Source organism: Haliotis cracherodii, unplaced genomic scaffold (genome assembly GCF_022045235.1).
Source record: "Haliotis cracherodii isolate W230 unplaced genomic scaffold, xgHalCrac1.p SCAF_2, whole genome shotgun sequence".
Classification (NCBI taxonomy): Eukaryota; Metazoa; Mollusca; class Gastropoda; order Lepetellida; family Haliotidae; genus Haliotis; species Haliotis cracherodii.
In genome coordinates this window covers 13,779,428-13,923,606 of record NW_027266275.1, presented here as the reverse complement: position 1 = coordinate 13,923,606, position 144,179 = coordinate 13,779,428, and the positions used below count along the sequence as shown (strand labels likewise).

General features: G+C 39.4%; 5 protein-coding genes across 6 annotated transcripts in view; 3 read left to right on the top strand and 2 right to left on the bottom strand.

The window, feature by feature from the left end:
- The window catches only part of LOC139468719 (zinc phosphodiesterase ELAC protein 2-like), a 59,143-nt gene extending 14,821 nt beyond the window's left edge, over positions 1-44,322 (bottom strand). Inside the window, exons 1-16 of the mRNA XM_071250843.1 lie at positions 43,939-44,322; positions 39,095-39,145; positions 22,704-22,774; positions 20,832-20,896; positions 18,909-18,969; positions 14,289-14,432; positions 13,880-13,941; positions 13,611-13,669; positions 12,897-12,957; positions 10,953-11,004; positions 9,402-9,552; positions 8,430-8,669; positions 6,312-6,427; positions 4,409-4,499; positions 2,957-3,095; positions 452-600 (exon numbers count right to left, since the gene is read on the bottom strand). Of these exons, the coding sequence (XP_071106944.1) occupies positions 452-600; positions 2,957-3,095; positions 4,409-4,499; positions 6,312-6,427; positions 8,430-8,669; positions 9,402-9,552; positions 10,953-11,004; positions 12,897-12,957; positions 13,611-13,669; positions 13,880-13,941; positions 14,289-14,432; positions 18,909-18,969; positions 20,832-20,896; positions 22,704-22,774; positions 39,095-39,145; positions 43,939-44,210 (1,784 nt within the window). The 5' untranslated portion in view covers positions 44,211-44,322. The remainder of the gene's footprint in view (positions 1-451; positions 601-2,956; positions 3,096-4,408; positions 4,500-6,311; positions 6,428-8,429; positions 8,670-9,401; positions 9,553-10,952; positions 11,005-12,896; positions 12,958-13,610; positions 13,670-13,879; positions 13,942-14,288; positions 14,433-18,908; positions 18,970-20,831; positions 20,897-22,703; positions 22,775-39,094; positions 39,146-43,938) is intronic.
- Positions 44,323-52,103: 7,781 nt separating this feature from the next.
- Positions 52,104-75,599, top strand: LOC139469830 (interferon-induced GTP-binding protein Mx-like). Of its 2 annotated transcripts, XM_071252132.1 has the most exons (15): positions 52,104-52,298; positions 53,172-53,201; positions 54,888-55,106; positions 55,565-55,717; positions 56,172-56,326; positions 56,821-56,959; positions 62,133-62,331; positions 63,286-63,361; positions 64,928-65,050; positions 65,940-66,090; positions 66,737-66,981; positions 68,278-68,395; positions 71,134-71,220; positions 71,499-71,566; positions 72,961-75,599. In XM_071252132.1, the coding sequence occupies exons 1-15, from the start codon at positions 52,235-52,237 to the stop codon at positions 73,180-73,182; spliced, it is 2,049 nt and encodes a 682-aa protein (XP_071108233.1). In that variant the 5' UTR covers positions 52,104-52,234; the 3' UTR covers positions 73,183-75,599. The 2 variants fall into 2 exon arrangements, with proteins under 2 accessions (XP_071108233.1, XP_071108234.1); XM_071252133.1 differs by lacking the exon at positions 53,172-53,201.
- A 5,830-nt stretch (positions 75,600-81,429) lies between these two features.
- On the top strand, positions 81,430-104,708 carry LOC139469831 (interferon-induced GTP-binding protein Mx-like). The gene is made up of 14 exons (XM_071252135.1): positions 81,430-81,595; positions 85,060-85,278; positions 86,280-86,432; positions 86,676-86,830; positions 87,229-87,367; positions 87,506-87,704; positions 88,513-88,588; positions 90,755-90,877; positions 91,677-91,827; positions 99,444-99,688; positions 100,376-100,493; positions 101,657-101,722; positions 101,974-102,041; positions 103,557-104,708. Exons 1-14 carry the CDS (start codon positions 81,532-81,534, stop codon positions 103,776-103,778), a joined length of 1,998 nt encoding a protein of 665 aa, XP_071108236.1. The 5' UTR covers positions 81,430-81,531; the 3' UTR covers positions 103,779-104,708.
- A 1,744-nt stretch (positions 104,709-106,452) lies between these two features.
- Positions 106,453-110,655, bottom strand: LOC139467464 (ionotropic receptor 25a-like). Its single transcript, XM_071249009.1, has 4 exons — positions 110,509-110,655; positions 108,985-109,312; positions 107,429-107,566; positions 106,453-106,895 (listed from the first exon to the last, which is right to left on the bottom strand). Exons 1-4 carry the CDS (start codon positions 110,638-110,640, stop codon positions 106,453-106,455), a joined length of 1,041 nt encoding a protein of 346 aa, XP_071105110.1. The 5' UTR covers positions 110,641-110,655.
- Positions 110,656-121,251: 10,596 nt separating this feature from the next.
- LOC139469832 (interferon-induced GTP-binding protein Mx-like) lies at positions 121,252-143,745 on the top strand. The gene is made up of 14 exons (XM_071252136.1): positions 121,252-121,419; positions 125,640-125,858; positions 126,863-127,015; positions 127,503-127,657; positions 128,062-128,200; positions 128,345-128,543; positions 129,322-129,397; positions 131,447-131,569; positions 132,369-132,519; positions 137,309-137,553; positions 138,260-138,377; positions 139,878-139,952; positions 140,211-140,278; positions 141,817-143,745. The coding sequence occupies exons 1-14, from the start codon at positions 121,356-121,358 to the stop codon at positions 142,036-142,038; spliced, it is 2,007 nt and encodes a 668-aa protein (XP_071108237.1). The 5' UTR covers positions 121,252-121,355; the 3' UTR covers positions 142,039-143,745.
- Positions 143,746-144,179: the final 434 nt, after the last annotated feature.

The following is a 144,179-nucleotide window of genomic DNA, read 5'->3' as shown; positions in this document are numbered from 1 at the left end:
CATGTTAACACCACAATCATTCCACGGTACTCCAAGCATTCCCATGTTAACACCACAAACATTCCACGGTACTCCAAGCATTCCCATGTTAACACCACAAACATTCCTGTCACACACAGAAATGAGCTTTTAACTTCTGCCTGATCATATATAACTAATCATATTTCTTTCTGAAGACAGACACAAGGATAACAGAAGAAAAATCTGTAAAAAATCTGATAAAAGAGTAAGTGACTGAGTGAGTATTGTTTTATGCCAATTTTAGCAATATTCCATCAATATCGTGGCAGGGGACACCAGAAATGGGCTTTAACATTGTACCCTTGTGGGGAATCAAACCAGTTTCTTTGTTGTGGCAAGAGAACACAATAACCATGAGATTACCTCATTGCCGCTACTCATACAATAAAATGCTAAGGATGATCTACAGAATAGGTGAAGTCAGGCTCACGTTAGGTGGTCTGTGAATGCCTCCACATTATTGCTGTAGAACTCCAGCCATCGTCTCATGTACCTCGGCGCAAGTACAGTTAGATTGGGGGAAGTCTGGCCTCTTTTCTTGTACACCTTTCTCCTTTCACTCAAAATGCTAAAGAGCCCCTGAAAAAGAAACAGGTCAAAATTTGCTTGTTTGTATCCAAGGCAAAAGACAAAATACAATGATACAGTCAAACCTTGTGTCGAAATCATGGGGACCTAAAAGAAAGTTCAAGTTATCGGGGGTTTGCGCCAACCAACAAACTGAATTTTTCAAAAACTAAACATCATGTTATGAGAGATTATTAAATGTAATCTAGTCGTCTTTGGTTTTATATTAGGCTATAACATTGATAATCATATAGTAACAAAAAATAAAATACATGTACCATGTAATATTGTTTTACATAATTTATTCATCAATTTGAACATTCAATGTACATGTAATTTACTTTGAATTCACAAGCAATTCAATATCACATCGTAACAGTTTCAAACACTTCAAAAACAGAAGGCCATTTAGAAAAAAACTAGAAAGATGAAATGTAATATCAACTATGAATACAGATTCATTTACAATTGAAAAAATCTCACATGACAGTCTGTATTGCATTTGGGCATGGCAAGAAAGTAGCAACACTGAAACGTTTCTATAAAAGTCCAGTAGCAAGAATTTCCCTGTTTCTGCACTCTACAAATCATGAGAGCATGTATAGTGCTGCAGAAAAATCTGATCGGATATTCAACTGACAAAACTGAGTTCTTTCCTAAAGATCGCTCAGCCAGGGTACTTACCCATACTGAAGTTTATTAACTTCTGACAATCGTATAACTCACAGCGTGAATAACATGATGGATTCACAAACAACCTTAATCTGCTCTACTCATTTGTCAATTCACACGTGTCATCATCAGTTGCATGAAAATATTTCAGTAACTTGCTGCCGATGTGTATGTACAGCAATCAGCATGCACCTTTGATGTAAGGCGTGCTTGTTGATTAGGCTTGATTGGATATTGGCATGTTATTAGAAAGCATCATGCCTTTGATGTAATTGCAGTGTGTGTGGGGGTGCGTGCGTGTGTGTGTGTGTGTACGTTATTTTATTTTTTGAAATGTTTGAGAGATCTGAGTATTTATGATAGGTCAGTCAATTGCATGTAAAGTTAGTAAAAGGTGATAGTCTGGAGTGCGTGCGTGTGTGCGTGCGTGCATACGTTATTTTATATTTTGAACTGTTTGAGACATATAGAATACTAAACGAGCTCCCGTGCAATACCAATTTTATGAAACAAGTGAATAGTTCTGGTATCTGACGAGCGAAAGCGAGTCAGATACCACAACTATTCACGAGTTTCATAAAATTGGTTTTACACGGGAGCGAGTTTAGTATTTTATTTATTACTTGCCATTTACAACGTTTTTAGAATTATACTGTTGAGTATGAATAGGCTAGCTGACACCTACACGATCCACGGCAAAGTCCAATTGAGTTTAACAGAATAATACTTCAAACACGTCAAAAGTTGAAAGGTATGAATTTAATACAATACAACGGTCCATCTTTAGAATTCACAAAATTATCGTAGGGCTAAGACATTCGCAACTCACATACTTTAACTTAGACTAATGACTGTCGTTGCGCTACAATACGATCGCCTTGTACCTCAAACCTTACAATAACATCACAATACCTGATGACGTAATTTGTGGAATTTTGTTGCAAGATCCATCGGCGAAACAATGCCTAGTGACGTCACCCTAGCAACAAGGTTGCTGGGGTCATCGAGTGTGCTTAAGCTCCTCTCAGTGATCTATCAACTCCACACGCAATGTCTTTGAATAAGCCAAGAGATGTCGAGAGCTTTCAATATTTGTTCGTGAAACGTGTTCCGAGAGTACACAAGCACGCGTTTTGGTATTATACAATGTGTAATACAGCTGTATGTTTATTAAACGGGTGATCTCTTCACGGGCAAGTAATAAAATCTGGATTTCAACACATCCAATTTGACAGATCTGAGTACTAATGACGATAAATGAATAAGGAATTCGCAGGGACGAGAAGGTGAGTTCAAGACAACTGGGAATTTGACACACACAAGTTTCAACTGAACCTGTCTATATGTTATTTCATAATCTTGAGTAGGTCACATCCTTTGCACAAACAATTCTTGCAATATGCACAGATATGAATCCTGTTTTACTGTTACAGTTCTGTTTGTTTGTTGTTTAACGCCGCACCCAGCAATATTCCAGCTATATGACTGAAGTCTGCAAATAATCGAGTCTGGACCAGACAATCCAGTGATTGACATCATAACCATCGATCCATGCAATTGGGATCAATGACATGCATCAACCAAGTCAGCAAGCCTGACAACCCGATCCCGTTAGTCGACTCTTAGTCGCCTTTTATGACAAGCATGGGTTGCTGAAGACCTATTCTACCCCGGATCTGTCACAGTTCAGACTTACAAGATGGTGGTCTGCATGCATGTGTGATATGAAGACAGCCTTGATCTTGCACAGGACGTCGTCGGTCAGGTCACCATAGTGACGATACAACTGGCCAGCACTTCCTTCACCACAGTCCAGAACGACAGCAGTTTCCTCGCTACAAAACAGCACAAGCCACATGCTCACAATGGACAGTGCACCTCACTTATTTGCAGTTAGAAATGAGGGAGTCCTGGGGCATGGGAGTATTTCTGCAAGAGCATTTTAATCTAAGGACATTATAAATCAAGAGGTTTTAACATCAGGGCTATAAAGGAGTAGGCTACTGGACATGAATCAGACCAGGAGTAAATGTGTAGTTTTTATCGCTGTAGTTACATTCTTTGATAGGCATTTCTTTGAAGTTGGCGGATGACAAAGTAGACAAAAAATGTAAGTAAAACAAATCCATAATTTTCCGTAAATTTATTTTCTTCTCTGCTGCAGCTACATTCAGGATATTATTAGAGGTGGCCTCATTGTACTCATGTGGGTATTGGTATGTTGTATTTTTCCGAAAGGAGATTTGCCAGTCTTCAGTGACACCTACCAAGCCCAATTGTACAGACCAGCAACTCTGATTGGACATCATTTTTGAAGATCAACTTCAAAAGAGTGTCTCATGCTCAGGTGACATGACCCAAATTCAAGAGTAGGTTACATCTTTTGCATCCTCTATATCCCCAGGGCTCGCATGTCAGTAAACCTACACTAACTTCTGGATCCATACCCGTGGTTCTCACGATCTCAAAATACCCGCCCTTGGTTTTCATTAGCTAATTTGATTCTCTATGTTGCTCAGTCCACTGACCCATTGAGAATGCAAGATACAAAGCAGCCTCAAAGTTGGGTTGGCGATATCTACAACTTGGTGACCAGTCCCGCTGATTAAGAGTTTGCAAAAAATTCAACATAAAAAAACTGACAGACAAGCAAAATATAGCCCTCTAAAATATTTTGGGTTGGAAAGATGTCTTCATGTTCCCTACGAAATCAGTGACAACATTCAGAATATTAATGAAACACAAACACTGCCCATGCTATTATCAGCCAATCAGGAAACAGCAAATAGTCAGTGGGTGTTGCCTAAATTTACTTCTTTTAAAAAAAATAAAAAGATGTGCCTGCTAAGGCAATCAAATGCCAAGGGATCACTTGCAGTTAATTGATTATGAATTATGAACTAATGTGTGCTTATTGATATTTATGGTGACTTGAATAACACAGCAGACTGGACAAAACTGTCACCAACAAGGGAAGGCAACTCTAAATCACACTTCCTGTTACAATGTGGGCACTATGTACAGCTCTCGAAATTTAACCAGCGCTCAGTAAGGTGAATTTACAATTAACTAATATATGTACAATGATGTTTACGATCAAATGATACGAATATATAATGAATAATCAGGATTTTAGCGTAAATCTTACCTTAAGTGAATCAGTATACAACTAACGTTCCTTGGCTTACTCGGGATAGCGGAACCTGTACCTAAGAAAACAACCTCTGGGTATTTTGATCCTGTAACAGAAAGCAAACAGACTATGACATACCTACAAACCTTTCTCTAGCAAGTGTTATGGGCTTTCAGATGCTTATGAAACATTTGTAGTGTTTTCTCTAATCACATGAACAACTGTAAAACATCTCATTCACTTTTAAAAGACAGCTTTCTCTTAAAAACAAGCCATCATCTGAGTATTTACAATGTCTATGTGATGCTTCACCCCCTGTTATCGTGCAAGTAATCGCAATTAACCTGGCCGTCCAAAAATGTATGATGTCCGAAAACCTATGATCCGACGACATATTGGTATTAAGTAGTCTATTTTCAACACTTGTAAAACTACCAGTGGTAGGAAATACAATGACACATTTGCAGGTGAAACTGTAAGGCAATCGATTTTTGTAAATTCAGTTGCCTGGGAGACAGAAGAGTGAAAGATGTTTGTATTGCATGCAAAAGTGGAAGCCACCTTCACCGCCTTTCACTAAATGCCCCAAAACTTTGCCTGCAAAAACCTGTATGTCAGCCATGGTCCAACTCCTATACAAATCACCATGCAAGCAAGCATGGTACACATTTGAAGGTTTTTCTGAAAAAACTGTTTGCAAGTAATAGGGCTGGGACGGTTAACTCGGGTACCCGGGTCGGTTGGTTACTGAGTAGGACCCGGGTACCCACAGGACTACCCGGACCCGTGGTTAGTCATAGGATATATTGTTTCATGACAAAACTTCACTATAATTATAACTACATGGTTACACGACAATATTAAGTCTCTAATGTTCGCATTTCTTCATGACTATGAACATGCTCCTTCTGACTTAAATATGTTTGAACAAAGCTAAAACTTCAGTCAACTTCAGTGTATGCATGACCTCATCGTTTTATACGTGTATCTAAATACATTCTACCAGGGCTACTGTCAAACTATTCCGAATCGGACATTTTATACCTATCTCTTGACACCAACAGCGAGTACCCGGGTGGGTCGGGTAATAGGGATGTGGGTACCCGGGTAGTAAATTTGGACTCGTCCCAGCCCTAGCAAGTAATTATTTGAGTTAATATCCTTAAAACATGTTAAAGTGACCATGCTATTTGACACAACCATGACATATCAGGGTTTGGTTATTTGTAGTAATTCAAAAGTCCTTTCCCACGACTATATTAAACCAATCTGTTGGAGTTTTGAGCCATGTGTGATGATGTTGTCACTGGTGACCTTACCGAGATTATACCAACTTTAATCAGACTCCTTGTGCAGCTTAATGAGAATGAAGTACCATCTCATTATTGATGTTGTAAGGGGGCTTCCATTTGATATTCTGGAGGCCTGGGAATTTATTGAAAAAAGTAAATTGTCCTCTAAAATTCTTGAAATATTCTTGATCAGATGCTTCCGTAGAGAATGTGCAGTGAGAGACTGCCAGCTGTGATTGGATGATATTGTGTATGATTTGTATGTTTTTTAATGTACATGCACCCAGTAACTAAAACTGACCATGACTTTTCAAAATTCAGATATGTTTAAGTAAGTGACATTTTGTTAAACAGGGTTGGTGGGTTTAGCTTCCTGAACTAGGAAATCGAGCGGGCTAAGCGAGCCAAATTTTGTGACTTTATTGCAGCTTTCAGGCCATATTATGCATACATGTACATGAATAGGCTGCTGAATGCTTAATTATTTAAAAATACATATAACATTTCAATACAAGTGTGGGGGAAAACATCTAAATAGAGCATAACCCGAACACAGGAACGTGAAACAAAAAGGGAGACAACTCTGTTGGGCATAGCATGGCTAATTTCACATTTAGTGAACGTACCATCTGTGGATTGTTGTTTTAGCCTACTGTTAACATCCTCTATCAACTGTGGGACATTGGGCATGTCCATCGCCTCCTTCACAAACTGTTCTCTGTCCAGCTGGAAACACTGGTCTCTGGAAAATACATCATAGACATGTGTGTTTACTGTTCTGTATGATTTCATGTATACGGACTTGATACCAAATAACATCAAATAGAGTTCAGTGAATTATCATCTGACAATAAGCAGTATTCTTAAATGACAGATGTGACAGGTTTTATTGTGCCTGTATTCTTAGCCTAGTCATCTTGACACTGAAAAACAGAACCTATTGGTTCTTAGGCTATTAATGTAAAACACAATGCTGGCATCCTTCTTAAAAAATAAAATGGAAATATAAGAATTTGTAGTGTATTTATTTCCACAGCAGAGCAAAAGATGTTGCAATATATGGTCAATCCTTTTTTAACCAGATTGTAATATCACTGGGAAGTATTTGTTTTCACAGCACAACTCATACTGTCATGTATCGTAAGTACATTATTATTCACTTGATTGCCAGTATGATGTGAGACATGTGTTAATCCTGAACTCACAGTCAAATCATCAAAGATACAGTGTTTTATCATATAGTGGGTAGGTTTCTCAGCAGGATAAAGCCAACGGATAAAAACGATATCCATTGGGGTCATATGCAGATAGAGATGCAAATATCAAAGGTCAAGAGGGACTACTTTCAGTGTTTAGAAACAAACATGGCGTCCCCCTCGTCATTCGGCGATCGAGTCAGATTTAACCATTGGGAATCTGGATAAACTACAGGGATAATTGCTATCATTATCAAAAGAACAGTCTAATATACTGAAAATCAGTGTCTAACTGTGACGTAACTAAGGCATTTTATAAGTTTGGGCAACTTTGGAGATATAAATTGAGAAAAAATTTGCGAGGGCATGAGGCCTAGCCAAGCGGGATCAGTAGCCATATCTGTGCTTGTAGACCTCTGCGGCTTGAAACCTTCTCCACAAATTAAAATAGTTGGATTTGGCCGAAATATGTTTGAATTGTTACCTTGTTTCGTTTTGTCGCTGTGTGTACATCTGACTACACTTCTTAACGTTATAACAAGACAGACTGACTGTCAACAACGTCAAAGGGCAGTTACTGTTGACAAAGGGCAGTTACTCTAGCGGACAGACCGATGGATTGCCGCGAAAGGCAATTAAAAACAACTGTTGTTTTGCGTATATGTTGTTTCGCCACTGTATAAGAAACATATTTCAGTTGGAACTATATTGGCTACTGTCACTGTCCGTCTGACACATCACTTACCCTGTGACGTAATAAATATTGATGCGTGCATTCCAGGAAAACTCGCAATGTTTCGGTAATGTTTGTGAGAGAGAGAATGCGATTTTTAAGCACAGAATTAAAGAATGACATTATATGATAAAGAGGTTACCACGCTTGTGTGTTTGGGGATGGTAAATATCCTGTATTAGGAATAAACACTATGTATTTAGCTCGCCAAGGCTCGCTAAATACAATGTTTATTCCTAATGCAGGATATTTACCATCCCCAAACACACTCGCGTGATAACCTCTATGTATGTCACAACACATGAAGTAGTTCCGAATTTAAGACAGTAGATTATTGTTTATGGTTCAAATGAATTTGAGTAGGTCCACTACACTGGTTGTCACAGATTGACATGCAAGTTGTCTTAAAAAGGATGGAGGCACCCTGTGCACCTCCCTCTGGATCCGCAAGTAATTTTGTTTGTTTGTTTGTTTGTTTGTTTGTTGTTTAACCTCGCACTCAGTAACATTCCAGCAATATTATGGTGGTCTGTAAATAATCAAGTCTGGACCAGACATTCCAGTGATTGATATCATGAGGACTGACCTATACATCTGGGATATGATGACATGCATCAAACTAGTCAGTGGGCCTGTCCACCCTATTCAGTTAGTCGCCTCTTACGACAAGCATAGTCGACTTTTGTGACAAGCATGGGTTTCTAAAGACCTATTCTACCCCAAACCTTCACGGGTCGGATCCGCCAATAAGATTGGTTGGATGCACTTAGTCCTTGGCCATAATTCCTTGGCCAACTCTTACAATCATTATGTACCTGCAGAGTTCATTCTTTGGCCGCAGTTGATACTTGAGACACGTGTGGCCCCTGACCGTTAATGGGTGAGAATCGGATGCATCATCCACTCCAGGCTGTGTCGGAGCCATGAACTGAGGCAATAGCGGGAATATTGTTGGATGGAGTAGGTTTAACTTGGCTTGTATTGAATACAGCTCTAGATGGGAAACATCCGAGTTGGTGCTGTTGATGATAATATGCTGTGTAGTCGATCCAAATCTATTCAAAAGGAAAAAAGGAAAAGTGAATGAGTATTGTTTTTTACACTGCTTTTAGCAATATTCCAGGAATATCATGGCAGAGGACACCAGAAATGGACTTGACACATTGTACCCATGTCGGGAATCAAACCCGGGCCTTCAGATTGACGACCGAACGCTTTAACCACTGGGCTACCCAATGACCCAAAGGAAAAGTACACAAAATACTAACTGACAGATTCATTCAGTTCAAAATCATCCTCTGAGAAAAGTATTCTTTGGATGTTCACATATTGCATTTAAGTAACAATTTCAAAATCTTATATTATTTTCTTTAGACACAGCCATGTCTTGTACCACATTTCAGTGACAATATGCAAGTTGAGGGCTGTCTGCAGTTATAGATCTAAGGCCTTTGTTTGTTAGAAGTTGGTTAATAAACCCTTTCAACATAACAAAACTGTGTTACGACTGTTAACTTTCCTTAACTTTAGCTTGCAAATATGAGACGTGTGTAAAGAAGATTTAATCAGCTGCAACTAGTGTCACATACCAACACCAAGTCAATGTCCCCCCAAGTTAAAAAATGTTTGTTTTTCATTTATAAACATGATAAATAGTACATTAATTTGAAAGTTTAAAATCAAAAACAAAATTTCCACCCCTACCATTGAATTTTGGCCAAAACTATTGGAAAGCAACCAATAACAAGCAAAAGGCTTCATCTGCACTGAAGTACTAGTGGGCTGACCTGTGCATCCACTGTTGATAGTGCTCTGTCTGTATGATGTCTGCTGGGGACATGTGCACAATCACCTCCACACTGTCGGAACTCTGCAGCTCTTGTAGTCGGGAGCAGGACGTCAGTGGTGTCAGGAACCCAGCGTGTGGACACTCCACAACTGTCACCAACCCAGACAGGAGGTACAGGTTGAATTGTTCAATAGTCATTACTTAGAAGTTGACAGTTGACAAAGTAGACACAATTTATGCATAACAACTTCTTTTATTACTGTAAGGGGGATGTTTTGGTTGGTTGGTTGGTTGGTTGGTTGGTTTGTTGTTTAATATTCCAGCTATATGACGGTGGTCTGTAAATAATCGAGTCTGGACCAGACAATCCAGTGATTAATATCATGAGCATCGATCCACGCAATTGGGATCGATAACATGCATCAACCAAGTCAGCGAGCCTGACCACCCGATCCCGTCAGTCACCTTTTACGACAAGTATAGTCACCTTTTATGGCAAGCATGGGTTCGTGAAGACCTATTCTACCCCGGAATCTTCACGGGTCGGGACGTTTTGGTACAGATCATCATACTGTTGTCAAGCAAGAGTCCATCTTCCCGAGGCAAGAGAGTTAACTGACTATAAAAGGCTAATTTCTACCCTTGCTGAAACTAGGCTGGTATTATGGAGTTACTTTTTGGCTGGACTACGACTCAGTGCATAGTCCAATAATAATCTCGCAACGGAATCGAAATGCGGTTCGTTAACTGTCTTGCAGATTTCAGTCGATTGCAGAATTTGCAAAGCATGTGCACCACCAACTAGGGCCTCAACAGATATTTTCCAAATCTTTTCCTGTTTTTAATCAAGGTGCTCAGATGATTTGATGCATTTTGCGATGTAAGACCCGTTTTATCACAATATAGATCTTGATTATTGATCAGATCATCTTGACTGGGTGCTGTCATTGAAGCAAATGCAAGTGATATGAGGGGTGGAATCTGTTTGGTCCACAGGAGAGGCTTAGAAGGAACATAACTTGTAATAGTCATTGGTGGCACTATGATTGAGCCCAGGTATTCCAGCCTAGTTCGGCAAGGGTGGAAACTGGACTTTTAAAGTCAGTTAACTCTCTTGCCTCGGGAAGATGGCAAGAGTCTTGCTTGACAACAGTATAAGGATCTGTACCAAAACTCTTGCTTGACAACGGTATAAGGCAGCATTAGAAATTGGCACAAGTCCTATAGTCTTTGCCAAACTGCCAATTTGACAGTAATTAAAGAAGTTGTAGATACAGCTTATTTGATATTTGGCTGAGATAGACACATGTCATTCAAAGACGAGATTTATGTTCATTATTTGATTAATTGTATTTAACTGAAAAGTGAATTAATTGAATCATGTCTTTAACAATTAACACATTGGTTGAGGTGAAGTAGGGTTTAAAGTCACGGTCAAGATTATTGTAATGACGTCATTGGGGAGTGATGGTGAAGTTGCATGCCACATTTCGTCCCGAGAGCAGCAGTGCAGCAATTTCACAGCAGAGAACACTGTAATCAAACTTACTCAATATTTGCTGTTTCTTCTCCTCTGGGTTTAAGACCTGATCTGGATGAACCTGACAACACATACTGAATAAAAGCAACATGCCGAACTCAAGTCTTGACAAGTATCTCTTACATAAGCATGCATCCCCATTAAACACGGTATGCACTGATTTGGAAAGCATGAAGCAAGGGCCATAACTCTGTAAAGAAATGAATTGATGACACCAATTTTCAAACTCATTTGAGTTCATGACCAGTAAAATCAGTGTGTAAAATTTCATTTCTCTGACTTAAATACTGTTTGAGAAAAATTGTCCCTTTTGAGAAGCGGACGGACGGTAGGACTGACATTCACACTCCGTTGCAATATCCCACTTCTGGATAAATATAGGGCAAAACTGATAAGAACGAGAAGAAATTAAACATGTTAAAAGGAGTCAGTGCCAGTCTTCTAACATATTCCATATTAAAACCTAATTGCCTGGAGTTGTGTCTCTTTCTTCAACAATAGTATTTCTACTGTCTTTTTCTGACATGACAATCAGACACAAGGTGTGATATTTGTTTTTGTTTGTTTGTTGTTTAACGCCTCACTCAGCAATATTCCAGCTATATGACGGCGGTCTGAAAATTAATTGAGTCTGGACCAGACAATCCATTGATTGACATCATGAGCATCAATCCATGCATTTGGGACACGATGACATGTATCAACCAAGTCAGTGCGCCTGAGCACCTGATCCCCTTAGTCGAATCTTAGTCACCTTTTATGGCAAGCATGGGTTGCTGAAGACCTATTCTACCCCGGATCGTCTCGGGTCCAAGATGCTGATAAATAAAAAGATACAGCCATGAGATTCTTTAGCTTGCCTGAATGGGTTTTTTTGTATTTCAAACTTATTTGATCAGTGATAAACTCATTCATTTCAGAGAGGCTGTTCTATAAGTTTTGGGCATACATGCCAGTGAAATGTCATAGCAGGGCCAAAACAAACATACTCTAAAAGCATTACAAATGTGATGTTATTAGACACACCACACCCATATTGCTTGTTAAATTTCGAAATAATACATGCATGACTGTGTAATGGGCTAACTGATCTTTCGAATATAGAGGCCATGTTTATTAAAAACTGGTATTATGAAGGAACTTCTTTTTGACTCCATTAACTTTCATATTCTGTGGTTTCAGTAACGCTTACAACAGCGTTTCAGCATCATACATAAGCTCACTAAACCCTGTCTCAGGTCTGACATGGGCGTTAGGTGGAGCAATGGCCAGACAATGAGGATGGATTTTTAAACCATTTCCTCTTGCAAGAAGAATTTTGCTAGAGTTGAGGCCATGAGAATAGGGTGCTAGTGCTGAGAAGGTCATGAGAATGGGGTGCTAGTGCTGAGAAGGTCATGAGAATGGGGTGCTAGTGCTTAGAAGGCAATGAGAATGGGGTGCCAGATCTGAGAAGGTCATGAGAATGGAGTGCTAGAGTTGAGGCCATGAGAATGGAGTGCTAGTGCTGAGAAGGTCATGAGAATGGGGTGCTAGTGCTGAGAAGGTCATGAGAATGGGGTGCTAGTGCTGAGAAGGCCATGAGAATGGAGTGCCAGATCTGAGAAGGCCATGAGAATGGGGTGCTAGAGTTGAGAAGGCCATGAAAATGGGGTGCCAGATCTGAGAAGGTCATGAGAATGGGGTGCCAGATCTGAGAAGTTAATGAGAATGGGGTGCCTGAGTTGAGAAGGTCATGAGACTGGACTGCTTTAGCTGAGAAGCAGATGAGATCAGGACACTGTTATATCTGAGAAGGCAATGAGAATGGGGTATGGTGAGAATTACATTGTTTTATAAAATATAGGCTATAGGGTCTATAAGAAAGACTAAATAAATATAACAATGCCAAACATAACTAGTTCAGGTTATCGCCATGTAAAACTCATTCACACACAACTGTACGTCACATACCACTCTGCCGTCATCCAGTGTCACGGAATGGCCTTCCACCAACTGTCCCAAGCACGGTCCCCTGCAATACAAGAACCGCCATGCACAGTCACTAAGATCAACAATAGGCTTGAAAACATACTAAATACATCAACATAAGGTAACACCCTGAATCAACACGACATCAGACTATTATTCAAATGTTATTGCCTGTCGTCAAAGTATTTTAATTTTTTAGAACTAAGCACTTTAGCCAAAATAATAAAAACATCAACAGAAAACATATCTTTGTGTTTTGAGTGCATCAAGCCACACATATGATACTGGTGAGCCACAGTGAAGATTACTAAAAGATCTTTGATCAAGAGAGAACAGGGGGCACGGGTGGCTCAGTCGTCTAAGGCGCTGCGATTCGCTGTGAAGAGTTGCGTCCCTTGGGCACGCCAGAAACCTATGATTGTGGGTTCGAATCCCGGTTCGCCCCGATTATGTTTCTAGGTTTGTCAGCACCATACCCGTAGTCGTGGGTTTCACCGAAGTGGTAAACGTCTGAGACCTGCATCACTTCGGGCTTTCCTCCCACATTAAGCTGATACGCCGCGATATAGCTGGAATACTGTTAAAAGCGGCGTTAAACCCAACTCACTCACTCAAGAGAGAACAAAACAATATTTACAAATTGATCATGCATGTGAATCCCATTCTTCTAAACACTCCAGGGAGATAATAACTCACGTCTTTATTCCAAGATCAACACATTTTTCCAAGTTTATCTTCCTTTTCCGTGGATGAAGCTTGAAAAATAAAATGGACATAAATGCAAGGGCTCAAATTTTTCATTATAGTATCATGATTATGTGTATAGATGTTCTGGATAGAGTAGGAAGGCATTAATGTTACGTATGGATAGTTTTCTTCACACCTTTATATTGGTATGGGGCAATGGACAGACATAATGCATTGATACTTTATTCAGTTGTTTACACTTTTATCAATCAACTTACCTGGCACAAGTAAGCCACTGCTATGTCATCCACATCCTTTAATAACCTTGGTCTCTTCGTTTCTGAAGGAAGACAAAATAGAGACATGACTAGCCGATCATGAAGGCACCAAATCCCAAGCATATAATACGAGTGACCCGTGAGGATCCGGGGTAGAATATGTCTTCAGCAACCCATGCTTGCCGTAAAAGGCGATTATGCTTGTCGTAAAAGGCGATTAACGGGATCGGGTGGTCAGGCAAGGTCACAAGGTCACAAAATTAGACCTCTTCCCTTCTTTTGGAACTTTATCATCAACACCAAAATATGGAAAAATAACTTTATAAAAAAAGGAGTAACTGATTCTGACAAACAAATCAGCAAGAGCTACTCTTGCATCAGTAAATAAAGCCAGGTTTGTCAAAATCACCTGGCTCGTCAGCAACAGCCTCTTCTCCATCCTTGGTGTGGTCCCGACTGGTTGCATCCCCTGGAGTATCCCTGTTGTATAGAGGTATGTACTCCACCTTTATTGCAGAGTCGGAAAAATCACCCTCACTCAGTTCTCTTTTCTCTAGAAAAAAAGGGAGAAATTGTAAAGTAGACATGACACACAGCTCTCCTTCACTACGTATGTTGCCATTTGTAAGGATTTGTATTTATTATTCTTTTTCAGAACTGTATTTCATTAAAAATTTCAATCCAAAGCCTTGTTGAGTTATGACCTTATAATTAACCTTATATGACTATGTATGAGATCTGCCCACTGGCATGTACCATTGTGAAGAAAGAGGTAGCATGTGGTCCACAAGAGGTAGTACGGTGGATATGTGCATGTACTGTTTCAGCTCACAATGAGTTTGAGTGGTGAGTTCAATAGTCTTATGAGCAACCTGTGTCCACGGGAGAAGTCAATCTCATAGTCATGACCTGTACACGCACATCAGGCATACAACTTCTCTACCTGTAACAAGCCAACTACGTTTGCCTAAATTCTGTTCACCACCTACTTGTCTCAGTCATGTCTTATGAGTCGGAGGGTTGGTCTGAAAAATTAGTTGCCAGCGGTCGTTTTACAATTCCTGTGACATTGTTTCACAGACTTTTAGTTATGCCATTTTGTATTCAGTTTATCAGAATAATAATATTTGTTTTGTTTTCTACTAATACACATGTATTCGCTGAAGGTTGGGAATTAAAGAGAAAAAAATCATAAGTCATATTTGCAGTTTTGCTGAGTTAGTCATATCTGTAAACCTAAGAATATAAATGTGTTGCCTAACAGTCTGATTTGGTCAAATAATCAAAGTTTGACAAAACAGGTTGTTCTTGTGGACACAGATATATGAAAATGCATCACATTATTTCTTTTCCTGTCCCTTTTACAATGATGTAAGAAATGATTCATTCTTCTACTCTGAGGTTGGTTGGTTGGTTTGTTGTTTTACGCCGCTCTCAGCAATATTCCAGCTATATGACGGCAGTCTGTAAATAATCGAGTCTGGACCAGACAATCCAGTGATTAATATCATGAGCATCGATCCACGCAATTGGGATACGATGACATGCATCAATTAAGTCAGAGAGCCTGACCACCCGGTCCCGTTAGTCGCCTTTTCCGACAAGCATAGTCGCCTTTTACAGTAAACATGGGTTGCTGAAGACCTATTCTATCCCGGATCTTCACGGGTCTCTACTCTGAGGGAGTTGATCTTAATACTATATTGAATGGTAATGCTAATTTTACAAAAACTACTAATCTAGATATCTTAAAAACAGTACATTCATACATACTTCATTACCAGTGATTACAGAAGGATTAAACTAACGTAAGACTGTAAATCCAGCATATATATAAATCTTGTACTTATTACACCAAACTGTTGTCCATGACCACTTACTTTTGTGAACGTATTTAGTTCATGATCATGTACTTGTTTGTTTAATGCCTTCATGAGTATAACTTGTACTTGAGAGGTATTAACATACCTTTTGGATTGTTTATTGATTCAGACTCATTGAATAAATATATGTTTAAATAAATCAATACAAGCTCAAGGGTTCTGCCAAACACACTCACAGTCGTTCGTGAACTCAACTCAGGATAAATGTGTATCCATGATCAAGTGAATTGTATTCACCAGATGAAAACTAACTTGTGAGAAAACTCAGTTCACTAAAAATTTAAGTTTGTAAATTATAATTACATAATTAAAACATTTGCAGTCGCCAGTTAACAAGTAATAAAATGAGACGTACATGTAGTTTATAGTATATAAATAACAGAAACAACTCAATAGCAAATTTTCATTATTTTTGCTTTGTCACTATTTTTCTTTATTTCATATTTATTTTGTTTTTCTTTTCTATGTTATACTCTAATCTTTTATACATTTTTTATTATTATTTTTGTCCAATCTCCATATACCTACACTTCCTTATTACCTACGAGGGCAAATCATATGTTCCCTCGGGTCATATCCATCTCAAGACACGGTGTATTGTTTGCGTCATCCAGACAGCAGAGTTGACGTCATTCGAATCTTATTGTGACGTCAGGTTGGAATGAGGTCACACTAGAAAACGACGTTGTAGCTGATTGTTGACGTCATTCGACAAATTGTGGTTCCGCTGCTGTTGCGACTTGCTGACTTATATATAAATACTAAAATTTGTCTCTGTTTGTGGACATCTTCTTCGTTATTAAATAGAACATTATATTCATCTCATACTATGTTTACAACACTAGCGCCTAAACATAGTATGACATGAACGCTCATATAATATTCTCTATATATCACTAGTTTTCTAGGTCAGGTGTTTTCATCCTATTGCCCCATTTTAAATTTCCAAATTTACCCCCACCTGACTGTGAATTAGACTATGTCTGAAGTGGACGTTAAACTCCAAGAACTCCCTCATAGAAAATTGGCAGGTGCACCTGTTATTGTCATCTTCCTGAGGCAAGTGAGTTAACTGACTATAAAAGTCCAGTTTCCACCCTTGCCAAACTAGGCTGGTATTATGGAGTTACATTTTGGCTGGACTAACGAGTCTATGCATAGTCCAATCAAAATCGCACACCGAAATCAAAATGCAGTTCATAAAGCGTCATACAGATTTCGGTCGACTGCAGAATTTGCAAAGCATGTGCACCGATAACTCGTTGTCAACAGATATTTTCTAAATCTTTTCATGTTTCTAATCAAGGTGCTCACATGATTTGATGCACTTCGCGATGTAAGACTCGTTTTATCACAATATAGATCTTGATTATCGATGAGATCGTCTTGACTTGGCGCCACCGTTTTGTTTGAAGCAAACGCAAGTGATACGAGAGGTTGAATCTGATTGGTCAATACGAGAGGCATATAAAGGACATAATTACGATCGAGCCCAGGAATTCCAGCCTAGTTCGGCAAGGGTGGAAACTGGACTTTAAAGTCAGTTAACGCTCTTGCCTCGGGAAGATGGTTATTGTCAACTTTGTACCCAACTGATGTGGTGAATGTAACCTTGTATGGCAAGGCTTCAAGTATGAGTGACAAATACATGAGGTGCCTGCATACACTGGTAATGCTGTATTGTTGCATGTCCAGCTGTCATCAACACTTCCAGTCATCTTATCACAACCCAGAAACATGCCCAGACATTAGCCACACTAAAATCACCATCAACCAGATTCTGTCAGACGTTTGCCTTTGGCTTAAAACAATATTTATTTCCACTTGGAACAGTGAAAGGGGATTGATAAACAGGCAAAGCCTATACAAATATCTCTCCCCATCAAAGTTCGAACAAGCAGCAGTAGTGTTATATATGTTATACAGTAATATCAACTTTGTAAATTCTAAATATGTTTTACATTTGTATACTTGTCCTGCATTACTATGTTATACTAGATACTATGTCACATGAGGTACATCAAAGGTAAACAGTTGTTGGAGAAATATATGTAAGAGTGCATGTTTATACAAATCTTTTGCTCATAGAGAAGTAATGATGAACAGAATCAATGATATTAAGTATTTCTTTGTCTTGGTTGATGTTGCCAAACAGGACGGTTCAAAGGGCATATCCATTAACAAAGTAATAGTTTCAGATCTAATCTCAGTAAACAAGTAAACAGGTAGTGTCAAGCACTTTCATTGCAAAAAAAACACAAGAACATTCACCATTAACACTAATAAAGAAGCAATTATGGAATCATTCCTGAAAATGATGCACTGCCCATTGACAGTGTAACAGACAACTTATTTTCTACAATGAACATTGTTAGTAAAACTTGGTATGTGTCAAGTTATCCTGGATTTCACATAGTATGACAGCAGTGGTGTAATAGCTAGTTACAGCTTACACTCTTTCCTGGAACGTAACGCACACACACACACACACACATATTCTTGGGTCCAAGTTTCAGGCAGAAAAAGCTGTTTTGTGTATAATGTGCAGTCTATCCGTGACACCAGGTGTTTTCAACAATCATCTGACCCACCAGTGGCAGTTCTTGGTGTATTAATTGTCATTCAAATAATTTGTTGCGCATAGATGTAATTACCGTAGTCGACGTAATAAGCGCCTGCTGCGATATTTGCTAACATATTGGCTTGTGAACAATCCCAATCAGCACCCCTTCCAATTGATCAATGTACACAAGACTTAATTATTTGAGTATAATACGCACTGTTGTGTTCTATGTACCCTTAATTATGGACAATTAAATTCTGGAAAAATATATTTGTCGTATGTAAACATTTCAGGCTGTCAGCATTAGTCACAAAATTTACAATCTTTCAACTGTTTTTTTTTCACCAAAATAATATTCTAATAAAAGCCCTCTATATCTAATTTTGAGAGTGCCCTGGGCGCTTATTACATCGAATACAGTAACTTTTGAACAATGAAAAAAGTAAGCATTCACAATGGTACTTGTAGTTTCTGAATGTGAATGACACTAACATGGTCTGATTAGGACAAATTTGGGTATCCCATGTTTGCTTTAACACGTTTATCAATTTACCAGCAGCAATGAAAACAGAAACCCACTCACCTAGTTGAGCAATGGTAGTGTAAGCAGCTGTAAAGTTTTTGTAGGACTTGGTGATATTCTCCTGGAAAGCAAAACAATTCAGGGTATAAAACAGCTTCCTCGGTATGGTTTACAGAGCCAAAAATACATTTTGACGGAATTTAAGAGCATTACAATACATTTTGAGGAGAAATGGCAGAGCAGTGGCCTTTTATAGGGTTTAAATATAGGTGCCATGTCAGCCATACTGAAAATCATCTTCCCAAGGCAAGAGAGTTAACTGACTTTAAAAGTCCAGTTTCCACCCTTGCCAAACTAGGCTGAAATTCCTCGGCTCGATCGTAGCGCCACCAGTGGTTATTACGAGTTATATCCCTTCTATGCCTCTCTTATGGACCAATCAGATTCCACTTCTCGTATTACTTGCATTTGTTTCAAACAAAATGGCGGTGCCCTGTCAAGACGATCTGATCGATAATCAACATCTATATTGTGATAAAACGGGTCTTACATCGCGAAGTGCATCAATTCACATGAGCACCTTGATTAAAAACATAAAAAGATTTGGAAAATATCTGTTGACGAGTAAGCGGTGTACATGCATTGCAAATCCTACAATCGACTGAAATCTACATGAAAGTTTACGAACTGGATTTCAATTTTGTTGCACGATTTTGATTGGACTATGCATGAACTTGTTAGCCCAGTCATAATACCAGCCTAGTTCGGCAAGGGTGGAAACTGGACTTTAATAGTCAGTTTACTCTCTTGCCTCGGGAAGATGACTGAAAATCAGATTCAAACCTCTTAAACAAATTCAGATGTGTTAATTGGTGGAAATAAGCATGTGACGTTTCAGCTTCATCATGTTCATTGGTTGAATGGTTTCTGAAGAGATGATGTTTACAGTACAAGGAAACATATTTTGAGAGAATTGAAGGGCATGGTCTAAAATTTTGAGGTCAAACCAAGGTCAAATTATCACAAAACAGAACCTACCAGTATATGTAAAGCCCCACTAATAACTACACAAATACCAAATATCATGGCTGTGTAATGGCCATAAGAAGTTTCAGCTTTCAATATGATCAAAGTTCAAAGGTCAACTCTAGGTCACAATTTAAAATGTCGAAAAAAAACTGACCACATATGTTAAGCCCAACTGCTAACAATACATGTAGCAAACATGACTAAAAATGACTGAGTTTTGGCCATAAATATTTGTTTCAATATGGCTGTTTTGGTGGTCATATTGAGTCTCGAATACAAACCTCTCAAACAAATTTAGGTGTCACTACTGGTAAGATCAAGCATGTGTATGTGAAGTTTCAGCTTCGTAATCCTCGTAATGGTCATTGGTCAAGAAGATGCTTACGAAAGACAACTGTCTTTTTGTTCTTTCCAATATGGCTTCTGGCAGCAATAATTGATTTTTGTTGAATATGTCTTGTTTGTTTGACGCACACAGCAATATTCCAGCTATATGACAGTAGTCTGTAAATAATCGAGTATAGACCAGGCAATCGTGTGATTGAGATCATGAGCATCGATCAACACAATTCAGTTACGATGACATGCATCAACCAAGTCAGTGAGCCTGACCACCCGATCCCATTAAGATGCCTCTGACAAAAAGCACAGTCCCCTTTTACAGCAAGCATCGGCTGCTGAAGACCTATTCTAACCTGAATCTTCACGGGTAGAATATGTCTTGAACAAACTTTGTACTACATTAGGTGACGATCCCATCCACAAAGTATCCAGCCTCTGAGTGACCTTGAACTTCTCAGTATTTCAAAAAACATCATTTCTTTCAGTACAAGGAAATACTCTTCTCCTTGACACATTTAAATCCAACTCCTACAGAACACACCTAAATATTTTTTGGCATGCCATGAGGTACACTTAATGTCTACATTTCTGAAGAACTACTGATAAACTAACCACTCCAGGAGCTCCATGTATGTTGATCTTCGGAACATTGATACCATCCAGGGTCAAGGACATACCTGCAAATGCAACAGGAATCATTTATCATCAAAAAATTGAAAAAAAACGAATAATTGAAATGATACATGATATTGTGTAATGGCCACCTGCACAAGTACAACACAGCTTATATGTTAGTTTGTTTATTTGTTTGTTTGTTTGTTTGTTGTTCAACACCGCATTCAGCAATATTCCAGCTATATACCGACGGTCTGTAAATAATCGAGTCTCAACCAGACAATACAGTGATTGACATCATGAGCATTGATCTTCGAAAATTGGGATACAAAGACATGCATCAACCAAGTCAGCGAGCTTGACCACCTGATCCAGTTAGTCGCCTCTTACGACAAATATAGTCAGTCGCCTTTTACAGCAAGCATGAGTTGCTGAAGACCTATTCTATCCCAGATCTTCACGGGTCTCAGCTTAAACTGCTTCCTTTTTGCAAGTCTCTTGTATAACAGGTGAAACATGAAAATATTTCTGCATCAGAACTGACTTTAACTTCAGCTCCTACTTGTCTAATTATTGTAGGTACCCCCCCAACCCTATTTTCTGCAATGTGTCCCAAACCTTGACAGCTACAGCACCTGGTTTGATTCCAAGACCAATATCTTTGTTCATATCCTGAACTGGAGGACTCTTACGCGAACAACGTTTCCATTTTCTCTTACAGCATTTCAATCTGTTTCTGTTGTTGTGTAATGGCCACCTGCAGTGAGTGGTGAGTGCGTGAGTATGGTTTTACACCGCTTTTAGCAATATTCCAACAATATCACGCCAGGGGACACCAGAAATGGGCTTCACACATTGTACCCATGTCGGGAATCAAACCCGGGTTTTCGGCGAGACGAGCGAACGCTTTAACCACTAGGCTACCCGACCGCCCCCAACCTGTAGTGACTGAGAGGAAGAATATCAGAACCACTACAACACCCCTACTACCCTCTCTTTGAACAGTCTTTTCTTTAATTTCCCAATCCTCAAAGCTTCATCCACTTTATCGGGCTTGCTGGGGTGAAACGACACAGCAAGGTCATGATACGGTATGTATCATGATACATAGGTCACGATACAATATGTATTTTGATGCGCATATTAACGTCAAATCGCATGGAAACTTCTTGACAAAAATATTTTCAGAGCAGGTTCAAAAGGAAAAGCAAGCTGTAGACACATGTTCGTAGTGGCTATTTTTAGAACTGAACCTGAAACACTAATTACAAAACGTTTTGTGATATCTGACTGACAAAAACTATGTGTATCATTTTGTATAGATACAGAAAAAGCATGCCTTGTATCGTATCATATCATCAGATGAAAACTCACAATGCACCGTTGTATCGTTTCACCTCTAGTTCATGAGGTTCTATTCCTCCAACGGTTTGCTTGTTGATTAACGCTTCACTCAGCAATATGCCAGCTATATGATGGCATTCCTCCGATGAACTGCCCCATGAAGATCCGGGGTAGAATAGGTCTTCAGCAACCCATGCTTGCCGTAAAAGGCGACTATGCTTGTTGTCGTAAGAGGCGACTAACGGGATCGGGTGGGCAGGCTCGCTGACTTGGTTGATGCATGTCATTGATCCCAATTACGTGGATCGATGCTCGTGATATCAATCAGTGGATTGTCTGGTCCAGACTCGAGTATTTTACAGTCTGCCGTCACACAGTTGCAACAGAAGTCAGGGATCATGAATATTTTGGGGATATTTTTGGAGTGAAGAATGAGCACACAATTTCATAAGAAAATCCTCAAAAACATACATGATCCCTAACTTTGTTTTTTCAGTATATGATATTGTTTACAGCAAAACTCACCTAGTAATCCTCCAATATTGTCCCAACTCTTGTATGTGATGAAAATGTTTTCCAGTTTAGCAAGTTTTACCCTGGTGACAATGAACATATCATTCAGCATACACAACATGGTGATGTACAATGTTGCATGTTTAATGTTATGGAATTTAGCATTTATTGCGATAACAAGTGTTAAAATAAAGGCTGATATCAAATAAATAAATATTTTCAATCAGGTTACTGAGAGAAATGATTATCTTCAAAGACTGTTTGGTTCCATCTTGTGGCTTGGAATGTCAAACTAAAATTTTATGTTTCATACTGAAAGGACACCTTTCTTCATGAAGATCTGAGGGATGCTCCAAAGGAGGTCAAATCAGGTGAACTTTCTAACCAGCCAATGAGTGAGTGAGTGAGTTGGGTTTAACGCCGCTTTGAACAGTATTCCAGTCATATCATGGCGTGTCAGCTTAAGTAGTATAGGTAATGGGGGTTCTGGCTCACTTCCACTGGAGCTTGATTCATATACCTATACCACCACTACAGGAGGATTTTTTTATGCCAAAATGACTATGCGATTCAATGATAGTCATGAGATTAAGTTAAACTGACTCCAGCTCACCACCACCTGGAGTCTATGATATAAATTTTTATAGGTAATGGGGGTTCTGGCTCACTTCCACTGGAGCGGGATTCATATACCTATACTGCTACTACAGGTAGCATTTTTTATGTGTAAATGACTATGCGATTCAACGATAGTCATGAGATTAAACTAATTTGACTCCAGCTCACCAATACCTGGGTCCAATCATTACTTTAGATGAGTGTAAATGGTAATAAAAATATTCTTCATTATTTTTATCTATAAAGTGATATTCAACATTTTTATTAAGTTCTTCGTTCATTTTACTAGGAGACCAGACTATATAACTACACTCTTTTTGTAAATTGATAAGAAACAATTGATTACCGTATTTGGTTGGTTTGACATCACTGATATAATAAAACCCTTGTGGTAATTCTCTCCATTTAATAGTTTTTTCCATTATTATATATTTATGTAAGCATTTGTCTAAATGTAATCACACGATAGTAAGCAATTTATTTTTAATCTCCGACCAGTTCTTTGGTTTTGGCACGGAATAATTGACGCGCTTGTTGCCTCCCTTGTTCTATGAACTTTTTTTCTCGTCTTCGCTAATACCATTGGTCTTATGAGATTTTGATCGAATCTCCTGCTTCATTTCATTGTATTTGGTGAGTTCCGACAGCACTAAACGAAACTCATCCTCGGATATCTTACAATCGGCCACTGCTGTCGAAATATGATTCTCGATGCTGTTCAACTTTGCATCGGCGAGTATCCGAATACTATCGTGTTTTAATGCTTTCTTTTGCAACCTACGAGAAATGAATTTTATCGCTATTCCTGCCAGTCCCGAGACTCCGGCGGTTATTTCCATGCCGAGCACGATAGGCGCAGCGATTATAGTTGATAGTACTATTCGATGTTTTATGTCGCTTATTTGATGTAATCGAAATCCATCAACAGTTTCCATCATTTCATCGAGCGCTGGATATAAACTCATAGTGTATATTACGAATATATAATAGTCTTTAATTGGTCTTGCTTAAATGTTTTGAGAGTATACATCAACCTTATCAAATGTATATTATACGGCAAGAATATCTTAGAAAGAGAAATACTACCACTTTTAATAATTTGAACCCCCTCGAGGGATGTAACTTGTGATGCACCGACATGAATAATACTGCAACGTTGACGCTCGTGTTTCTTGAGCCATTTAATTGATAGACCTGGTAATATTTCGAAGGCATCTACCGGTGCATCTCCGAACAAGACTTCAATAATAAGCGTAGAAATATTAGGTATTGCACTCAAGTTAACTTTAATATTATCGAATTCTGTAACCAAATTTAAACTAACATTTTGGATTGCCGGACGACTATATAACATATGACCTGGTTTTTCTGGCAGGGGAGTGACTAACACACTTTTTCGTTTTGACGGGATATAGGCCGCGAGTACGATACCACTATTTATTATCTTAGTTAAATTATGTCCCTTACCCATCATCGCATAAGGTGGGGTAATGACGATATTCAGTAGCCACTTGATGTTTGCTTCAACCATAGTCCATTTATTCTCACTGTTGTAAATAATATTGTACGGAGTGGTTTTAAGGAGTCTACTAACGTCAACATCGCTTAAATCTTCTAGATTACCCGCGAATGTGACTTCTTTCCGCTTGTATACATTATCGTGTAAGTGTAAAGCGTATAACTTACCATTGGTACCGGGTTTATCGAATCCTTCTGTGTCTCCGAGATCGGAAAGCGCAACTGTATTACATTGTCTTATCGTTCCAGGGCCTGATGCATCAACCATTATTTATAATATGGAGTGTTACACTTAAGTATCCTATATGTACAGGTTGGTGTTTTACATCTAATACAGAAATTTTAAGGTCTGAAATAATACCCCGCTTTAATTTTTTATATTGTAATGATGAGAAAGATTCCTTTCTACCGCTATTGTATTTTTCATTTTTCACTGGAACACTTCTGAGTAGAGTTGAAGGACTTTCTTGTTGAATATTATCCGTCGTGCTGATTTGATCAAGATGGATGCACAGCTCTTTATAGGGAGCTAAATCGGGTAAATAGAGTCCCTGATCTGATGCATTGAATACTGCTACTTGTCCTCCCCATCCAAGTGTAAATCCTAAGTTCTTACCAATATTTATACGTGTTTTTCCAGCGCTTAATTTTATTTTCCCATTCGCCTCATTTTGTGTGAGACTAGCTCCATTAGGCTTAAAAAATTTATCATTGAGTGAGCATACACTGTAATACCCATCAGGTATAGTAATGGATTTGTTAATAATATATTCTTTTTCATCTAATAAAAACATCTCATTATTTCCTCTCGTAGCACTTATATTGGTCCACCGTGGGTAATACGTTACATCGCATAGAGCTACTTCGAGTTGTCCATCCGAGTTATCGATAGTACGAAGCAGTTCAATAGACTGGCCATTTGTTATTCCCAGGAGTGTAACATACATATCAAATATACAATGATACTATATCATAACTTAAATATGGAATCAACCATTATTTATAATATGGAGTGTTACACTTAAGTATCCTATATGTACAGGTTGGTGTTTTACATCTAATACAGAAATTTTGAGGTCTGAAATAATACCACGCTTCAATTTTTTATATTGTAATAACGAGAAAGATTCCGTTCTACAGCTATTGTATTTTACATCTTTCACTGGAACACTTCTGAGCAGAGTTGAAGGACTTTCTAGTTGAATATTATCCGTCGTGCTTATTTGATCAAGATGGATGAACAACTCTTTATAGGGAACTAAATCGGGTAAGTTGTTAATACTTGCAATCACTTTTGAGCCGCGTGGTAATGTTATTGTCCGATTAAATCCAAGTGTGTATGCTAAGTTCTCACCAATAAGTATATTTGTGTTTCCATTGATGATTGTCACTGCCCCAGTGGCCTCATTTTGTGTGATACTAATTTTAGTAGTATTATAAAATTCCTCATCAGACTTAAAATATTCATCATTGAGTGAGCTTATGCTGTAATACCCATCAGGTATAGTAATAATTCTATTAATTCTATTTTGGCCATCTATTACAAATATCTCATTATTTCCTCTCGCAGCACTTATATTGGTCCACCGTTGGTAATACGTTACATCGCATAGAGCTACTTCGAGTTGTCCATCCGAGTTATCGATAGTTTGAAGCAGTTCAATAGACTGGCCATTTGTTATTCCCGGGAGTGTAACATACATATTAAATATACAATGATACTATATCATAACTTAAATATGAAATCAACTTACATTACTAATCAATCGATTATAGTAACTGCCTCTGGTGCTGAATTTTTAGTTAAATTCCCCGATATCTTTGAAAAATACAGAGTCACGGCAACTAGCGATAAAATGGTGCACGATTGGTTTCACAATCCGATGCAATTTTGGCAGAATCAGTTAAACTTTGCCATATGGTGTGCCACAACGGGATGTGGCGTATCTCTTTACGCTCCAGGATTTGAACTGAATAAGTCTGTTATGTCATTTCACGTGTACTATCAGATTAGACGTATACTTAAAGAAATTAGTGCTCCATTACCGCAGGATCGAGCGTGGAATTCCACAAATAATAATTATGATAGGTCCGCGTATGAGCGTATTTGTCAGGAATTTAATGTTTCTTCGAGTAAAGATTGGCGTATTAAAGGAGCAAACCATGGTCTAGGTGTTCCTTACACAGAGGAAAATAAATCCGTCAAAGAAGAAAGCGATTATGTATATAGAGAACTTCATAAACCTGGTCTTAATTTTTATAAGTTGCGGCAGGCCAGCAAACTTTACTCAAGAATGTATGATTATCGGTATAAAGTCGGTCATTGGTATCATGGCTGGGAACTTTATAGTAACGATTGGAGAGGGGATATTATGAGTTTTAAGAGTGGTTTAATTTACATTGTTACAAAATTTATACAAATGAATGATACCGCAGACGCTTGGAATGAATTTCTTAATGATAAAACGGAAAATAATTTTACTAACCCAGGATTTGTAAGAGTTAATGAATCGATAAGAACTTATGTATGGGCAATTCTCGGAGCGCAATCTCAAACACGAACGTCCATTATCGGTTCTGGGACGGCGCTCGATGCGCAAAAACAGTTTGTCGCAAACGTGGAGGACGCCATTAATTCGCCAGTTGACATACCATCGTCTATAAAGCGTTTTCAAGATGCATTACAGTACGCTCGATCCAAAGTGGACTTCGTTTATGCACCGGGACTATACATGTCTCCGAGTAATATGGAACTTAAGATCGGTCAAGTGATAGGTTATAATAATAAAATTGTTATCGCTACCGATCAACAAAAACCAGGTATAAATTCAGATATGAACGTCGAATTAATAACGCAAACGATCACGGGCGAAAAGGGAATAGTCAAGCCGCAAACATCTTTTAATGCACAAACATCTACTGACGTACAAGTTTCACCGCATATTGCGGCTAAAAATCAACAACATATCGATGAAAAAACAGCGCTTGTAGTGGGTGGAGTCTCGGTTGGCTTACTCATGATTTGGTTAAATAGTCTTTAGCGAATACGTACAACAGCCCTGCAATTGCTACGATCAACCCCCACAAGTTTTGACTAAGCCAAGTGATGGTCTTAGCTAATAAATTCAATAGCCAGGAAACAACACTCCCTATTATACCGGGAAGTGCGGCCGCGGCTTTCTCGGCTAGCTTTCCCAGTGCTGAACCTAATGCTTTTAAATGCTTTTTTATCCACTCTCTTATATCGTTTTTATCGTTAGGCGGTGATCCGCCTCCACCTGTGCCACCTGTTAATGAGAGAGTCAAAGTCGATATGATAAATCCCAACGCGGTTAAAATACTAGCAATTGTTATTCCCTGTTCTCTGAACAATGTTTTAATTTTATCGGCCAGTGTAGTGTCATCGTTGAGGACTTGATCGATAGTTTCTCGAATACGACTGATTTGCGAACGAAGTGCCTTTCTATTACTGGAAGCTGCTTCGAGGCGGGCCAATCTTTCCTCTTCTAAGTTACGCAATCTTTCCGCTACGCGACGTCTACTGAATTCATCGCCCGCCTGTTCGAGTTTTGTTTTCTCTTGAGCTATATGTTTGTCGATTTCGGATAGCTTGGCTATATTATTGATGAGTTCTCCCCGCATAGTTTGCATTGCCTTGTCAAGACCTCGTAATTCCCTAATACTGAACTCTGAATGTGGTACCTGTAACGTTGAATTATCGTAATAGGTATCTAAGATTTCTCCGAGTCCGTCCGAGGCCACCATCGAGGCTGCTTCCAAATCATCTGTATTAACGAGTTCTTTCCTCATAGTCTGAAGAGCCTTAGTAGTCTTCGCGGAAAGTCGTCGGTAGTCTACAAAACCTAATTTATCACGAACAAACTCGCGGCTATGTCTGCCGGCTATAGTAGACAAGGCTAGGGGCTTACGAGTACTATAATGCATAAGCTCAATATGCGGAGAGTCACGCACTCGCAATGTTCCTTTACTATCTAGCATAAACTTTGAATAGTCACGACCTATTGGGATAACATAATTTTTATCATCTTTTAATGCATCGTAATAATCATCAACGGCTGATTGTAAAAGTTCATCATTTACGGTTGGGATCATAAAGCTGGTTTCATCAGTACCCTCTTCGATGGTACTAGTATCAGTTATGTTATCTAGATCAAAGTCATTATGTTCAAAATTAGTCATTTTTATATTAAACATAGGGTACATGTTTTCAATATAACAATGTCTTCGCAATACGGACGCAAGTTAAACCCACAACGTAGACTTCGGGATCCATTAGGGGTCAAAGCAATTCGTCAGTCTGTAACTATAACTAATAACCCTAGTACCATCGAACAGAATCAAACGCTTCTGGTTCGCTTTCCTAATCTCGGCGCACACGATGTGTTAGTTCCGGGAACTGTCCGACTAGCATTTACGATTGTTTTGAATTCTGCCGACGTTAACAGGGAGCCGGTTCAGAACTTAGGTCGTGCTATCGTTAAGAAAATCGCGATTAAAATTAGCGGTAATGAGGTTTTGAGTATCGACGATAGCGATGTATACTGGATCTCTGGAGAACGGATAAAGAGCGGGAAAACTTACAGTACCAAGGTATTTGTAATAAGAACACATTGAGACTGCGCGTAGATGCTTCTAGTGGTGATGGTACTGTCGTAAAAGATCAGGCCGTTGCCGACGCATTAGGTAACCGATTCTATATTCCCCTAGACTTTGAATTACTAGATTCCCACATGCCCTTTTATCAAGCATCCCTAGGCGATAGGTTAGAATACGAACTCACTTTTAACGACTACGGTAGAGTAATCAGAGCTGCTGAAGATGCTAGCTATTCCATTGACACTATCTTGCTCGAGTACGATATGATAACGGATCCCGAATTAGCCAGACAAATTCGTAACCAGTATTCGGGAAGTTTAGCTATTTTGTACGATCGCGTGGTGCGGCATCGAAAGATCACGAGGGACAAAAAAGATACGATGTGGAATATAAATCTAAACGTCCCCACGAGGTCGTTGAAGGGTATTTTAATGTTATTCGAGGACCCCTCCGATGCGTTTAAAAGAAATACCGAGAAGTTCTACAATCCCAAGATTACGAAAGTAGAATTGACTATCGAGGGCGTTCCTAATCAACTATATAGCCAAGGAATGCTATCGTATCACCAGTGGGATGAGATTAAAAAACTTCCTTCTATAAAACGTTCTCCGGAAGTTAACGCGGTCGTGAAAGATCTGTCTCTCGGGAGTGTATCGATGGGTGAATACCTCACCTCGAAGTACGCGCTATGGCTCGACATGCGAACAACGGACGATGACCAATTACACGGCAGTGGGAGGAGAATAGAAAATGCTAGCGAGGGTGTCACCATACAGATAACGAAGCTCTTCGAATCAGCTGGTAAATTAAACATATATTTGTACGTGATTATGGATGCGCAACTTAATATACAAAATGGTGCAAGCAATCTATTGATAATCTTTTACCTAAAGATCCGCACTGCGCTATCATATGCGGGCAAACGGGCTGCGGAAAAACAGCCTTTATTCTAGATATTTTAGAAAGTCATTATCGGGACGTTTTCGATCATATTATTATTCTGTGCCCGACTATAAGCCTTAATAAAACGTACCTATCGAGAGATTGGGTAATGAATGACGACGGAATACACAGAGTCGATCCGGGCGATCGTTTACAAGACTGTCTCCGAGTATGTCACGAAAAATACAAAGGAGAATCAACCCTTTTCGTAATAGATGACTGCAGCGCGAGTAAAGAACTAACAAAAAAGAAAGATATGCTTTCGTATTTAGAATTCTCCGGTCGGCATACTCAACATAGCGTTTGGGTACTTACTCAAAAATACAACTCTGTCCTGAAAGATCTCAGAGAGCAGACCAAATGGGTAGTGCTGTTTCATTGCAAAGATCGAGATTCATTCGAGGAATGTTTACGCGAAAATGATGTCATTTATACCAAGAATGAACGTGACAAAGTCAGAAAAGTGTTAGCAGCAACGAAGCACTGTAAACTCTTATTAAAAACCGATCAACCAGCTGCTTATGCAATTGCTTAGCAAAAATGTAGCAAAATTATAGCAACATGTAGCAAAAATGTAGCAAAATGTAGCAAAATATAGCAAATTGAACATTAGCGGTTAATATTACATAAAATGTGGTTCGAAATCATCATTCTTTCGCAACAGTTCATTATTACGGGATGTATTGGATACGTCATATTATATTATGTTAGACTTAAATATTTCCTTAGGTATTACATTATGGAATGCGACGAACTCATCGAACAAATGCTCAAAGAATCTGATGTAGATAAATCTTTAGATAAACATAGAGAAAGACTCGCGGCTTTGGTAGCCGGTGGAAAATGTTCCCAATATTTGGGAGAAAATTATACCATCGAAAAAATTGATAACATGACCGACGAAGAGATTAAAAAACTGTACGCGCGTTACGAGTCTAGACTGGGAGCTACCATGACTAAAACTATAGGGTCGTCTATATTACAACTATACACAGTTGTAGCTAGTACGTTTCTCCCCATCCCGGCAGAACATCGCATGTATTTATGCGAATCTCTAGAGAAAGACCCATTCATCGAACACGCTATAAGCTCAGTGAGCTGTGAGTTTTATCATAGATTCGGAATGTTCTTAGCTCCGTTCACCACAGCTTTAATAACGGCTAGGTATTGTCAATTTAAACATACGTGCCCACTTAATAATAATGGAGACACAACAGGTGACACCACAACAGATTGCGGAACCACAACAGATTGCGGAAACGCAACAACAGATTGCGGAAACAGAACCACAAGTGAATGAGGAACCACCACAAGTGAATGAGAAAATACTAAAACCCAGAGTTACTAAGAACCCCAAAAAAATAGCCGCAGGAAGGAAGGGAGGGCTGGCGCGCAAAGCAAAATTAATAAATAATTCAAATCCGATTAAAACATGGGCACTAGTAGGAGTTGCTGGTATAGCGGCTGTATGGTTCTTTTATAAGACCGGAGAAGAGAAAATGTCACCCCCGCCGCAACAACAAGTTCAATTAGAGGTTAGTCCTCATATAATGCTATAAGAAGCATGACTACTCCAGTTACAGACGGTAAAATGTTGGTAAACGCGACGTATCATTCAGCGGTGGTCACCGGCTTGGCCATTGGCTATGCCCGTATGGCTAAAATGCTTACTAAAGCCACACCTCCCAAGCTAGATTTTAATGGATTTGATATAGGTATGATGATTCTGGATATTGGATTAGCAATGGCAACGAAGGATATGCTCATCAAACAAGGACTTATCCCGGAAGACATAATGAAGTAATTAAACATTTGAATATTTATATTCATATGGCATCAATTGCGATGATGGTCGGTGGAGCTGTTGTTAATGCTCTAGCTTTTTCGGGGAGTAATTATTTATTTTCCAGTATGAGGGAATCAAACGCTAAAGAAGTTGAAGAGGAGCGTAAACGACATAATAAAGCATTAGAACAATACCAAGCAGCCCAGTTACAATATACGCAGCAGAGAATGAAGAGATTAGACTTTATTCATGAAAAACTGATTAAGGAAGGACATTCAATTCAAACGTTTAAGGATGTTGAATCTGCCATGCACGAATACTACCTCGTTTATGGGAAAAAACTCGACCCAATACCTAGACCAACAATGAGTCAGTTTTATACACCGTCAGAGGCTCAGAAAGACCGAGAGGTCGCATTTGTTATTATGGGGTTATCCGCAGTATTGATTTTCAGCTATACAATAGTTTAGATGTGATTTGCATTTAGACAAATGATATGATAGATGTATATACCATGAATAACTGCAAGTTTACACTCATGGGGAAGACGACTCTATGTAACCGCCGCTGTGTTGATGTTTACTGCGGTATACACAATTATTACATCAAGCGTGGACACATAAACTATACGTGTTCTGAATGTGGGATAGGGGTCAAAGGTCGTTATTGTTTATGTAAGAAACACGGTGCTGATAGGGTCAGGAATCAGATTATTTATGCTAGGAAGAGAGATTACATCAATGAGAGGAATAGGTTGGGGAGGATACGTATTTAGATATATGAAAACAACCAATTAGACAAATGAACCATTTTGCATATACCATTCAACCACAATGGTTTTTGTCAGAGAGTTGAAGGCTATGGCAAAGCAACGTGGTCTACGTGGATATTCTCGAATGAGAAAAGCTGAATTGATTACCTTACTCGGTTTGGAACCACCCCAGACTGTTAGAGAACTCAGAGTTCGAGCGAGAAACAGTGGGCTGAGAGGTTATTCTCGAATGAGAAGAGCTGAATTGATTGCTTTACTAGATAATAATCAACAAGACGAGGATGATATTCAACATAATGATGATGATAATCAACAACAAGAATTAATATTTGTACCCACATCCGCCGGCGTTGGTAAATATCTAAGAGGTTGGAAGATGGATATTAATTCCAACATGGATGTTAACGATATTAAGCCCATCATATCGAGTAAAATTAACGAGGAATTAGATGATTTACAAAGTATAAAATACCAGCTGACGATTAAAATGACATTGAGTAAAAGTAACGCAGACGATAGCGTCGAATATACCGAACCATATTTCCGAAGCAATCAAGAAGTTATAACCGAATCCGATACTATAAACGCATCATTAGATACATCAATTCAGAGGATACAGGAAACTTTAGAACGCTGGACTAATAGAGGTTCGGGTTGGGGTGTGGATAGAATCGATAGTTTATATTTAGATATAGCGAATTACATGCCTTTCAAAGGTGGATCTTATATAGATTTACCCCCGTATTATAAGAAGAAAAAAGCCATAATTAATGTAAAAAATAAATCCGATGACTGTTTAAGAATGATGATAAGATCTGCATTGTTCCCCGTAGACAAAAATGCGGATAGACCTTCTAGCTATCCCCAAAACGATGGACTCAACTTCGATGGTATAGACGAACCTACACCAATATCACAAATTGATAAGGTGGAAAAGCAAAATAATTTAGCTATAAATGTTTTCGGACATTCTAAAGGAATTGTTGTACACAGGATAAGCTCCGCTCCGGAACATATTCCCAGAATCAATTCATTTTTGATCGAAAAAGATGGAAAATATCATTATACATGGATAAAGAGTTTAAACAGGGTGCTATACGATCAAACAAAACATAAGGAAAAGAAATATTTCTGCGAAAGATGCCTGCATGAGTACAGTAGACAAGATCTATTAGAAGCTCATAAAGAAGACTGCAGAGGTGTTGGACAGACAGCTATCAGGATCGATATGCCTAAAGAGGGAAAAAATATATTAAAATTTGAACATTATTGTAATCAAATGCCAGTACCGTACGTAATTTACGCCGACTTCGAAGCGCTTATCAAACCCATAGAAAATACCAACCATAATAATCAAGAGAGTAGTTTTACCTACAAAACTCAAGAACATATTCCTTGTGGGTTTGGATATACAGTTGTAAGGTATGATGGGAAAACAAACACTCCCGTGATTTACAGAGGTCCCGATGCAGCGGGAAAGTTCCTAGAATATTTACAAAATGAAGAGAGAATAATCAGGGAAGAATTATCGTGTAAGAAACCCATGCGTTTGACGATAGATGATTGGAGGGCCCACAAGAAGTCAACGAGTTGTCACGTTTGTAATAAACCTCTGGATGGGGATTCCGTAAGAGATCATTGTCACGTCACGGGTAATTATCGGGGAGCCGCTCATAACGAGTGTAACTTGAAACTAAAAATGAATGCTCAAACAATACCCATCCCCGTTGTGTTTCATAACCTTAGGGGATACGATTCACATCTCATTATGCAAGCTATCTCAAAGACCGACTGCGGTTTAACGTGCATTCCTAACAATATGGAAAAATACATTTCGTTCTCGTTGACTAAACCTATACATTATAGGGACAAGGATGGGAAATCTAGAATAAAGCAAAGTAATGGGCTTAGATTCATAGACTCCGTACAGTTTCTGTTATCTTCCCTGGACAATTTAGCTAAAGCGAACAATCCAGATGACTTCGCGATAACAAATCAATATACCGATAAGATAACTCGTCATTTGTTGCTGAGAAAAGGTGTATATCCTTACGAATATATGGATGATTGGTCTAGATTCGAAGAAACTGAATTACCACCCCTCCAATCATTCTATAGTAACTTAACGGAATCTAGAATAACAGATGCAGATTATGAACACGCTCTGACGGTCTGTGATAAATTAGGTTGTAAGAATTTAGGCGATTATCACGATCTGTACTTAAAAACCGATGTACTGTTACTCGCCGATATATTCGAGATATTTAGAAAGACGTGTTTAAAACAATACGGCTTGGACCCGGCATGGTACTATTCCAGTCCCGGACTATCGTGGGATGCATTGTTGAAGAAGACCGGCGTAGAACTAAAATTACTCACAGATTACGATATGCACTTGTTTATTGAGAAAGGATTAAGAGGGGGTATATCGATGGCGGCGAAAAGGTATTCTAAGGCTAATAATAAATAAGTGGAAGGATACGATCCGAGTAAACCCGACACGCATATATTATATCTCGACGCTAACAATTTGTACGGATGGGCTATGAGTCAACCTTTACCCACGGGTGGTTTTGAATGGGTCAATGATATCAATAATAATGATGAGAATAAAGGGTACATACTAGAAGTTGACTTGGAATATCCGAGTTCCTTACATAAAGATCATAACAGTTATCCGCTAGCTCCCGAAAGATTAATGGTTAATAAAGACTGGATGTCGGAATATCAACGCTCCTTGATGGGTAATAGTAGGTTAGCTAACGTAGAAAAACTCGTACCAAATTTGATGGATAAGACAAAATATATAGTTCACTACAGAAATCTCCAGTTGTATCTATCGTTAGGTATGAAACTTAAGAAAATACACAGAGTTCTAAAGTTTGATCAAAGCCCTTGGATGGAGCCCTATATAAGGCTGAACACAGATTTAAGAAAGATAGCCACCAGCGATTTCGAAAAGAATCTGTATAAGCTCATGAATAACTCGGTATTCGGTAAAACTATGGAGAATCTAAGGAAGCGTGTTGATGTTAAATTAGTCAGATCTAATGAGGAAGAAAGACTCAGGAAACTCATAGCCAGTCCGGCTTTTAATAGAAGCAAGATATTCGATAACGACTTAGCCGCGTTGCATATGCAGAAAAGTAATATAAAATTCAACAGACCGGTGTACGTCGGTATGAGTATTCTCGACTTGTCAAAACACTTAATGTATGACTTTTATTACAACGAACTTAAGAAGCAATACGGCGATAGATGCGAGGTGTTATATACCGACACAGATTCTTTGTTGATGGAAATACAAACCGAGGATGTGTATAAAGATATGGCAGAAAAAATAGATATGTATGACACGAGCGATTACCCTAAAGATAATCCACTGCACAGCGTTGTAAATAAAAAGGTGTTAGGTAAGATGAAGGATGAATGTGCTGGGACTCCTATAGCGGAGTATGTAGGATTAAGACCTAAGATGTATTCTATAAAAAAGTCCGATAATGGAGAGATAAGAAAAGCCAAGGGTGTTAAGAAGTATGTGGTAAAAAAGCATATCAAACATGAACAGTATAAAGAATCATTATTCAATGGTAGAACGTTCAAACACGAGATGAACTCTTTAAGAAGTTACGATCATAGGATATATGGATTAAGAATGAACAAGACATCATTATCCCCCTTAGATACAAAGAGATGGATTGATAATGATGGTGTAACTACCTATGCTTATGGTTATGGTGGTAATACCGTACCGTCGGGAACTATGAACAACTCTTCTCGTACAAATGCCCTACCCGGTCCATCTTGAAGATAATAAAGAATAGGCTCTCCTTCTTTCGTAACCAATCGACTAATGTTATACGTCTTAAGGGACCATATGGGATCGGTTGCGCGACGTAGGCCTCCTTCGAGTTCACCGGGCTGGTATAAATATCTTACCCTTACTCTATCCGGAAGTTTTTGTTCTTTGCCTCTCCTCGGTGCTGAAGATTCGGAAGTCACGGATTTGATTTTAATCGCATCGGATGGTTTCTTCCCTATTAATCTCGTTACTTCATTATTCAGCGCTGATACAACGGCTGATAATCGTGTCACCCATTCGGTCGATCTCAATCGCTCGGATTTCATTTCGATCCCATACTGATAGCCAAACAAACGTTCCGCTAGAGTCCGGTTAAATCTTTCGACGATAGCTTGACTGCGGTGGGCCTCTCTTTCACCACGGACGATTTTGACGTTGTGCTTTGTTAAAAGTTTAGTTACCGATCCCATAAACTCTCGACCGGGATCTACTTGAAATAGCTTAGGCCATTTTAGCGGTCCGCGTTTATATATGCGACTCAGTGCATTAGCTACTTCTGTTGAATCTTTCGAGGTTAATGGCTCAGCCTCTTTGTATCGACTAGCCACATCCACTACTGTTAAAGCGTATTTATACGTTTTGCGTTTTACCTTATCATGAGGAAGAAACAACAGGTCTGCCTGATGAACTTCATTCGTCGTAGAAATATCAAACTTCTTCCTCGGTATATAACGCGGTGCCGGTAAATATATTTGCCACATCGCTTGTTTCTTTAACCAATCCTTGGCCACATCTTTAGATACCTTAGCCGCGGTGGCTAATTTTTTTATTGCTCCTACACCTTTCCAATATCCTCGTGGGCTATAGTAAATTTTATTCATTATTAATTAATATTGATGTTTCGTTTAATACAACTAATGACTATCGTTGAATCGCATAGTCATTTACACATAAAAAATCCCCCCTGTAGTAGCAGTATAGGTATATAAATCCTGCTCCAGTGGAAGTGAGCCAGAACCATCATTACTTATAAAAATTTATATCATAGACTCCAGGTGGTGGTCAATTTAGCTGAATCTCATGACTATCGTTGAATCGCATAGTCATTTTGGCATAAAAAATGCTACCTGTAGTAGCAGTATAGGTATATGAATCCAGCTCCAGTGGAAGTGAGCCAGAACCCCCATTACCTATACTACCGCTTAATGTGGGAGGAAAGCCCGAAGTGATGCAGGTATTAGACGTTTACCACTTCGGTGAAACCCACGAGTACGGGTATGGTGCTGACAAACTTAAAACATAATCGTGGAGAACCGGGATTTGAACCCACAACCATATCGCAGCTCCTTAGACGACTGGGCCACCCATGCCCCCAGTTGAATATAGAAGATTATCGGCTAAAACAAATGTAATTTTGACTCCCAAGCATGGGTAATGTAACTGAGATAATGACTGTAATATCAAAGTTGTTTGGAATTGTTTACCAGAATGGACAGTGAGTGATTGAATGTTGTTTTATGCCAGTCAGCAATATTCCAGCTATATTATGGTGGCTGAATCTGGGTAGCTGAATCAACTGGGTCAGGCAGACTAGTGGTTGATTGCATGAGCACCGAACCTAATCAGCCAATGAAGCTTCTGAATTCTCATTATGAACGCTCAAAGCATTCAGACCAGCATATAAAATTTCTGTATCTTGAAAACAAACTAAACTTACAAGTTCTGTATGGAGATTAAAAAAGCAATGCTTTCACCGCTGTGAATATTTAGACAGCCAGTTGTTTTTGCATGCAAAGAACTTCAAGCTCGAACGAGAGAACCATCAAAGGAAAATTTATGTTGTCTTTGAGTTGAAATTTCTAAATTGAGGTGGTGAAGAAATAAACTCGAAATATTTGACTACTTTTAGAAAGTAGACATCTGATTGGCTAAATAATCCATACATCCTTCACTTAAATCAAGTTCACCTGATACAACCTTTTATGGAGGTGTGGTCAGATCTTCAAGCTGAGGACATTGTATTAATGTAAATGATGTGAATACATCAAAACACAAAATCGACACAACTTATTGATAACAACTTCTTTAATACTGTAAAGGCGCCGTTTCATATAGATCTTTACAGTGTTGTCAAGCAAGGTATAAGACAACTTAAAAAGGGTATAAGGATCTATACCGAAACGTCGCCTTTACAGTATAAAAGAAGTTGTTATCCATAAATTGGGTCTACTTTGTCGTCCGTCAACTTCTAAGTAATGCCTATCGAACAATTCATACATCAAAACAGAAGTCCTGTTTACAAATCAGCAAGGATAGTCAAGGTTTAAGAGTTACATTGACATACTAACTTGTGCTCATTTGCAATTCTTTGAGTTCCTTCTCCACAATTAAAGAGATACCTGAATAAAATAAAAAGCATATTATGAAAATTGTTGATCAAGCTGTTATGACAGTTGCCAACTGTATTGTCAGCATCTTTCTTGGCAACATTGTTAAAAAGTCATAAATATTGTCATTACTACCAGCAAATCACTGCTCACTCATGTCTTCAACATATCCAGTCCAATAACACCAGCAGTGGTGAAAACATAACACTACTCATTCATCTTCAGAGGACTGCGCCAATGCTTTGAACATACAATTTTCATCTGTGACCCAACCTATGTCATTAGAATATGCAATATTTGAAATGTCATGCTTTTGATTTCATGTTAATGTTGGAGGACAGCCTGAGGTGATCAGGTCTTACACGTTTACCACTTTATGAAACTTACGAGCATGGGTATGGTGCTGACAAACCTAGAAATACAATTTGGATGAATCGGGATTTGAACCCACAATCATAGGTTTCTGGCGTGACTGAGTGATGCAACTCTGTAAAGCAAATTGCATATCTTCGACATGTTAGATGACTGTGCTACTCGTGACCCTAGAAGCTGAGGAAGCACACTGGAATGCCCACTGATCCAACTGATCTGATTAATGCCACACTTTGCAACATTCCAGCTATATGAGGGTACAGTGGCCATGTTGTTACTTGGTTGTTCATACTGCACTCAGCAATATTCCAGCTATACTGAACAACCAAAGTTCCTGTGACATTGAATAAGATTTAATGCAAAATTATGTATTTTACCAAATCTGAAACAATTTCGGTTTGCAACAGACGAAAGACTCCTGTAAGTGTTCAAATGGTTTAATTTGCCATACTGACATCAGAAAATTTGTGATTTCATAAAAAACATGAACATGCCAAAATGTCAATTTTCAAATCAATATCGTGTGTGTCCACCTCTGGTTGCGATGCAAGCAACACATCTTCGTCTCATGGAATGGACCAGGCGTCACACAAATTCCTGTGGGATATCTGTCCATATCTGCTGGAGCATGTTTCGAAGTTCCTGGAGTGTCTGTGGAATACGTGGTTGACGTCGAAGGCGCCGATCCATCTCATCCCACATGTGCTCAATTGGTGAGAGATCAGGGGAGCGAGCTGGCCAGGGGATGACATTCACATTGTTTTGTTGAAGAGACTACTGAAGAAGTCGAGCAATATGAGGCCGGGCGTTGTAATGCTGAAAGGTAATGCTTGACGCAAAAACGGTAGAACAACAGGGCTGATGATCTCATCGCGGAAGCGCTGTCCATTGAGATATCCCTCTACCACTATCAAACGGGTCCTCTGACTTGCTGTAATCCCACCCCATACCACAACGCTGCCGCCCTGAACTGATCTTCTTCCATGACACAATGATTGACGTAACGTTCACCTCGACGTTAGTACACTAAATTCCGTCCATCGCTGTGGCTGAGGTGAAAACAAGAACAGTGAGTGAATAGAACTTGTCCCCACTGCATGGCTGTCCAGCGTAGACGCTGTCTGCACCACTGTAGACGTGCTTGACGATGGTTTCCTGTCAAAATGGAATGTCTGGTGAGTCTTCTGGCGACAATCCCTGCACATCTGAGACGACGACGTACAGTTTGTGAAGATATTCATTGAAGGCCAGGGATGCTTCTTACAGTCACTGTTACTGGATGGAATCGATTTTGTAGATGTGTTGTTCGAATCCAGTTGTCTTGTCGATTATTGGTTACGTGTGGCTTGCCACTTTGAGGATGGTCTCTGACTGCATTTGTCTGTTGCCAACGTTGCCATAAACTGACTGACTGAGTATGGTTTTACGTCGCTTTTATCAATTTTCCAGCAATATCACGGCGGGGGACACCAGAAATGGGCTTCACACATTGTACCCATGTCGGGAATCAAACCCGGGTCTTTGGCGTGACGAGCGAACGCTTTAACTACTTGGCTACCCGACCACCCCGTTGCCATAAACACCAAATGGTGTTTCTGTGGATGTTAAATTGTCTTGCAACATCACGTTGACTCGATCTTGCTTCAAGCATACCAATGGCTCGCAGACACTCATTTTCAGACAGGCGTGGCATATTGTAATGTTGAATAAATCATTGCGTGATTTTGTTGTTTTTCTGAGTGGTTGTTGTCAGCACGATGCTGAATAATGCATATGGAATCCCGTTAACGCACGTTTTTATATCCATTCTTGGGTAGTGAAATGCATGGGGCTTGCATAAAAGTTAACTTTTGCATGGAATGCATGCTTTTCTGTAGCAGTTGCATTTTTGTGACTTGATTCCATACATGTACTACAATATTGAAAACCAAACTTTACTTGTTGTTGAGTATACATTAATATTTGTGGGCAGTAGGTAGGTGTGCAAGAAATTATCTTACAATTATTTATAACTTTACTTGTATGAAAAATACCCTAAAATATTGGTGTCACAGGAGCTTTTGTTGTTGGGTATACATATTAGGGTACATGGGAAAGTGGTCATGGTGTTCGTTGTTTAATGCCGCACTCAGCAAATATTCCAGCTATATGATGGTGCAGTGATCAAGTTAATGTCCATCATGCACAAGATGTTAATCATTAATTTAAATAGTTTTATTAATCATTTTCAAGAGATCTCTGAACATCCAAAATACTCTTAAAATTATGACAATGCATGTTATCACTGTCACTATTTATTTTTTTTTATCCTAGTCCTTCGAAAAAAACTTGATAACACATATAACAGATACGCTTATCTGGTATTATTGGGCTGACTGTGCAAGGACTGGAACAAAGTCTGAAGATCTAGTCTAGATAGTTATTTGAACGGTTCAGCTGAAACTTGTGAAAGCACGACACAACTGACAAACATAGCCATGATTGCAAGGATCTTCTCATGGGGATATTCAGCTGGTTAAACTTATTTCAAGCCAATCTTACTGACATGTACTCGTATGTTGGATAACATCAGAGTACTAATGTGTTGTTGTGGTTTGAGGTGATCAATTTATACTCAGACCCTATGGTACCACGGCATTCATCATATCGCGGCATTTGTGATTTCCGGAAGTTCACGCAGGACACGCCTCTTAGTGTCTGTCTTTTAATGCAAACCAGCACCCAGGAAGTGCTCGCTTCGTAAACAATTTCAATTTCCTCGGAGTGTTCCTCCAACTGACAGTAAAGAGTCATTAACATGTTGATACTAACTTCTTGTATCTTTTTTTTTTTAATATTGCCTTATTCCCATCTATCAATGGCCAACGATATAACCCAAGTTCCCAAAGGAAACTTTCTCTATCGATCTTGAACTAGATTATCTACACATTCATGGAGACTAATAAGGTAACAAAAGTTACGTAGTCTGCATATTTCCCCCCCGCTCAGTGCCCAGAATAGTTAGGAGATCATAAGGGCCATAATGCCATACTTAGAAATATGTTCTTCACTAGTAGCCAAAAGATAAGTACATACTTTGGGCATACTAGGAGTGCTTTTGATATATTTATTGATGACTTTTAACATTTTTCCATTTTTTTTACAAACTATTGTCATCCAGTTTTTTTAAAACAATCTAAAAATATCATGTGTTGTTGATTTTTTTTAAAAAAATTTTTTTGTTAACTTTTTGGTAAATATGCATTGAATACCTGTTACTGATAACACATTTAGAATTTTACTTGTGGTGTCTTTGAACTTGTCTGGACAAATCACTAAAGTCTGGCATCATCATATTTAATGGTTGGTAGAATTATGTCCTACTTTTGTCCGATTCGGACCTCCAGACAAAACTTTTCCCTGTACCGTGACACGATGTCAAACTCAGCGCTAGGCCAGCTTTTAATCGGCGCTACTAATGTAAATAATGAACTTTTATAAGTAAAATATGCATGGTTAGATAAAATAAATGACATCTGATATAGAGAACACGAAAAACCATGAAGGTTAGTGAGTGCATTTTGTTCCGTTAAGCGTACATAACAAGTACTGCGATACCCCGAGGTTGCAGGTTACCCCTCAAATCAAGGATGATAGATCCATTCAACTAAACTTGAACATGCAAAAGACATGTCTTGAAATTGAAACCAAAGATATTATTTGATTCCACAGTGACCATCGACACTGGGGTTAGCAACTTTGATAAAGCAGGAGTAGTGCACTTTACCAGGTGCACTTTTTCAGATCCAATTAGCGCTGTGAGGGCTCGAACGCGCTTCGCCGGCTCAGGGGCCCTTAATGCGTTAATTAGTCGATGCTCTACCAATGGACCACGGGCGCTATCACATGTAATCAATGCTCGTTTAACTGGTCATTAGAATCCCCATTAACATGCTCTCCAATTCATCTTTTCTTAAACCACACCCGCCATTGTTTATGTCAACATGCCCAACCAATCAGATTAACTGGATTAACGCTTGAAAAGGTAAGAATTATTGGCTAATGCTTGGCCGAAGCAAGCTAACCCTAAGGACCGAAAAGGGGTGTTGGATCGTAAAGACGTGTAAGTTTCCATAAGACCGAAAAATGGGTATTGGTTCGTAAGGCTATAAGTTTCCCTAAGACAGGTGTTGGAACGTAAGGACGTGTAAGTTCCCCTAGGACCGAAAATGGGGTGTTGAATCGTGAAGCGAGAGTCACCGGTGCGTGAGGCACGGTAACATTATAGCGAGTCAGCGGTGCCACTATAGTGCGGTAACTGAGCGGATGGCGGAGCTTGGGCTGTGCTCTGTAAACTGCATTGTTGCCCATAAAGCTAGAATATTACAACTGTCAACAACGAGTAATAGGAATTATCGGAAACGGTAATACAAAGAGTGATGGAGTATACTCACTTAGATATGCTTGTATCAATAATGACAGAGCGTGGACTACCTCTCCCTCCACTCCCGATTACAACAACATTTACGAATGAAGGAGCCTTGAGCTTGTCTCCCATTCTCTCTCGATACTTCACATGGCGAAGTTTCCTCTCGACTTTTATTCTCGGCATATTGTCCACCTTTGATATCCACTTGTTTACATCGGAGAATTCCGATGGTCTTGAGCTGGAAAACCTCAATAACACTTGTCGAATACTAAACAGCGAGTGTGATTTGAAAAGCATTCCAGTCTCATGTCATATCTATGCATGTAGCATTCTGCATATGTTACTTATTATAAAATTGACATCAAAACAAAAACACATGCAAGATTTAGTCTTCACGTGCAAGTTTTACCGGAAGTAAACGAACTGTCACTTATTGAAAGAAAACCTCTAAAAGGGAAGTAACTCTCCCGTCTTACTACAATGTATTGCAGAGGAGGAAGAGTCGGGTTTTAACTGATACATAAACTATGTATTCGCATACACCTAATGAAGAAAAAATATTTAGAAACAACAGTTGTTAAATTATAGTTTGAAAATGTCATGAAAAGGAGCCAAGAGACTTTCTTCATAATTGTTCATTGTCAGATACAACGGTAATCTAGACTTATTTGGGTTGGATATACATGTATTTGTTTCAGGGTCTGTGTGACAGCCTAACTATCATATAGCAGGGGCGGATCCAGGATTTTTTAAATGGGTGTGTGTTGGGGGTGGGTGGGGGTGGGTTCCACCCAAAAGCCCATCCTAAAGCCCACCCAAATCTCACAAACTCACATGTAAACCATTATTAATAATTTAACCAAACCAACATGTTATAATGGTAGGAAATGCACAAATACTGTTATAAGGCGTTGAAAAAGGGTTTGAGAACCAGAAGCAAGCAGTCATTTTACACATTGGTTGTAACATATATATATGTCATGACCAAGGTTTGTGGTTGTTTAGTGCAGCCATAGATGCTAATTAGTATAAATATATGATAATATTTGTAAAAAGTTGAAATAATAGGTGAGCGCAATCTTCTTTGGCACACTTTTCATTACTGAGTGTATAACAATTTAGAGTGAAAATATTTTTTATGTATTTCTATAAATATATGGACTCTTACACCTTTTTATAAACCCTTCAATTTCACACTCAGTTTGAAGACATTGTTTTATTTGAGATCTGTGAATGAAGAGACCATTATACTATATGCGTGTTCAGTTCGATTTAGCCCCTTTTCATATTTATGCTGTTTCGAACATGATGTATTTGTAGTAAAATATACAGAAAGGTCAGGGATTGAATTGTTTGTGTGTGGTTTTACTACTTATTAACTTATTCCCTCTCAGTTGTGGCAGTAATACACTTACAGTTTCTACAGTGTACATACAGAAGTCACTTCTTAATATAGACATGTACTATTTTGACATGGACAAGTTGAAGTGATGGTTCCCTTACCACATAACCATAAGAAAACTCTCTCAAGATGATGATAATTTAATTACCAATAAGTAGTACCTCAGAATATTGTTTCGTTTTGTTTGTTGTTTTATGGCGCACTCAATAATATTCCAGCTATATGAGAGAGCAGGCTCCAATCAATCCCTTAAAAATCACTCGAGAGTGGTTTAAGCCATGAATCAGATCACTCCTCTCTCCTAAGTCCAAAACACTCACCCAATGCTCAAATCAATCACCTACATTTTTACAGTATTCAACTTCTCCTGTTCAGGTTTGGCATACAGTTCTAAAGGTTTCAGATGTTCAAAAGGCTTTCTTACCTGAAAAGGTAGTAGCTGACTGTTCAATTGTCGAAATATACTGAACAACAAAAGTTCCTGTGACATTGAATAAGATTTAATGCAAAATTATGTATTTTACCAAATCTGAAACAATTTCGGTTTGCAACAGATGAAAGACTCCTGTAAGTGTTCAAATGGTTTAATTTGCCATACTGACTTCAGAAAATTCACGATTTCATAAAAAACATGACCATGCCAAAATGTCAATTTACAAATCAATAGCATGTGTGTCCACCTGTGGTTGCGATGCAAGCAACACATCTTCGTCTCATGGAATGGACCAGGCATTGCACAAAGTCCTGTTGGATATATGTCCATATCTGCTGGAGCATGTTTCGAAGTTCCTGGAGTGTCTGTGGAACACATGGTTGATGTCGAAGGCGCCGATCCATCTCATCCCACATGTGCTCTATTGGTGAGAGATTATGGGAGCGAGCCGGCCAGGAAATGACATTCACATTGTTTTGTTGAAGAGAATCCTGAACAAGTCGAGCAGTATGAGGCCGGGCGTTGTCATGTTAAAAGGTAATGCTTGGGCCTTGACAACACAAAAACGGTAGAACAACAGGGCCGATGATCTCGTCGCAGTAGCGCTGTCCATTGATATTTCCCTCTACCACTATCAAACGGGTCCTCTGTCTTGCTGTAATCCCACCACATACCATAACCCTGCCGCCCCCGAACTGATCTTCTTCCATGACACAATGATTGACGTAACATTCACCTCGATGTCGGTACACTTGAATCCGTCCATCGCTGTGGCTGAGGTGAAAACAAGACTTGTCAGTGAATAGAACTTGTCCCCACTGCATGGCCGTCCAGCGTAGACGCTGTCTGCACCACTGTAGACGTACTTGACGATCGTTTCCTGTCAAAATGGGACGTCTGGCGGGTCTTCTGGCGACAATCCCTGCACATCTGAGGCGACAACGTACAGTTTGTGAAGATATTCATCGAAGGCCAGGGAATGTCTTGCAGTCACTGTTGCTGTCAGGAATCGATTTCATAGGTGTGTTGTTCGAATCCGGTTGTCTTGTCGATTATTGGTAACGCGTGGCCTACCTAAAAAACTGGCTCCCACAGGAGATATCGCTTGGGCAAGATCAAGCGATGTCTACATTGTCGCTGCAGTGAAATTGCATCACAATGCTTTTGTTATAAGGTTAAAAATGCATCTCAAAAACCTTAGAAAATGGTAACAAATAAAACCGTTATAGCTGCAATGAGGAGTTGCATTAGATATAGTTTGTGACAGAACTTTTAGTTTGAAAGGAATCAATGGATAAAAGACATTTCACATTTATCGCAAGTGTATTCTAGACATTTCATAATTATCATTGGATTGGTTCCTAGTTATCGTCCATTAGTGGCTGAAACAAATAGAGTTTCAAGATATATTTCATTTGGAGCTTCCGGATGCGAGTCACAAAATCAATAGAGAGATGAGCAATCTGGCACGTAGGCTTCTGTATTTTTCCGATTACGACACACATGAGTTCATGGTCAGATCTAACTTTTAACGAATCAAAATGAGGTATTGTGACATGTGACAAGGACAGGCCAGGCCCGAACACTATAGAATGATACCTTCAACATTAGGAGAGGAGAGCGCGGTTTGCAATCGATCGAGTCGAATCCCGATCGTTCCAAGTTTCACCCATTTGGTGACGAGTCTGGCCGGTCTGATCCTGTCCTGTATTGATAGATGGGCTGAGAGTAAGTAAAACTATGTGAGTATAAAGCTGGTGTTGCGTTTCTTTATTATGCGAGTGTGAATGGTGATAGAGACAACTTGGAGTAAGCGTCGTCAGACCAATCACTCCTTGACGGAGCCAAGCCGCGGCTGACAAGGCGAGTGGCAAAGTCATGGCGTAATTGACCACGAGGACCAGGAACGGCAATACATTTAGTAACTGTTTTAGGGTTGCACTGGACGCCCGGAAGTACCGACACTTTGCAGACCATTGTGACGTCATTGTTACCATGACGTCACAATCAAATGACATCACTAATGGCTCTGCTACTGAAGCTCTAAGCAGTACTTTTTACACTTAAAACACTGCTTATTACTGTCTACAAACTGAAAAAGTTGGAAGAATGACGTTGGATGATAAATAATATCTCACCCTCATGTCTTTAGATATCAAATATATAACACTCGTTGATATATTTGAGATCAAAAGACACTCGGGTGAGATTATATATATGTATATATATATATATATATATATATATATATATATATATATATATATATATATATATATATAAAATGACTTATGAACTTCAGTTTCGCGGTCATGTGACCGACCAATGGACATGCCGTATATCGTGTTAACTTCACATAAAGAAATTATTATTACATTACTAAGTAACAAGGACATTATACATTATACAGAATCACTAATCTGCAAAACAAAATCTACAGTAATAATACCAATTGTGTCAGAATATGCGTGCGTGCGTGTGTGTGTGTGTGTTGTGCGTGCGTGCATGTGATACTTACACACGTGAATGCGTGTGACGTACGTGTGTGTTGTGCGTGCTAGTTCTTGTTCTAGTCGTGTTTTTAAAAGCCACTGAGATACCATGCGTGACGTGAGAGGTGACTGCGCGCGAATGTTTAAGAAAATCCACAATTCTTCATATCCTGATTATCACCTATACTTGCTCCTGACAACTAAAGGCACACTGAGTGAGTTGGGTTTAACAACTCTTTGAACATTAATCCATTTATGTCACGGCGTGACAGCTTAATGTGGAAGGAAAGCCCGAAGTGATGCAGGTGTCAGATGTTTATCACTTCACTGAAACCCACGAGCACAGGTATGGTGCTGACAAACCTAGAAACATAATCGGGGCGAACCGGGATTCGAACCCACAATCATAGGTTTACGGTGTGCCCAAGGGACGCAACTCTTCACAGCGAACTGGGGTGCCTTAGACGACTGGGCCACCCGTCGCCCCATAATGGCACAGAAAACCTTACAGAAACATACAAACTCAAGTATAGTTTGTTGTTGACATCGTTATAACATGTTCATGTACTAGATATTGGTGTAGCGTTTTTAAGAAAACTCTCCATGCCGACGCAGGAGTTTGGTATAATTATTACATATGGTCGCAGACAAGTTACAATTTCATTTGCAACATCGTACATATTTTCAGTGTGGACAGCGTGTTCACCTTCCTGCACGTTTTCTGACTGTCCACAACTACCATAAATTAAACAGAACATGTTTTCTTTTGCAGCTTGAATATATTGTTAGAACTTAAAGACACACACAAAACGTCACATTATTTCACATTCAGTTTGGTATTTATTGACATGGTTGAGACTTAGCTCCAGCATTTATTCCAAAATGGGTTTGTTTCTCAATGTGTATTAATCCAAACAATATTCCACTATGTATATATATTTGACGTCCGTATTGACATTAAAATCAATGCCATCGCTTTATAGATGGCGCAGCTTTTGTTGCTGAAGCCTCTGTTAACTCAATGCAGTCGAACTCCGAGTCCGTTGTCGTAGTTGTCTCCAACGAATCTACGGGGCGTTTACGTTGCTGACGTTTCCTTCCACATCTGATCAGACTCTCGGCGCCGTGCAAGTCAATAGCTTGACAGGTGCTATTCACCGTGGTGCATTGTTCCTCACTGGAATACCATTTGATGAAATAACTACGATATATATCACTGACAATTTGACTAGTTTTGTTAGGTTTGTTATCTGATCTATTAAGGAACCTATTCCGCTCTCGTTACCATGCATTCGTCACCACTCGCCCCTTTCCGTAACCTGCATTCGGCTTGTCCCGGAATAACACGAGTTGGTCACGAATGGTTACCATGATCAATTTTGTTTGATCTGTCAAATTATGCCTCAGACCCGCATTTTTAATGCACGTACACCTTTCTAAAATTGTCATGTCCCGATTACCGAGCAACTGACGGTACCACTCTTGAACACGTGGGTGGTGCCAAACTCCCCTAACATGTTTTAATTCACAGAAAATGAGAGCGAGCATGATGACTGCGTGATAGAAGCCTTTGTGTACAATGCTCGCTGTATGCAGAAATATGCATCTTTGTATCATAGGTATAAGTGGGGGAATCAAATTCGTTGCAACCTAAACCAATATTCTTTTGTAATCATGACAAGTATTTCAGCCAAGTATCACGATTATGTAATAGCGTAAAGGCGGCTGTCACGTGCCATCCCAGCTGCAGACGTTTATCCATTCGTGACCAACTCGTGTTATTCCGGGACAAGCCGAATGCAGGTTACGGAAAGGGGCGAGTGGTGACGAATGACGTTAACCATGTATATATCCCTTCCTTACGAAGATACATTAATGTGGTAATGATAGGGACAGGCATGTTTAATTGTGCTAAGCAGTCACATCGATTTAAGTGTATAGAATTGAAGCCCGTGTTATAGTTTATCAGGTCTCGACCTTGCCATGTCAAATGTAATTATGTGCAAAAAGCGGAATTTGAACAGCGAGCTCATCGATTTTGGCATGGCGTATTACTAGCTGTACTTCGATTGAAAGAAAGTTTATGACGCAATTCAGTTTATGGCTTAGACGTACATAACGTAAACAATGTAAACATGACAACATGAACGTGGAATTAATTCACTGTTAATGGACCCGTGAAGATCCGTGACGGGGCGACTATACTTGTCGTAAGAGGCGAGTAACAGGATCGGGCGATCAAGCTCGCTGATTTGGTTCATGCAGGTCATCGTATCCCAACTGCGTTGTTTGTTGCTCATGATATCAATCACTGGGCTGTCTGGTCCAGACTCGATTAATTGCGATTCGCTGTGCAGAGTTGAAACCTATGATTGTGGGTTCGAATCCCGGTTCGCCCCGATTATGTTTCTAGGTTTGTCAGCACCATACCCGTGCTCGTGGGTTTCACCGAAGTGGTAAACGTCTAAGACCTGCATCACTTGGGGCTTTCCTTCCACATTAAGCTGACACGCCGTGATATGACTGGAATAATGTTAAAAACGGCGTTTAACACAACTCACTCACTCACTCCACCAAGTTTACTGCGTTGTAATCGGGGTTGGAGTAGGTCTTTAGCAACCCATGTTTGAAGTTCTAAGGCGACTATGCGTGTCGTAAGTGGGGTCAGACTCGCTGATTTGGTTGATGCCTGTCATCGTATTGCAATTATGTGAATCGGTGTTCGTGATATCAATCACTGGCTTGTCTGGTCCAGACTCAATTATTTACAGATCGTCGTCATACAGCTGGAATATTGCTGAATGCGGCGTTAAACAACAAACAAAGAAATAAACATCTCAGCAATGTCAATGGAGCTTGTTGTAAGAGATATCGTATACATCTCATCATCCGTCCTCCGTGCTTGGACACTGGGAGTAGTTGTGTAAGGCTATCAAACCAGCGTCTCTGTCTCGCAGGTTATCTCAGCCTGCAGCCCGGTAGATAGACTAACATTTAGTCTCTGAAATCTTATATTACACAATATCCTTCTTGACTAAAAATAAAATAAAAATCCCTATGCTGATCTGTGGCTAGCTTGAGGTGGCTAGACTTGCTTTTGTATGCATTTCTAGATTATTATTTTTTCATAAAATAAATATATTCCACGGTCATGGTGCAGGACTACCCGTTAGAGCCTCAAGCGGGATCAAACCTTTGTATAGTGCGCGACAAGTTGAGACCCGTGGAATACTATTGACTGCATTCTGTGCACAAAGCTGTTCGGCCCGTGTACCTTATTTGATTTCCTGGAATAATATCTCCTACTTTCTACCGTGGTTTCAGAGATATATCGATTATATATGTAATTCCGGGAAAGATCTACTTTTCCTTTTAGATCAGGTGACGGTTATATCTATTTATTTACAAGTACAGTAAACTACGGTTATAACGAACTAACGGATATAACGAACTAACTCTTTAGTCCCGACTATTTGCTGTAGTTATACTGTATATATGCTTTATATATGTTTTAACGAAATCAAATTAGTAGTCCCTTTGAGTTCGTAATAACCGTAGTTTACTGTACATCATCTCATGAAGGCATAATAAATGACCAGTTCCTATAATATCAAATGTTGTAACTGTTAAACATTTAATTTGCAGTGCATCTCTTAATAAGTGTCAGCCTTGACAGATATGCTTTAATGTCAAATTGGCGTTTTCACACAAAATAATGAATTGGGGAATACAAGATATCATATTAAAAAAGATTAAAATGCTTAATGACAACGCATGGTGGCAGCTTGTTGAATACGTGTACCTTTCACAGAAACAGAAACAGAAACTAGGACGCTTATTTTCCCAGAACTATAACAGGTTTTGCAACGAACAAGGTCTAGAACTAAACAGCGGTTAATAAGAGCCCGCTCAAAGCTCAAAGCGGATGCAAGCTTCGTAAATCGAGCTGTTTTGACGGAGGAGGACGCAGCCCGAAGAAACTCAGACAGATACGATGGGGAGAAACAAGAAGATGAACCGCCATTCTATTCCGACGACAGCCTCGCCTGATAATACCGGTAAGGATAGGTAGAATCGATGCACTTGGTTGAAATCAAGGCAAACCGATTTTGTGCGTGTTTTTGTATTTTTTATCCTGTAAAGTCATACTTATCACATCATTACACTTTATTTTATATTTTATGTCACAGGTTAACTTTATTAAACAATGAACTGTCTGCTTAATTCATAGTTTGCAGTCATATATTTTGTCTATAACAAGTCTGTCTGTTAATGTCATGGTGGTCTTCATGTTGCCGCACGTCGTCATCATGGTGAAAAGCCGTATGACGTAAATTCATTTCCTGGAATCGTCCACATGAATAGAACAGTACGATTGCACAAGGCCCTTGCATTGATAAATGAATATTATACTAACGCTTCTTTCAATATCTTTTTATGCACATTGCATGCTTGTTTTACCTTTAAAAAAGCTTAATTTAAAAAAAATGCAACAAAATGACACATCATGCAGAAACTATTAAGTTATATGGTCGCAGCCAAAGGAGATATCGGGAAACGGCTTTTATGTCTTGATGTATTTAATAATGAGATTACCCGTGAAAATCCGGGGTCGAATGGTTCTTCAGCTACAGCTGTAACAGGGGACTAACGGGATCGGGTGGTCAGGTTCGCTGACTTGGTTGATGCATGTCACCGTATCCCAATGGCGTGGATCGATGCTCATGGTGTCAATCGCTGGATCGTCTGGTCCAGGCTCGATTATATACAGACCGCCATCATAAAGCTGGAATATTGCTGAGTGTGGTGTGCAACAACAAACAAACAAACAAACTTGCAGTCAGCTTGATAAACAGTTTGAGTTTTCATTCAGTTTCATCTGTTGTTGTCTGTTTCGACATGCTTGATGTTTGCGATATCCTGCTGAACAGTGGTCTATTCGAGAGCCGGGAATGCGGGAGGTAGGTGGTTCGATCCCCGGCCGCGTCATACATAATAACGTTAAAATATGGTACTTGTTGTTACCCTGCCTGGCGCTACCCGTCGGCTGAGTATACTGTGTCTAAACGGGGAATCCGTGTTAGACTGCGGCATGGTATCTCAGTGGTCTAGCACAATAAAATCCGGACTACAGTAAACTACAAGTATAAAATTAATCCTTGTCTGTTAAAAATGTTGAATAGCTGAAATATTGCGGCGTTAAACAACAAACAAACAATAATGAAATACTTCTGAGAATGTTTAGAAGCATTTTAAGGGGTACATTCAGAGGAGTAGGGTTTTGAAGACATGTAGCTCAAACAAAGTCAAATGATATGCACCCGGGGTGACCACAAGTTCCCGAGGCAAGTGAGTTAACTGACTATAAAAGTCCAGTTTCCACCCTTGCCGAACTAGGCTGGTATTGTGGAGTTACATTTTGGCTGGACTAACGAGTCTATATGCATAGTCCAATCAAAATCGCGCACCGAAATCGAAAATTCGGTTCGTAAAATGTCATGCAGATTTCGGTCGACTGCAGGATTTGCAAAGCAGGTGCACCGCTAACTCGTTGTCAACAGATATTTTCTAAATCTTTTCATGTTTTTAATCAAGGTGCTCACGTGATTTGATGCACTTCGTTTTGTTTGAAGCAAATGCAAGTGATACGAGAGGTTAAATCTGATTGGTCAATAGGAGAGGCATAGAAAGGACATAACTCGTAATAGCCACTGGTGGCGCTACGATCGAGCCAAGGAATTCCAGCCTAGTTCGACAAGGGTGGAAACTGGACTTTTAAAGTCAGTTAACTCTCTTGCCTTGGGATGATCGGGTGACCACTGACCAAAGTGAAAAAACATAAAAGTGAAGCATGTAATACTGCAGAAACATGTCAAGCTTGAAAGTTATTTGACAAGCGGCTGTGGATCAATTGGGCAAAAACGTTTTTTAAATAGTTTTTGCGCGTTGTCAGTTGTTCATCCACTCAATGAACCATTGAAGACGACTTTCAAGTATATTTGAGTCATATATTCATATATTCCAGCTGTATGACAGCGGTGTGAAAATAATAGAATCTACACCAAACAATCCTGTGATTGACATCATGAGCATCGAACATTTGGGATACGATGACATGCATCAACCAAGTTAGCGAACCTGACCGCCCGATCCTGTTAGTCGCCTCTTACGACAAGCATCGTCGTGTATTACGACAGGGGGACACGGGTGACAATTCGCTGTGCAGAGTTTCGTCCCTTGGGCACGCCAGAAACCTATGATTGTGGGTTCGAATCCCAGTTCGCCCCGATTATGTTTCTATGTTTGTCAGCACCGTACCCGTGGGTTTCACCGAAGTGATGCAGGTCTCGGGCGTTTACCACATTATTCCTACCACATTAAGCTGACACGCCGCGATATAACTGGAAAACTGTTAAAAGCGGTGTTAAACCAAACTCACTCATTCTTTTACGAAAATCCAGTAATATCATTAGGCCGGAAATGCTTATATTTATGTTATTGATGTAGCTACAGGCATGGGAACCTAAAATGGAAAATATCTAATGTGGACATCTGCCTTTACTCGCTCCAACATGATATAGATGAAATACTGTTCAAAGTGGCGTTAACCCCAACCACTCACTGATAAATTGTCAACCTGTCCACAGAGAGAATGACTATAGTGTCGACAGAAGAGAGAACTAAAGCCTTAACCTCGTCCTTCGACGCTGAGGTGCGCCCTCTGATAGACCTGGTGGACAAACTCCGAGGGTATGGTCTGGACAGTGACATCAACCTCCCTGCCGTCGCCGTCATCGGTGACCAGAGTGCCGGCAAGAGCTCTGTTCTTGAAGCAATCTCTGGCGTTCAATTGCCAAGAGGAACAGGTAAGTTGTGTTTCAGAGGCAGGTGTTATACAAAACAATACAATTACATCGAACGGTAAATGGGTGAAAGGCTGGTACATACAGGTGTATATCAACTGAGTCTGGATCAACATGTTGACAGCTTGGGCAAATACGTAGAGACTAGACATATTTGTGGGAAGTCTGCTGAAAGTCCAAAACCATCTTCCGGGTGCATGGTATATTTTAATTCAAGTCAGATGTCGTCGATAGTGAGCTTGAGCGTTTTTGAAAAGGTCAAAGGTCCCTTGACCATGTCCGAGTCTAGCCAACAGCAGATATAACTTGCTATAAATTTGGCAATATTATGAACGTCACAAATCATATAATATTTGCAAATTAGCCTGGACTGATTTCGCGACATTGCATTGACAAAAATTGATCAAGTGAGTTATGTTCTCAAACACATTTGAAAATTCGAAGTGATTCGTTTTATATAGGTATAGTAACAAGGTGCCCGTTGGAGATGCGGATGAAGCATTCAGAGGATGAGGACATGTGGGAGGGAAAGATAATGTACAAGGACGTGCATGACATGGACCATGAGGAAATCATGCTGAACAGAGAGAGCGTCGGAGAGCTCGTGCGGAAAGGTGTGAAACAATTAATTATATTGATTTTCAAATGTTCGTTATAACATGAACTAAGAATGAATATATTCATTTTCACTTAAAACCAAATCAATATACTTCTGACTAACCAACTGTTTGTTTGTTTTTCAACACCGCACTCAGCAATATTCCAGCTATATTACGGCGGTCTGTAAATCATCGAGCCTGGAGCAGACAATCCAGTGATTGACATCATGAACATCGATCTACGCAATTGGGATACAATGACATGCATCAACGAAGTCAGCAAGCCTGACCACCTACTCCCGTTAGTCGCCTCTGACAACAAGCAAAGTCGCCTTTTACGGCAAGCATGGGTTGCTGAAGACCTATTCTAACCCGGATCTTCACAGGTCGACCTACCAATTGAAAGATTTAAGTTCCGCAAGGTCTGAGTTCGCTGTCTTGACACGTGCTATTGGTATGTTCCATGCAGCTCAGAAGGAAATGACAGATAGTGCGAAGGGCATCAGTGATAAACTCATTACTCTGGAAGTGACGTCATCAGATGTCCCTGACCTCACCGTCATAGACCTGCCAGGTATTGCACGGAACGCCGTCGAGGGTCAGCCGTTTGATATTGAAGCGAGGGTAAGCTCTGACGTCACAGTAATACAGTGACACTGTTATACCCATTTTCAAAACATGTCATTCGGTCAGGAAAAGTACAATTTAACCATTTGCTGGACATTTAAAAAATATTATCAAAATAAAATTGAGAAAATATTTTTTTAAGACAGTGAAAGATCGATTTTTGCAACCAGGCATGCGCAATCTGGTTATGCGGACGCCATATCAAATGTTTCATTCAAAGGATATTTTTGTTATTCTAAACCTCTGATCAGAATAGTGAATTTCATAGAATAGTTGTCCAATACATTGTACACCCCAGAATATTTTGAACTGATATTTACATCCTTTCAACAATATAAAACAGTTTTCGAATATTAAATTCTGTCTGTAAATTATCTAATGAACTGGAGCACCTCTAAATCAGTTACGCCGTTATATTACTGGAATATTGCCAAAAGCGGCGTAAAACCGTTCTCACTCACTCTCTCTAAATAAGTTACCATTTTTTTCAGATTAAAAGTATGATCCGTAAATACATTGGACGCCAGGAGACTATCATCCTTGCTGTTCTACAGTGTAATGTGGATATAGCCACATGTGAGGCACTTAAAATGGCAAAGGAGTTTGATGACGAAGGTGGCAGAACTCTGGGTAGGTTGATCTCTTTCGTTAAATGCTTAAAAAGGCAATCAGAAAATGTATTTAAATGATATTGCTCTAAGTTTGTGTAGATACTTTCATTTATCATACAATGGGTAGGTTTCTCGGCAGGATAAAGCCAACGGATAAAAACGATATCCGTTGGGGTCATATGCGGATAGAGATGCAAATATCAAAGGTCAAGTAGGGACTACTTTCACTGTTTATAAACAAACATGGCGTCGCACTTGTCATTCGGCGATCGAGTCAGAATTAACCACCGGGAATCTGGATAAACTACAGGGATAATTGCTATCATTATCAAAAGAACAGTCTAATATACTGAAAATCTGTGTTTAACTGTGACGTAGCGAAGGCATTTTATAAGTTTGGCAACTTTGGAGATATAGCCAAGTGGGATCAGTAGCCATATCTGTGCTTGTAGAGCTCTGCGGCTTAACCCTCTTGGTGCCACGGGACCATATACGGTCCCTCACTTTTCACACCCGCATAGTGCCAGGGGACCATATATGGTCCCGAGAAAATGCCCCTTTTAAACTGTGAATTTTGATATTCAACACTGAGTGCGCTAAGTCAAAACTATAACCATCATCACCCAAATCATCTTAGCTTTAACATCGTGTAACTCGTACTTTATACAGTGCTACGGATTGCGAAATATGGCGAGATTAGTAAAGTGGCTACCGCTCTTCTCGGCCTTTTTCTGCCATGTTTGAACACCAAGCGAATGACGACGAATTTTGATTATGCACCCATGTCACATACACGTAAATATTTTCAGACAAAATCCTTGTTCATAAGAAAAAATATGACCTGAGTGATCAGAAAGACATATTTTTCCCAACTGTATATTTATTCACGTAAATACAATTCTGTTCACTCCTTATGAACATGTTTATTTACACGTTTTGTATATTTTTATCGACTATCGGTAATGGTGGAATGGCCGGTACACATGAGAAAACGACAGTGTATATTTCCATTACATTTATGACGTACATTGAATGAATTTATAACCATCATCACCCTAATCATCTCAACTTTAATATCGTGTAACTCATATTTTATGCAGTGCTACGGATTGCGAAATATGGCGAGATTAGTAATGTGGTTACCGCGCTTCTCGGTCTTTTTCTGCCATGTTTGAACACCAAGCGAATGAAGGCAATGTTTATTATGCACCCATGTCACATACACGTAACTATTATTATCTCAGACAGCCAATTTGAAAAAGAAATCTGATCGGGCTGATCAGAAATGATTTACTTGTCCCCACTGTACAGTTATTGGCGTAAGAGTACTAACGTTTAGTCGGCCACGGTAGTTTTTTGTTCCAAGTATTGCATATGTTTATCGACTGTGTGTCATGGCGATTTAGCACGGCGCTACATACCAACCGACAGTGCAGATTGTCTTTTTATTTATGATGCTGAATTACAGAATATATTCAAATCAAAAATATGGAAAGATAGCTATAATCGTTAATATTAAGTTGGTATTGTGTATATCTATGGGCAGGAGGTTCATGATCAAAACCTAAACATTGAATGGCCAAGCCCGAAGTGATCGACAGGGCACGTTCGCCTCATATCTGTGCCGCGATTTCTTGTTTACAGGTTGTCCTACATACTTGCCCGTTCAGACAAATAACTGCTACTTTTTTCATATGAAATGACTAAGAGTCATGTGTGATTGCTCAAACTACCTGACCGTGTGAGTGACTTGCCCTAACTGTTTCACATTTTGTCGCAAATGGAGATTTCAGAAGTGTGGCCACGACATCTAACGTGAGTCGACGCTATATTGTAAACAAATTGTGTCAAGGTCGGTTCCACATGTGGTAGCTCAGGCCCCGTTTCTGTCGATGGTACACGCGATACAAACATAATGCAACTACTGAAAACATCAACATAACTTCTACAATGATGACATCAATACCTTTTTGTATTTGGATTAACCGCTTATGGATACGCTGTGCTTTTAAGTTCAATTTCGATTTGTTTTTCCTTTCATTGAAACTGTGATAATGGCGGTGTGATTGGTTTGCTGAAATAGTATTTTCCATTCTAATGTACATAGTACATGTTGTGATTGTAGAAGATAATTGATAACCAATTGTGTATGCATATATATCATCAAATACACATTACTAATCTCTTCAGAAAATGGAATATATTATAGCTCGTTTTCAAACATTCTGCTATGGATATTAGATCAAATAATGATATTAGATTTACAAATTATTTATGTACACTGTACTCTCGATTAACGTATGATAATCTATTGGAAGTCTTCAACTCTTATTTGATATGTCATCTGAAATGTCAGCAATGAGTACAATTAATTTTATTTCGTTACAATCTGCAATTTTATTCAAATAGGCTAATAGACTGTCGGTGATTTCCCGCCGCTGTGAATTTGTCGTCTGGACAGGTGCGCGTGATTTGACCTCGCGTGTTGTGACGTGGATGACGTCACTTGAAACAGCTGATCTAATGTTGTGGTAGTATAATGGATACACGTGGTTTCATTTTCCAAATAACAATATTCTCTTTGACTGAACTAGAAAGCATATCTAGTACATCACGATTGGAAAATGTCTACGGCGACCGAATAGAATATTTAGAATATTTAGAATATTTGGCGCAGTTTTCTAATTTTGGTATGTTGACATGTGCTTTTCATATATGTTTGAAGGCTTGATATTCCAAAAAAATAATATGCATTTAGTTGAGTACAGTGAGAAAGCTGTCAAAATGGATCCAATATTAAACCACCTAGATTTTAAAATATTTTAGCTTCATCTATTGGAATCTCGAATGGTTCAATTTATAACATAAACAGTAAAAGTAATTAGATCTTCTCACAATATATAGATAATCAATTTCTGAAAGACAAAAAGTTTTTAGTGTAAATGTGACTTCGTTTTGATGTTTTATATAGTTATATGTATGTCTTTTTTCACTCTGCATTATCTAAATTACCAAATACTTCGACCAGTGACATATAGTAGTAATTAGATTCTACTTTGTTTTTTATCCTAGGTATGAAATAGATTTTCTTTTTAAATAAATATTTGTCTAAGAGCAAAATCAATACATTCTTGTGGTTTTTTTTCACCATTTTAATTTGTATATCTTCCCTCCAAGCTGTTGTTTAGCTAGGCCAAAATTAAGAAAAAAAAGGAAAGACATAATAAACCATTTTTATGTAAGATTTTGCTGGTTAAATTTTCGGAGTTCAATACCAAGAATATATTTTTCCTTTTATGACAAATAATTCCATTACTTTCATTGACCTACGATCATTATCTATTTCAAACTTTTCCTTCAGTAGAATGGGATGGAATGGGAAACTAGTGGAAATAAACTATCACGTATGTCCTTTAATGTACATGTACATACCTAGCTATAGGTGTAAATACACTTCTAAAGTCGTATTTATAAATCAAATGAATAAATGAAAGAAAAAGTGGTATTTCATGGACTGGCCATACAAGTATATTTTGAGCAAAGGTCTAAGTTAGGCAGCCAAGTGCGAAATACGAGCTGATACGAGGATGTATGTTTTCTGGTGTTCATAGTGAAACAATGACATATGGCGCCCGAGTTGCGAGTGATCGAAAATAGGTTTGTTGAATAGATTTGCTGCCCATGAAAACGTTTCAACAATTTTGATTGAATCTACATGTACTTACTCTTGGGTGGTATTACGTTAGTATAATCTTGTTAATTATTAAGAAATAACAATGATGCCCGATATTGAGCGATGTCAATTTGAGTATTGTCAGGGCTGTTTAGCGATCTTTCACATTTTGTCCTTTGAAAATGTACGATGTCAATTACCCGGAAGTTGATTTTATCACTAATAAAAGAGCACGGTCATTGAAACATACATGGACGTAACTGGGATTTCTTCACGATATACATTCCAAACTGTCATTCGTTTTGTGACATAATCTTTGAAACAGTCTGCGTATGAATTAATCACTACCACTTCCGTCAATTTTGTTTTGACGTCAAAAACACGCACAATTTCATCGGGTTTTTTTATCGGTAAATATAACTCACGGAAAATTCTCAGTGAATGTGTACTTCAACATAAATATCATATGTCTATCACTGTTAGGACATGTACTTGCCAATGGTATGAATTATTGGTCATTTAGATTTCAAACAAGGGCGCTTACTTGACTTTGCTTGCCATATTCGGGAGCGTCCATATTACGATTAATGTGGAAAAGTAGGAAACTTATAATACCAGCACATTTATCGATGGCTGGGCAGTGCATAGATCTTTTGGATTTGGTGACTTTAGATACTGTTGGAAAGACAATCAACTCGAGTTGCATGTTATACAATTTGGTTACATTGTGTGAAGAAATAAAGACGTTGCAACACTTTTGATACAATGTATACATTTTTGTAACCGCGACGTCAGCACAGTGCGGCACTGAGCGGTTGGCAGGCTGACTGACGTCCAGGCACCATGAGGGTTAAAACCTCCTCCACAAATTAAAATAGTTGGATTTGGCGGAAATATGTTTGAATTGTTACCTTGTTTCGTTTTGTCGCTGTGTGTACATTTGACTACAATTCTTATCGTTATGACAGGACAGACCGACTGTCGACAACATCTGACCGTGGCCGTGACGTCTCATAGTATAGGGTTAGAGTAGCTTCCCTTTGACAAAGGGCAGTTACTCTAGCGGACAGACCGATGGATTTCCGCGAAAGGCAATTAAAAACAATTGTTGTTTTGCGTATATGTTGCTTCGCCTCTGTATAAGAAACCTATTTCAGTTGGAACTATATTGGCTACTGTCACTGTCTGACAGACACATCACTTACCCTGTGACGTACTAATTATTAATGCGCGCATTCCAGGAAAACTCGCAATGTTTCGGTTATGTTTGTGAGAGAGGGAAAGCGATTTTGAAGCACAGAATTAAAGAATGACATTATATGATAAAGAGGTTATCACGCTTGTGTGTTTGGGGATGGTAAATATCCTGTATTAGGAATAAACACTATGTATTTAGCTCGCCAAGGCTCGCTAAATACAATGATTATTCCTAATGCAGGATATTTACCATCCCCAAACACACTCGCGTGATAACCTCTATTTATCAATGGAATTTTAATATTAACATGAATCTGCACAGGAGTTCTAACAAAGCCGGACTTGCTGGACAAGGGAGCCGAGACGGGCGTGGTGAGGATTCTCAACAACATGGAGTTCACGCTGTCCAAGGGCTACATCATTGTCAAGTGTCGAGGCCAGGAGGCTATATCGGACGGTCAATCCTTGAAACAGGCGCTAGAAGTAGAAGAAGATTTCTTCAAAAGTCACAGACATTTTGGGTAGTGTTATCACCGCACTGAAAGGCATGCAACTAAGTACATACATCTATGAAACCATCGTTATCTGCAGTTAAGGCGTCAGACCAGTATATCTGTATCAGACTGGGTGTGATTGCGCTCAACTAGCGACATCGCCCGCGCATTCAACTTTTGCCGGCTGTGACGACATAGCGAATAGCCAGTGGTTGTCCTCCCTAACGCTTAAAACGAGGACGGCAGTTGTGGGCGGGGCTTATCGGTCGGGACTGGACTGTTCTATTCATGATATTAATCACTAGATTGTCTTGTCCAGAACTGATTATTTACAGACCGCCGTCATATAGCTGGAATATTGCTTGAGTGCGTTTGTAAACAAGAAACCAACAACCAAGCAACTTGCAAAATGGGGCTAAAAATGAAAGATGCCATATAAGGTTTAGTTCGGGAATTATCATAACTATTTAAACATGCATCTAATTTAATGAGATATTGTTACATGTATGTTAATTATCCGGGTTAGATATAGGTCTTCAGCAACCCAAGCCTGCCATAAAAGGCGACTATGCTTGTCGCAAGAGGTGCCTAATGGTATCGGGTGGTCAGGCTTGCTGACTTGGTTGATGCATGTCATTGCGTGGATCGATGCTAATGATTTCAATTACTGCTGGTCCAGACTCGATTATTTACAGACCGCCAGCATATAGCTGGAATATTGCTGAGTGCGGCGTTAAACAACAACAGATATTCCTATGTTCCAGCTCCTTGCGACCATCATTATCATTATTTACAGTAAAGACCAGTATGTTATAATCTAAATCACACTGGGTGTGATTGCGCTCAACCATCGACTACCGTTTACTTGCAAGATGGAGATAAATATGAAAAGTGCCATATAAAAATAAGCCAGGGTAGCATTTTACCTATTCAAACAGTCATGTTATTTTATGAGTTACATGTATGTTTCCTATGTTCCAGCTCCTTGCGACCATCTCAATGGGGAATCCCCAACTTATCAACGAGACTGTCACGTGAGCTGAAGAAACACATCAAGGTGTGTATAACAAAATAGTTAGAGTTACTCAAGCTTTGCCTGGAATATATTTTACGCACTTACACAGCATTTGCCTTTGGATTTTCGCCCTGTTAGATGTTGTGGTGGGGGTGGAGCGAGAGAGGAGGCCTGAGTTTATATCGAAAACCATAAATTGTCATAAATCGTGCTTGAAAAATAAATAGAAAAATTATTCTTCAGATTTCTACAATAAAATAATTTGTCTGCCAGAAAAATATCATTGTCGCAAGGTGTTTTTTAAAAGAAATATTTAGGCCCATTGTTTTAATTTTAACAAATGTGTATGGTTTGGCATTTGTAGGTAAATAATATGTAGTCTCCATACACACTCACACGTCTTCCCCTGCCCCAGAATATCAAATAGTTGGTCTCTTCAGGCTATTGGCATGCTTCGAGTTGGTAGACTAACGGGATCGGGTGGTCAAACTCGCTGACTTGGTTGATGCATGTCTTCGTATCCGAATTGCGTAGATCAATGAGCATGATGTCAATCACTAGATTGTCTGGTCCAGATTCGTTTATTTCCAGACCGCCGTCATATAGCTGGAATATTGCTGAGTGCGGGGTTAAACAACAAACAAACAATAACTCTTGGTAACTCTACAACATGTGACTAATATTGAAGGCCAAATTAACCTTCAAATAAATATGTTGAAAGAATCTATGTCCGATAACTCAACAAGAGCAACTTTGTACATATTAATACTAGAGTAGGACATTCAAGTTGAAGTTTCAAGTGACCGCTATTCTCGAAGTAATTCTGACTATTTAGGCACGAGACTGTCACAAATACCTGTTGTATGACATGTTTATGAGAGCTAGCACCAATGTTTACAACTATAAAATTATGAGTGCATATAACCAAAACTGCGAAGAATGTCATGAAATTCTGTGATAAAAATGCACAAAACTATTATCAAGGCAGCTAGAGGCATTCCTTTCAAGTTGTACAGCATTGGGAATGTGTTTCCTCAAACCGGAAATGCTTGCATTAACTGGAAGTGCGTATTATTCTCTCATTCAGGCAGTTTGAGCCAAGTTTGGAAGTACTGAACTTTTTTTTTAAACGGAACGATATGGTTAAACGTAAGTGACAGTACTCTCTTATCAAGGTAGCTAGACGCATGGGGATTTCTGTTTGAAACTACAGTAAAGTACGGTTATAACGAACTCAAAGGGACTTCTAATTTTAGTTCTTTATAACCGTAGTTCTTTATAAGCATATATACAGCATAACTACAGCAAAAAGTCGGGATCAAAACGTAAGTTCGTTATATCAGTAAGTTCGTTATAAGCGTGTTCGTTATAACCGTAGTTTACTGTAGTTTGAAACTTGAAACTAGAAATGAATGAAGTAGGTTAGCTGGAGACGTGTCCTTTTAGATCTGATATGAGCGTTTATTTTAGAAGACCAATGTTTTCCCAAACGGAAGTACATGTAATGGTTTCTGTGGTCTTGGTGAAAAAACAGTGAAAGGGTTGATACTGGTTGTACTTACAAACAGGGATTCTATTTAACACTGCTCATAATGAACAATGTTGTAGAAACTGTTACCGGATCTGAAGGAGGATGTGCGCAGCAAACTTCTTGAGACGGAGCGTGACTTACATGAACTTGGCGAGGATCCGCCAGCGACAGCCTCAGAGAAGCGGCAGATGGCTCTCCGGGTAAGTGACTGAGTTGGGTTTAAATAACCCCTTTAGAAATATTCATTTCACGGGCATAATGTAATAAAGGCTTCATCCCCATGTGGGTAATCAAAGTCAGTTAGTAGAGAGGCTACGCCAATGTAATTTCTTGTAGGAATTAAATATATATTGAACACACGAAAGTGGTCAAATGTAAATAATTTTATATATTGGGATAACACTTTCTTAGTAAAGTTCACATTCTCGTACTTTATTGGGTTCAGTACCATCCGGGATTCGAACCAATACTGCCAGAGTGAGGCACCTAATCGCCAGCACACAAAGTCAGCGATCTAACCCACCCAGCCACAGAGGCTTCCACAATAATGAAAGTCCGACAACTGGTTGTCAAGATCACGTACTTTGTATACACCTCTGACAGGTGTAAATTGGCAGGACTCCCATGGCCGGAATCTATGAACACCCGATTGCCATTTAGAAAGTGGTCACATGTAAATAATGTTACTTGTTAGTGGCAGTCAGGGTTCGAATCACGGATGGGATTCAACCCAAACAAGTACGTCAATATGTACTTTACTAAGAAAGTGTCATCCCAATATATAAAACTAGTTGCACTAAACATTGACTAAAATGACTCAACAGATAAAACAGGTAAGATGGTATAAACCATTAACAATCAATCCTTGATTATGATGCGGTAAGCAATAACAAAATAACAATTGTATGCCATTTATGAACTTTGAACAGATGTTGTCGAAATTGTTTCCGTTTACAAACCAACTCAGTGTATACATGTATTCATATTCTTATAAGTTTACACATGGTCCCAAATCTAGAACCTTATTTAGAGGAAACACCAAAGTAATTTCATGGAAGCAATACTTTATGAGGTGTTATGTTGTCACAGATGGTCACCGAGTTTATCAACATTGCCACCACTTTGACGAATGGAAAACGTTGCGATGACCCAAAGTTTCCGCAACAGATTAACACCTTATTCAGTTTTGCTCGCCGGTCTTTCACAGAGTTGCATACAACCGCTGCTCAAGAGCAACCAGGCATGTAGATTGCATAACTACTTAAGAATATTTTATAGGCATTTACATTTTAGCGACTTTGGTCTATATTACACAAGACTGATTTACACATTGCATTTTAGCACAGAGACCATCGTAAACAATTGAAACTGAACGAGGGGAAGTAAAATATAAGAAATATCAATCCCGACAATAATCAATAACTCATAAACAGTTCAATATTTCTTCATGAACGTTGCCTACACATGATCTAAAAACCAATGCCTTTTGACCTTATGCTCTCCTGGCAGATGCTCTACCACTGGACCACGGCGGCGGTAACTTGCATAGGATCGATTCAGGAATTGTTTCAATGCTTTTGCTATTCGTTTGTAAAATTTAATTTTAGAAATATTTCACAATTCACTAATTATAATGTTATAAATTCACGTTATTGGAATGTAAGGAAAGCACGTAAAAAATAGAGGGAATCATTTATCGTAGTCTTTCGTATTAACCATAATAACAGTTCATCGAGAGGCAATAGCTGAACGGAACCATGGCTCATTTGTTTTGTAATTAGGATTAACATACTGAATTGTTTGTTAGGGACTTTTAAACTGACCTCAGGTGCTTATGTTCACAGTACATTGACTGACACATACATGTACGTATTTTCTCCTGCTAGACACAAAGGATCGGACACTGAAGACCGAACTACAACAGAGGATGGAAGCGTCCCGAGGTCGAGAGTTCTGTAATTTTCTGGGCAAATTTGAACTGGTGGAAAGTTATGCTCGGGAATACGTCTTGAAACTGGAAAAACCTGCACTTCGCTGCTTCGACGAAGTACATAGCAAGACGATAGAAATTCTAAAGATTCTAGCAGAAAAGTGTTTCGAGAAATTCCCTGATTTTGCAGACAGAGCAAAGGTCTTTAACACATTTTAATTCCTTCTCTTTAGTTAATCGTATTCTTTCACACAGTCATGAGCTGCGGCAATCTCATTAAAATCCGATCTTAGTTCTCGCTACCGCTAAACAAAGATCTGAGGACATCCCATTGCGGTTCACGTCAGACCGACCTTGCGCGAACTTTGACCGAACAATGGAATGACCAATCAGAAGGCAGCTTTCTCGTGCTTTACGGCACAAATTTCAAATTGGTGACTACGCTTCGAAACATATGAACATTTGAAACCTGAACAAAAAAAACATTCTGGAACGGCTAATAGATGGTCTAGATTGTAAGGTTTCAGTCGTTAAACCCGGAATACACCCATGTTAAAGTTTCGAGATTGCATGTTTAGAAATCACATTCCGACTGTCACTTTCGTAATCTGGTAAGCGACGCACTGATTGGTCGGACGAAAGGTCGTTCTGACGTTACCCCTAATGGGATGTCTTCAGATCTTTGTTTAGCGGTAGCGAGAACTAAGATCTGATTTTAATGAGATTGGAGCTAAGACGACCAATAAGAAATCTTCACAGGACTCGAGCTTTTAAAAACCGCGCACTAGTGCAACCTATTATTGAAAAATGAAACTCATCAGTAATATCTATATCTGACTTCAACACAGCATCCATTTCTGAACACACTCAGTACCTCTAAACTTAATTTACAACACAACATCACCGGTCCTGTGTTCTATGTAATTTGCATGGTTTACTGAGTGAGACGTCATCAACCTCAGGGTACTTCAATATAATGAGCACATGTTCCTATTACGTTTCACAGCAATACGTCATTAACTTCTGTGACACTGGTACCACTGGATTTTGGAGTATGACGTCAACAATCTTCAGCTATGATGTCAGTTTTAGTGTGACGTCATTCCGACCTTACGTCACAATAAGATTAGAATGACGTCAACAATGCCCTCTGGATAACGGAAACAATACATTGTTGTATACATTGATATGACCCCAGGGCACATATGATTTTTATGAACCCCCATATGTTTGCCCTCGTAGGTAATAATATAAGAGTAATGCTATTTTTCAGGGCATTATAATTTGCAGAAGCCCGAGGTCTTCCATTAACTTCCCGATGAAGGAGGGCATTATCAGGTTACAGTGGCCCGCCCATTTCTGATAACGTGCGGGCGGTTTAATGATAATTCTGTCCGTTTTAGCTATAATATCAGATAGACATCAGTAGACATCTTACATGTGCAATGTATGTATTATTGTAATTCTTGGAATATTTCTGTTTTCTACATCATTCAGGAAATTATCATAAAGACAAGGAAAGCGACTCAAAATGACTGCAAAGAGGAAATACAGAGGTATTTCAAGATGGAGAATCTAGTGTACTCCCAGGATCAAACGTATGGCGGCGAGTTACGTAAGTGGAGTCAGTGAAAACAGTTATCATCCCATTGACTGGTCTCTCAGTATCTATAAGAATATTTCTAAATTTACTTGGCTTGTTAGTGCCGACTCGACTATTTACTCGACTACTATACGACCGACATATTTTGACATATCTACAAACTGGCTCGTACAGCAAATAGAGTTATGAATATATAGAAGATATATCACGTGTCGGGTGAAATATCATGTCTCCTTATCGAGTGACGGGGAAAGGAGATATTTTCACGAGTGGCGTAGTTACGAGTCACGAGATGAGAGAAACATGACATTTCACGAGACACATGGAATATCCAATTTATATATACTTTTTGTGTAGTTTTCTATATTCCAAATGTAAATCTTAAAACGTAAATTCTGCCTACCTGACACGAAGGCCGTTTCACCATCCCTTGTGGTTGCGGCTTAAAAAGTAGTTCTGAATTTGCATATTCTCAAAAATTATAAACAAAAGTATTGAGCGTCACGAAAGTTCTTTATCATACATTTGGATATGATTGTATACAAAATCAACTTTAACAAATTACCCTTGAAATCGACGAGACTTCTGTTTGATGGGAATGAATACAAGCTGGTCAAGTAATAAAAATGGTGCTTTCCGAAACGAACAGTCTCGACTGGCGAGTTAAATGAGACATTTACAGTTTCTAACGAAACATTTTTCGAGAGAAAAACAAACACCAAGAAGTGTAGGTGTTACAATACAAGTATACTGACGTCATTCAATTGACTGGGACCCGTGAAGATTCCGGGGTAGAATAGGTCTTCAGCAACCCATGCTTGCCGTAAAAGGTGACTTTGCTTGTCGTAAGAGGCGACTAACGGGATCGGGTGGTGAGGCTCGCTGACTTGGTTGATGCATGTCATCGATCCCAATTGCGTGTATCGATGCTGATGATATTAATCACTGGATTTTCTGGTCCAGACTCGATTATTTACAGACTGCCGTCATATAGCTGGAATATTGCTGAGTGCGGCGTCAAACAACAAACCAACCAACCAAATCCATTGACTGGTCTCCGAAATGTTTTCTGAATTCACTTGACTTGCAACTGGTTATGCTTCTTCCAAGATGCATCTTCAATCATGTATTCTATGAATATGTGCTCTTCGAGTTTTTCCTGGGTCGTTTTGCAACTTTACAATTTTCAGATAAAACAGACTTGATTTTCGACCGCCTCCGTGGCCTAGAGGTAGAGCGTCCGCCCGGAGAGCGGAAGGTGCGGGGTTCGATCCCCGGCCGCGTCATACCAAAAGACGTTAAATTATGGTACCTGTCTGGCGATGGGCATTAATGGCTAAACCATGACTTGTCGGGTCGGAGTCAGTATAATGTGTCGGAGTGGGGATATTCATGTTAAACTTCGGCATGGTATCTCAGTGGGCTAGCACTATTCGGCATCAGTCCGGACTAGTACAAGCAGCCACACACACACACACACACACACGTGCATGCATGTCGCTATATAAGTGCAATAATCTTGGACGCGACGTTAAACCCAATTTCACCTCACTTGATTTCCAATGTTAGAAAAGTGTTCGCATGACTGGACATACATCATATATACTTTCACCGACATGTATTGATCTATTTGATACCAAAATACGCTTTGGAGATATTCACTTTCTAAAAGGACTGTGTCAGTAATCACTAAATAAGCGTTGTCTAAATACATTAATATATTTGGCTGCGCAGAAGTTCGCTTAAGAATAATCAATCAAGCAAATGAACAAAGTCAACAATGAAACTAGCATCGGAGATCGTCCATCCGCCCGCTTCTCAAAGGAGACAAATTTTCTCAATAACAATTTAAAGTTAGAGAAATGAAATTTTACACACTGTTTTAGTGGTCTTAAATGAGTTATGACCCTTGCGCCGTGCATTTCAACTTGGTCCATACTGCGTGAAATGGTGACAGGTTTTCTACTAAAATTACATGAATGAAAATTTGCATGCTTATATAAGAGATACTTGTCAAGACTGATTTCGAAAATTGTATGTATACAATTACATGATAGTTGAAATGAAATACAAATTCAAACTGACAAACAATGAAAATAATTTAGCTGGGGTAAGAGTATTCGGTGTCACGGCAGCCATCACTTGTATGTAAACATAACGGGTAGTCGGCTGCGAGTTCAACTCCAAGCATGGTTGTAGCCACCTATCACAGTGGGGAGCTTTGTCTGGTGGCGCAATAGTATAAGAGAGCTTCGCGAACGGGATGACGATGTGAGGAGCTTGAACGTTTTTAGAGTTGGAGTATACACAGTTACTTCCCTTGATCCATGTTAGAAGGAGTATAGTGTCGACGATAGGGATACTTTTTCAAAGAAACTACTGAGATTAGCTTATCTAATCGATACTTATTAAGACTGAATACGAGAATTAGTGCCATAATTTTTCCAGAGAAGGGTCCTTTTGTGTGTATAAATTTTCACATTTAATATTTTTTTCTGATGACACTCCAGCGACCCTTGTGACTATCCGTTCTTAAGGCTTTATAGGACTCTTTCTTTATAGTTTATATTCACTACTTTATGAACAAACAAAATTCTAATGTTCCCCATGGCGGGCGATGGTGATAACGCTGTTTCTTGTTAATTCTAAATTTGTTGGCTCTGTTACCGTGGTAACCATCAAAATCTGTTTATTTCTCAGTAGTGAACATGTAATGTAGTCCTTTTGCGAATGTGTATTGTCGGTTCTAGGAAATGAAGAGGAGAAACGAAGGAAAGAAGAGGAGGAGGAAGCAGAGAGGAAAAATAAGGCAGCGTCAAAATATAACGTTCAGTTAGGTACTGGCGTATTGATAGCGTCACGATCACGAAAAGGACTTCTCATTTAATACATCAGAATGTAATATTTGCTTGACTCCTGCGATTTGAACCTAGTCACGATATGTGGTGTTGTTTATAACTTTATTAAAATTAACATAGTTCCTCGAATAGTGTGTATATAGAAACAATATACAGGCTGAAGCTACTCCTTCTGACAATGAATATGCATCTACCGAGTACATAGTTACACAATATGATTTTTATAACATTGTTATAAGAATGTTTCTACATTTCAGGCTATGTAAAGGATGAAGATGTGAACGGTATCGGCAAGGCATTGCTGAGTCTAAAATCCTATTACCAGGTACATTGCTATATCTTACTCCATGATGAATGTGTCTTTTCAATTTGACCCGCCCGGCAATTGTTTTTCTCAACATATGTCATGCATAGACTTCAAACCCGATACAGCCCCCATATAACACTGGAGACATTATAAGACATGATAATGCGACACTGAAGGTCGACGTTACGTTCAAGTTTTTCCTCATTTTCCAAACAACAGCTTATTTTTGCGAAGAATTTTATCGATTGACTCAAGCTTTTGTCGATATACCGACATCAACAACATATTTGAGGCTTAGAACTTATTTCATACATAAACAGTTACATATTTCTGAGAGGTCCTTATAATGATAACATATAGCAAAACCCTTAAAAATGGCAGATTTCTGGTAGTCCTTAGGATACCTTAACTATTGGGCAGTTTGGCAAGAATAATAGGACTAGTGCCAATTTCTACCGCTGGTATAGTCAAACACTCCTCGACATATTTTGCTTAATACATAAGAATATAACAGAAATTGTTGCCTACAAGTTTCTTGTAGGAGTAGAATGTTGGATTGTCATAGCATACCTGTTTCTTATTGTTGTATCGATACAACCCAGTATTTAACATTGTTTTGACATGTACATAATTCCGTCACCTGGTAGCTGAATTCATTTTATCAGTAAGAATCTAGATGTTACGCTCATGTAAACGATTCTTGAATACTACCAAGAAGAGATTAATATCACCAATGTTCTGGGATAGCCATACATCACCAAAACCGACACTGAAGAGTAAATGCTAGTATCTAACGTCCCCTGCCTATGTTTTCACACCAGCTTCATCCAAGCCTTTTCATTAAAAGATAACACCCGACAAGTGTGAACCCCGTATCTGAAGATGCAACCAAATCGGAAGGTCTAAAATGTACCCTGTGCTAGTTTTGTGGTTTGCCGGGAGTATATGCATTGCATTCTAGAATGAATAAGTGAAACGAGTGTATTCGTGTTTCGTCAGTGAAAGTGGATTCTTTCGTGTGCTCAAGACCCGTGAAGATCCGGGGTAGAATAGGTCTTCAGCAACCCATGCTTGCCGTAAAAGGCGACTATACTTGTCGTGAGAGGCGACTAACGGGATCAGGTGGTCAGGCTCGCTGACTTGGTTGGTGCTTGTCATCGTATCCAATTGCGAGGATCGATGCTGTCAATCAAAGGATTGTTTGGTTCGGACTCGATTAATTTTTACAGACCGCCGTCATATAGCTAGAATACTGCTGAGTGCGGCGTTAAACAACAAACAAACAAAAACTAAAATGAAAGTATTCGTGTTTCTTCAGTGAAAGTGGAATCTTTTCATGTAATTCTTTCGTGTGCTCAAGGAGAGAGAACTACTGCTCTCTGTGTACCAATCCTCGCGTACATTTGTTTCAGATTGCTGCACAGCGTCTCTGTGACGTCATCCCCATGATCATTCAGCTGCACGTGTTCAAGGAACAGGTGGAGGATATACGAACCCAGCTGATGGACATTGCTTCTGATGAAAAGACCATGGACCACATGGAGGAAGATGCATACATGGCCTATAAGAGGAGTGAATGCAAGTCTCGTCACGAGAGACTCCAGCTGGCGGAGGAAGAACTTGATAAAATCTAATTTTCATTAATGTCAATCCATGCCCTGTCTCTGCTTGCTTCTGTCACCCCTCTTCGTTGTCCGGACAACCCATCTGTAATTTCTTTAATGCATTGACATATGTTAATGATGTATTGGGAATCGTGCAATGGACTCTTTTATTTATACGGATAAAAAGATTTTGGTTTTTGAATGGACGAATGTATCATGTCGTATTACGTGTTACTATAACTGTTCATTTTCTAAATGCGTTTTAGCTTTTATTACTTGGTTTATGGATTTCAACAAATCAGGAATGTCATGAATACATTCAGTCTAAGGTTTCGTTTATTATTGCGGAGCCTGATAATCACTGAAACGTGACAATACTCGCAAATCATTTCCCTGCCTTATCCGACCCCCTCAAGATTCCGGGGTAGAATAGGTCTTCAGCAACCCATGCTTGCCGTAAAAGGTGACTATGCTTGTCGTAAAATGCGACTAACGGGATCGGGTGGTCAGGCTTGCTGACTTGGTTAATGTATGTCATCGATCCCAATTGCGTGGATCGATGCTCATGATATCAATCACTGGATTGTCTGGTCCAGACTCGATTATTTACAGACCTCCGACATATAGCTCTAATATTGCTGAGCGCGGCGTTAAACAACAAATCAACCAACCCTGCCTTATCCAAAGCTGTAATACATGTTCAGTGACGCGTAATCCAGGCTCATTACATCACGTCGACCAATTACATGATTTAGCATCACCGGTACTCCAAGCAGTGCATATCACATGTGAGTATATATCACTAAAATGACGAATGGAAAATAGAAAATTTTGAATTTGTACTTACCTGACAGAAAATCAAGTGAGCTTATATTATGGCCTGTTTGTCCGTAATCCGTCGTAAACAACTTCTCCTAAGAAACCACTCTACCAATGAACCTGAGACCTCACATGCTTGTTATCTCCAATGATAACATTCCGATTTGTTCAAGAGGTTTAAATCCCATTTTCAATATGGCCTCAAAGGCATGCGTGTTCCGACTAGGCTTGTTGTAAGAGACGACTGACGGGATCCGGTGGTCAGGCACGCTGACTTGGTTAATTCATGTAATCGTATCCCATTTGCATACACCAATGCTCATGAAGTCAATCACTGAATTTTCTGGTCCAGACCGCCGTCGTATAGCTGGAATATTGCTGTGTGCGGCGTTAAACAAGCAACAAACAAATCCAACCAATGATGACACCCCAGTTACTTCAGCACGTTCGAATCCAATCTGCTATAGTGAAACTCTATTTGTGGATATTTCTCAGCCATTTTTGAATGTTATATGATTAACTTAGGGCTTCACTCTCACATTAAGCTGACGCACCCTGATATAATTGGAATACTGTTCAAAGCGGCGTTAAACCCATTACACTCACTCACTAACTGGTATATTTAACATTTAAATGTTCCCAATTTTGTTGTTGATTTTTTTAAATTATGACCTATTGTCTAATGTGAAATATGTTTTTAAAGAGAAAACAATATGTGAAATGCTGGACTTCCCCATTGACAATATCTACGTAAAACTTGGGGGTAAGACATTCAGGCAAGAAGTAGGCACCCCCATGGGCACCAATTGTGCTCCCCTTCTTGCGGATCTGTTTCCTGAGGCATATGAATCGGAATTTCTGTTCGGATTTGGCCAAGTTAAAACGAGGCAACTTGGCCCAGAAGTTTAACTTCAGCTTTCTCGATGATCTGATATCGTTCAATAACAATCAAATAGCCTATTCCCTTCCACTGATTTACCCACCTGAACTAGAAATAAAGGAGACCAGTGAGACCGCCTCATCTGTTTCATATATAGGTTGATGTATAAAGATTCAGTGACAAAACACTCTCCACAAGACTGTTTGACAAGAGGGATGACTTCAACTTTCGAGAAATATTCCAGCAGCTCCAGCCTTTGGTGTTTACATTTCACAACTTTTGAGATACAAACGAGCATGCTCTTTCTACCAACATTTCAAACTAATTTTGTTCGCTAGTTGTAAAGCAGTAAAGCTTTCAAAAGGTTTTACGGTAGACATTTGGAGGACATTTCCAAATTTGACGCATCAGTGACAAAAATGATGTCCGATGCAATTCCCTATTTTGACCATATGTTCCCATCTTTTTTTCAGGTGAACAATTGACTTGCCTTTGCATGTATATATGACGGGTGCCACGAACGCCTTGTATCATTACTATTTGATAGTGATTCATAAACACATGCTTTTGATATAGTCGGAATCGTACAATCGACTCTGCTTTATGCAGATATTTCTATTGGATATGAAAAGGGTTTTGTCGCTTCATTTACGTGTGATATATATAAATAAGTATCTGTTTCTTTTGTTCTTCATAGATAATGTTTCATATTTCACTAGTGAAATAATTTTCTGCTTTTTCTGCACTTCCAAAGACAATTTAGCTTAAATTTGTGAATAAAATATTGGAAAATTAAGACGTGATTATGTTTTAGCTCACCTGACTGATTTTTTCAAGTGAACTTGTGTCAGTACCCCCTTGTCCGTTGTCCGGCCCTGATATAAAACCTGTTGGTTTCCATGTATTAGTTTTGGCAATGATCTTATGATACGTCTTGCTATGCAGCAACTTAGAATTTTGTACTAAGTATTTAATAATGTAATGGGGCTCCAATTTTAGTACTCTTCTGGCTTTATTGGGTTTAGATATGGTAGTAATAACGCCCCTAAGTGTTAGTCGATTATTCTCAAAGGTATCCTTTATAAATCTATAAACGCAAACAGATATCTTTCAAGAAAAAGTTCAAATTTCAACTGAGATCCCATCTTTACCTGGGGATTTATTATTTTTTTCAACCCAGAACCCCAGAACCTTAAGCTTCACATGCTGGAAGACACCTATATTTTTTTTAATTATATATTTTATTTTATTTTTTGATTTGATTTGATTTGATTTGATTTTATTTGATTTTATTTTTATTATTATTATTATTATTTTTTTTTTTTAAATTTTATTTTTTTTTAGAGGGGGGGGGGGGGGGGGGGGGCTTATTTTTACGCCGCACTCAGCAATATTACAGCTAAATGACGGCGATCTGTAAATGATCGAGTCTGGTCCAGACAATCCAGTGATTTATATCATTGAGCATCGGCCCACGTAATTGGGATCGATGACATGCATCAGCCAAGTCAGCGAGCCTGACAACCCGATCCCGTTAGTCGCCTTTTACGACAAGTATTGTCGCCTTTTACGGCAAGCATGGGTTGCTGAAGATCTATTCTACCCCGGATCTTCACGTGTCGCATAGGTTTCTGGCGTCCCTTAACGCCCCCACTTCTTTATGAAGAATACAAGGGTGCAGGTGAATTACACTCTCATATCTGTCCATTTATTTCATGCCATGTACCGGGGCACGGGTGGTCCAGTCACCTCAGGCGCCGCGATTTGCTGTGCAGAGTTGCGTCCCCTGGACACGCCAGAAACCTATGGTGGTGGGTTCGAATCCTGGTTCACCCCGATTATGTTTCTAGGTTTGTCAGCACCATACCCGTGCTCGTGGGTTTCACCGAAGTGGTAAACGTCTAAGACCTGCATCACTTCGGGCTTTACTCCCACATTAAGATGACACGCCGTGATATAACTGGAATAATGTTAAAAGTGACGTTAAACCCAACTCACTCACTCATGTTATGTGCCATTCATCCTTTCTTCCAACCACCAATCAACAAACAAATAATATCTGTATGCTGGATATCCTCGTATTATCTGAATCCGTTTCTGCTCGTGCTGTAAATATATATATTTGGAGGAAAAACTGTACTCAAAAATTGAAGAAAGATTCGGCATTGAATTTGGACAGGGATTTCAAGATAAATGGAAAAGATGTTTAGATGATTGTTTTGTTCTGTGGAATCGGAATGAAAACGATCTACACTGTTTGATAGATATTTTACAGACAGTCCATCCAAGTTTAATCTATACTTTAGAGATGAGTGATAATTAACAATCTATCGTTTCTAGATGCAATGGTTACAATTTCAAACAATAACATAACAGATGTATATTACAAACCAATTGCAACCGATTCCAAGCAATATCTCAATTACAATTCCTGTCATCCCCGTCATACTAAAAACAGTGTTCCTTACTTATTAGCACGTAGAATCTGCGCGATAGTATCAGATTCAGATCGTGCACAATATAGACTTGATGAACTGAGGGAGTCACTATTAGAAAGAAACTAACCTAGAAAAATAATGGAAGACGCAATAAACAAGGCTAAATCACAAAACCGTTGTGATCTTTTAAAACCTAAAGATAAATCTAACGAGAGTGTTCTCTCTTTTGTAACAACCTTTAATCCCCAAAGCCCGGAAATATTTGGAAGTTTTCGGGAAACACTGTATTCCGTAAATAAGTGTAAAGAACTTAAACAAAAAATATCACAAAATAAACTTATCAAAAGTAAAAGACAGAGCCAAAATCTGAAACAGATTCTTATCAGGGCTTCTTTCTCAAATGAAAAACAAGAATGTAAAAACAGTACAAAAGTGTAACAGACCAAATTGTGGTATTTGCCCTCATGTTTTACGATGTTGTTCTTTTACATGCAAAGACGGAAACACTTTCTATGTCCGTGAAAATACTAACTCTGCTTAAAAAAACTTGATATATGTCATACCATGTGCTGGATGCAAGGCCGAATACATATTGGACAGACAGTGGACACCTTAAGAGCGAGAGTGAGTGTCCACCATCAACAAATAAGGTACCCCTCTTGCCGGTGTATCCCACTCAGTCAACACATCGATTATTTCATCGATCGATTATTTATAGTTTTTCCTAACTATATTGATTTATTATAGGGAGCAGACAAAATGATGAAGATGAAGATGGTGGGCACCAATCAACCTTATTAGGTATTTTTTCAAAAACAATATTCTTTTTTTAACAATGGTGTACATTTATGCATCTAAAAATATATTTTGTATTTTAGATAGGATGAAATAATCTCAAAATTAATTTCATATTATTAGTTTTAGGTAGAAACTCAATATCACAGTTAATTATTTTCAGAATTAACAGACAATACAGAGTATTAAGACATGTAGAATTAGTTTTGTCTCAAGTATATTCTTTAAACCAAAGATTTATTATTTACTATGTTCACTGAAAAAAGCCACTTCTTTAATAATGCAATTGTTATGTTATCATAGCAGATAAAGAGCCCCAATATGCATAGCTAGCTTAATTTTAATGATAATTATTTAGCATTTCTTGGGATGATAACCTGGACATATGAAAAAATAAGAAATGTATTTTTATTTATTATTCTCCCATTACAAGCATTACAGTGGTTTATTTTTTTCACATAATCTAATTGGCTGCGAGAGTGGAAAGCTGTGTCGCTATTTTAATCAGAGACCTTAAATTATTCTAATGTGTAAATTTTGAGAACATGGTAAGTAAAGAAAAACTCAAATGGGTGATGAAGAAATCACCAACAAGAGGTCCTCTTATAACATTTTACCATAAACCTCATTTCTTTACATTAGCAATGTCTAATTTTAATTTTAATACGTTTTACAAAAAAATCACATATGAACAGGTCACTAAAATACATATTTATTATTATGTCTTGTTTTCATGAAGATAAAAAGAAGAAAATGTTAATTTTAAATTACCTATTATCAGTAAGTCTTAACTTCTAATCTGATAAAATAACAAAAGAATAAAGTTTGGAGGGAACTGTTGCAGTAAAATAACAATGTAAAGTTACAAGGGTATTAAAATGTAAATATTTTTAGAACTACTGAACTGATAATTTATTGTTTACATATTTATCCTATGCATTTATTTTTCCCACACAATAACTTATTGTGCTTGTCAAATTCACATTGTTTCTTGTCATTCACAAATATGGGGAAATTAGAGGACTCATTTAGTAACAATTTTGGTGTCATGATGTTAAATATTATGTTCAAAAGAAAAATTGTCATTTGAATAATTTGTTTATTTTTAATATTTTTAATAAAAACACATGGTGCTCACCATGTTCAGGAACAAAACAAAAAACAAAAAAAGACATGAAATAATCATCGTTTTACATATTGAATTATTCACTGTAAAATTAGTTTTAAAGAGGAACATTCGTCCAAAAATATTACAATCCATTGATGGATTTGAGAAGATTTAATCAGCTGATCAGTTGCCCGAGTTTACCTTGTTTTTCGTTAACAATATTTCACAATATTTAAGACAATATTTAATTTCCTATTAATTGGGTTAATAACATTTGTTTCTAGCGAACAAATAAACGAATAACGTATTTACATACACTAAAAAGGTGGGCCTATTTAGAGTTGCGCATTGAGAATGACAATCACGGCGAGACGAATGCAAATAAAGTTATGGGCCGAGTAATCCAAAACCATTTACAAATATCAAATCACATTACTAATTCTCAAAACGTTACTCACAACAGCTTTTAATAGTTAGCAAAAAACATAGCATGAATGCTAACAAGTCGCTTGCCTGTCGTGTGAGTTGTCTTCGCTAGATCCTTTTTACCTGTTTATGGTGCAGTTGTCTCACTGAGCATATTCGAAAACGAGGCTGGGGGAAATCCCGAGTGGTTACTAAACACGGGAAATCTTCAACTTCGAGCTCGACTTTTTATGGCGTATTTTAATGGGAGAAAAAGGATTAACCACTGTGTTCAGTTATTACCGAAAAAAACTAAACACTCGTGGTTAATCCTCAATGTAACATCCCAAACTGGCTCCCACAGGAGATATCGCTTCGATGAGATCAAGCGATATCTACACTGTATATATATATATATATATATATATATATATAGAGAGAGAGAGAGAGAGAGAGAGAGAGAGAGGGGGTGGGGGGGGGAGGTTATCACGCGAGTGTGTTTGGGGATGGTAAATATCCCGCATTAGGAATAAACATTATATTTAGCGAGCCTTGTTGAATGAATCATACCTACAAATTTATCCATCCACCATTTATTCGTCCGTAATTTATCACTTCTTCCCCCAGTCTATCAACACATAATATATATGTGCTTGCTTTCCCTGTGTTATCTGCATGTGTTTCAGCTCCTGCTATAAACAGATATGCCATATATGGACACGCTATATTATGGGCTCTTAATAATAAATAACGTGTTATGAATGTAACTAAAGATAGATGGCTCTACCGCTGTACGAGTATTGCCACACTAATGATTACAGAGCTGTGTCCCTTGGGTGTTGTGTGATAATCCATTCATCACCACTCGCCCCTTTCCGTAACCTGCGGCTTGTCCCGGAATAACACGAGTTGGTCACGAATGGTAATAATCGCTTTTACTATCATCAGCGTGTATGGCAATATAAAAATATGAAATGTTAAACCATAAAGATAGAGCTAAGGATTCCACTGACTGTATACATATCATAAAGTATACACATATTGATGCAGTGTACATTTTCAACTAAAGTACTCCCACGGTAACACATATCAACCTCAGCAAGAGTGGATCCAGCATTTTAAAAGGGAGTGGTTGAAAATATCAAACATCCTCTCACAGATAATTTTACTGCCTACAGCATCCCACATTTGGTTTGCAAAAGGGGCGTGGATGTGTGTGTGTGTGTGTGTGTGTGTGTGGGGGGGGGGGGGGGGGGTCGATCTAAAGTGCACAACCATAACATCAAGATATGATTCAAGATATGATACATAACCAATAACTTCTCAAATGTTTTAACAGCTAATAGGTCTTCAGCAACCCATACTTGCCGTAAAAGGTGACAATGCTCGTCGTGAGAGGTGACTAACGGGGGATCGGGTGGTCAGGCTCGCTGACTTGGTTGATGCATGTCACCGAATCCCAATTCCGTGGATCGATGCTCATTATCTCACTCACTCGATTGCCTGGTCGAGATTCGATAATATGCAGACCACAGCCATATAGCCTGAATATTTCTGAATGCGGCATTAAACAGTAACAAACAAACAAACAAACAAACTCTCGATAAGCCTAAGCTTTAAAAAAGCTTTAATATGTCATGTCTCATTGGTGAAAAGTGAATTGGGGAACTCAAGAAATCATATTTAGATACTAATAATGCTATACACAATGACAACGCATGGGGTCAGCCATGTTGAATACATTTCACCTTAAGCTTTTATGGAAACCGAAACTATGACCCGTGTTTTCCAAGAACAGAAAGTGACGGGTTTTCCACTAACGATTTCAAGTACAAAACAGTGGTCGCTAAGAGACAGCTCAAAGCTTGCAAGCTTCGTGAATTGTGCTGTTTAGACGGAGGAGGACCCAGCCCCAAGAATCTCAGACAGATACGATGGGGGGAAACAAGAAGAAAAACCGCTATTCTATTCCGACGACACCCTCGCCTGATAATACAGGTAAGGATAGGTAGAATCGATGCATTTGAAATCAGACAAAGACAATTGTGTGTTTTTGTTTTGTTGATCCAGTAACTTCGTAATTTACATATATAATATAACCTTTGCGCATGCACTGCACTGTCTACTAAATGTTTATGTCCAGGTAACCTACATATGTAGCTGTTTTGTCTGCACGGTGAAAGGTTGTGTGACGTAAATTCATTTCCTGGAATATTGCTTCATGATTCTAGGAATCGCCCACACGAATCTAACACTCAAGCATCGAATGTGACAATACACGGTCTATATCAATTATTTATCATCAATATGTTGATGTTATCAGATTATGTTGACAGTCCACTTTGTCGATGAGTCAGAGTAAGTGACAACGTTATATCACGGACCTATATAACCTGGTCTGATATCTCGATCATCATAATTACCATTTCCGTGTTTAATTGATAAAAATCTGATGCACATGGGACATATGTGTTTTGACAGCTATCGATCGCCACACATGCTTGTAAGCCGGATGTTTTGGTAACCAGGGGAAGTCAAGTTAAGCCCTACTACGCATGCGCCATAAGCTGTCCACATGTGGTTGGCATCGCTCATGCGGGATACCGATAACATGGGGCTCGGATTTCAATTCGCGGATGCGCGGCAGAGATAGTTTTAGGAATTCTGTATCGTTTCCTATCCAGGTTAAACAAGTCCGTGGTTATATGGGGGTAGTTTAACATCGTCACGCACTGACTTTGCAATGCGTTTCATCGTATCTTATTCAAGCTGTAAGCTGCCGCGGGTTTGGAGAGTGAGTGATTATCTTCCTTACCCGAATCAGAGACCATATAATATTATATGGTCTCTGCCCGAATAGCTCTATTGTGCAATACCTTTGCAATGTATCGTATGTTATTCAGGCAGCCCGCGAGATTTGAGGTGAGGTGAAATGGGGTTTAACGTCGCGTCCAAGATTATTGCACTTATATAGCGACGTGCATGCACTTCTATAGTCAGTTAACTCACTTGCCTCGGGAAGATGTAGTCCGGTCTGATGCCGATTTATAGTACTAGCACACTGAGATACCATGCCGCAGTTTAACATGAATACCCCACTCAGAAACAGTATACTGACTCCGAGCCGACCAGTCCTTGTTTTAGCCCCTTAATGTCGAGCGTCAGACAGGGTAACAACAAGTACCATCTTTTAACGTCTTTTGGTATGACACGGCCGGGGATCGAACCCCGGACCTTTCGCTTTCCGGGCGGACGCTCCACCACTAGACCACGGAGGCGGTCGCAGCCCGCGAGACAGGTTCCAGTGAGGAATTCAGATCAAGCATGTGAAGTGCACGCAATTTTTCTCCCTTGACACTGCTATTGCAACTTTAGATATTGTTCAACACGATTAAATACCAGGCTTCTATACGATGACTTTGTTCAATAAACAAAACATGTAAAACAACGGGTTTAATATTACAACTTTGAAATTAGTTGTCTTCATATTAATTATATGTATGGTGCTTGCTGTGCATAGTTGAGCACAGTATTGTTTCAAGTAGTTCACTGTATGTAATATATGATTCATACCGTTTTATGCGGCGGTTTACGGTTCTGCATGATTTATTGCTTTGACAGTTTTTTTAACTTCCAGCAGAGATTATAAAACCGTATATGTTTATTGCTTCTGGATAAAAAGGAAATCAACAGGCTGGCCTGTAGTTAGCATGTTTTCCTAAAACATAACACGGTTGCATGATATATTCACGATGTTTGGATTCAACATGGCAACATTCTTCTAAACATACTGCAAATCTAATCCAGAAGTAATCACAACACAAACCCAGTTAACCAAACGGAACCGTAGACAACAGTGAGTGAGTGAGTTGGTTTTAACGCCGCTTTGAATAGTGTTCCAGTTATATCACAGCGTGTCAGTTTGGTGTGGGAGGAAAACCCGAAGTGATCCAGGTCTTAGACGTTCATCACCTTGCTGAAACCCACCAGCACGGGTATGGTGTTACAAACCTTGAACATACCGGGATTCGAACACACTGTCATGGGTTTCTGGTGTGATCAAGGGACACAACTCTGCATAGCAAATGGCAGCGCCGTAGACGATTGTGCCAATCGTGCTCCGTATACAACTACAACAAACTATCATACAACAAAGACTTATTAGATGAGACATTCAAAGTCTATGAAGAAACAGTGGCAATATTACACTATTACAAACTACAAAATATGTGGAGGTACATTAAAACAGTTGCATTTAATTTTTTTATTACAATGACATGGAAACAATATGAGAATTGAGCAAAACTGTTGTAATGCTGTTCATACAAAGAATTTGTTTATAATTGTAGATATGATAACATATCTTCGAAATTGTTCCTCGATAACTGTTTGTAAAAAATAGTAAGAACTGTTTCTTTCACTAGAGTGTGCCAAATTATTATTATTGAGGATTATTTGTTGAAGTGATTCTCTTTCTTGGTTGTATTTTTATAAAGTGCACAGTGTTGCTCACCTTCTAAGACATCACATGTTTCACAGTGTTTTTGTGTATCTGTCAGTTTTAATTTTTAGTTGGTGGTTACTAAAACGATGTTTTGAGAAATTGTTTTTGTAATATGTAAGATAATTCTCATTATTTACCGATGACTTGGCCAACATGTATGTTCTTAACTTGCTGTTGGATATTTGGGAATCCCTTTATGAATGCTTGAACATATTTTGACATTTGGACTTGAGTTTATTTACAGTGAAATTTACGAGCTTCCATGACAACAACTTTGATTTTAACTGAATAATGGGAGTAGTTATCGTTTCCGGAGCAGATCTCGAGATCCGTACGCTATGTCGTCAGCAATCTTGGCACATATATTGGAATTTGACGACATCTATCATGTACTATCTTTAGGGGTGTCTCCCAATGGTAATACAAACAAGGCATGGGGGACGTCCGTATGAAGCAAAGCTCACATGATATCGCATTATAAAACATGGCTCCGACGCGAGGACATTTCGGTTCTATTCAAGTCCGAATGATTGTTTATTTGTTTGTTGTTGAACGCCACACTCGGCAATATTCAAGCTATATGACGGCGGTCTGTAAATAATCGAGTCTGGACTAGACAATCCAGTGATTGACATCATGAACATCGATCCACGCGATGGGGATCGATGACATGCATCAACCAAGTCAGCGACACTGATCACCCGATCCCGTTAGTCGCCTCTTACGACAAGCATAGGAGCCGTTTATGGCGGCAATGGTGTGCTTAAAACGGAAGCTATATTGTACTTTGTTAATAATGTAGCTCCAAGCTTGTTTTTATTTCTTTCAAAGTCAATTTTTGCAAAAGACGGTTTTTTTAAAATCCGGAAGCAATGCCATTAAACATTATACTTTAAAATATTGTTTAATGTGGCGTTAACCCCAATTACTCACTGATAAATTGTCATCCTTTTCACAGAGCTAAAGACTATAGTGTCGCCAGAGGAGAGAACTAAAGCCTTAGCCTCGTCCTTCGACGCTGAGGTGCGCCCTCTGATAGACCTGGTGGACAAACTCCGAGGGTATGGTCTGGACAGTGACATCAACCTCCCTGCCGTCGCCGTCATCGGTGACCAGAGTGCCGGCAAGAGCTCTGTTCTTGAAGCAATCTCTGGCGTTCAACTGCCAAGGGGAACGGGTAAGTTGTGTTTCAGAGTGAGTGAGTATGGTTTTACGCCGCTTTTAGCAATATTCCAGCAATATCACGGCGGGGGACACCAGAAATTGTCGTCACACATTGTACACATGTTGGGAATGGAACCCGGGTCTTCGGCGTGACGAGCGAACGCTTTAATCACTAGGCTACCCGACCGCCCTTGTGTTTCAGGGGCAGGTGTTATGCAAAACAACACAATTAGACTACGAAGGCTAAATATGATGTACGGAAGGTAGATGTACATGGGTATTACCTGAGACTGAGACTGGTTTGTTGATGACTTGGACAAATGTACAGAGAACAGAGATATTTGTGGGTATTCTGCTGAATGTCTTTAAGCCATCTTCCAGATATATTTAAACACAAGTTAAATGTCATAAAAATCATATTGAGCAGTTTCAAAAGCCCAATTCCCTTGATCATGCCTGAATCTAGCCAATTCCAAGAATAACCTTCAACCAATTCGTTCAACATAAGGAGGTGAAATGAAATGGGGTTTAACGTCGCGTCCAAGATTATTGCACTTACATAGCGACGTGTATGTATGTGTGTGGCTGCTTGTACTGGGCCGGACTGATGTCGATTTATAGTGCTAGCTCACTGAGATACCATGCCACAGTTTAAATGAATACCCCACTCATATACAGTATACTGACTCCGAGCCAACCAGTCCTTGTTTTATCCCCCTAATGCCGAGCGTCAGACAGGGTAACAACAAGTACCATCTTTTAACGTCTTTTGGTATGACGCTGTCGGGGATCGAACCCCGGACCTTCCGCTCTCCGGTCGGATGCTCTACCACTAGACCACGGAGGCGGTCTTCAACATAAGGAACGTTGATCACACAATATTGTGTGTAAATGACCTGGAATGCTTTCGCAACTTTGCCTTTGACAAATATTGATCCAGTAACGTTAGTCCTATAGAACAGACACAAAATCGAGGTAATGAACCACATGTGATAATATTCAAAATGTTTATAGGTATAGTAACAAGGTGCCCGTTGGAGATGCGGATGAAGCATTCAGAGGATGAGGACAGGTGGGAGGGAAAGATAATGTACAAGGACGTGCATGACATGGCCCATGAGGAAATCATGCTGAACAGAGAGAGCGTCGGAGAGCTCGTGCGGAAAGGTGTGACACAATTAATTATATCGATGTTTGTTGGTTTGAGAGAACATTACTTCAACATTTTGTGAAACAATTAAATAAATTGATTAAATGGAATAAGATTAATTCAGAGAGAATGAATTAAATTTCACTTCACAGCGCTTATTTAATTACGTATATATTTACTTATGCAATGAAAATAAGCATCTGATTTTTAAGGACTGTAGACTGCTGTCTTGACACGTGCTATTGGTATGTTCCGTGCAGCTCAGAAGGACATGACAGATAGTGCGAAGGGCATCAGTGATGAACTCATTACTCTGGAAGTGACGTCATCAGATGTCCCTGACCTTACCGTCATAGACCTGCCAGGTATTGCAAGGAACGCCGTCGAGGGTCAGCCGTTTGATATTGAAGCGAGGGTAAGACGTCATCACTATCATAACATGTCTTTCAAATTGCCGTAATGCTATATTTACCAAATTTATTCCAAACCGTTGTTAAAATAAAATTGAGGAAAAGATTTTTGAAATTGTTATTTTAAACATCGAAAGGTATCGGATGGGCAATCACGTAATCCAGTGATGCAGACGCCATATCATATGTTTCGTTATAGGTTATTATTGTCATTTTAAACCACTGATAAACCAATCAGAATCGAAAATGTTCATAGCATAGTTGCCTAATACTTAATACACCCGGTGTAAACTATGATCTACATCCTCTCAGCGATATATAACAATTTTTGAAGATTAAATAGTTTTTGTTACATATTTATTACGATATGCAGTACTAATATATCAGTAATCATTTTTTTCAGATTAAAAATATGATCCGTAGATACATTGGACGCCAGGAGACTATCATCCTTGCTGTTCTACAGTGTAATGTGGATATAGCCACATGTGAGGCACTCAAAATGGCAAAGGAGTTTGATGCCGAAGGTGGCAGAACTCTGGGTAGGTTGATCACTTTCCTTAAAAGTTTAAAAAGGCCATCAGAAAATGTATTTAAATGATATTGCTCTAAGTTTGTGTTGATACTTTCATGTACATATGTTACCAATGGGATTTTAATATTAACATGAATCTGCACAGGAGTTCTAACAAAGCCGGACTTGCTGGACAAGGGAGCCGAGACGGGCGTGGTGAGGATTCTCAACAACATGGAGTTCACGCTGTCCAAGGGCTACATCATTGTCAAGTGTCGAGGCCAGCAGGCTATATCGGACGGCCAAACCTTGAAACAGGCGCTACAAGTAGAAGAAGATTTCTTCAAAAGTCACAGACATTTTAGGTGTGTTTGTTTGTTCGTTCGTTGTTTAACGCCACACTCAGCAACATTCCAGCTATATGACGGCGGTCTGTAAATAATCGAGTCTGGACCAGACAATCCAGTGATTGACATCATGAGCATCGATCCACGCAATTGGGATCGATGACAAGTCATGCATCAACCAAGTCAGCGAGCCTGACCATCCGATCCCCTTGTCGCTTTTTACGGAAGTATAAAGTGATTGCTAGGCATTACTTGTTGACGGATGACAAGGTAGACACAATTTTATGGATAACAACTTCTTTAATACAGTAAAAAACAACGTTTCTGTATAGATCCTTATACCGTTGTCAAACAAGACTGAAATTGTGTCCATCTTGACGACAAGCATAGTCGCCTGTTACGGCAAGTATGGGTTGCTGAAGACCTATTCTACCCCGGATCTTCACGGGTCACTTTGTAGGTAGTGTAATCATCACATTGAAAGGCAAGTGACACATCTAGACTTAGTACATTATCATTATTTACAGTAAAGACCAATATGTTATTATCTATATCACACTATCATTAACTAATGGTGCATTGAGCATTTAATGTATCATTAGGGTTTAATGTAGCCATTAGTTAATGAGGCTTTGATACAACCGGGTCCAGTATGTTATTATCTAAATCACACTGGGTGTGACTGCGCTCAACCATCGACTGCCGTTTACTTGCAAGATGGAGATAAATATGAAAAGTGCCATATAAAAATAAGCCAGGGTAGCATTATACCTATTTAAACAGTCATGTTATTCTATGAGTTACATGTATGTTTCCTATGTTCCAGCTCCTTGCGACCATCTCAATGGGGAATCCCCAACTTATCAACGAGACTGTCACGTGAGCTGAAAATACACATCAAGGTGTGTATAACAAAATAGTTACTTTGTTTACGCACTGACAAGACGTTTGTCGCTGCATTTCCGAGCTGTCATTTTGATCTGCAGCAAGTATGCGGTATTCGGAATAACTTATAATAGTTTTTTGGCAGTTATTGATTTTTGGTCCAGCTACAGTTTTTGTCTGAAACGTACCTGAAACGTTGCATGCGTGAAGTAGGTTTTCGCTTATGAATGCCATGAAAAGCCGACTTAACTTGCGAACGAAATCGGGATAGGCTCTGAATAGGATGGACCAGGCAGAGCTTCGCCAGTGTGATGTACACCTTTTGTTGTAGGAGAAACTCACGAAATAATTTAAAGCAGACCCAAACTGCCCACGGGCGTCAGACCCCTCAGGTTTGTCAATTGCCAATGTTTGTCAGTTATCCTTAAAAAACCCTTTGGCTAGCCATGCTTGCCGTAAAAGGCGACTATGCTTGTCGTCAAGATCGGGTGGTCTGGCTCGCTGACTTGGTTGATACACGTCATCGATCCGAATTGCGTGGATCGATGCTCATGATGTCAATCACTGGATTGTCTGGTCCAGACTCGATTATGTTACAGACCGCAGTCATATAACTGGAATATTGCTGAGTGTGGCGTTAAACATCACACAAACAAACAAACAAACTTTGGCTAGCCCACGCCAAAACGGGTATTGCATCGGCCGTCGAGGCAATGGCAAGGGATAGGGACCTGCTTCTAATTATGAAACAGCACTTCAAAGAGGGTCTCTTTCTTGTGACAGACTAATATTACACTGACACTGAGCTTCAGCTTCTTCTTCTCTGACACTGCTTGACTGAAGAAGTTGTAATTTTCTTCTTATAGCTAACAAAATAAAGTCATTGTAATTGCATTGTAAGATTTTTTAATTATTTTTTTATTACTTTCAAAAATATAATTTCACAAAAAGTTTAAAAAATCTTGATCTTTTGAACTACTGGCCCCAGGGTTTCAACCTCTTTTGAACGTAATGAACATAAGAAAATGATATGAGTGAGTGAGTGAGTATGGTTTTACGCCGCTTTTAGCAATATTCCAGCAACATCACGGCGGGGGACACCAGAAATGGGCTTCACACATTGTACCCATGTCGGGAATCGAACCCCGGTCTTCAGCGTGACGAGCGAACGCTTTAACCACTAGGCTACCTGACCGCCCCCTCATCCTTATGAAAATATTAGTATCTGGATCACCGTCACCTGCTGCATATGCCCTGTTCCTAACATTCCAACTGGGGTTAAGATATTTGGTCTTCATACTGTTTAACCCTTGGTAGTGTTCTTGAAAACATGTGAATGTCCAAATTAATATTTTTAAAGATATAATTTATATCCGATAACTGAGCAAGACTTAACTGTAGGAAGATGAAACTTTGAAAATGTTATTCCAAGGGTTGGACATTGAAGTTGAAATTTTGGGCGACTTTCATTCTTGAAGTAATCCTCGACCCGTCAAGATCCGTGGTAGTATAGGTCTTCAGCAACCAATGTTTGTCGTAGGAGGCGACTAATGGGATCGGGTGGTCAGGCTAGCTGACTTGGTTAATGCATGTCATCGCATCCCAATTGCGTAGATCGATGTTCATGATATCAATCACTGGATTGTCTTGTCCAGACTTGATTATTTACAGACCATCGTCATACAGCTGGAATATCGCTGAGTGTGTCGTTAAACAACAAGGCAAAGCAAAGCAATGAAGAAGTTCTTCCTCTTGACTCTGAGTACTGAAACAAGTGCCTGTGGTTGTACGATATGTTTATAAATGACGTTGTTGTCCCCCCTAAGCGGAAGATATTAAATTAACCGTGTGGTTAAAAGTGTACAAAAGTGTGTTTAGGTATCTAGAGGCATGGTGCCTTTTGTGTTCGAAAACAGGAATTGATGTCTTTAAACTGGAAGTGATTGGCGACGACAAGGGATCGGGTGGTCAGGCTCGCTGAATTTGTTGATGCATGTCATCGTATCCCAATTGCATGGATCGATGCTCATGATATCAATCACTGGTCTGGTCCAGAGTCGATTGTTTACAGAACGCCACCATATAGCTGGGAGATTCCTGAGTGAGTCATTAAATAACAATCAAACAAACAAACTGAGACACAGGGTTCTAGTTAAAACTGCTCATCATGAACAATGTTGTAGAAACTGTTACCGCATCTGAAGGAGGATGTGCGCAACAAACTACTTGAGACGGAGCGTGACTTACATGACCTTGGTGGGGATCCGCCAGCGACAGCCTCAGAGAAGCGGCAGATGGCTCTCCAGGTAACAGAGGGAGTGGGGTTTAATTACCCTTTTAGAAATATTCCTGCCATATCAGAGACATATTATTAGAAACTGGCTTCACCCCGTGTGGGGTATCATGAAATTCTACCCTAACGTCATTTCGCGCGGGAGTCCACTATCTACTTAGTAAAATTACTCAACAGATAAACAACTATAAATTAATCCATGATTAACGATGAAGTAAACTGCTACAAAAATAACGTTGTGCCCTATGATTTAACTATTAAAGGACAGTGCTGTAGAAACTGTTACTGTTTACAAGCCAGCCAGTTTAGTTGGTTAATTTCCCTGAAATAATGTATATGTGTTTTTAATCCTTAAAGACCGCCTCCGTGGTCTAGTGGTAGAGCGTTCGCCCGGAGAGCGGAAGGTCCGGGGTTTGTTCCCCGGCCGCGTCATACCAAAAGACGTTAAAAGATGGTACTTGATCTTACCCTGTCTGGCGCTCGGCATTAAGGGGTTAAAGCAAGGACTGGTCGGCTCGGAGTCAGTATACTGTGTCTGAGTGGGGTATTCATGTTAAACTGCGGCATGGTATCTCAGTGGGCTAGCACTATAAATCGGCATCAGTCCAGTCTAGTACAAGCAGCCACACACACAAACACACGTGCATGCACGTCGCTATATAAGTGCAATAATCTTGGACGCGACGTTAAACCCAATTTCACCTCACCTCACCTCATATCCTTAGATTTTAACATGCTCCCCAAATATGTAAATCGATTAAAGGAAGCGTGCAAGAAGAAAAAATCCTTTAGAGATGAGATGTTTTTGACAGATGGTCACCGAGTTTATCAAGATTACCACCGCCTTGACCACTGGACAACACTGGGATGACCCGAAGTTTCCACCAAAGATTAACAGCCTCTACAGCAGTGCCCGCCGGTCTTTCGTAGAGTTGTCTAAAACCGCTGCTCAGAAACAACCAGGTATGTATAATGCAAAACTTTTTTAAACGTTCAAAAGACATTTTACATTTTAGCGACACTAAAGGTTTCTGTGACTTTGCACAATGTTGCTTCATACTATGCATTCCGTCGCGAAAGCGAACGTGTTTTCCAACTGTTCACAGAAACGACTTGAAAATGTTTGTTGTTTCTGACCGCACTAGCGAGAATAATGAAATATTGTACGTGAGTGAAGATGGTGAGATTGTTTGATATATTTGGATGTGCCTTATACAAAGTGTCACCCTCGAAGGGATAATTAAAGATACTTTTCCGTAAACAATAAATATGTTTTAGACAGTACTTGGTACAGTACAAAACGTGACAGAAATGTGCACTTTTGCACAGTGAGCGTGGTGAATTATAGAATCAGGAGAAAGGAAGGTAAACTGTAAGAAACATCAACCCAATAATAATATATACACCATGCACAAAAGTTAAGCGCCACCATATTCATAGTCTCTTTATTTCACGTGTGGGAATCAGAAATACGAAATATGTATGACTGAATTAGGCTTCCATAGTTTCATGAACCCAAATTTGTCCAGATACAACAAGGAAAGCGTGCTTTACGTGTTGCTGCAGTTCCCTAACCTATAAATAGTGAAATTCAAGTTTCAAACACGTGGTTGCATTTTGATCCTGTGTGAGATTCCCCTTCCAATAGAGGCTGAAAATCAGCCATGGTGAGGAGAGAGTTAACGAACGCTGAAAGATGGCACGTGATAGGCATGAAAAATGCTGGCATGTCATGCAGGGCCATTGCAAGACAAATGGGTCGTCATCACAGTGTTATCATTCGGTTGATTGTCAAACATGGTCAAACCAATGATGTCAATGACAGGCATAGGTTTGGTAGGCCAAGAAAGACCTCTAACAGGAGGATAGACGTCTTTTCAGGATAGTCAGACGAAATCCATTTGCCACTTCAACAGATTTAAGACTGCAGTGGATTACCCATCAGAGACTCTCGATTATGACCGTAAGGCGACGCCTCAGGCGGCTTGTTATGACGCCAGAACCGCACCTGACTGAGAGGCACGTGCGGAATCGTCTGATATGGTGTCGTGCCCGTAGTCGATGGGACTTGGCCAACTGGAGAAGGATCCCTTGGTCTGACGAGTGTCGAATGCTGCTACGAACTGTTGATGGTCGAATACGTGTTTGGAAGCAACGTAACACTCGTTTTGCACCAAGGCACATCCTGAAGACCTTAGCATGTGGCGGGGGGTCTGTCATGATGTGGGGTTGTGTTTCCTTCGGCTGCAAACTTCCGCTGGTGACAATTCGTGGAATCCTGAATGGCCAACATTACCAAGATGCCGTTCTTCGTCCAGTGGCAGTCCCTCATTTTGACAACCATCCTCTTCAGACACCTGTTTACATGGACGACAATGGTGGACCACACAGATCTCGGGCAGTTTTGGCTTATTTGCGTCAAGAAGCTATTGCCACTCGTCCTTGGCCGGCCTGTAGTACGGATCTTAATCTGATTGAGCATCTCTGGGATATTCTTGGCCGGAAAATCAGACATCGTGATCCCCCAGTTCAAAATCATCTCGCTGGACTTGAAGCCGCACTTCATAAAGAATGGATCTGTTTGCCTCAGAGAAGCATTAAACGACTTGTAATGAGTATGAGGCGTAGGGTTGAAGCTGTGGTCAATGTCCGTGGATCATACACACGTTACTGACGTTTCTGTCTCGCAATAGATTCCGCACTCCCTTGGGTGTCTATGTTTTCTAATCCTTCAATTTCCTGTCTTCGGTAAAATTCCTTTCTGCTCATATTCTTTTGGAACTCACAATAAACTTGCTTTGGGACAACTTTTGCATCACATGAGGTTTACATATACGGCTTATAACAATCGTACATCTCGTTATAATAGTCATCATTAAGTGCCAAAAGTAACAGCTCACAAATATGGTAGGTGGCGCTTAACTTTTGTGCATGTGTATAGAAACGCATTTCGTATGCCCCGTTAAAACCAAATGACGTCTTGGGGGGATAGCACATAAACTGTTTAAATATTATGTACACAACAGGCATGTATTCAACTGGCTCCATTTGCTGTTCAAGAAGTTTAGAATTATTGTATTTTGTAAACTTTTCCAGGGCAACAGATGAGGGATGGGGTCGTTTCCGGTTCTTAATTCATAACCCCTTAAATATGTCGTCATGAATTTTATTTACACATCAGGTTCTTAACTGATCATAATGCATTTTGCTATTTAGGAATATTCAATGTATTTTTGTGATTCTAGGACAACAAGTTGGACTTAGGACTCGTTTCCGGATCACATCTTATTGAGTGTACCATATTTCTTTGTGTAACTATGTATGCCCATCAGGCTAGTGTTGAACCGGTGCTCTTTGCTATTTAGGTTTGGTTTGGTTTGTCGTGTGCTTCATAAACGTGAAGAAATATTTAGTGAACAGACTAACAATTTACTGATTGGTTGGTTGGTTTGTTTGTTGTTTAACGCCGCACTCAGCAATATTCCAGTTATATGACAGCGGTCTGTAAATAATCGAGTCTGGACCAGACAATCAAGTGACTGATATCATGAGCATCGATCCACGCAATTGGGATCGATGACATGCATCAATCAAGTCAGCGAGCCTGACCACCCGATCCTGCTAGTCGCCTTTTACGACAAGCATAGTCACCTTTTACGGCAAGCATGGGTTGCTGAAGACCTATTCTACCCCGGATCTTCACGGGTCTTGCTATTCACGAGTTTTTGTAGTTTTTCAGAATTTGCGTTCTAAGGCAAGGACATGTGTTCAAATGGTTTTGTTTGATTTACGGAGTGTGACGCATATACCATTCAATGTTTTTTTTATGATACTTTGTAATCACATCAGATATCATATGACATTGTTTGGAATCCAGGTGTAAGAAGGTCCCCGGGAACATATGCTTGTATTTAAAGGCGACTAAAGGTGAATGTAATCACCTAGGGACCATACTCGTAAAACATATTGCCGATGTGACGTTAAACTTTAACTCACTCACTCACTTTGTTTAAAAACAATGCATCATACGTCTATGTCTGAACTGTTTAATTTTTTTCCCCATTTTGTTGTGGGATTTTGAAGTATTACATGTAGCATTGCTAGCTAATGAAACGTTCTGTCTACAGAAATGCACCAATACCATTTCACGACATTGGAAGGTGTAGAAGCTGTTAAAGAATGGAGGGGATAATTTAGTTTAGTCTTTCGTTATCAACCATAGTTTCTGTAAATCCTGTGAAGATGTTTAAACCATGGCTTCTTTATTTGAAACTGTGACAAACTTACAGTAAATCAACACAGGTCAAATATATTTTTCCCGATGACAGATAAATATAAACTGACTGAGTTTGAAATCACTCTTGCTAAAAAAACCAATACATACATGCATGAAGTAAAGAATGTTGAGAAGATCAATATATCAACATAATCAACACTGATAATGACAATCATACCGCTACCGAGAATGACGTCAGAGTTGGGTACAAAACATGAGCTTTCAGAATCATTGACATTAGGCAGAGGACATAAACAATCCCTCACGTTCAATAACAAGTCATTAGTAGCCTGTGTGACCACCAAATACCTCAATGCAAAAACTCTTCGAAGCACAGAAAAAGTCAGTTGTCTGATGAGGTCACATGGGATTTGACGCCATTCTTCTTGGAGGGCCAAGATCAGTTCTTGCCGGTTGGCTGGAGAGTGTGGTCGTTGTCGAACACGACGATCCATCAAGTCCCAAAGGTGTTCTATGGGGGACATGTGGGGTGAGCGTGCAGGCCACGGCAGGGCGTTGACGTTGTTGGCTGCGAGGAAGTTAGTGACAATTCTGGCTGTATGGGCTCTAGCGTTGTCATGCTGATAAATGACGCCACGTGGCTGCTGTTGGAGAAATGTTAGGACAACTGGACGAAGAATGTTATCCATGTAACGGTGAGCTGTCAAGTTTCCGTCAACGTTGACTAGCTATGTCCTCTCCTGCCCACAGATCCCTCCCCACACCATGACGCTCCCTCCACCATATGGTACGACCTCCTGCACGCAACACGCCGCCGTTCGTTCGCCCCTTCGGCAGTAAACACGTTATCTTCCATCAGCCTTAAACCTACAGAATCTACTTTCGTCACTGGAAGTCAACCCTCTGCCAGTCACGTCGTTGCCAACGTCGTACAGTCCGGGCCAATCGCAGACGATGATGCTGCGCTGTCAATAGCTGTCCTCTGTATGGTCTAAAAGCCCTGATTCCATGAGCCCTGAGTCTCCTGGCCACTGTCTATCGACTAACCCTGTGACCTAAGGCATTTGTCGCCGATGACGTCACTGTCAGAGAGCGATTTCGGAGGTGCAAGGTATGCAAGTACCGGTCATAGACCTCTCTTAATATTTATGCATGACCCCAAGGTCAAACTGCAAAACGAGGTTTTCCCCGCATGGCGGCAGAGCAAACACCCGGAAGTGATTTATCGCTCGTCTCGCATGTCTCGTTCAGCTTCGTCAAGAATTTGGTTCAAAGTCAATCTAAGAGCGCGAGGAGTTCCCCGTTGAACAAGGGATCCATTATAACAGCGATGGGTTCATCAACAGTATTAAAAGTACGTATAGTGTGCTTTTACACTAAATAACAATGACCGCTTTGACAGGTCTTTCATGGCATATGCTGTTGTTTTGAACTAATATTGATGGGCGTAACATGAATGAGCTAAGACAGCCATAATGACTGATAACCAGCCCTTTAAATGTGTGTAAGCGCTATATTTTATTTATCTTAATTCTTGTGTTTTGGGGTATGACGGTAGTCTAATTTAAAAAAAATGTTTAAAGTCAAAGTGAGTCGGCACACTGTTTGAAGTGTTTAATAGTAGAACACTTATTAAATTGCATTCATACAATTGACATCTGCATGTTTTTCTTCACAACTTCAATGTATTTTTTCAGATTTATCTGAAGGGAGGGTTTCTACAGCAAACTGTTTCTGTGCCATCAGACTGATCGAGCCAGTGCTATGGACATCAGTTTAAATACAATGTATGCACATTGTGTAATAAAATATTTGCGTCTCAAACGATTTGAAACTTTTATCTCTCACAGGCAATTGTAGCACAATTCTATAAGAGTGTGCAAGGGAAACCATAATCAAAGAACTGTCCACAGCTGATTGATAGTTTTGAAAATTCTGGACTCTCAAGGATGTTAGGGTTTGAATTTCTCCTATTTATTCGGTTAGTTAAATAGGAAAGGGGGAATATTTTGTGTGTGCAAAGTAGTGGCAATAGTAAAGCCTTGGTCTGCCCCCATACTATCACCAGGCTGTACAAGAACAAGAAAAATACCAAACACTTCACAGCTTTGTCATCTCAGCATCCGATATACCAGCTGTAGACAAACATGATACAAAGTTCACAGCATCGTGAGGGGCTATACCAATCAGGCTTTAGAGTGGGTGGCTAGTTTTGTAAAGTGTATAAAACTTTTGAGTTGAGGACAAAGGCCGATGGGATTCGAATTTTTATTTCAGTGCAGTCAACAGCATAGTCCTGGGTCTTCCAGCCAAGGAAACAGTGTCAGAACAAACATAATACATGCTACACATTTTGGTGGCACTGGGTTGATCAAAATATAAACATCACTTGAAAGTATCACAGTCAGTAATGAAATATAATATTGCATGAAACGGGTCAGTTCTTGTTCTTGATACTCCAAAATTCTCAAGAGCCAGATGGTTATTGAGTAGATGGTTCTCCCATTGTTCAACATGGACCTGCATCTCCTTTATTTCAAATTGTGCCTCACACCACACATTCTGTCCATCATACCTCCTCCTGGAACCAGGTTCTCCTCACACTACAAACAAAATAATACTGATTTAATATAAATGTAAAATAAAGTAAAAAAGAATTAATCATAATGCAATCTTGATTTATGACATTTATTAATACACATATTATCATGTATGAATATAAATCGTAAAAAGAATCAAATAAAGCATAAATTAAAACAACTGTAACTGTTTTATACATTATTTATTTATGTCTGTATATGCATTCATATTACCTTTATATGTGTAGTCCATTTCCAATCTAGAAATATGTATATTCTGACCAGAATAAATGTAATTGTTTAAAAGTCGATATGTTATTATCATGTGACCTACATTAGTATACATCTTAGTTCCCGGGTGCCGTTGTACAAAACAACCTTACACTTAATTTTAAGACTGTCCATATGTTAAGGTATGGAAGTTACGATCACCGACACGCTAATATCGCTTTGTACAACGACACCCAGGATATATATATAGATCTATATATATGAATTATATATGACAGTATGTAGTATTAATGTGACGAGAAAAGAAATCAATATTGTTTTCAGAAAAAGCACGAGTACTTCGTACTGAAACGTCATGGTAGCTGCGATAAAATCAATAGTTGATAAGCGATATTCGCTCATCAGTTTTGCAAAAACATGAATGAAAATTATTACTTACGGTGAAAAACTTCCCTATAACTTGTCGGATGGCTGCCAGTCATCGTTTCCGCAAAGATAAATCGACCGGAACAACGATGAAAACTCATAGATTTATCTCACCTCGCATCGGAAACGCATTCGAGGTCACGGCGATGCTCTGATGCCATTTTGAAAGCTTGCGGGGATAGCCTCACTTTGGAGTTTGACCCCAGGGTCACGCATAAATACCAAGAGACGGCTATCATGGGGCGTGGTCACCCTGGGTCTGCCTGTTCTTGGCCTGTCAGTGGTCCGCCCTGTCTGTCTGTAACGTTATATCAAGTTGGTAACGGCAACACGGGAGCAACTGAAGGTTCGTGCAATATGGGCGTGGTTGGCTCCGATCTGTACCATATCCAAGGCTCGTTCACGTTGTTCGACTGTGAGTCGTGACATTTCTTTTGTGTTTTTTATCACTGTGGATGTCTGACTTGCCGTTGCAATCGTTTAATACCCTTACCCGCACGTGCATTTGCAGTTGTCCGTGGTGCACGTGTTTTTCACTTTTTCGCGTGTTATCTCGCAAACATGTAACAGACAATTAACATTTTCTGCATACACTATTGTTGTATTTAGCTTAATATGTGTTTTAGATGGACTTCATCGAAAAAAAATATACTTTGTCTGAAATTTATATTTTCAGTGGGTAAAGATTCTTTTGGACGTCAGTTTATACGCTTGATGAATTGCTCCGAAATGATTAATATACATGAATTCATGATCATGTGGTATGGGTTCGAAATGCTCAAGGAACACTTCCATGTGCACCATGTAGGTACAAAACACAGTGTTCTTTAATATCTTTTGAAATATTATTAAACTTTTTAGGTGCCTAGGTTCTTAATTTGGTTATTCCGACCCCGTGTACAATGGTTTAATCTGGTTTGACCAATCGGATCCACAAATAATCGTTAAAACAGTTAGTTAAACCCCGATGACAATGACGAAAATTGGTTCTCAGGTTCTTTGAATTTTAAACGTGGTTGAATTAGATCAACTGGACCCCATTTATGTAATAACCCGAGACAAGATACAGGGAATGACATATACATGTAATTGTACGTATTTTCCAGATATGAAGAATAGGACGTTGAAGACCGAACTACAAGAGAGGATGGAAGCGTCCCGAGGTCGAGAGTTCTGTAATTTTCTAGGCAAATTTGAACTTGTGGAAAGTTATGCTCGGGAATACATCTTGAAACTGAAAACACCTGCACTTCGCTGTTTCGACGACGTACATCGCAATACAACAGGCATCCTAAAGATACTAGCAGAAAAGTGTTTCGAGAAATTCCCTGATTTTGCACAAAGAGCAAAGGTGTTTAACACATATATATTTATTCTTTTTCTATAGTTAACCGTTTTCTTTCACAAAATCAGCTAAGACGACAAATGAATATACGTCATATTGCATTTCGTCAGCACAAATTATTTGTATTAGTATTGACTGAACGATGTTTTGCAAACTGTGATAGCATCTTTATCATATCTTTTCTGCATCTTGAAATATTCCGACTTGACTGATTGTTCCTTGCACTTTGACACATGACATAATTTGACTGTTTATGACACCATTGCCTCTCAAAGTGGCGGTCAATGCAGAATGATGCTACCTGATGTCAACACTAATAGGGTGACAAGGGTCATGCGGATTTTAAGAAACGAAATCCCAACGATATCTGTAATAACGTCAACAATTGTGTACAATTTACGTCACCAATGTCGAAGGGCGTGTAAAATCATAAATACATAATCATACATTTGGTCTTCGAAAGATTTTTTTCAAGCTGCTTGTTTGAGTATAAATATAAGAGACAAACCCATTTCCATCATCATAAGAAAGAAATCGTATAAGATTTGTGTCCCCGATGGCATGGTTAATATTTGTTATCAAGCTCCTCATTATGTCGGACATGTGATGTTTTCCCCAGCTGTAGACATCTTACATGTAACATGCATGCCATATTGTAATTCTTGAAATATTTCTTTTTTCGACATATTTCAGGAGGTTATCATGAAGACAAAGAAAGACACTCATGATGACTGCAAAGAGGAAATACAGAAGTATTTCACGATGGAGAATCTGGTGTACTCCCAGGATGATACGTATGGCAGCGAGTTACGTAAGTGTTGCAATGAACCCGTGAAGATCCAAGGTAGAATTTGTCTTCAGCAACCCATGCTTGTCGTTAGAGGCGACTAACGTGATCGAGTGGTCAGCCTCGCTGACATGGTTGATGCACTTCATCGTTTACCAACTGCCTTGATCGATGTTCATGATGTCAATCACTGTATTGTCTTGTCCAGACTCGATTATTTACAGACCGCCGTCATATAGCTGGAATATTGCTTAGTGCGACGTTAAACAGCAAACCAACCAACCAACGTCAGCAGTATGTCTATATTCACCTGGTTTGCCACTGGTTATTCCGAAACAAAGATGCAGCGTGAGTCATCAAAGAGACATGAGATGATTTGTTAAATGCTCACAGATTGTTTTCTGGGGTTGTTGTGCTCCTTAAAATTGACAGATGAAACAAACTTGATTTTCAAGGTTCGAATAGTGTTCGTATGACTGGTTGTGGATAATACGTGAAAGCTAAATATGATCACTACCTTCATCGAATAGTGTTGATATATCTTATATCAACCGATGCTTTATTTGGAGAGATTCTCTCGGTAATTTCTAAAGGTGTTGTGTCAGTGAGTGAGTGAGTTGGATTTAACGCCGCTTTTAACATTATTCCAGTTATATCACGGCGTGTAAGCTTAATGTGGGTGGAAAGCCCGAAGTGATGCAGGTCTCAGACGTTTACCACTTCAGTGAAACCCACAAGCACGGGCGCTGTGTCAGTAATCGCTGACGACTATCGATATATTTGATATTAAAATAACAGTTCGTAGGTACTTTCGTAAAGCCCTGTGTCACACTGAAGATTTTAATTTTATAATGTGCTTGTAGATGAGTACTGTGTGGTGAAAATTATTGACTTTGCATGTTCTACATTGTGTGATATGTCTGAGGAAGTTGGCTCTTTTACCATGGTAACCATCATCATCATCATCATCATCATGTATGTATGTTTATATCTCCAGTAGTGAATGAGTCGAAATGATTCTTGGCAGTATAAGTAATCTTTCAAGTTTATCACAATTCGGACCAAAATTGGACAAGTTCCTTGGAAATAAATTTCTGGCAAACCAAAAATGCTCAATATGTAACTATACACGCATCTTTATCAACATTTAATGCAGTCCTTACGCTAACTTTTATTTTCCGTTCTAGGAACAGAAGAGAAAAAGAAACGAAAGGAAGAGGAACTGAGGAGAGGAATGCCACTGCACAGTTTAGGTGCTTGATAGCGTAGTCATATACAGCATTTAGTACACCAAACTGTATTTTCTGCTTTGACCCTTGCGACTGTGATCTGATCTTAGTTTTGTTGTAACGTGTTTAATCATAACGCATTCGCCTGTGTGGTGTATATAGAAATGATGTACTCGTTAAAGCTCCTCCACCTGATACTGTATGTGCGTATACGATACGATTACGATTTTACGTTGGATAAGCTGCGTTTTCATGAGAATTTTTCTATATTTCAGTAGACAAAACGGAAGAAGATGTGAACGGTGTCGGCAAGGCATTGTTGAGTCTAAGATCTTATTGCCAGGTACATTGCTATGTGTTGTTCGTTGAAGAAAGCCTCTTTCTAAGACATGCGATAAGCTCATACTCAAGGCCGAGGTCATTCATTTTGGAATTAACACTGCGTGTGTGTGTGTGCCCACTGAGATACATTGCCGCAGTTTAACACGAATACTACACTCACACACAGTATACTGGCTCCGAGCCGACCAGTCCTTGTTTAAGCCCCTTAATGCCGAGCGCCAGACAGGGTAACAACAAATATCTTTTAACGTCATTTGGTATTGACACGACCTGGGATCGAACCCCCGACCATCCGCTCTCTGGGCAGACGCTCTATCCACTGGACAGTTTTATGGGACCCACCATATTAATATTCAGGGGGATGGGCCTGTTTTTTTTGTTAAAGCCAGGATATGTTTTCGGTAATGTTCAAAACACGTACTTCTCTGGTAGTAGCTCCCGAGCAACTTAGATATTTTTTCAAAACACATCTATGTCATATATTATATTCCCACCCCTACTCCGCCCCACAGTATCAAATTATCTGCACATGATTTTTGGATTTTTTTTAATGCCTACTACACAACTTACACATATTAGGGGGCGGTAGTGTAGCCTAATGGTTAAAGCGTTCGCTCGTCACGCCGAAGACCTGAGTTCGATTCCCGACATGGGTACAATGTGTGATGCCCATTTCTGGTGTCCCCCGCCGTGATATTGCTGGAATATTGCTAAAAGCGGCGTAAAACCATACTCACTCACTCACTTACTCACTGAACAATTGACTTGCGTTGTCTGTGTTTAGGACGAGTACCACCGATGCGGCTTGATACGCTCACATTTTTACGAATACCTGATATCATCACTATTTTCAGCCGTGATATTGCTGGAATATTGCTAAAAGCGGCGTAAAACCATACTCACTCCACTCACACTTACACATATTACAGATTATTCGTCCATGGATTTCTTTCATAAGACCCTCGGGAACTCGTTTAGCGGGTGTCAAACTAAGTTTGTGTATTTATAATTAATTTAATTTGGCATATACTTTCCCTAGGATAGGGCAGTTCTCATTCAATGGTAAAATAAGTCAAATAGGTCAGGCAGGAATCAGATTCCATGTGCGGCCTCAATTTCTGGGATATTTACAGATGTCAATGGATTAAAACATTCATTTTTACACATATTCACAATTGATTCCAAATTCTAAAGGATTTCAGGTTTGGGACCAGAACAATAATCTCATATTGTTAATGATACCAGATATAGAATTTTAATGTATAAGTTGATGAGAAAAAATAAGTAATAGTTTATTGGCGTGTTCATTATACGTCGGTTGTGTTGGCTTTATGAAACCTTAGGCCGTACAACGTGGACATCCTCTCTGAAGATGGAACCAAAACGAAAGGTCAAAGGTGTTCTTTGTACTTGTAATGTGGCTACTTGGAGTATTTGCATTGCATTTCTCAAAGTGTTCTCAAAGTGTCAGTATTGCTGTTTTGAGTGTACCAATCCTCGTGTACATTTGTTTCAGATTGCTGCACGGCGTCTCTGTGATGTCATCCCCATGATCATTCAACAGCACGTGTTCCGGGAACAGGTGGAGGATATGCGTATGCTGCTGATGGACATTGCTTCTGACGAAAGAACCATGGTTCACATCCAGGAAGATCCAGACATGGCCTACATGAGGAGAGAATGCAAGTCTCGTCTCGAGAGACTCCAGCTGGCGGAGGAAGAACTTGACAAAATCTAGCATTTCTAAATGTCAATCTTTGCTGTGTCGCTTTATTTCTGTCAACAGTCATCATTGTCCAGAACATCTTTTTTGGTAATTTCTTAGTTGGGGATGGGATTTAGTATTTTTCTTGGAAAAAATGGAAACATATTTATTTTCATCAGAAGTTGAAACCAGAAAGTAAGTCGCTATCCTGATATAGATGTGTTTTGAAAAATTTCTAAGTTAATCGGCAGCTCCTACTAGAGAAGGGCTTCTTTTAAAACATTACCGAAAACATATCCTGGCTTTAACCGAAGAAAAACAGGCCCACCCCCTGAATATTAATATGGTGGGTCCAATAAAACCGTCCAGTGGATAGAGCGTCTGACCAGAGAGCGGATGGTCGGGGGTTCGATACCAGGTCGCGTCAATACCAAATGACGTTAAAAGATATTTGTTGTTGCCCTGCCTGGCGCTCGAAATTAAGGGGCCTTAAGAAGGACAGGTCGGCTCGAAGCCAATATATTGTGGATGAGTGGGGTATTCATGTTACACTGAGGCAATATGTGTCAGTGCTTGGGTTAGCACACGCACGGCCAAAACTTGCATTGTATGTCTCCTGCAACAGACAAAGACGTAATACACATTCAATGTCGCCTAATGCTTGGTCATGTAACCATGACCAATACCATTTTTGTTTGTTTGACATAATTGTACATGTATTGTAACTGATAGTAAATTTGTTTCTGCGTTGTAAGAGTTGAATTGATGCATTATCACGACTGCCATTTGTGTATTTGGCTGTGGCATACTGAAGGAGGGCATTTTAACCTTGACAAGATCATGTTGATCCCATTTTCAACGAAAATATGTGCAATGCATCTGATATATCCGGATTATTGGACAATTTATTTGTAATAGTACTATATAGTACACAATGCGAAGGAAAGTTTGTGTGTTCCGCGTCGTCATATGGTAGCAATACTGCTAAAAGGGTGAGAGAATCAGCCCATATCTGTCGTTGTGAATGCCCAATGTTAATGTTTCTAGGTTGCACGATCAGACAACGCATTCGGGCACTGTTATGATGACTTACCCTGACCAGCAAGGTATTACTAGAAATGCCGTTCAGGGTCAGCAGTTTAATATTGAAATGAAAGTAGTTGTGTTTTAACGTTATGGCAGTATTTATTTATAAAAGGTTAAAATTGTGATTTAAAGTTAATGTATCGATGGATCTAACCCACAAAAAAGTTGATCCATAGAATTTGATGTATCGTTGTCAGGGCACTTTTACGTTATTTGGTATATTCAGCAGCCACGTGAACGATGAAAAAGGTAAATGTTAAAATATTTATCGTTCTGATGTAAAGGTCTTCAACAACCCAGACTTGCCGTAAAAGGCGACTATGCTTGTCGTGAAAGACAACTAACGGGATCGGGTGGTCAGGCTCGCTGACTTGGTTGATACATTCATCGATCCCAATTGCGTGGATCTGGATTGTCTGGTCCAGACTCTATTATTTTACAGACCGCCGTCATATAGCTGGAATATTGCTGAGTGCGGCGTTAAACAACAAACCAACCCAACCAATCTGATGTAACAGACAAAATTACATGCAGATTGAAAAGATTGATTAATAATATAATAAATTAATAATTATGAGAAATGTCTTTGAGTATACAATTCCGACTATATCATTTATAAGAAAATAGTGATGATATCAGGTATTCGTAAAAATGTGAGCGTATCAAGCCGCATCGGTGGTACTCGTCCTAAACACAGACAACACAAGTCAATTGTTCAGTGAGTGAGTGAGTGAGTGAGTATGGTTTTACGCCGCTTTTAGCAATATTCCAGCTATATGACGGCGGTCTGTAAATAATCGAGTCTGGACCAGACAATCCAGTGATTGATATCATAAGCATCGATCCACGCAATTGGGATAAGATGACATGCATCATACAAGTTAGCGAGCCTGACCACCCGATCCCGTTAGTCGCCTTTTACGACAAGCATAGTCACCTTTTACGGCAAGCATGGGTTGCTGAAGACCTATTCTACATTCTACATTACTGATTGAAATTATGGTATATTCACATTGATATTAGCATAGAAATATCATTTTCTCTAACTGTTACTCAACTTAGAATTAGCGCTTTTGTCAGTGAACTAACACACTGTGCGGCTGCTATGTACAAGCAGACATAAAATGTATTAAAAATGTTTTGAGCAACGCTGACATTTATGTATAGTCGATGTGTCATTTATACATTGGCAATATATCTTATAATTATACATTTCCTAATTATTCTAGATCATCATTTACAATACATTTAGTTTACCCTGAAATTAAATTATTAATCATCAGTGTTCACTATTAACCTAACTATACAAGTATTCATGACTGCTTTTAGACTAACAATTAGTCTCTGAAATGAAAATATTTTACAGCAAAAAAAGAGAGTTGTAAAATTATGATAATAAAATATGCCCCAGAGACTTGCACACAACTATAGACTTGATGGGCTCCATGTACAACATACTAGACTTGTTTCAAACTTCCATGGTTCTACATACACAATTTGATTACTGTGACATTGCCTGCTGTCACATTCATGCCAAATACTTAACAGAAGAGGTCGTCGATCTTGAAGTAAAATAATCACACGAATCAAAGTAAATAAGTTTATATAAGGCTGCAAGTACTTACGTATACGAGATGATGCGGGTCAGTGGCGAGCCTTCTGCCAGAGCAAATGCGTACGATCTGCTGCTGAACCGTTTGCCAACAGCAAGCAAATCACAGTGTTTGGAGAGTTCGTATTGTATCATAGGCGATTCATGAATCAAGGCAAAATTACCTGCCAGTACTTTGGCAATGCCTTCACGAGTATTATTTATCAAGCCAGTCTTCTGGATGGATCTCCAGATCGTGAGGTACTTGTCCCCCAGTGGGTAATCCCACACAGCATAGTTAGCGGGCAGTGTACGAGAGGTGCCTATGTTCTTGGTGTAAAAACTCATGCTCTTCCATTCCATGTAAAGATCTGATTCTATTTTCGCCACCCTTTGAAAGTATTCGTGGATAACCGTTCCTTGAACCATGGAATACTTGATTGTGTTCTGTTTTGCGAGGTCATCAAGCGACTCTATGAAAATAGTGAACGTATCAAGAACGACATCCGGTGTAATAAATAAGTGAAAATTGTTCAATATCGAAGATGTCATTTTTGATATACCTAGTGGTCAGAAAAGAAATATATTGGTAATTTATATCCGAAAATTGTCGACAAACTTGTTCTTATTAAATGAAATACGTTATTGAATCAAAATATCAAAGAAACACCAGTCATTTGCTTAAAGATGATGTTATTTTCTAAAATGTTGTGGGCGGTGGGGTAGCCTAGTGGTTAAAGCGTTAGCTCGTCACGCAAAAGATCGCGTTCTATACCCCACATAGGTACAATGTGTAAAGCCGTCATATTGCTGGAACATTCTAAAAGTGGCGTAAACCCATACTCACTCACAAGCCCATATACACTATGATGTTCACCACATGCACGATGCTGTATTTAGGTTAATATGTTCACAAATGGATGTAATGTAACCAAATGGAACCTTTTTGTGATTAGACAGGATATTATTACTCGACCCTATCTCAGTCAGTGAATGATGTTCCTACCTATGGGCACGCTGAGCCTGGATGTGGTGAGGAAGGCTGCCAGGTTAGCCGTGTAGGTGGCCATCATGATGCTGCAGAAGAACCAGAATCCTCCAACCAGCATACGAGTCGAGAACGTTCGAGGAGTGCACTCCGGACCTGTTGCAAGTGAAAATGAGTAGGAGAATAACCATCGCGGTTCGAGGAATTATCTGATCAGAATACATGATTGTTTTCCCGAGCTTTGGGGCTTGTAAGGAGACATATAATATAAGACAATACAGCAATGTGACGTTATGCGGCTCTAACTGAACAATTAGCATTACGAAATTGAATCATGGCGAAACGCAAATATCGTAAAGTTATAAACCTCGATCTGTCTTGTCGTATGTGTAATTAAGATTGTTTTCTTGAAAACCAGCAAAGAGAGCAATATTCGATGTTTGTTGCAAAGTGTCAGAGGCAAAATACGACGGACGGTCCTATATTATGACACATTAGTAAGTGGCATTCTTCACGCCTATTGCCTTTAGCCAAAACACACAGAGGTGCGTTCGTGAAATATGGTTGATCATGATTATTGACAAGTCGTTCCCTTGCCATGCAATAGCAAGCTGGTCAAAGAACAACCAGTCACTGTCATTGATAACCACAGACAAGGCGACTAATCACGGTCAGACAGTCACGGTCACGTATAGCTAGTCGTGTTTATTACAGACAAACCAGTGAATGACATTGGAGCAACGGTTCACGCCGTCGGGGTACGATGACACGCAACAAATCAAGTCACAGAGCCTGATCACCCGATTCATTAAGACCGGCATAGGGTTCTGGGGACCTATAATAATTCAAACCCGGAATCCCATGGGTAGACAAAACGTATACCACACACAATATGCTGGACATTTTGTCAAATCCAGTTGCAAAATATTTCCAATGACATTGCTTAATGTGCAATTGTCTTTACAATATATTTTGTTTTACAAAATCGATCGCTTTTAAGGTAGTCTGGGGTATCTTGATGCCGTGTTAATACCAAATGGGGGCACAAGAAAGCTAATTGGAAATGAATACCATCTCAGTATCTAATTTTACCTGAAGTCCCCACGCGACTACTTCTGAAGGAAAAAAAATAAGGTAGGACATGAGTATTGAAATTACTTAACCTTAACGTTATAGCTACATGTACATCTACCTTTAACAGTTCATTGAACTCAAAACAATAATAAGTAAGAACTAATTATCGAAATAAGTTCACCTAATCCAAGTCAAGTGATATCCGTATTGATATAATTACTTACCTGCCCCGTGAAGAATCTGGGATAGAATAGGTCTTCAGCAACCCATACTTGCCGTAAAAGGCAACTATGCTTGTCGTAAAAGCCGACTAACGGGATCGGGTGGTCAGCCTCGCTGACTTGGTTGACACATGTCATCGATCCCAATTGCGTGGATCGATGCTCATGATATTAATCACTGGATTGTCTGGTCCAGACTCGATTATTTACAGACCGCCGTCATATAGCTGGACTATTGCTGAGTGCGGCGTTAAACAACAAACCAACCAACCAACTTACCTGCCATGGGAAATGACGCCGTTACAAGCCAGAGTCCCTCTTTCACTGTGAACTTCTTCCGTGCCTTATGCTGATCCTTGTTGTAGGGACTGAAGGGACTGAAGCGTTCGAAGACACACACGAGGAGACCTGACAGGAGAAGGACGGACGCCCAACACGCCCACACCTCCCCGGAAAACACGTTAGCAAATGCCAGTAGAGATGTGCCCGGGTTATTGTTCTTGATGAGGATTTGAAAGCCCCCGAATTCGTAGTATGGAGTTGTGAAGTCGGCTACCATGTCTCTTTCAGTTGTCATGGACATGGACGATACAGCAATGTCGGCATACTGGATGGAGAAACGTTACTTCTTAGTCTACAGACACCTGAGGGCCGGCAGGTTGTATTGTCTTAAAGTAACCCAGGGCTATCGTCAGCAATATCTCATAATCTTCTGCCTGCATACACCTCACTTATTTCATATTATTCGAGACGTGATATAAATATTTTAGCGTCATCGAAACGATATACGTTTGTCCAAATAAATACCGGACGACCACTTCAAAGGATCATTAAAGCGTTCAGTGTAACATTTTAAATAATCTTAATTCAGTGAAGGCTGTTAAACCATTATTTTTTCAGCATTGGCCCAAGCCCACCCGACAGGAAAACGCAAATATTTGGGTATCGATTACACACAAGTATTAATTCTAATCGTAACTCAGTTTGAACTAATTCTTTCCTATAGATTCATTGAAAACTTTTGTACACCTTAATTTGTCCGAGGTGGAAATAAAACTAAAACTACATTCTTATATCTTTTAACTATCAAATCAGTATCTTCGATCGTATTTGGATTTTCTTTCTTTCTTGGTATTATTGTAAATCTGTCATTTTTTGTGATGTTAAATATGTTTTAGCGTTCGGATGTAAACAAAGCCACACATTGTTTGGATATTCGATGCAGCGTCAGCTTCTCATCGTTACTACATTTCGCCCTTCCGCCAAAGTAGATTCAGTATCAGAGATATCAGTAACGAATTATAATATTTGGCTTTTTTTCAATTCACCTCATGACTGTAAAGTCCGCGCGATCTGACACGCTGACAAGATCGACCCAAGTGTGATTTGTAGAATTCCGGATAAGTTGGTACCTCGTACACGTCACAAACCACAGTAAAAAAAGTTGGCGTCTCTCATCCCTATGAACATCGACACACATGTAAGGCTGTAGCGCAATCCATAAACCTTCCGAAACCGTACGAATGGATGGACAGGAGGACAGACTGATGACGGACGATATATGCACATGCATGAATTGTTAAATTTAAAATGATCACGAAATGTCAACTCGGCTATTCAAAACATATTCAGTAATTTTATTGCATTCGTAAAAGCCCGGTGGACTTAAGACATATGCTCATACATATATTGTTAAAAAAAATGGTTTCAAAAACAAATATACCAACAAATCAACTTGGTTGTTCAAAACACATTCAGTTATGTCTCTGCTCGTATAAAAGATGTAAAATCAGAATGTTTTACCCCAGTCAGTATTTCACCCATCAGTCCTGTCCACGTTCCGTCAGGGTTCTGTTTGCCATTCTGTCCATCCCTGGGTTCATACACCGTGAAGTCGAGGTCAAGGCGCCGTGAGATCTCCTTGAACACGACCATGGAGAACCCCGTGTACTGTGTTCCGTTCTCAGTCTCCTCGCGTATCACAAACGGGGGTTCCTGGAATTAGATGCCAAGAATAATTATTTATTCCAGGCGTAAAGCTATGAAACGGGTTAGCGAGCAAAGCATACACGTTTTCACGAAACCAAAATATGTCATTTGTCAAAAGATGAGCGAATGAGTAAGTGGGTGAGCTTTTAACAGAAATTAAGTCATGTCACGACGTGTCAGCATGACGTGAGAGGAAAGTGACGCAGGTATTGTATGTTTCCAGGTTGGTTTAACCAACAAGCACGGGAATGTTGCTGAGAGCTCTAGAAACGATATCAGAGCAAATCTGGGATTCCAACCAACGATCACAGCAAAGCTCAGCGCCGTAGACTACTTAGCCACTCGAATATCCGTCAGAACATAACTTATTCAGTTATCACCCGTGAAGATCCGGGTAAGAATTGGTCTATAGAAATCCTTGCTTGTGTGTATTTTTGTTTGTTGTTCAACGTCGCAGTCAGCAATTCTCAAGCTGAATGACGGCGATCTGTAAATAATCCAGTCTGGACCAGACAACCTAGAAACTGACTGCCGAACATCGATCTACAGAATTTGCATACGATGACATGCATCCACCAAGTCAGCGAGATTGGCCCCCGATCTCGTGTGTCGCCTCTTACGACATGGGTTGCTGTTGAACAACCCGGATCTTCATGGGCCAGCAAAATTATTATAGTGTATGATACGCTAGCCTAATAAAATCACTAAATATATAATTCAATATATTATTGAAAGGGACATAATTAGTTTCAGAATGGCGGCTGGTCTGCATTAGCCGTATAAAAGATAGGTATATAACATTATATAATCGTTATGATGTAATCTAATGAAAGGAGAAGAGGGATTGTGTTCAGTTATTGTGCTAGAGTGTTAATTACAGCGCTACATTCACACTGTACTACTAAGTCGTCTTGAAATATCAATTTCGCATAAAAGTAGCTAACGTTTTAGAACAATTTAATAACATATGAAAATGACGGTTATCTGCAAGGAAACATTTATATTTAATAATTTTTGAATTAATTTAAATATGTTATTGTGACCATTTATTTCTCTCAATTTCTAATGTGCATTGACATTCCATTGACTACGTTATACAGTGCCCCGACGACGTTGCCATACAGTGACGTCATAGATTAAACAACGTTTCTGTACTACTCGGTCTCCAATTGTTTTTAGACGTTTGAAATACGTGACATGTCGAAATATGAGAAAGCTTTCTCCTTTTGTTGGGCCTCTTGTGACCTTGAGTTGAAGCATTATGTAGTTGTATACTGCTTTGTCTTGACCATGTCCCTATCTATAACTGAAACCAGACGAAGAGAGTGCAAGTGATTTTAATTCAAGTAATACAGCCGTTGGACATACTTTCACACGACAACCCGTGAAGATTCCGGGGTAGAATAGGTCTTCAGCAACCCATGCTTGTCGTAAAAGGTGACTCTGCTTGTCGTAAAAGGCGACTAACGGGATCGGATGGTCAGGCTCGCTGAGTTGGTTGATGCATATCATCGATCCCAATTGCGTGAATCGATGCTCATGATATTAATTATTGGATTGTCTCGTCCAGACTCGATTACTTAAGATTCAGAGTTACAAGGGAACATCCACAAGACTATATGACAAGAGGGGTATATTCAACTCTCCAGTCTACGTTCCCTTTACGTCGAGCAATATCCTAGCAGCCTTAATTATGGATGTCTACATTTTACAGCGTTTGAGGTATGATTTAACAAAGCGTCACCAAAAAACCTGACTATGTCGTATCTGTCTCTGATATTCATTACGTAATACTCAGTATTTAACATTGTTTTGACTTGTACAGAATTCCGTCACCTGGTAGCTGAATTCATTTTATCAGTAAGAATCTAGATGTTACGCTCACGTAAACGATTCTTGAATACTACCAAGAAGAGATTAAAATCGCCAATGTTCTGGGATTGCCATACATCACCAAAACCGACACTGAAGATTCTAAGCTAATATCTAACGTCCCCTGCCCATGTTTTCACACCAGCTTCATCCAAGCCTTTTCATTAAAATATAACATCGATATAGTGAGAACCCCGTACCTGAAGATGCAACCAAATCGGGAGGTCTAAAATGTACCCTGTGCTAGTTTTGTGGTTTGCCGGGAGTATTTGCATTGCATTCTAGAATGAATAAGTGAAACGTGTGTATTCGTGTTTCGTCAGTGAAAGTGGATTCGTTTCATGTAATTTTTTCATGTGCTCAGGACCCGTGAAGATCCGGGATCTGGGGGTCAGGCTCGTTGACTTGGTTGGTGCATGTCATCGTATCCCAATTGCGAGGATCGATGCTCATGATGTCAATCAAAGGATTGTCTGGTCCAGACTCGATTATTTACAGACCGCCGTCATATAGCTGGAATACTGCTGAGTGCGGCGTTAAACAACAAACAAACAAGAACTAAAGTGAAAGTATTCGTGTTTCTTCAGTGAAAGTGGAATCTTTTTATGTAATTCTTTCGCGTGGTCAAGGAGAGAGAACTACTGCTCTCTGTGTACCAATCCTCGTGTACATTTGTTTCAGATTGCTGCACAGCGTCTCTGTGACGTCATCCCCATGATCATTCAGCTGCACGTGTTCAAGGAACCCAGCTGATGGACATTGCTTCTGATGAAAAGACCATGGACCATGGACCACATGGAGGAAGATGCAGACATGGCCTATACGAGGAGGGAATGCAAGTCTCGTCACGAGAGACTCCAGCTGGCGGAGGAAGCGCTTGATAAAATCTAATTTTCATAAATGTCAATCCATGCTCTGTCTCTGCTTGCTTCTGTCACCCATCATCGTTTTCCTGACAACCCATCTGTAATTTCTTTAATGCATTGACATATGTTAATGATGTATTGCGAATCGTGCAATGGACTCTTTTATTTATACGGATAAAAAGTTTGGCAGGAAACGAAGCCATTTTGGTTTTTGAATGGACGAATGTATCATGTCGTATTACGTGTTACTATAACTGTTCATTTTCTAAATGCGTTTTAGCTTTTATTACTTGGTTTATGGATTTCTACAAATCAGGAATGTCGTGAAAACATTCAGTCTAAGGTTTCGTTTATTATCGCTGAGCCTGATAATCACTCAAACGTGACAATACTCGCAAATCATTTTCCTGCCTTATCCGACCCCTGAAGATTCCGGGGTAGAATAGGTCTTCAGCAACCCATGCTTGTCGTAAAAGGTGACTGTGCTTGTCGTAAATTGCGACTAACGGGATCGGGTGGTCAGGCTCGCTGACTTGGTTGATGCATGTCATCGATCCCAATTGCGTGGATCGATGCTCATGATATTAATCACTGGATTGTCTGGTCCAGACGCGATTATTTACAGACCGCCGTCATATAGCTGGAATATTGCTGAGTGCGGCGTTAAACAACAAACCAACAAACCAACCAACAGAAACCTATGATTGTAGGTTCGAATCAATTTTACGTCAAGCATGGTTTGCTGAAGATCTATTCTACCCCGGATCTTCACGTGTCGCATAGATTTCTGGCGTCCCTTAACGCCCCCACTTCTTTATGAAGAATACAAGGGTGCAGGTGAATTACACTCTCATATCTGTCCATTTATTTCATGCCATGTACGGGGGCACGGGTGGTCCAGTCGTCTAAGGCGCCGCGATTCGCTGTGCAGAGTTGCGTCCCCTGGACACGCCAGAAACCTATGGTGGTGGGTTCGAATCCCGGTTCGCCCAGATTATGTTTCTAGGTTTGTCAGCACCATACCCGTGCTCGGGGGTTTCACCGTAGTGGTAAACGTCTAAAACCTGCATCCCTTCGGGCTTTCCTCCCACATTAAACTGACACGCCGTGATATAACTGGAATAATGTCAAAAGCGGCGTTAAACCCAACTCACTCACTCACTCATGCCATTCATTCTTTCTTCCAACAACCCATCAACATACAAATAATATCTGTATGCTGGATATCCTCGTATTATCTGAATGCGTTTCTGCTCGTCCTGTAAATATATATATTTGGAGGAAAAACTGTACTCAAAAATTGAAGAAAGATTCGACATTGAATTTGGACTGGGATTTCAAGATAAATGGAAAAGATGTTTAGATGATTGTTTTGTTCTGTGGAATCGGAATGAAAACGATCTACAGCGTTTGATAGATATTTTACAGACACTCCATCCAAGTTGAATCTTTACGTTAGAGATGAGCTATAAAAATCTATCGTTTCTAGATGTAATGGTTACAATTTCAAACAATAACATAACAGATGTATATTACAAACCAACCGATTCCAAGCAATACCTCAATTACAATTCCTGTCATCCCCGTCATACAAAAAACAGTGTCCCTTACTCATTAGCACATAGAATCTGCGCGATAGTATCAGATTCAGATCGTGCACAATATAGACTTGATGAACTGAGGGAGTCACTATTAGAAAGAAACTACCCTAGATAAATAGTTGAAGACGCAATAAACAAGGCTAAATCACAAAACCGTTTGGACCTTTTAAAACCTAAAGATAAACCTAGCGAGAGTGTTCTCTCTTTTGTAACAACCTTTAATCCCCAAAGCCCGGAAATATTTGGAAGTGTTCGGGAAACACTGTATTCTTTAAATAAGTGTCAAGAACTAAAACAAAAGAAATCACAAAATAAACTTATTATAAGTAAAAGAGTCAAAATCTGAAATAGATTCTTATCAGGGCTTCTTTCTCAAATGAAAAACAAGAATGTAAAACAGTACAAAAGTGTAACAGACCAAATTGTGGTACTTGCCCTCATGTTTTACGATGTTGTTCTTTTACATTCAAAGACGGAAAAACTTTCTATGTCCGTGAAAATATTAACTGGGCTTCAAGAAACTTGATTATGTCATACAATGTGCTGGATGCAAGGCCGAATACATTGGACAGACAGTGGACACCCTAAGAGCGAGAGTGAGGGTCCACCGACAGCAAATAAGGTACCCCTCTTGTCGGTGTATCCCACTCAGTCAACACATTGATCGGTGTGCCGGGAATAAAACACCAAATTTCGTGATATTCCCGTTTTACAAATGTGACAATGATGCACTTAGAAAGATAAAAGAAAGTTATTTTATTAATTCTTTCAAACCAAAATTAAATGGCCTGAAATATTTTATACAATTACATGATTGTACATGTTACTACCACTACAATACTTATTTCTGTATTTCCCCCATAACGGGGTTTGATCTTCAATCGCAAGAGTGGTTTATTCGCAGTGGTTTATTTTTTTCCACCCAATCTGATTGGCTGGCTGAGAGTTGAGAGTTGTGTCATCGCGTTTTGATTGGCTGGCTAAAAATAATTGACGGCACTATTTTCGGATCGGGGATACCTGAGGTCGTCTAGTACAGGAAATCCCCAGCTGGCAAAACATTACCGTAGTGACAATGTTTCCATTGCCGAAAGTTGGTGACCGAGAGAAAATTTGTGGGTGAAGAAGGGACGAGATATATGGAGATATATCAGAGAATTTCGGCTTCCCAATGTTCCAGATTCAGTTGCAGAATGAGTGGGTGAATGAGTTGAATTTAACGCAGCTTTTAACAGTATTCCAGTTATATCGCGGCGTGTCAGCTTAATGTGGGAGGAAAGCCCGAAGTGATGCAGGTTTCAGACGTTTACCACTTCGGTGAAACCCAGGAGCACGGGTATCGTGCTGACAAACCTAGAAACATAATCTGGGCGAAACGGGATTCGAACCAACAATCATAGGTTTCTGGCGGGCCCAAGGGACGCAACTCTGCACAGCGAATCGCGCCGCCTTAGACGACTGGGCCAACAGTGCCCCCAGTTGCAGAATGAGAAGATGGTAACCGAAGCGAGATACCGCATCGATATTACGGGCCAGGTGAGCCACTCCGGTACGGGCGTTTTCAAGGCTAATAACAAAGCTAATGAAACAGTTAATTAATTCATGTAAAAATACCGATGAAAAAGTGAAACAAACCATATTGTTTAGTATTTATTAAAAAAATAACTATCAACCACATAATAAATGTCACGTTATAACGAAGTGTTGATCTAGAGCTGATCGATCAAAAACATATTTCATAGTTATATTAAAATAATCGATACTTAGATTTTATAATTTACGAAAATAAACACTCAGATAATTTGGATCTAAAGCAATACTCAATTTTAATGCAGAAAACGATCAATCTTTGCCGGACGGACCGTACATCTCACGACCAAGATGTTTTGCAACCGCAGCAGTTGTTTCCCCTGGAGTTTATCCAGATCAATATAATGAATGTATTTTGTATTCCTGTATCTGAGGACAATTAAGAAACTCATTATGAAAAAAACAACATTACCCCGTTTAAACTTGAATGTATTAAGTCATACCTAAATCTAAATAAAGTAAAGTAATATGTATATTTATATTTTTATATTTGATTTATTATAGGGAGCAGACAAAATGATGAAGATGAAGATAGTGCGCACCAATCAACCTTATTAGGTATTTTTCCAAAAACAATAAAAAAAATTAACAATGGTGTACATTTATGCATCTTAAAATATATTTTGTATTTTAGAAATAATCTCAAAATTAATTTCATATTATTAGTTTTAGGTAGAAACTCAATATCACAGTTAATTATTTTCATAATTTACAGACAATACGGAGTATTAAGACATGTAGAATTAGTTTTGTCTCAAGTATATTCTTTAAACCAAGGATTTATTATTTACCATGTTCACTGAAAAAAACCACTTCTTTAATAATGCAATTGTTATGTTATCATAGCAGATAAAGAGCCCCAATATGCATAGCTAGCTTAATTTTAATGATAATTATTTAGCATTTCTTGGGATGATAACCTGGACATATGAAAAAATAAGAAATGTATTTTTATTTATTATTCTCCCATTACAAGCATTACAGTGGTTTATTTTTTTCACATAATCTAATTGGCTGCCTGAGAGTGGAAAGCTGTGTCGCTATTTTAATCAGAGACCTTAAATTATTCTAATGTGTAAATTTTGAGAACATGGTAAGTAAAGAAAAACTCAAATGGGTGATGAAGAAATCACCAACAAGAGGTCCTCTTATAACATTTTACCATAAACCTCATTTCTTTACATTAGCAATGTCTAATTTTAATTTTAATACGTTTTACCAAAAAATCACATATGAACAGGTCGCTAAAATACATATTTATTATTATTTCTTGTTTTCATGAAGATAAAAAGAAGAAAATGTTAATTTTAAATTACCTATTATCAGTAAGTCTTAACTTCTAATCTGATAAAATAACAAAAGAATAAAGTTTGGAGGTAACTGTTGCAGTAAAATAACAATGTAAAGTTACAAGGGTATTAAAATGTAAATATTTTTAGAACTACTGAACTGATAATTTATTGTTTACATATTTATCCTATGCATTTATTGTTCCCACACAATAACTTATTGTGCTTGTCAAATTCACATTGTTTCTTGTCATTCACAAATATGGGGAAATTAGAGGACTCATTTAGTAACAATTTTGGTGTCATGATGTTAAATATTATGTTCAAAAGAAAAATTGTCATTTGAATAATTTGTTTATTTTTAATATTTTTAATAAAAACACATGGTGCTCACCATGTTCAGGAACAAAACAAAAAACAAAAAAAGACATGAAATAATCATCGTTTTACATATTGAATTATTCACTGTAAAATTAGTTTTAAAGAGGAACATTCGTCCAAAAATATTACAATCCATTGATGGATTTGAGAAGATTTAATCAGCTGATCAGTTGCCCGAGTTTACCTTGTTTTTCGTTAACAATATTTCACAATATTTAAAACAATATTTAATTTCCTATTAATTGGGTTAATAACATTTGTTTCTAGCGAACAAATAAACGAATAACGTATTTACATACACTAAAAAGGTGGGCCTATTTAGAGTTGCGCATTGAGAATGACAATCACGGCGAGACGAATGCAAATAAAGTTATGGGCCGAGTAATCCAAAACCATTTACAAATATCAAATCACATTACTAATTCTCAAAACGTTACTCACAACAGCTTTTAATAGTTAACAAAAAACATAACATGAATGCTAACAAGTCGCTTGCCTGTCGTGTGAGTTGTCTTCGCTAGATCCTTTTTACCTGTTTATGGTGCAGTTGTCTCACTGAGCATATTCGAAAACGAGGCTGGGGGAAATCCCGAGTGGTTACTAAACACGGGAAATCTTCAACTTCGAGCTCGACTTTTTATGGCGTATTTTAATGGGAGAAAAAGGATTAACCACTGTGTTCAGTTATTACCGAAAAAAACTAAACACTCGTGGTTAATCCTCAATGTAACATCCCAAACTGGCTCCCACAGGAGATATCGCTTCGATGAAATCAAGCGATATCTACACTGTATATATATATATATATATATATATATATATATATATATGTATATATATATATATATATATAGAGAGAGAGAGAGAGAGAGAGAGGGGGGGGGGGAGGTTATCACGCGAGTATGTTTGGGGATGGTAAATATCCTGCATTAGGAATAAACATTGTATTTAGCGAGCCTTGTTGAATGAATCATACCTACCAATTTATCCGTCCACCATTTATTCGTCCGTAATTTATCACTTCTTCCACCAGTCTATCAACACATAATATATATGTGCTTGCTTTCCCTGTGTTATCTGCATGTGTTTCAGCTCCTGCTATAAACAGATATGCCATATATGGACACGCTATATTATGGGCTCTTAATAATAAAAAAACGTGTTATGAATGTAACTAAAGACAGATGGCTCTACCGCTGTACGAGTATTGCCACAATAGTGATTACAGAGCTGTGTTCCTTGGGTGTTATGTAATAATCCATTCGCTCCTTTCCGTAACCTGCGGCTTGTCCTGGAATAACACTAAAGTACTCACGGAAATGAAAAAAACCCTGTTTTTTCGATCTCAGATTTTAAATAAATGCAGTTAATATACAAAATATATAAATATTTAAACAACTCAATTAGTACTAATTGGGCATTGGCACAAATACAGCGTATCAAAGGTCTTTATGTCTTTTTACACGTAAAAGTGTGTAAAAATATGAACAAAACAGACTATTGTGAAACTGAGCATAACCAGGTGTTAGTAGATCAAGGTGCATGTCCATGACCTATGACACCTTGACGACAGGTGAAAACAGGTGCTTGAAACCCACGTGCATGTGATTTGTCAGTGGTTAGTGCTTTGTGAGTGGCATTTTCGGATAGTGAATCATCGTCAAAATATCAGAACGTAAAAGTACCATATTCCCTTCTCAAACAACAACTTACATTTCATTATTATTATGTACATGAACATAGCTGTTATTTTTATTGTTGTTTTGATAAAAAAAATTCCTGGCTAATTTGCATAATGCCTATAGCCTGTTTCTGCCATGTCAATTTGGACTTAGTTTTATTTTTGAATGTTGAAAGTGCCTACAAATTACCCCCTGTAAAGTACATTTTGTATTGAGCACTGAGATAAAACTAGCAAATCCAGACTAGTACTTTTCCAATTGTTTTGTTATTTCGTATTTACATCTACGTAATGCTTTGTGTCGATTATTAAATCCAGCAAAACAGGTGGGTTTTTTTCATTTCATGAGTACTTTAGTTGGTCACGAATCGTAATAATCGCGTTTACTATCATCAGCGTCTATGGCAATATAAAAATCTGAAATGTTAACCATAAAGATAGAGCTAAGGATTCCACTGACTGTATACATATCATAAAGTATACACATATTGATGCCGTGTACATTATCAACTAAAGTACGACCATGGTAACACATATCAACCTCAGCAAGAGTGGAGCCAGCATTTTAAAAGGGAGTGGTTGAAAATATCAGACACCCTCTCACAGATAATTTTACTGCCTACAGCTTTCCACATTTGGTTTTCAAAAGGGGTGTGGATGTGTGTGTGTGTGTGTGTGTGTGTGTGTGTGTGTGTGTGTGTGTGTGCGCACAACCATACCATCAAGATATGATTCAAGATATGATAAATATTAACCAATAACTTGTCAAATGTTTTAACAGCTAATAGGTCTTCAGCAACCCATACTTGCCGTAAAAGGTGACAATGCTCGTCGTGAGAGGTGAGTAACGGGATCGGATGGTCAGGCTCGCTGACTTGGTAGATGCATGTCACCGAATCCCAATTCCGTGGATCGATGCTCATTATATCACTCAATCGATTGCCTGGTCGAGACTCGATTATATACAGACCGCCGCCTTATAGCTGGAATATTGCTGAATGCGGCATTAAACAGTAACAAACAAACAAACAAACAAACAAACAAACAAACTCTCGATAAGCCTAAGCTTAAAAAAAAGCTTTAATATGTCATGTCTAATTGGCGAAAAGTTAGTTGGGGAATTCAAGAAATCATATTTAGATACTAATAATGATATACACAATGACAACGCATGGGGTCAGCCATGTTGAATACATTTCACCTTTTATGAAAACCGAAACTAGGACGCGTGTTTTCCAAGAACAGAAAGTGACGGGTTTTCCACTAACGATTTCAAGTACAAAACAGCGATCGCTAAGAGACAACTCAAAGCTAGCAAGCTTCGTGAATTGTGCTGTTTAGACGGAGGAGGACCCAGCCCCAAGAATCTCAGACAGATACGATGGGGGGAAACAAGAAGAGGAACCGCTATTCTTTTCCGACGACACCCTCGCCTGATAATACCGGTAAGGATAGGTAGAATCGATGCATTTGAAATCAGACAAAGACAATTGTGTGTTTTTGTTTTGTTGATCCAGTAAATTCCTAATTTACATAATATAACCCTTGCGCATGTCAGTGCTATACTGAACATATAAGCCATATATGTTTTAAGGTTTATATAGCAGATTATTTTTTTAAACATGTGAGTAACATGACTTGAAGGAGCGTCAACACCCTTTATCGTTTTATTACCGCGCCCACAGGGTGGTGACATTGAACCGTCTACGTACACGTGTAGATTGCAGTCGAATCTGCACTGCACTGCACTGTCTACTAAATGTTTATGTTCGGATAACCTACATATGCAGCTGTTTTTTCTGCACGGTGAAAGGTTGTGTGACGTACATTCATTTCCTGGAATATGGCTTGATAATTCTAGGAATCGCCCACATGATTCTAACACTCAAGCATCGAATGTGACAATACACGGTCTATATCAATTATTTATTATCAATATGTTGATGTTATCAGATTATGTTAACAGTCCACTTTGTCGATGAGTCAGAGAGAGGGACTACGTTATAAGGGCGTAGTTTAGAATCGTCACGCACTGATTTTGCAATGCGGTTCATCGTATCTTATTCAAGCTGTAAGCTGCCGCGGGTTTGGAGAGTGAATGATTATTTCCTCCCTTACCCGAAGAGCTCTATTGTGCAATACCTTTTCTATGTATCGTATGTTATTCAGGCAGCCTGCGAGAGGTGAGGTGAAATGGGGTTTAACGTCGCGTCCAAGATTATTGCACTTATATAGCGACGTGCATGCACTTGTGTGTGTGGCTGCCGGTCGCAGCCCGCGAAACAGGTTGCAGTGAGGAATTCAGATCAAGCATGTGAAGCGCACGCAAATTTTCTCCCTTGACACTGCTTTTGCAACTTTAGATATTGTTCAACACAATTAAATACCAGGCTTCTATACGATGGCTTTGTTCAATAAACAAAACATATAAAACAACGGGTTTGCTATTACAACTTTGAAATTAGTTCTTGGGGCTGACTATTGACCTGAAAATGACTATTGCGATAACTATTGATATTGCAAGAAAATATTGCGATAACTATTGATATTGCAAGAACATATTGCGATAAATAGCGATAGTTGGGAAATACATTGACAGTGACTTTGAATAAAAACTTCCCTCCAGTAAAGTTGTTGTCATTTTCCTTTACAAGAATTTTCCAGTTGCACACAAGTATTTTCACTCAATGATCATGATGATTGAAAACAAACATGAAGAAATTTATTGTCAATCTTTAATTCAAGCTGTATAAAACTGGAATTAATCAACTTGACTGGTCATTCTCAATATTTCTCATATACTGGGACTGTGAGATGCTAAATTTCAACTACAAACATTTGAAAAGATGATGATTATCCAAATACAATCTCATTCTCAAAATGACTGTTACTCATGTTCAGTGTTTAAACTAGAAGGAATACACTTGTTCAATTATTCAAAGAGACTAGATTGAAAATTCTATCTGAAGTTTCTCCAAAAAAGTTGAATAAACTCAATAATTAAAGAAAATATTCAAATAATGCCATTTTGGATTACACCAAGATACAACATTAACCATATAATAACCAATTAAAATTCAACAAAAGCCATTTGACCAATGAAATGTGCAGCACAAACAATACTTTCTCTCACATCTTAACATACCTAAGAGCACCATGAGCACCAATAGCCTTCGAAATTTTTCCTGGATAACTGTTGGTAAAAATTAGTAAGAATTGTTCCTTTCAGTAGAGTGTGCCAAATTATCATTGTTGAGGATTATTTGTTGAAGTAATTCTCTTTCTTGGTTGTATTTCTATACAAGTGCACAGTGTTGCTCATCTTCTAAGACATCACATGTTTCACAGTGTTTTTGTGTATCTATCAGTTTTAATTTTTAGTTGGTGATTACTAAAACGATGTTTTGAGAAATTAGACCTATGAGCTTGGCTTTTATAACATGTAAGATAATTCTCATTATTTACCGATGACTTGGCCAACCTGTATGTTCTTAACTTGCTGTTGGATATTTGGGAATCCCTTAATGAATACTTGAACATATTTTGACATTTGGACTTGAGTTTATTTACAGTCATTTATTTGTGTTCACTAGTTCAAAAGTTTGTTCTCCCAGCTAACATTTTGACCAGAAATATTGATATTTTTCTGCCACATCATTTGTTGTGTTATCTATATAGGACTTGTGATAAATTTGTCTTTATTATTGGTACTAATTGTGGTTATATACCAAGTTCTGCATGATAGGCCCAGTTATGTGTTTTCTTGCCTACTGCTAGAAATAATTTATAAAACTGAAATCTTTCTGGAAGAAGTGTATCAATATGTTTTTACATTTCGCAATCAAGACCCCAAAATTCATAATTGTATTACATTATTGGTTCTATAAGGGTTTTATTATTGCTAACTTTACCAGGATATTATCTTGAAAAACTGATGTTTTAATCTATGGAAAGCACCTATGGCTTTCCTAATGAATGACTGTATATAACGTTTGAACTTTCCAGTTGTGTGTACATAGATACATGTATGTATATTTGTCAACAGTTGTTTTGATTTTCCTTGTACTTACCATTTAAATAAATTGTTGCTTTCCAAAGACTTTTGTACTTTACACTAATCCTCTCCTCCCATAGCTTACACTTCCTTTCTCTGCATACGACATTTATGGCGGGGAACAATTGATGCTCCGCAGCAATCTCTACTTGTATTATATAAACCCTCCACTGATCAAACTAATCTACTCCTAGTTACCTCCCTTAGACCATACATGACAACATACTTCACCTTAAGATATTTCTCGTGTGATTTTTTTTCTAATTCATTTGAAAATATTTCCTTATTATTCAGCAGGATTTCAAATCCATTCAAATTGTTTGTCAGTGAAAATGTTATAATCATTCAGTACAATATGTGTCTAATTTTTATTTCAATTTTCTAACCTCCGAACACTTTCTGAAGACTTCTAATTTTAGCTCACCTGAACTGAAAGTTCCAGTGTGCGTACGTTGTTAAGTTGTCCGTTGTCCATCCGTCGTAACGTTTAAGAGTTGTGACATTTTGTCTGGAAGCTTAAGGAATATGAAGCGGAAACTTTTTGTGTCTCATGCCACCTAAAAAACCTGAATTCCGATGTTTTATTATGCCTCATAGCAGTTAAATCGATCTTATCATGTGTGCCCTTTTCAGCCATAAGTCATCGTATATCATTATCACCCGGAAAGCATTTTTCAGGGGTTATTATTTAAATGGACACCATCCGTCCGTCCGTGCGTTCGTGCAAGTTGCCGTTTCTAAAGCAGATCTTGAAAAGCCTTTTATAGTTTGGGATTTAAAAAAATATGAATTTTTCGCGTTTCAATTGCAAAAACTTTGACTTTGACTTAAAATGGCGGTAGTGCTTATTTCCGTAACATGTCTTGAAAAACGTACTTCAGCAAACTTGGCAAATAGATTGCTCAGTGATGAACTGGTGTCTTTTCAGAGTTTTTGATTTAAAAAATGCTGCTTTACGAGCTTCCATGACAACAACTTTGATTTGAACTGAACAATGGGAGTAGTTATCGTTTCCGGAACAGATCTCGAGATCCGTACGATATGTCGTCAGCAATCTTGGCAAATAGATTGGTATATGACGACATCTATCATGTACTATCTTTAGGGGTGGCTCCCAATGGTAATAAAAACAGGGTATTGGGGAGGTCCGTATGAAGCAAAGCTCACATGATATCGCATTATAAAACATGGCTCCCACGCGAGGACATTTCGGTTCTATTCAAGTCCGAATGATTGTTTGTTTGTTTGTTGTTGAACGCCACACTCGGCAAAATTCAAGCTATATGACGGCGTCCGGTCCACGCAATGGGGATCGATGACATGCATCAACCAAGTCAGCAAACCTGATCACCCGATCCCGTTAGTTGCCTCTTACGCCACGCCAAACATAGTCGCCGTTTTAAGGCGGCAATGGTGTGCTTAAACCCGAAGCTATTGTACTTTGTTAATAATGTAGCTACAAGTTTGTTTATATTTCTTTCAAAGTCAATTTTTGCAGAAAACGTTTTTTTTAAATCCGGAAGCAATGCCATTAAACATGATACTTTAAAATATTGTTTAATGTGGCGTTAACCACAATTACTCACTAATGAATTGTCATCCTTTTCACAGAGCTAAAGACTATAGTATCGCCAGAGGAGAGAACTAAAGCCTTAGCCTCGTCCTTCGACGCTGAGGTGCGCCCTCTGATAGACCTGGTGGACAAACTCCGAGGGTATGGTCTGGACCGTGACATCAACCTCCCTGCCGTCGCCGTCATCGGAGACCAGAGTGCCGGCAAGAGCTCTGTTCTTGAAGCAATCTCTGGCGTTCAACTGCCAAGGGGAACGGGTAAGTTGTGTTTCAGAGTGAGTGAGTATGGTTTTACGCCGCGTTTAGCAATATTACAGCAATATCACGGCGGGGGACAACAGAAAAGGGCTTCACACATTGTACCCATGTCGAGACCCGGGTCTTCGGCTTGACGAGCGAACGCTTTTTAAAAACCACTAGGCTACCCGACCGCCCTTGTGTTTCAGGGGCAGGTGTTAGGCAAAACAACACAATTAGACTACGAAGGCTAAATATGATGTACGGAAGGTAGATGTACATGGGTATTACCTGAGGCTGAGACTGGTTTGTTGATAACTTGGACAAATGTACAGAGAACAGAGTTATTTGTGGGTATTCTGTCTATTAGCCATCTTCCAGATATATTTAAACACAAGTCAATAGTCATAAAAATCATATTGAGCAGTTTCAAAAGTCCAATTCCCTTGGTCATGCCTGAATCTAGCCAATTCCAAGAATAACCTTCAACCAATTCGTTCAACATAATGAGGTGAGGGGAAATGGGGTTTAACGTCGTCTCCAAGATTATTGCACTTCTATAGCGACGTGCATGCACGTGTATGTATGTGTGTGGCTGCTTGTACTAAACCGGACTGATGTCGATTTACAGTGCTAGCTCTCTGAGATACCATGCCGCAGTTTAACATGAATACCCCACTCATACACAGTATACTGACTCTGAGCCGACCAGTCCTTGTTTTAGCCCCTTAATGCCGAGCGCCAGACAGGGTAACAACAAGTACCATCTTTTAACGTCTTTTGGTATGACGCGACCGGGGATAGAACCCCGGACCTTCCGCTCTCCGGTCGGATGCTCTACCACTAGACCACGGAGACGGTCTTCAACATAAGGAACGTTGATCACACAATATTGTGTGTAAATGACCTGGAATGATTGCGCGACTTTGCCTTTGACAAATATTGATCCAGTAACTTTAGTCCTATAGAACAGACACAAAATCGAGGTAATCAACCACATGTGATAATATTCAAAATGTTTATAGGTATAGTAACAAGGTGCCCGTTGGAGATGCGGATGAAGCATTCAGAGGATGAGGACAGGTGGGAGGGAAAGATAATGTACAAGGACATGCATGACATGGACCATGAGGAAATCATTCTGAACAGAGAGAGCGTCGGAGAGCTCGTGCGGAAAGGTTTGAAACAATTAAATATATTGATTTTCAAATGTTCGTTATAACATGAACTAAGAATGAATATATTCATTTTCACTTAAAACCAAATCAATATACTTCTGACCTACCAACTGTTTGTTTGTTTTTCAACACCGCACTGAGCAATATTCCAGCTATATGACGGCGGTCTGTAAATCATCGAGCCTGGAGCAGACAATCCAGTGATTGACATCATGAACATCGATCTACGCAATTGGGATACAATGACATGCATCAACCAAGTCAGCAAGCCTGACCACCTACTCCCGTGAGTCGCCTCTGACGACAAGCAAAGTTGCCTTTTACGGCAAGCATGGGTTGCTGAAGACCTATTCTAACCCGGATCTTCACGGGTCGACCTACCAACTGAAAGATTTAAGTTCCGCAAGGTCTGAGTTCGGTTTAAATAGGACTTTACTTGGAGTTTAGACTGCTGTCTTGACACGTGCTATTGGTATGTCCCATGCAGCTCAGAAGGACATGACAGATAGTGCGAAGGGTATCAGTGATGAACTCATTACTCTGGAAGTGACGTCATCAGATGTCCCTGACCTCACCGTCATAGACCTGCCAGGTATTGCACGGAACGCCGTCGAGGGTCAGCCGTTTGATATTGAAGCGAAGGTAAGACGTCATCACTATCATAACATGTCTTTCAAATTGCCGTAATACTATATTTTACCAAATTTATTCCAAACTGTTGTGAAAATAAAATTGATAATTGTTTTTTTTTAAATTGTTATTTTAAACATCGAAAGGTATCGGATGGGCAATCACGTAATCCAGTGATGCAGGCGCCATATCATATGTTTCGTTATAGGTTATTATTGTCATTTTAAACCACTGATAATCCAATCAGAATCGAAAATGTTCATAGCATAGTTGCCCAATACTTAATACACCCGGTGTGTTTTAAACTATGATCTACATCCTCTCAGCGATATAAAACAATTTTTGAAGATTAAATAGTTTTTGTTACATATTTATTACCATATGCAGTACTAACACATCAGTAATCATTTTTTCAGATTAAAAGTATGATCCGTAAATACATTGGACGCCAGGAGACTATCATCCTTGCTGTTCTACAGTGTAATGTGGATATAGCAACATGTGAGGCACTTAAAATGGCAAAGGAGTTTGATGACGAAGGTGGCAGAACTCTGGGTAGGTTGATCACTTTCGTTAAATGTTTAAAAAGGCAATCAGAAAATGTATTTAAATGATATTGATCTCTAAGTTTCTGTTGATACTTCCATGTACATAATTATGTTATCAATGGGATTTTAATATTAAAATGAATCTGCACAGGAGTTCTAACAAAGCCGGACTTGCTGGACAAGGGAGCCGAGACGGGCGTGGTGAGGATTCTCAACAACATGGAGTTCACGCTGTCCAAGGGCTACATCATTGTCAAGTGTCGAGGCCAGCAGGCTATATCGGACGGCCAAACCTTGAAACAGGCGCTAGAAGTAGAAGAAGATTTCTTCAAAAGTCACAGACATTTTAGGTGTGTTTGTTTGTTTGTTCGTTGTTTACGCCGCACTCAGCAATATTCCAGCTATATGACGGCGGTCTGTAAATAATCGAGTCTGGACCAGATAATCCAGTGATTGACATCATGAGCATCGATCCACGCAATTGGGATCGATGACAAGTCATGCATCAACCAAGTCAGCGAGCCTGACCACCCGATCCCCCTTGTCGCTTTTTACGCAAGTATAAATTGTTTGCTAGGCATTACTTGTTGACGGATGACAAGGAAGACACAATTTTATGGATGACAACTTCTTTAATACTGTAAAAAGCAACGTTTCTGTATAGATCCTTATACCGTTGTCAAACAAGACTGAATGTGTGTTTTGCTTGACAACGGTATAAGGATCTATACCGAAACGTCGATTTTGCCAGTATTAAAGAAGCTGTTATCCATAAAATTGTGTCCATCTGGACGACAAGCATAGTCGCCTGTTACGGCAAGTATGGGTTGCTGAAGGCCTATTCTACCCCGGATCTTCACGGGTCACACTTTGTAGGCAGTGCAATCATCACATTGAAAGGCAAGTGACACATCTAGACTTTGTACATTATCATTTTTTACAGTAAAGACCAGTATGTTATTATCTAGATCACACTGGGTGTGATTGCGCTCAACCATCGACTGCCGTTTACTTGTAAGATGGGGATAAATATGAAAAGTGCCATATAAAAATAAGCCAGGGTAGCATTATACCTATTTAAACAGTCATGTTATTTTATGAGTTACATGTATGTTTCCTATGTTCCAGCTCCTTGCGACCATCTCAATGGGGAATCCCCAACTTATCAACGAGACTGTCACGTGAGCTGAAAAAGCACATCAAGGTGTGTATAACAAAATAGTTTGACTTGCTTTGTGCACGCACTGACAAGACGTTTGTCGTTGCATTTCCGAGCTGTCAGTTTGATCTGCAGCAAGTATGCGGTATTCGGAATAACTTATAATAGTTTTTTGGCAGTTATTGATTTTTGGTCCAGCTACAGTTTTTGTCTGAATCGTACCTGAAACGTTGCATGCGTGAAGTAGGTTTTCGCTTATGAATGCCATTAAAAGCCAACTTAACTTGAGAACGAAATCGGGATAGGCTCTGAATAGGATGGTCCAGGCAGAGCTTCGCCAGTGTGATATACACCTTTTGATATAGTAGAAACTCTCGAACTAATTATACCCCCGGGTATATAGTTATACCAAGATTCCGTCCGTCCGTCCGAAAACTTTGTCCGCCCGAATTCTCTTAAACTATATAGGGGATTCATCTCAAACTTTGTACATATAATCTGTGTCATATGAAGGGGTGCAGTCAAAAGTGAAAAAATGTTTTTATTAATTTTCCATATTTTAATGAATTTTTCAAACCCTAACGCCCGTCTGAATACTTTGTCCGCGCGATTTCTCTTAAATTATTCAGGGGATTCATCTCAAACTTAGTACATATAATCTGTGTCATATGGAGGGGTGCAGTCAAAAGAAAAGAATTGTTTTTATTAATTTTCCATTTTTTTAATGAATTTTTCAAACCCTAAGTCTAACCCTATCCTAGCTATTAAATTTGTAACTACTGACACACTAGGTGGGTCTGGGGTATTAGTGAGCCACGCTCACTTTTTCAAACCCTAAGTCTAACCCTATCCTAGCTATTTAATTTGTAACTACTGACACACTAGGTGGGTCTGGGGTATTAGTGAGCCACGCTCACTTTTGCACTTGTTTAAAGCAGACCCAAACTGCCCACGGGCGTCAGACCCCTCAGGTTTGTCAATTGCACATGTTTGTCAGTTACCCTTGTCTAGCCATGCTTGCCGTAAAGGGCGACTATGCTTGTCGTAAAAGGCGACTAACGGGAACGGGTGGTCAGGCTCGCTTACTTGGTTGATACATGTCATCGATCCCAATTGCGTGGATCGATGCTCGTGATGTAAATCACTGGATTGTCTGGTCCAGATTCGATTATGATACAGACCGCCGTCATATAGCTGGAATATTGCTGAGTGCGGCGTTAAACAACACACAAACAAACAAACAAACTTTGGCTAGCCCACGCCAAAAAAGGGTATTGCATCGGCCGTCGAGGCAATGGCAAGGGATAGGGACCAGCTTCTAATTATGAAACAGCACTTCAAAGAGGGTCTCTTTCTTGTGACAGACTCATATTACACTGACACTGAGCTTCAGGTTAACAGACCTTTGAACATTTACCATGCTCATAAATATCTTCTCCTCTGAAACTACTTGACTGAAGAAGTTGACATTTCTTCTTTTAACTAACAACATTTTTTCTCATTAAAGTCATTGTAATTGCATTGTACTTTCAAAAATATAATTTCACAAAAAGTTTAAAAATCTTGATCTTTTGAACCACTGGCACCAGGGTTTCAACCTCTTGTGAACGTAATGAACATAAGAAAATGTTGCGAAGCTTCTTTATTTTCTTTTGCCCCAATGTTTCGATAAAAAAACCCATCTTTGTACTAATAAAGTGTTATAATCTGTAATAAGAATGCATTTGGGTTTTATGTGAATGTGCCATCCACGTTTGGAATGTCGTGGTGCTTGGAGATCTCGGGTATCTTCATGTCAAAACAATATTTTTTTTATTGTTCTGGGTAGTTAATTATATTAAGACATTACTCATACATGACAAGCATCAAGGTCACACAGAAGGCTGTCGCTTGAAATAGCCAACTGATAACCCACGGAACATTTATTATGTGTCAATGAAATGAACTTACCGTATTCGACGTAATAAGCGCCCCGCTCTAATAATCGCCCACGGCGGTATTTGCTAATATATTGGCTAGTGAACAATCCCAATTAGCACCCCTTCCGATTGATCAATGTTCACAAGACTTATTTATTCGCGTACAATGTTGTAGAAACTGTTACCGGATCTGAAGGAGGATGTGCGCAACAAACTTCTTGAGACGGAGCGGAAGTTACATGAACTTGGCGAGGATCCGCCAGAAACAGCCTCAGAGAAGCGGCAAATGGCTCTCCAGGTAACAGAGGGAGTGGGGTTTAAGTCCCCTTTTAGAAATATTCCTGCCATATCACAGACATATTATTAGAAACTGGCTTCACCCCGTGTGGGCTATCATAAAATTCGACCCTAACGTCATTTCGCGCGGGAGTCAGTCCGCTATCTACTGCGTAAAATTACTCAACAGATAACCAACTATAAATTAATCCATGATTAACGATGCAGTAAACTGTTACAAAAATAACGTTGTGCTCTATGATTTAACTTTTAAAGGACAGTGCTGTAGAAACTGTTACCGTTTACAAGCCAGCCAGTTTAGTTGGTTAATTTCCCTGAAGTATTGCATATATGTTTTCATATCCTTAAAGACCACCTCCGTGGTCTAATGGTAGAGCGTCCACCTGGACAGCGGAAGGTCCGGGGTTCGATCCCCGGCCGCGTCATACCAAAAGACATTAAAAGATGGTACTTGCTGTTACCCTGTCTGGCGCTCGGCATTTAAGGGGTTAAAGCAAGGACTGTTGGGCTCGGAGTCAGTATCCTGTGTCTGAGTAGGGTATTCATGTTCAACTGCGGCATGGTATCTCAGTGGGCTAGCACTATAAATCGGCAACAGTCTGGTCTAGTACAAGCAGCCACACACACAAACACAAACGCTATATAAGTGCAATAATCTTGGACGCGACGTTAAACCCAATTTCAGATCACCTCACCTCATATCCTTAAAAGTTTAAAGATTTCCGCTCCCCAATATGTAAATCGATTAAAGGAAGCGTGCAAGAAGAAAAATTCCTTTAGAGATGAGATGTTTTTGACAGATGGTCACCGAGTTTATCAAGATTACAACCGCCTTGACCACTGGACAACGTTGGGATGACCCGAAGTTTCCACCAAAGATTAACAGCCTCTACAGCAGTGCCCGCCGGTCTTTCGTAGAGTTGTCTAAAACCGCTGCCCTGAAACAACCAGGTATGTATAATGCAAAACTATTTTAAAACGTTCAAAAGACATTTTACATTTTAGCGACACTAAAGGTTTCTCTGACTTTGCACAATATTGCTTCATACTATGCATTCCGTCGCGAAAGCGAACGTGTTTTCCAACTGTTCACACAAACGACTTGAAAATGTTTGTTGTTTCTGACCGCACTAACGAGAATAATGAAATATTGTACGTGAGTGAAGATGGTGAGATTGTTTGATATATTTGGATGTGCCTTATACAAAGTGTCACCTTCGAAGGGATAATTAAAGATACTTTTCTGTAAACAATAAATATGTTTTAGACAGTACTTGGTACAGTACAAAACGTGACAGAAATGTGCACTTTTGCACAGTGAGCGTGGTGAATTATAGAATCAGGAGAAAGGAAGGTAAACTGTAAGAAACATCAACCCAATAATAATATATACACTATGCACAAAAGTTAAGCGCCACCATATTCATAGTCTCATGATTTCACGTGTGGGAATCAGAAATACGAAATATGATGATGATGTTTGACTGAATAAGGCTTCCATAGTTTCATGAACCCAAATTTGCCCAGATACCACAAGGAAAGCGTGCTTTGCGTGTTGCTGCAGTTCCCTACCCTATAAATAGTGAAATTCAAGTTTCAGACACGTGGTTGCATTTTGCTCCTGTGTGAGATTCCCCTTCCAATGGAGGTTGAAAATCAGCCATGGCGAGGAGAGAGTTAACAAACGCTGAAAGATGGCAAGTGATAGGCATGAAAAATGCTGGCATGTCATGCAGGGCCATTGCAAGACAAAAGGGTCGTCATCACAGTGTTATAACTCGGTTGATTGTCCGACATGGTCAAACCAATGAAGTCAATGACAGGCATAGGTTTGGTAGGCCAAGAAAGACCTCTAACAGGAGGATAGACGTCTTTTCAAGATAGTCAGACGAAATCCATTTGCCACTTCAACAGATTTAAGACTGCAGTGGATTACCCATCAGAGACTCTCGACGGTGACCGTAAGGCGACGCCTCAGAGCGGCTTGTTATGACGCCAGAAGATCAGTAAAACGTCCTCAACTGACTGAGGGGCACATGCGGAATCGTCTGATATGGTGTCGTGCCCGTAGTCGATGGAACTTGGCCAAATGGAGAAGGATCCATTGGTCTCACGAGTGTCGAATGCTGCTACGATCTGTTGATGGTCGAATACGTGTTTGGAGGCAACGTAACACTCGTTTGGCACCAAGGAACATCCAGAAGACCTTAGCATGTGACGGGGGGTCGGTCATGATGTGGGGTTGTGTTTCCTTCGGCTGCAAACTTCCGCTGGTGACAATTCGTGGAATCCTGAATGGCCAACAATACCAAGATGCCGTTCTTCGTCCATTGGTAGTCCCTCATTTTGACAACCATCCTCTTCAGACACCTGTTTACATGGACGACAATGCTGGACCATACAGATCTCGGGCAGTTTTGGCTTATTTGCGTCAAGAAGCTATTGCCACTCGTCCTTGACCGGCCTGTAGTACGGATCTTAATCTGATTGAGCATCTCTGGGACATTCTTGGCCGGAAAATCAGACATCGTGATCCCCCAGTTCAAAATCATCTCGCTGGACTTGAAGCCGCACTTCATAAAGAATGGATCTGTTTGCCTCAGAGAAGCATTAAACGACTTGTAATGAGTATGAGGCGTAGGGTTGAAGCTGTGGTCAATGTCCATGGATCATACACACGTTACTGACGTTTCTCTTATGTGGCACCTAATATGGTCTGCTGATATCATGACAGTTACATGACAAAAAAGTCTTTTCAGTGTTTTCTAATCCTTCAATTTCTGGTCTTCGGTAAAATTCCTTTCTGATCATATTCTTTTGGAACACAAGATAAACTTGCTTTGGGACAACTTTTGCATCACATGAGCTTTACATATACGGCTTATAACAATCGTACATCTCGTTATAATAGTCATCATTAAGTGCCAAAAGTAACAGCTCACAAATATGGTGGGTGGCGCTTAACTTTTGTGCATGTGTATAGAAACGCATTTCGTATGCCCCGTTCAAACCAAATGACGTTTTGGGGGGATAGCACATAAACTGTTTAAATATTATGTACACAACAGGCATGTATTCAACTGGCTCCATTTGCTGTTCAAGGAGTTTAGAAATTCTATTTTGTTTGCTTTTCCAGGGCAACAGATGAGGGATTGGGTCGTTTCCGGTTCTTAATTCATAACCCCTTAAATATGTCGTCATGAATTTTATTTTACACATCAGGTTCTTAACTGATCATAATGCACTTTGCTATTTAGGAATATTCATTATATTTTTGCGCTTCTAGGACAACAAGTTGGAGTTAGGACTCGTTTCCGGATCACATCTTATTGAGTGTACCATATTTCTTTGTGTAACTATGTATGCCGATCAGGCTAGTGTTGAACCGGTGCTCTTTGCTATTTAGGTTTGGTTTGGTTTGTCGTGTGCTTCATAAACGTGAAGATATATTTAGAGAACAGACTAACAATTTACTGATTGGTTGGTTGGTTTGTTGTTTAACGCCGCAATCAGCAATATTCCAGGCTATATGACGGCGGTCTGTAAATAATCGAGTCTGGACCAGACAATCCAGTGATTGATATCATGAGCATCGATCCACGCAGTTGGGATCGATGACATGCATCAACCAAGTCAGCGAGTCTGACCACCCGATCCTGCTAGTCGCCTTTTCCGACAAGCATAGTCACCTTTTCTACCCCGGATCTTCACGGGTCTTGCTATTCACGATTTTTTTCAGAATTTGCATTCTAAGGCAAGGACATGTGTTCAAATGGTTTTGTTTGATTTACGGAGTGTGACGCATATTCCATTCAATGTTTTTTATGATACTTTGTAATTGCATCAGCTATCATATGACATTGTTTGGAATCCAGGTGTAAGAAGGTCCCCGGGAACATATGCTTGTATTTAAAGGCGACTAAAGGTCGCTGACTCACTCACTCACTTTGTAAAAAAACAATGCATCATACGTCTATGTCTGAACTGTTTAATTTTGTTCCCCATTTTGTTGTAGGATTTTGAAGTTTTTGAAAGTATTACATGTAGCATTGCTAGCTGATGAAACATTCTGTCTACAGAAATGTACCAGTACCATTTCACGACATTGGAAGGTGTAGAAGCTGTTAAAGAATGGAGGGGATAATTTAGTTTAGTCTTTCGTTATCAACCATAGTTTCTGTAAATCCTGTGAAGATGTTTAAACCATGGCTTCTTTATTTGAAACTGTGACAAACTTACAGTAAATCAACACAGGTCAAATATATTTTTTCCGATGACAGATAAATATGAACTGACTGAGTTTGAAATCACTCTTGCTAAAAAAAACCAAAAACGTACGTGCATGAAGTAAAGTGTATTGAGAAGATCAATATATCAACATAATCAACACTGAAAATGACAATCATACCGCTACCGAGAATGACGTCAGAACCCCCCAAAGTTGGGTGTGGTAAAACACTCGAGCTTTCAGAATCATGGACAATAGGCAGAGTACATAAACAATCGCTCACGTTCAATAACAAGTCATTAGTAGCGTGTGTGACCACCAAATGCCTCAATACACGCAATAACTCTTCCAAGCACAGAAAAGGAAATGGTAGGACAACTGGACGAAGAATGTTATCCATGTAACGCTGAGCTGTCAAGTTTCCGTCAACGATGAGCAGCGGTTTCCTCTCCTGCCCACAGATCCCTCCCCACACCATGACGCTCCCTTCACCATATGGTACGACCTCCTGCACGCAACACACCGCCGTTCGTTCACCACTTCGGCGGTAAACACGTTGTCTTCCATCAGCCTTAAACCTACAGAATCGACTTTCGTCAGTGAAGACAACCCTCTGCCAGTCACGCCGTTACCAACGTCGTACAGTCTGGGCCAATCGCAGACAACGATGTTGCGCTGTCAATAGATGTCCTCTGTATGGTCTAAAAGTCCTGATTCCATGAGCCCTGAGTCTCCTGGCCACTAGCTGTCTGTCGACTAACCCTGTGACCTAAGGCATTTGTCGCCGATGAAGTCACTGTCAGAAAGCGATTTCGGAGGTGCAAGGTACGCAAGTACCGGTCATCATGGGGCGTGGTCACCCGTGGTATTTCTTTCGAGTTTTTTATCACTGTGGATGTCTGACTTGCCGTTGCAATCGTTTAATACCCTTACCCGCACGTGCATTTGCAGTTGTCCGTGGTGCAAGTGTTTTTCACTTTTTCGCGTGTTATCTCGCAAACATGTAACAGACAATTATTATTTTCTGCATACACTATTGTTGTATTTAGCTTAATATGTGTTTTAGATGGACTTCATCGAAAACATATACACTTTGTCTGAAATTTATATTTCAGTTGGTAAAGTTTCGTTTGGACGTCAGTTTATACGCTTGATGAATTTCTCCGAAATGATTAATATACATGAATTCATGATCATGTGGTATGGGTTCGAAATGCTTCCATGTGCACCATGTAGGTACTAAACACAGTGTTCTTTAATATCTTTTGAAATATTATTAAATATTTTAGGTGCCTAGGTTCTTAATTTGTACAATGGTTTAATCTGGTTTGACCAATCGGATCCTGGATGTAATCGTTAAAACAGTTAGTTAAATTCCGATGACAATTACGAAAATTGGTTCTAAGGTTCATTGAATTTTAAACGTGGTTGAATTAGATCAACCGGGCCCCAATTATGTAATAACCCGAGACAAGATACAGGGAATGACATATAATTGTACGTATTTTCCAGATATGAAGAATAGGATGTTGAAGAACGAGCTACAAGAGAGGATGGAATGTTCTCGAGGTCGAGAGTTCTGTAATTTTCTAGGCAAATTTGAACTTGTGGAAAGTTATGCCCGGGAATACATCTCGAAACTGGAAGCACCTGCACTTCGCTGTTTCGACGACGTACATCGCAATACAATAGACATCCTAAAGATTCTAGCAGAAAAGTGTTTCGAGAAATTCCCTGATTTTGCACAGAGAGCAAAGGTGTTTAACACATATATATTGATTCTTTTTCTATTATAGTTAACCGTATTCTTTCACACAATCAGCTAAGACGTCATATTGCATTTCGTCAGCACAAATTATTTTTATTAATATTGACTGAACGATGTATGGCAAACTGTGATAGCATCTTTATCATATCACGTGAATGTCTTCATTCAGTGTGTGTGGAGTTTCTTTTCTGCATCTTGAAATATTTCGACTTGACTGATTGTTCCTTGCACTTTGACACATGACATAATTTGACTGTTTATGACACCATTGCCTCTCAAAGTGGCGGTCTATGCAGAATGATGCTACCTGATGTCAACACTAATAGGGTGACAAGGGTCATGCAGATTTTAAGAAACGAAATTCCAACGATATCTGTAATAACGTCAACAATTGTGTACAATGTACGTCACCAATGTTAAAGGGCGTGTAAAATCATAAATACATATACATTTGGGCTTCAAAAGATTTTTTTCAAGCTGCTTGTTTGAGTATAAATACAAGCGACAAACCCATTTCCATCATCATAAGAGAGAAATCGTATAGGATTTGTGTCCCCGATGGTATGGTTAATATTTGTTATCCAGCTCCTCATTATGTCGGACATGTGATGTTTTCTCCAGCTGTAGACATCTTACATGTAACATGCATGCCATGTTGTTATTCTTGAAATATTTCTTTTTTCGACATATTTCAGGAGGTTATCATGAAGACAAAGAAAGACACTCATGATGACTGCAAAGAGGAAATACAGAGGTATTTCAAGATGGAGAATCTAGTGTACTCCCAGGATGATACGTATGGCAGCGAGTTACGTAAGTGTTGCAATGAACCCGTGAAGATCCAAGGTAGAATTTGTCTTCAGCAACCCATGCTTGTCGTTAGAGGCGACTAACGTGATCGAGTGGTCAGCCTCGCTGACTTGGTTGATGCATGTCATCGTTGTCCAAATGCCTTGATTGATGTTCATGATGTCAATCACTGTATTGTCTGGTCCAGGCTCGGTAATTTACAGAATGGTGTAAAACAACAAAGAAACAAACAAAGGAACCATCATGTTTAGATATTTCTACAAACTGGATAGCTCATCATTGAATTAGTTTGGCGATGCATGTTATAACACTGGAGCCTGAGCGGATGCTTTAGCCGTGAAGGTCCGGGTTGGAATAGGTCTTCAGCAACCCATGCTTGCCGTAAAAGGCGACTATGCTTTTCGTAAAAGGCGACAAACGGGATCGGGTGGTCAGGCTCGCTGACTTGGTTGATGCACGCATCGATCCCAATTGCGTGGATTGATGCTCATGATATCAATCGCTGGATTATCTGGTCCAGACTCGATTATTTACAGACGGCCGTCATATAGATGGAATATTGCTGAGTGCGGCGTTAAACAACCAACCAACCAACCAACGTCAGCTTTATGTCTATATTCACCTGGTTTGCCACTGGTTATTCCGCAACCACGATGCAACGTGAGTCATCAAAGAGACATGAGATGATTTGTTAAATGCTCACAGATTGTTTTCTGGGGTTGTTGTGCTCCTTAAAATTGACAGATGAAACAAACTTGATTTTCAAGGTTAGAATAGTGTTCGTGTGACTGTTTGTGGATCATACGTGAAAGTTAAATAATTGAATAGTGTTGATATATCTTATATCAACCGACGCTTAAGTTGGAGAGATTCTCTCGGTAATTTCTAAAGGTGCTGTGCCAGTCAGTGAGTGAGTTGGGTTTAACGCCTCTTTTAACGTTATTCCAGTTATATCACGGCGTGTCATTTTAAAGCTAAATGTGGGAGGAAAGCCCGAAGTGATGCAGGTCTCAGACGTTTACCACTTCGCTGACACCCACAAACACGGGCGCTGTGTCAGTAATCACTGACGACTATCGATATATTTGATATTAAAATAACAGTTCGTAGGTACTTTCGTAAAGTCCTGTGTCAAACTTAAGATTTTTAATTCTTAATGTGCTTGTAGATGAGTACTGTGTGGTGAAAATGATTGACTTTGCATGTTCTACATTGTGTGATATGTCTGAGGAAGTTGGCTCTTTTAACTTGGTAACCATTTTCATCATCATCATCATCATCATCATCATCATGTATGTATGTTTATATCTCCAGGAGTGAATGAGTCGTAATGATTCTTGGCAGTATAAGTAATCTTTTAAGTTTATCACAATTCGGACCAAATTGGACAAGATCCTTGGAAATAAATTTCTGACAAACCAAAAATGCTCAATCTGTAACTATACACGCATCTTTATCAACATTTAATGCAGTCCTTACGCTAACTTTTATTTTCCGTTCTAGGAACAGAAGAGGAAAAGAAACGAAAGGAAGAACAAGAGGAGGAAAAGAGGAGAGGAAAGGCAGGGATAAGTCTAGGTACTGTTGTATTAATAGCGTAGTCATATACAGCATTTAACACACCAGACAGTATTATCGGCTTTGACCCTTGCGACTGTGATCTAATCTTAGTTTTGTTGTAACGTGTTTAATCGTAACAGATTCACCTGTATGGTGTATATAGAAATAATGTACTCGTTAAAGCTCCTCCAGCTGATACTGTATGTGCGTATACGATACGATTACGATTTTACGTTTGATAAGCTGCATTTTCATGAGAACGTTTCAATATTTCAGTAGACAAAACGGAAGAAGATGTGAACGGTGTCGGCAAGGCATTGTTGAGTCTAAGATCTTATTGCCAGGTACATTGCTATGTGTTGTTCGTTGAAGAAAGCCTCTTTCTAAGACATGCGATAAGCTCATACTCAAGGCCGAGGTCACTCATTTTGGAGTTAACACTGCGTGTGTGTGTGTGTGTGTGTGTGTGTGTGTGTGTGTGTGTGTGTGCCCACTGAGATACATCGCCGCAGTTTAACACGAATACTACACTCAGACACAGAATACTGGCTCCGAGCCGACCAGTCCTTGTTTAAGGCCCTTAATGTCGAGCGCCAGGCAGGGTAACAACAAATATCTTTTAACGTCATTTGGTATTGACGCGACCTGGGATCGAACCCCCGACCATCCGCTCTCTGGGCAGACGCTATCCACTGGACAGTTTTATGGGACCCACCATATTAATATTCAGGGGGATGGGCCTGTTTTTTTTGTTAAAGCCAGGATATGTTTTCGGTAATGTTAAAAAACACGTACTTCTTTCCTCTGGTAGTAGCTCCCGAGCAACTTAGATATTTTTTCTAAAACACATCTATATCATATATTATATTCGCGCCCCTTCCCCACAGTGTCAAATTACCTGCACATGATTTTTGGATTTTTTTTTAATGCCTTCTACACAACTTACACATATTAGGGGGCGGTCGGGTATCCTAGTGGTTAAAGCGTTCGCTCGTCACGCCGAAGACCCGAGTTCGATTCCCGACATGGGTACAATGTGTGATGCCCATTTCTGGTGTCCCCCGCCGTGATATTGCTGGAATATTGCTAAAAGCGGCGTAAAACCATACTCACTCCACTCACACCTACACATATTAGAGATTATTCGTCAATGGATTTCTTTCAAAAGGGGGCGGTCGGGTAGCCTAGTGGTTAAAGCGTTCGCTCGTCACGCCGAGGACCCGGGTTCGATTCCCGACATGGGTACAATGTGTGAAGCCCATTTCTGGTGTTCCCCGCCGTGATATTGCTGGAATATTGCTAAAAGCGGCGTAAAACCAAACTCACTCACTCACTCTTTCAAAAGTCGCTGGGAACTCGTTTAGCGGATGTCAAACTAAGTTTGTGTATTTATCATTGATTTAATTTGGCATATACTTTCCCTAGGATAGGGCAGTTCGCATTCAATGGTAAAATAAGTCAAATAGGTCAGGCAGGAGTCAGATTCCATGTGCGGCCTCAATTTCTTGGATATTTACATATGTCAATGGATTAAAACATTCATTTTTACACATATTCACAATTGATTCCACATTCTAAAGGATTTTTGGTTTGGGACCTGAATATTGGGAATCTCATATTGTTAATGTATAAGTTGATGAGAAAAAATAAGTAACAGTTTATTGGCGTGTTCATAATACGTCGGTTGTATTGGCTTTATGAAACCTTAAGCCGTACAACGTGGACATCCTCTCTGAAGATGCAACCAAAACGAAAGGTCAAAGGTGTTCTTTGTATTTGTAATGTGGCTACTTGGAGTATTTGCATTGCATTTCTCAAAGTGTTCTCAAAGTGTCAGTATTGCTGTTTTGAGTGTACCAATCCTCGTGTACATTTGTTTCAGATTGCTGCACGGCGTCTCTGTGATGTCATCCCCATGATCATACAACAGCACGTGTTCCGGGAACAGGTGGAGGAGATGCGTGTCCTGCTGATGGACATTGCTTCTGACGAAAGAACCATGGTTCACATCCAGGAAGATCCAGACATGGCCTACACGAGGAGAGAATGCAAGTCTCGTCACGAGAGACTCCAGCTGGCAGAGGAAGAACTTGACAAAATCTAGCATTTCTAAATGTCAATCGTTGCTGTGTCGCTTTGTTTCTGTCAACAGTCATCATTGTAATTTTTTGTAATTTCTTTATTATTTGTCTTGGTAAATATGGAAACATATATATTTTCTTCAGAAGTTGAAACCAGAAAGTTAGTCCCTATCCTGATATAGCTGTGTTTTGAAAAATTTCTAAGTTACTCGGCAGCTCCTACTAGAGGAAGGAAGTGCTTCATTTAAAACATTACCGAAAACATATCCTGGCTTTAACCAAAACAAAAACAGGGCCACCCCCTGAATATTAGTGAGTGAGTGAGGTAATGCTTTACGTCACATCGGCAATATTTCAGCCATATCGTGACGAGGCTGAATATTAATATGGTGGGTCCCATAAAACCGTCCAGTGGATAGAGCGTCTGCCCAGAGAGCGGATGGTCGGGTGTTCGATACCAGGTCGCGTCAATACCAAATGACGTTATAGGATGATATTTGTTGTTGCCCTGCCTGGCGCGCGACATTAAGGGGCTGAAACAAGGACTGGTCGGCTCAAAGCCAATATACTGTGGATGAGTGGGGTATTCATGTTACACTGAGGCAATGTGTCTCAGTGCATGGGTTAGCACACGCACGGCCAAAACTTGCATTGTATGCCTTCTGCAACAGACAAAGACGTAATACACATTTCATGTCGCCTAATGCTTGCCCATGTAACCATGACCAATACCATTTTTGTTTGTTTGATATAATTGTACATGTATTGTAACTGATAGTAAATTTGTTTCTGCGTTGTAAGAGTTGAATTGATGCATTATCACGACTGCCATTTGTGTATTTGGCTGTGGCATACTGAAGGAAGCTAGGGTATTTTAACCTTGACAAGATCATGTTGATCCCATTTTCAACGATTATGTGCAATGCATCTGACATATCGGGATTATTAGAGAATTTATTTGTAATAGTACTAAGTATTACACAATGCGAAGGAAAGTTTGTGTGTTCCGCGTCGTCATATGGTAGCAATACTGCGAAAAGGGTGAGAGAATCAGCCCATATCTGTCGTTGTGTATGCCCAACGTTAACGTTTTAGGATGCACGATCAGACAACACATTCGGGCACTGTTATGATGACTTACCCTGACCAGCAAGGTATAACTAGAAACGCCGTTCAGGATCAGCAGTTTAATATTGAAATGAAAGTAGTTGTGTTTTAAAGTTATGGCAGTATTTATTAATTAAAGGTAAAACTTGTGATTTAAAGTAAATGTATCGATAGATCTAACCCACACAAAAAGTTGGTCCATAGAATTTGATGTATCGTTTTCAGGGCACTATTACGTTATTTGGTATATTCATCAGCCACGTGAACGATGAAAAAGGTAAATGTTAAAATATATATCGTTCTGATGTAAAGGTCTTCAGCAACCCAGACGTGCGTAAAAGGCGACTATGCTTGTCGTGAAAGACAACTAACGGGATCGATTGGTCAAGCTCGCTGACTTGGTTGATACATGTCATCGATCCCAATTGCTTGGATCGATGCTCTTGATGTCAATCACCGGATTGTCTGGTCCAGACTCGATTATTTTACAGACCACCGTCATATAGCTGGAATATTGCTGAGTGCGGCGTTAAACAACAAACCAACCCAACCAATCTGATGTAACAGACAAAATTACATGCAGATTGAAAAGATTGATTAATAATATAATAAATTAATAATTATGAAAAATCTCTTTGAGTCTACAATTCCGACTATATCATTATACAAAAATAGTGATGATAGGAGGTATTCGTAAAAATGTGAGCGTACCAAGCCGCATCGGTGGTACTCGTCCGAAACACAGACAACGCAAGTCAGTTGTTCAGCTTAACACGGGAACGTGTGCTACAAATCAAAATTGGGACTGCATTGGACATTATTTTTGTCACTGGCGCGTCAAATGTGGAAATGTCCTCCAAAACGTTATGAAACGTTTAGGAAGCTTTTTTAAGGCCTTAAATGTAACCCTGATCAACGATCAAACATGAATAGTTACAACGCCTCCTTTGATCCGTTGCATGCACGTACCAGAAGCCATATGTTGTGTGTATGTTCATTCATAATACACACCTGTGTGCACCATAATATAGTCTGATTCAAAATTATTGAGAATTTT

Excerpts from the sequence above, each read along its gene's own strand:
- LOC139469831 (XM_071252135.1), top strand. The coding sequence starts at position 81,532 with ATGGGGGGAAACAAGAAGAAAAACCGCTATTCTATTCCGACGACACCC. Across the intron at positions 87,705-88,512 it reads AAAAGTCACAGACATTTTAG|CTCCTTGCGACCATCTCAAT; the intron begins GTGTGTTTGTTT and ends CCTATGTTCCAG. Across the intron at positions 100,494-101,656 it reads TACGTATGGCAGCGAGTTAC|GAACAGAAGAGAAAAAGAAA; the intron begins GTAAGTGTTGCA and ends TTTCCGTTCTAG.
- LOC139469832 (XM_071252136.1), top strand. The coding sequence starts at position 121,356 with ATGGGGGGAAACAAGAAGAGGAACCGCTATTCTTTTCCGACGACACCC. Across the intron at positions 127,016-127,502 it reads CGGAGAGCTCGTGCGGAAAG|CTCAGAAGGACATGACAGAT; the intron begins GTTTGAAACAAT and ends TGTCCCATGCAG. Across the intron at positions 131,570-132,368 it reads AGCGGCAAATGGCTCTCCAG|ATGGTCACCGAGTTTATCAA; the intron begins GTAACAGAGGGA and ends TGTTTTTGACAG.
- LOC139467464 (XM_071249009.1), bottom strand. The coding sequence starts at position 110,640 with ATGGTCGTGTTCAAGGAGATCTCACGGCGCCTTGACCTCGACTTCACG. Across the intron at positions 109,313-110,508 it reads TGGGTGAAATACTGACTGGG|TATGCCGACATTGCTGTATC; the intron begins GTAAAACATTCT and ends TTCTCCATCCAG. Across the intron at positions 106,896-107,428 it reads CAGGCTCAGCGTGCCCATAG|AGTCGCTTGATGACCTCGCA; the intron begins GTAGGAACATCA and ends CTATTTTCATAG.
- LOC139469830 (XM_071252132.1), top strand. The coding sequence starts at position 52,235 with ATGGGGAGAAACAAGAAGATGAACCGCCATTCTATTCCGACGACAGCC. Across the intron at positions 52,299-53,171 it reads AGCCTCGCCTGATAATACCG|TGGTCTATTCGAGAGCCGGG; the intron begins GTAAGGATAGGT and ends CCTGCTGAACAG. Across the intron at positions 65,051-65,939 it reads AGCGGCAGATGGCTCTCCGG|ATGGTCACCGAGTTTATCAA; the intron begins GTAAGTGACTGA and ends ATGTTGTCACAG.